We start from the raw sequence: 144,179 nt of genomic DNA on the forward strand, positions 1-144,179 counted from the left end.
AATCCCGTTTAGTCGTGTATAGTAAGTAGTTTCCTGTTGCCCAAGTGTTTTGGGCACAGGCATGACGGAATTTTGTGGCTCGCAACTTTACATGCCGTACCCCAGGCCGGACTTTATTTATCTCAAAACACTCTTTTAGCATAAACATTCGATAGACTGCTTTCCAATTGTTGTATCAACCCCTAAAACTTGTTTGTATTCAAAATTATATATGACAATGGATATTCATATTGGAATAAACTATGGTAAAGGGAATAATATTATATAATATTCCCTTTATATAACAAAGTTCAACTATGTTTTTTAAGATTTTTTTTTGGGGTATGTCCAGCAGAAAAATTGACAGGGATTTGTACCTGTATGATTTTGTCACTTGATAAACCCAAGTTGGCGCCAAGTCAGAGTGACTTAGAAGATTTTGTCTGATTGGCTACGCATCCCTAACAGCAAGCCAATCAGAAATCAGCTTGTTAGCTGACTGGTTCTTTCAACATAAAGTCACCATCTTTGTTTATATGAGACCCATATATCTCGCACATGCGCAGCGCGACGACTACCGCGCTTTAAATAAACCTACTCTGGGGAACAATTGAATTCCCCTGAGTATGCTCTATCATTTTGTTATACTAATATGTCTTTCATGCCAACATTAAGCTAACAAATAATATTCCTTAGTGTTTTGCGACAGGCTTGTTATAATCAACGTCCATTCACATTGTGACCAATTAGAAATCCCTGTCTCCACAAATAAAGTACTTTGTTGGAACATTATCCGATTTATATCACTAGTAATTAATTCAAGAGGGCGCAAGTTTGCATTTGTAGCCAACACTAGAGGGCGCCGTCACGATGTATAAATTAGACTCCAGTATTAATGCACTCTGCATATGGCATTGACTCTGAAAAACGACAAAACGGCCTTGCTTCATCAGAGATTAATCTTAAAATATCGGTTTTTTTTGTTTGTTTGTATTTTTTTACAAAGAGACTATTATAATAATTGCCTTTATATATGGAATTTCATTGAACGTTTGCACTTCCAAAGCCAAGCAACAAGTTGGCTAAAAGATTCTTAATTTATACTGAGCATTACAACAACATCTAGCATGTACTGCAAAGCTAAGGATATGTCCAAAGAAGCCAGTAAATAAAAGCACTGTCTTACTAGGTATAGTAATGGAAGCGATAAATTATAAAAAAAATTCAAATAAGCATAGTACAATGCAGGTATGTATTGGCATTTTTGAGCTTGCTGACAGTCAACCTGAGCTTGCTGAGAGGCAACCTGAGCTCCACCCTGAGCTTCAACTTGAGCTTAGAAAATTGTTTACAGCGGAAGCTCAAAACGAAGTTCGAGTGCCGACTCTGAGCTCCAACCTGAGCTTCAACTTGAGCTTAGGAAATTGTTTGCAGCAGAAGCTCAAAACGAAGTTCGAGTGCCGACTCTGAGCTCCAACCTGAGCTTCAACTTGAGCTTGGGAAATTTACAGCACTACTAATTAGCTCAAAATGAAGTTGGGGCGCTGACTCTGAGCTCTAACCTGAGCGTCTACGATATAATGTGTTGAAGTCATCCATTAAAGAAGTTGTTCCACACATATTAAAGAAGTTTCCTGTTTGTAATCTATTTTTTTATTTCTGCTGTTACAATTTTATTTTATTGTGAAATGTCTACAAACTGTTTCCCACACATATAATACTAAACATATGGGAACAGGGGCATCTCTCAAGAGGACAGATAGACTCTCGTGTCACTGTTCTAGTCAGGCAGCATATGCTTATTCCGTAATTTGAAAACTCTTTGAAATCGTTAATGAAGTTACAGCAATGATTTTCAAGCCTGCTGATAAATACTCATTAACAAATAACACATATAATAGAATGCTTACATGAAATGGCAAAAAAAACACTCAACTAAAGCTATGAATAGGTAATTCTGAGGCTACGAAAGCATAAAACCAAATATTTCTGGGATTGTGTGAATTAATAAAACCAAAATTGAAATTACATTTAGAGTGGTCAATTATCAGAGGTATGTTTTGAATGGTTGAATCATACGTGTAAACAAAAATCCAAGAACGATTTCAAGAAGAGAATTCAAATGATGACGTCCGCTAGTGATTGAGAGTTTTCAATATTGTGTAAAACGGAATTGATGGTCATTCTTTTTTCTTGCCTGAAGTCTCTTGGCCAATCAAAAATCATAATTTATACAACTGTGAGATGATAAACATATGTCACCTGTGTGACCCCAAAGACACACTTAGGTTTAATTCGTTGAGTAAATGACTATTTAGTGATTTGTCACCTTAGATTTTTCAAACATAAACAACCCAGGTCGAATAGACAAAAGGTAAAACATTAGAGACAAACACATCTCAGAAGCACAACAAAACTATAAATATCATAATAATACATTAACAGAAAGGTGAAGGGAGAATTGTACTCTATCTATATATTCATTTTGTTGTGTTGTTTGTGTATTTAGGAGTTGGATGGGAGACGATAATGTTTTTAGAAAAACATGTACAGAAAATGAATGACAGCAGAGACCACAGCATGTCTTGCAGTATATGCATTTTACCGTTAACATAATATTCAACTTTGATCAACATGGTGGGCGGACGGGCGTTTCGATCTCAATAGTTGAATCTTAAAGCCTGATCTGTATTTTATAATAACTTGTTTCGTGTTTTTTTTTTTTTGTCATTGTCCTCGTGGCCATAGTGTGAATCATACGTCTTATTACAAAATTTCCAGAAACCTTGTATTTAATTTATGGATAATAATAATAAAGACGTAATAAAAAGAGGCATAAATATAAGACACTTAGATACTTTGTATTTACTTACATTAAAACCAAGTAAATATATACAATTACAAATAATCTTAATGCCAATGTAAAATGACACGTCACTTAATGTGTTTCGTCTACTGGCCAAAATATCACTATTTTTCACACCAGAATAAATTGAATATCTTTAAACAAACCTATACTGCCAACACTTATTATTATGAAATACCTGATATCAACACGTATAACGATAGGTGTGAATTTCACAATGAAAGAAAATCATTATGTCCTCTTTTGCCCATCACGTATATTAACAATAAAAGTGGTAAAACGTTGATTTCTTATATGTTTATTTCTGTATTTCTGTATGGCTTCACTAATGTCAGCAACATTACTTGAAACGCTGGTCAAAACTCATAGTCAAAACTTCGTTTGAACTTCCGCTGTAAACAACAGGTGGTAGGGGGTCATTCCATGGTTATTTTAATGATCTTCCACTCTTGTAAAATATCGGGGTAAAAATATTCCCCGTTTTGGCTTCTGCGCGCCCATGTCATAATCAATACCATGACGTAACGCTCACAGTTTTGTTGCCATTTTCACTGATTCAATTAATGTTCTCATCCAATGGGAGACAATTTACGTAATCTACAATCATTTTCAACGGCAAGTTCAAACTGTGTTTAGAGACTTGTGTGGTTTTTTTTGGAGAGTATGTTTCTTTTGCTTGCTTTAATGGCTGACTTCAACACAACTGTGTCGGTGCTCCAACTTCATTTTGAGTTTATTAGTAGTGCTGTAAATTTCCCAAGCTCAAGTTAAAGCTCAGGTTGGAGCTCAGTGTCGGTGCTCCAACTTCGTTTTGAACTTCTGCTGTAAACAATTTCCCAAGCTCAAGTTGGAGATTAGATTGACTATGGTTATACTGTATCAACGTAATCCCAGCGCAACTTTAAACTATGAATGCTTTCAATGATAATGCTGCCTTCAATCTAGAAAATATTATCTCAAAACAGTTGGAAATAATAAATTTAACAACAGAATACGTCCTAACAGTAAAATAAAGTAATTTCTTAAGACTGAATGTTTTTTTGCGAACTTCGTATACGAGACTCGGTTATAAACCGACGTTAGCTTCATGTTCATGTCCTACCATGACAACAGCCAACCAGCCTACCGGCTTGTATGTGTGTGTGTGCGTCCGTCTGTTTCTCTGATATCTCAAGAACCATTCATCGATTTTCGATGAAACTTGGTGCATAGATGCTCTGGGCCAATGTGCAGATTTGATTAGGTTTTGGTAAAAAGCCATGCATATTAATTACCTAATTTGCATGACAATTAACTAATTTTCAGCTGTTCCATGAATGTTCCATATTGATATTGGTCTTATATAAACAAAGATGGCGAGTTTTACTATTGTACAAACTGAGACGTTGTAAACTTTCTTCAACTCATTCTTCTTCATTAGTAAATTGCCTCCCTCAATGCAAAATTAGAATTTTGACTTGAACTTTCAAAACAATTATTAAGCACAGACCAATTATATTCAAACTTTATGTACTTGTATGCATTTTTGAAGTATGGTAGATTTTTCTTGTAATAATAATGTGTTCTTTTTACTGCCAAATACAAAAAAAATCCTCAGACATGCTTTCAGAAAAAAATAATCCCTGCCACAGTAGTGTGAAAAAAAGGAATGCAACTGACCAATTTCTTCTAGCCTCCTCCCCAAATTTTAAATGGTTCACCCCTAACGTTGGGCCTTCTGATTTTAATCTATAATGGTTCAAATAACGATTTAATTATTCTGGATTTGAGAAATAAAATCCTTTCTCGTCTGCCTGGATGTTTTCCCGCCACACAGAGAACGAACAAAGCAAAAATATTCAATGTTGGTGGCGCTTTCATGAAAACAAGGCAATTGATGACGAATAGAAACTCACAGATACGACCTCACGAATAGGACTCAGGAAGTGACGTATTGATTGTTCAATGGCGTTGTGACACATTATAATTTAACGTTGCCGGGCCCATTAGTATCAATATATTTGGTATTTCGTAAGACAGGAAGGAAATTATACATATTTATGCAGTTAACACGCCAGTCTGTTCTTCGCGATTATTCAGGGGCGGGGGAATTCTGAACGTCACGTACTACTAAGTATACCTTACCGGAGATTCACTGGTAGGTTCGCCGGAGAGATTCACAGAAGAAATTACAAAAATGTAAAACTTGAAGATTGATTAGTAACCTCTTTTCCGTTTATCTTATATGTCGGAAAAAATATACCCGTATTTTGTTTTCTCGATTTTAATAACCCTACCTACGTGTAGACATTACTTTCTATTGCATAACCACATTCACGGGCATGCACGCGGGGGGGGGGGGGTCAGTTGATACATAGCTGGGTAGGGAAGTGCTCAAAAGTGTGGCCAATTTTATAACTGGATAGTGGCAAAATCTATACCCATATTTATACCAAAGTACCATTTCTGTCCTCACTGTTTATTTCGAATAAAACAGTTACCTAGGGATATGAGGCCGGAATCTGAGGTGGAGATATTCGCTCATATACGGGGAATCATAAATACACCAAATTGGGAAAATACTACCGATATTCATACCTATCTTGATCAGAAATAAGACCGATACTTATTTCTAATATTCTAAAAACGAGAACCACTTCAGGGGCACGTAAAATATGCCGCCACTCGAAAATCAAGCTGAAACCTTTTGTATCAGCAGAATTTGCCCCCCAAAATGAAGGAAATAGGTTGTAGAGGGTCTAGATTTCAAAATTCAAGGAAGAGTATGCCCCTGGGTCCTCCTAGTAAGCGAGGGGTGATAAGCAGATCTCGCCCCTCCATGGAACATTTCGTGCCGCCGCCTTTGTAAATCATAATAGCGACTGATTTGGATATCTCGGCAAAATGTATCCTTGTTTATATTACTGTGACTCCCCCCCCCCCCCCAATACGAGACCACGAAATCTTTGTGCGTGTGTGTTCTCTAGAAAAGTTTGTTCTAGATGATTGGATATAAATTGTATTATCTGATGAAATGTTGAAACCTGTCTACACAACGGAGCAAATGTAACTTCCAGCCATATGTGCTAATTGTTGTAATCTTTCATTTTCGTTCCCAGTGCTGCAAAACAGCACGAACAAATAATATTAAAATTTACTGTTTTGTCTATTATATTTCTTTAAGGTCACAAGTTATGCACACTACGAATTGTTTCCATAAAATGTTAAGAAAATATTGTCGTAACTAATAAGTTTTTGTAACTGCGATTTTCGATCAACATGAAACCTCAACCGCAGCCTTTCAAATAGAGTCTGCGATGAACCTCAGACCAATGGTCTGACATTTACAGATAAATATCACAACTAGGACGAAACGAAACGAAACGTTGGCATGGCGACATCGATACACATACTAGTATATGGCGCATTACGTGTGAAATGCGAGAAAGTTGTAAATATGCACAATGCTTTCAAAACCTTATGCTTTCACAAAGCTTAGAAGACAGGATGCCCATGCACGATTATTTGTTCAAATACAAATCTGCAATATATGACCCTGATTTAGAGCTTGTGCTGCTGGGTGTAATCAGACCAGACGTCACAAACATGATTTATTGGTTGTCATCGTGGGTGGGAAAGTCCAATAACGTGTCGGCAGATGAACATGTGTAGACGGAGTTCAGTTCATATAGCTGACGGGCGTACGTGGCTACATGGGGTCGAAAGTTTTTTTGATAGTGGTTTGTCATCAGCTAGGTCAGTTTACCAGCTACCCGAGTTACAGTTGGTTTTCCAGTTCTCATCATGAATAGCGGCTACTTTTGTTTGAAGTAGATATAAGACGCATAATAATAATAACTGTATTTAAATCTACAAATACAACACTATCAGATTTTGACAATAATGAGCTAAAATCGTTACAAATGTCACGGATATACGATAAAATAAAAAATGTATTTATAAAGCATTGGATTAACTCAATTAATGATGATAACAGACAAAACACTAATACAAAAAACAAACTGAGGACTTACAACAAATTTAAAACAAACTTCATTTCGAAAAACTACTTAATTAAGCTAAAAAATAAAGAACTGAAAAGTACCCTAACTAAATTCAGACTGAGCAATCACAGTTTAAAAATTGAAAAAGGAAGACATAACAGAATCAAAAGTAGCGACAGAATCTGCAAATTGTGCAATAAAAATGATATTGAAGATGAACATCACTTCCTCATAATATGCCCAGTATATAGTAAAGAGAGGGTCGTTTTATACAATGAAGCTGAAAAGATTATTCCTGACTTTACTAATCTCACACCTGAAAATAAATTCATAAAAATAATGTCAAATAATAACTTAGCAATTCCTCTGGCACAATATCTGAAATACAGTTTTGCTATTAGACAGCAGCACCTACTTAGTCATTAACTTTTTTTTTATATTCAGTTTATAGTTTTTTTTTGGTGTTTCATTTTACTTTATTATATATTTCCGTTACTAACTTTTATTCTGTTTTTAGTCTGTTTTTGGTTGTCTTTAAACTATTAGCCATTGTAATTTGATTAATTTTTTTTTCTGTAATTTTTGTTGTTGTTGTAACCTTTAACCTCCTTCAGTAGGTTGTTATAAGTTAATAAATTGTACTGTATTGCATCTTTAGAAATACGCAATTTTCTATCAGTACCGGTATATAGCAATAACTCCAAATGTATTAGAACAGTGTACAGAACAGTGTTGGGTGCTTCCGCAGTAAGCTATTTTGGGGGTTATGTATTGCATGGAGCTTCATGTGTAGCCAGCTGACAATGAATGTTTGTTAGTTCATGGTATTATCAGCACTTTTAATATGAAAAACATTTAAATATCATCTGAAACAATTTTTTTTCATTGTAATGTTTCAGTGTCACTTTATTTAACCCATCGAGGGAAGGGAATTATTTCCTGGACTCGAGACTCAAGTTAACAAATGAAAATAGCTTATAAGATGATTATCAAAAAAATATTTTCATTATAAACTGAAATAATCTGGCAAAATATCTGTCCTGACGTTGCACCCACATCTATACAATGTTGATAATTCCAGGTTAGCCAGCATTAATTTATATTATATCCAGTATACAGTGCAGTAATGTTGGTTTCCATACAGCTTGTTCTAAAGAATATAAATGAAAAAATATGGCATTCTTTATCAGCATCCTCAGTTATATTATACAGGTTCTCTAATAAAACACAATTTGTTTTATAATAATTGTAAATGGTTGCAGTGTTATTCCATACTAAATAAACTTGGTTCTGAATGTCCATATGATTTGTGTGACATATTAGGCGCAAAACTGACAATTGAGATTTGTGTCCACAAAATATAAATAACTGTACATCCACAATTATGAGCAACTAATTTAAAGAGCCAGTGAAAATTTGCACCACAAATTTCATCAAGAAATGATCAAGTATCTTAAGTAGGTAGAGATAATTTTCCACAAAAATTGAAAACTGTAAATGTGCTGTCTTCTAGATGACTAATATGGCAAGTGTCAGTTCTGCAGTAGCAATAATTAGCTATTTAAATTTGAACTGACATCCATGAAAATCAGTTGTCACTAATACCCTCACAATTGTATTAAAGTTGCCTACAGTGCATGTAAGTAATATACTGGAATGTGGTGGATACTTATGTCATCGTCATCTCAACATTTTATTACAAACTATGGAATTATAAACTTGTTAAATAGGATAATCAGGTCTAGTGTGCAATGTCTTCATTATAACACTGTGTGACTATCTCTATATGCACTAGTGCTCCTGACAGGACTCTGTACGAACCTGTGAAAATAGGGCATCAAGGGACACCAAATACTTTCTGCATTTTCCTATACTAATGTAACATACAAACTAGAAAAGCATGCACTCAGAATGTCAAACACACATGATATATACAAGGATGATTTATCTGTGGTTCCACAGAATTTCTGTTTTCTTAGCCATGTTTTTTTTAGATTTATATATAGTTTAAGCTCAACAAAACAAAATAATTTTTCAGATCACCATGCACATCAGTCAAAGATTACATGTCAAATGTTTTTTTTGTAGTTGGCCATGGTAGTAAAGAAATGCATCAATTTTGAAAAAATAATTTGGCCAGAAACATTGTTTTTGGGCAAAGAGTGTACAATGTCACCTTTGACTTATTGTGGTACAATTAAACTGCTATAAATAAATAAAACCCAAGTTTTACTGTATTGCCTGCCCCAAAATACTATTAACAAGTTATACAGTCCTCATTGGTTATGAAGTTTAAGTCATTGCATAAAAAACAAAATCCATCCAAGATGGGGCCTTCTGCAGTCATCTTAATAATACCGGGTATTTATTAGATGCATAAAATCCTCAGGGAAGAATAAAAAGGGTCTTACAAAAAGAAATTTAAAAACTATAATTTAAAAAAAAAACAAAAAAAAAAACACACTATTCTAAAAATAAAAAACAAATAAAAAACAAATATGAATAAAAAAAATATGCATCCCGAGTTGTGTGCATGTTTAAAGTTTCAGGTTAACTATCCAAGTACTTTCAAGATGTGGAACCAGAATTATATTTGTTAAATCAAAAGGAAAGGACGCGCATCAAGGTTCAATATTAGTTCAGAAAGGCCAATTTAAATAAGTTTAATGCATTTTTAGTACTAAATCTTGAATCAAGTAGTAGCACATGTTGTATGGTGTTTGTATAAAGTTTGAACTTGACCATTCCAGTGTTTCCAAGATAGAGATCTGGAACTGTATTTGGTAAAACAAAATGGCCACCAGTAAGCCATTTTTAATTATATCTGCATGTCTCGTGCATCAAGGTCCCATTCGTTTTCATTGTACCAAGTTTGAATGTAATCAGTCTATGCATTACCAAGATCTGTTTCTGAAATGGCCAAAACAGGGAATTTTGATGTATTTTTAGCACTAAAATTGCCACTGTTTGTCCATGTTAAATAAGTCTGTATCACAAATGGATGTTCATATGTAAGTCATATGTACAAGCCTATATAACAATTTTGTAAAAGTCTGGAAAACAACCAAATTTGAGGTGAAATCAGTGAATAAATTCATTTGCACAGAAATTAAGGGTGACCAATACATTTTCAAGACTGTATTCAGAAATGGCTAAATAAAATGTTTCATTACTATACACCCTTTTTCAGTTTACATGGTGGTCTATGGAGAAAACTGCAAACATTTAATGTGATGGTCAATTTTGTAAAAAAAAAATACCAGTTTTCTTTATACTCCAAAAAAATTAGAGAAAAGAAATAGGGGACAACAATTTTAATGCACCAATAGGGAAAAACTGTATTGATTGTCTATTTTAATATCAATGACATTTTCCATCAACTGTAAATTCTGCAGTACTGGTAGTAGCATTGGAAATGATGGGAAATGTTCTTAAGAAATATGTTGCTAACATAAACACTTTATTTGCTGTTTAATCTGTTTATGAAAATGATTGGTCAAGCTACTACTTGTCCTGTTCAATATGGAACTCATGACATACACAATATGTGTAAAATACGCATTTGTTTACAGGGAATGCGCAGCAACGCTTTAATGACCATGAATACATTAAATACAATTATTTAATTGTAAATATGGCACTCCCAAACTGTGGTTATATTTATTCCCACTTTTAAGAAACTTTGTGCATGCAAATTTATGGGATCTTCGTTGATTTTATTATCAGGAACAACATAATTTAATTTTCAAGATCAAATGGTAAAATAATAAAAAAAACATAATTCAACGAGCATGCAACACAAGCTATTATATATTATTCCCTATTTTGAGTGACGTATCACTAGGAGTCCACAAGCTTCAGATCTTCTGTGCAAATCAAAGACTCAGATTCCTATATTTCACATGGATGTTACCCTAATATTCAAAACTTGTAATGGTTGTCGTTTATAGATTGCATATGTGATTTGATAGCATACCATGTACACAGTGATGATTTTTGCTGTGAAAAAAATCATTAATCTACTGAAAAACAAGCGACCTGACGGTCGAAATAGGTCCGCTGTCTTCATTATCATGGAACAAGAATCAGTGACGTGGCATTGTGGTTGTAATATTCATAGTCAGTCATTTAGAAAACAATGCAGTTGCAGTTTCTTGCAGTTGCAATTATGAACTTTTATAGTGTTCATAAGGATAGTGCATTTCATTGGACAAACATCATTGAGGCTAAACTTAAGAAATCATGGATGTGCAAAAACCTGAGAAATAGTCGAGAAAAAAAAAATATGTTTTTGTTTGAAAATTGTGGTCATGTTTTCGAAATGTTATCTTTCCTGATACATTATACATATATGTAATTGTTTTGTTACACCCAAGAACAAATGTTCAATAAATCTGTGCAGTAATAATCTTATGATCAGGTATAAAAGAGTCAATTACAAATGTACTCCAGTTTTACATAAGACATTGCTGAATGCAAGATCAATTGTTGTGCCATATATTTGGTGGCTTCTGAAATAAGCTGAGAAGATCTAAAAGTTGTTTCTAATGACTGTATCAATGTTCTATTTATAATGACCGTCCAAATTATTATGTGTGCAATTTAAGGGACCTGATATAAGCAGAATAATCATCGCATTTTTCATCAAATATACCAGTTACTTAACTCACTTGTGCTATTACATATTCAAAGTATACTTTAAAGCTGTATTATGTTTTATATTTAGTTGAAAGCTCTCTGTAAATAGGGCTTACGGTTTTGAACCAGTTGTCAAAAATAACATTTTTTACCAAAAATGAGAAAAATGTTCACTAAAAATCCAAATTTGCTTATTTTGACACCAGTTTAACAAATCTGACCATCCAACGTATCATTGCTGGAAATATGAAAGCATTTGGACTTACGGTTTCGAACTAGTTGTTGAAAATAACATTTTTTACCAAAAATGACAAAAATATTCACTTAAAATCTAAATTTCCATATTTTTACACGAATTTAACAAATCTGACAGATATATATATATATAACAAAATTTTTTTAGATGGTGCCGAGCACTTTTTTTTCAATTCTGACACCTCTTAAGGTAGAGATGCAGTTTATTTTGCAAATTTTGACAAATATCACTTTTTTTTTCATTTTTTATGGCATTGTATGAACATCTGTATTCTGTGAAAATTTGAAATTAAAATCATTAGTGGAACTCTGTTAAATCCAATAGCAATGTAAATCAGCATATATTTTTACTTAACTATAAAATATACAAATTAGCAATTATCTCTTATAAACTTTACGCTTTGACCTTTTGTTTTGAAATTTTCACAAATGATTGACAATGTGTTTATCTTCAAAATGCCGTCGGGGCATTGTTTTTGGTTGAACAGTGTTACAACAATCGTACAGACAACTAGCCTGGGTGTTAATTTATGCATAAACTTGAATTAGTGAAATTTGAGCTGCTGCCCAGGTAGACAGTTTTCAAGACGAAACTTTCTTCATAGTAAACAGATGTACCCGTAAACCAATTTTGACAGGAAACAGAGACATGGTTTAGAAGCGAATTTGTTTTAAATCACTTTTGACCAAAAAAAAAAAAAACATTTTTGTGCATATTTCAAACTATAATGTCCATAAAAAAAAATACTTACAAAATTTTAAAATTCATACAATAAGCTTTCTAAAAATATATAGTTATGTGAACAAGGGAGGTCATCTTGGTTGCCTAATTAACTAATTAAAATACCTGTCTGGTAAACTGCATCTCTACCTTAAATATCAATTGGCCCAAACCTAATAATCCCCTTATATAGCTACAATGGTATGTTAATGATTTGTAAACACAATCACTTTTCTATTTCAAAACAATATTCCTTCCATGAGAAATCTCAACCCAGGCATTTGGGATGTGGGATTCAATTAGTCTCAAAAATTGAATAATGCTGCCTAGCACAAAGGGATGGCTGGACAAATGTGAACAATAAGATACAGTATTGTATTTATATATGCAATATGCAATATTATGCAATATTCAAATGCTGCACCTTTCACAATATGAATGATTAAAATATTAAATAAATGAATTTTCAGGACAGCTGATTCCAAAACTGTGGTGCACACAATATATTAAGGCATGCCTGAAAAATGATATTCTTCACTTCATGATTTTAAATGGTGGAATTTGAGCAAGGTGGAACTACATTTACAATTATCAGACATTAATCTTTCTTGAACTTCTAGAAAACTAACAATTGCTATGCAATCTTTAATTTCAATTAGTTCAAATTATGTTGTATCTTTCTCCAAGCAACCCATAGAGGGCACTGTGTATTTAAAAAACATTCACTGGTTTGAATTCCAGTGGATACTAAATAGAAATATTCATTAGGTTAAAAATTCACTTGTTTGAGAAAGGAAACTATACATTCTACTGTTAAATCATGGACCGTTTTATTTGGTTCATACTGTCTATCAGCCATCCAAATCAGCTACTGGTAATAATTTAATCCGATTTATGTACATGCAGCGGTAAATTTGATAAAAATCATTAGCCACATTTTATTTATTATAAGTAATAGAGATGACATCTATTAGTAAAATAATTCCATTTTCAATAAACACAAATTAGAAACATACATTGATTATTATTGAGAAAAAAATTGTAGCACCTGATGGTTACCAAAAGAAAGTTGTTGTAAAATACATTGCAGTAATTAGCCTGTAGTAAGCACACCAATCACTGTCTTTCTTTTATTTTAAGGAACTATTCAACATCATAAAAGATGTTTATTCCAATCACAGTTTTGAAATATAGGTTCTGTCTTGTGTATGGGAATGGGATTGAATGTTTTGATCACTGAAGCAATATAAGACCAAACATGCTAAAACAGAAACATGTTATGTTCTAAGATATCAAATTTATACTGCTCCTTATACCGGGGTATAAACCACTACTATACCAAGATAATAATGTTTAAAAATTACAAAGGTATGAAGTGTTGTTTTAATGACAACAATAATACACAGTCACCTGAGTTAGCCAGTGAAATTTGTTTACGTCTAATGTGGAAAGAATATTACCCAGTTCTTTAATGCTGTGTTCCCCAATCTTAGAAAAAAAATTTACCCAAAAACACTCTAGAACAAGTAATATCAGGATAACCTTACATTTATTGAAACATGTCAAATTCCTGGAGAGGAATTAAACTGGTTTTATACAATTGTACCAGTTAAATGCTACAAGCTAACATACTAGATGTTAAATAGTACATTGGAACAGTACATGCTTCAATGCCCCGAGACATCACTACCTCAAACAAGGATTAGCTGAATTAAAAAATAAATTAATTTGTCAAATAATTTATTTATTTAACACTAAAACGAACTACAGTGAGTTGTTCTATGGTCATATAACAATAAAAATAGATAAGATAAAATAAAATAAACTACACTAAGATACAGTAATGTTAATCAACTACACAGAATGCTAAATAAAGCTAAATAATATTACAAACACGCAAAAGATCATAATAAACTTATACGGTACAATACAATACACTAGCTAATATTATTAAGAGGTAACAAAATCACATTAAAATCACATTAGAGTCATAATTATGGTGGAAAGAATATTTTTAATTTTGGTGGAGCTGCTCACATCTCATTTGCATACATTTTTGTATGTATTGTGCAGTTCTTATTCCTGAACAATGTTTCATGATTGCATTGAATTTTTCTAGTTCATTTAACTTCCTAAAATTTTGTATAATTTCCTTACAGTACTTGAATAATTCAATTCGGTGTGTATTGTACAGACTGCAGTCCATAAGGAAATGTATCTCATCTTCAATCTGCTTTTTAGCACAGTGTTTACAGACTCTTTCATTCCTTTAAATTTTTGCAATGTCTGCCAGTTTCAATATGAAGTTTGTGATCAGAGATTCTGAACTGGCATAGGGCGTGTCTCAGTTTGATATTACTCATCGTTATTAAACATTTTTCCATTTTAAACTGTGTTTTGAATGTTCTATAATTTGCCAATTTGTTTGTTCCACCATTTGCTCTGTTGTCATCAAATAGAGCTTCTTTCCATTTTATTTTATAATTTGTTTTCAGTAAAGCAGAGATAGTCTTGGTTTGGTGTGGTTTCTTTTTTTTCATTTGTTGTTTTATTGCCTTATCAAGATTGTTGTCACTGATTATTTTGTCAACATTTCTTGTCCACCTAGTTTTTACTGTATTGACCTCATCAAAGGTGCTTTTTATTAACTTGGGCGTCTATGGAAGTTTTGATCTGAGCCAGAATTTAATTATTTGTGTGTTAATTTTTATGGCAAGAGGGTATCTTCCCATTTCCACTAAGATTGCAAGCTTAGTAGCATTCTTTTTAACCCTCAGGAGTAATCAGAAGAAAGAATAGTTAACAGTTTCGATAATATCGCTATTTTTAGTGACTTCCTCTCCCCATACTTCACACCCATAGCTAATGATGGGTGCTATCAATTTATCAAATAGGTTTAGAGCTATGATTATTTTGAGGTTTGAGACAGAATTGAGTGTTTGTTTTAGTACGAACTTGTACTAGTGTACGTTTGTTTCAGTAATAAGCCTTCTTCCCTATACCCCCTCTAGATAACTATAGGTGTCCTTAGAAGGGACATACGCAATTAAATTGGGCTAGGAGTGGTATGGGGTGGTGGTTTTGGTACAAGAGGACCCCCCCCCACCGTGTTGGAGCACAGGAACTATGATCAAATTTGAAATTTTAAACAGCAACCAATATTCTTCAAGCTGGTATTTTTTTTTAGATTTTATTTTTCATTCCGTTTGACTGTTTTTTCGAGTTTAAAAAATATGAGCTGGCTGGAGCCTTCATCCCTTATTTCTTAAACTAGATACCAGCCGATACCCCCCCCCCCCCCGCTCATAGGGATTGCGTACAGTTGGAGGGTCACAAGTGTTCATAGCAAAAATGTCTGGAGAGCATTTATAAAATAAAAACGATTAAATAATGTTGGGCTTAACTGTTTTACTCCTGAAGAGAATGGAAATCTATTTGTTATTCTTCCGTTTAACAAGCTGTCGAAGATTCGGGTCAACGCAACGAGTCCGATGCCAATAAATATTCCAATAAATGTCAATAAATCCTACGTTCATAAACATGAATAAACATGCAAACTGAATCGCTATCTCGCGAGGCGATATTGGTTCAAATACTGCGTCAGGAAAACGTACGTCCCAATAAGTGATTTTCCGAACAATTGCGAGATCTCGCGAGATGCATGAAAGACGCGCGTCGAACGTCTGCCGCAAAAATCGAACGATTTGATTTTGAACTAGAATTTCTTTATTTCGCAGCTTACATTGACCGGCCGATCTTCGGCAGAGGAATATTGCTTCCGAATACCCTCACTTAATCGAGATTGCCTATCATCAAATGTGAACAGCACATTATTAAGCATGGAAATGTTCCCGAAATACTTTCGCGTTTGTCGAATCCCACGCGATGTTTGACGCGACTACGACGCTATGACCTTTGTTTGTCCTGTTTTTACGTTCGATTTCACGCATAACGCGTGATTCTCGCAGTGTACGGAAAATGGTCTATTCACATTCGTCCCAACACATTCGTCCCACAAGTCGATTCGTCCCAATTCACATTCGTCCCACGAGTCGATTCGTTCCAATTCACATTCGTCCCAATTCACATTCGTCCAATTTATTTAATTTTTGGTCAGCATTACGATCTTGAGCAGGGTCAATTTCTATGCCAACTGTTACTGGCACGCTAATTAATAACTCCACGTTGCGTGAACGGTGTATTTGTATTTATTTATTAACTAATACTAGTAACTCTACGTTGCGTGTACGGTGTATTTGTATTTATTAACTAATAACTTGAACGGTGTATTTGTATTTATTAACTAATAACTTGTACGTTGCGTGTAAGGTGTATTTGTTTTTATTAACTAATAACTCTACGTTGCATATAAGGTGTATTTGTATATAACGTCAGCAAAAACAGTGCGTGGGACCATGGAGCTAAAAAAATCTTTTTTTAGCTCCATGGTGGGACGAATCGACTTGGGACGAATTAACTTGTGGTACGAAACGACTTGGGACGAATCGACCGTCCTCCAACGTACGATTACTGGTAAACGCAAAACATCGAGTACACACTGCGAAGAAACCGAAAAAAACTAACAACTAACCTACCAGCCATTTTGTATGTTAAATGCAATATGGATAATATGTAAAGTAGGTCGTATTCGTGAGGTCCTATTTATATTTGAGGCTCCCAGATACGACCCAATGTGGCGTGCGCATAACCCGTCTCAAACAAGGACTCGAATAAATAAACATTAGACTGTCGAGGCTGACAAGCAAGATTTCCTTCTTTCTTTCTGGACGACGAACAAAAACAAAGTGGCACTGCGCAGCGGAGACATTTGCTGCATTATATGTTCATCTCTATAAACAGGTTTGCAATACAAGTTGTATTATTTATCTATTCTGTGGCGGCATATTCGAGATCGTTTGCATCAACCTGAATGTAAAATGAAAATAGTACACGCCCGTGACAAAACCTTGTGATACCCTCGATGTGATATTTCACATCCTCGGACCATTTCCTGCTTTACATGTACATAATTCTTATTCGAGTTGCCAGTGTTGCGTCAGCCTCGTACAATTCGCTCATTGATGAAACATATGAAGGGCGATCCCCGGCGTCGATCAGTATGCGTTGCTTGCATAATATTGTGAGGCGAAGTTACAAGCAAAATGCCTGACATATTTTTATCTTATGTGTAATTGACCCTGTTGTTCTTGCTATGTGTGGCATATTTCATTTGACATTGTTTAACGAGATTCTATACTTAAACATAATAGACAAATACTATTCGACGTTGGCTGAAAATTGCATTTAAAAACCGTTGGATGGGACTGGAGAAATATTGTTTTTTGCAAGATATTTTATTCACTCGTATCTGCAGATGTCAATATTTTTTAGTCGCGGTTTCGAAAGTGCTGTTCTTTTAAAATTTTTAACTCAAATTATTTTCACCCATTAATATGTTTTCCTCTTCCCAGCCCCCACTCCAAATTTTCCAAATTTTCCCGGGGGGGGGGGGGCATTCATTTACAATTAATTGTTTGCTGTCAGATACGGTGGTTTCAGAAAAACCTTTTCAAAAATTTATCAGTAGCGTATAACCGATCTGTCTGAGCATTTGTAATTGCGACAACTGGATTGGCTATAATAATTTGTGCGATGATCCACAATATGCCGCAAAGCCGAGCAGATTTTGGTTGATACATCTATGTCGATGGATCAACACCCAATGCATATGGACAGCTGGGTCGTCATGATCATTCTGATTGGTCACTGGCAGTTTTCAAATTTATAATTGCTTTATATTTATAAAATGTCAATTTTTTAAATAGCTTTTCTAAAACTATTGTACATTTAATGAAAACATTTATGAAACATTCATGAAACATACACCTCGCTTTATACTGCCATGAATCTCTAAACACTTGTTTGGTTTAGTTGTTTGAAATTTATGAAACCCTTAGAACTATTTTATATAAAACAAATTCATGCTTTTATAAAACCCAGAATACAAACCTATTATTTTACAATGACGAGGCAGCTTAAGTAAATCAGCTGCCAGTGATGTAAATGTCACAGATCATTTATAATAAATACATTACCTAACAGTCCCTCTACAACTGATTACCGGTATATCTTAGTTCATTTTCTTATTTGTTTCAGCTCCACTTCTTCATTACTTATAACTTCTGTAGAAAGACATCGCAATGACGATTTCTTATTCACTGAAAGTTTCCAAAGCCAATGTGTTCTCGTTTTCTCGTCTCCTGTTCATGTGGCGAGGCAGCATCTATAAACTAATCTACAAAGAACTAGTGGTGTTTCTACTCCTCTACTATGGACTGTCTTTCATCTATAGACTTGCATTGACTGGTACTGAACATCAGCAATCATTTGAATTGGTATGTCTCAGCTTTTATACTTATCAGGGACTATGACTATATCAGTGTATATACTGATAAATCAAGGGGGGTGACATGGATGTGCCGCAAGCAGAAACCTACCTCTTCCAAGGCAGCCATAAGGATACCATAATAGCTCTATTAAAAGCACATCCCAAATAAAAGCGCATATAAATCCAAAATTGTATTTGTTGTTTACTGAATTATTAAAATATAACTTATTATAACCATTAACACTTCTGTAATTTATATTTTGAATGCATATTAATAGAGAAAGTACGATCTGTTCAAACAGGGACTCCATTCCAGACACTTGGGTTCAACCTGTATAGAATGTTTCAATGCAAGCGTGCTCCCATCCCTTTAGGTTAGGTTGTATCAGACCTAGTTGATACTGAGATATATTTTATTATCATATCATCAATTTTCATATTAATAGGAAAATAGTCACGCACCTCTGTCAAAACAGAACTGTTACTTCACTCAAAAATATTTTTAAAAAAAATTATTGATTTTAATCACATACTGGATTAACAAAAATGTACTTCAAAATGCTTAAATATCTCTCAGGAACTTTAATTGGTCTGATTTTTTGAGCTATTAATAAATTTATCAAAAAAATACACTACCGGTATTTGTTAACCTTTGAGTACCATTAGTTTATAACTTTAGATATACCATATTTGCCCTAATAGTATTGTATTCACTACTATTACGATACTTATACATGTCTATAGGATTCATGATCTGATTCAAGATAGTTGAATGGTGGCCATTTTTGTGCTAAAAAATTGATCAAAATTAAGCATTTCTGCCTTTCCAGAATCAGATCCTGGTCATGTATGGATAGATTTTGTTCAAACTTGGTACAAACATCAGACATTATGAAGCCTCAGCTTGATGCATGTCATTTTGTTTTTTTAGATCAATTTAAAAATAGTAGACTGGTTTCATTTTGTTTTAACAAATGCTGTTCTAGAGTTATATCTTGACCAATGTTAAAACTTTAAATATTCATATGCACATGTATTCGCTTGACAATTCAATTAAAGATGGCCTATTAGTGGTCATTTTAATGTTAAAAATTCATCAAAATCAAGCATTTCTGCCATACTGGTCCTGGATCTAAGTCATGTATAAATTTTTTGTTGAAAATTGGTACAAACATTGGACAATATGGGATGCCGATGCACTTGTTTTTTATATGGGATTTAAAATGGCTGCCTGGCAACAATTTTGTTTTTGTGATTGCAGTTCTGGAGCATATCTTTGACATGATCTGACTTGCAATGACTTTCTATTTCCACAGCTGTGTGCATTCTTCAAGGACCGATTGATGACCATCATCCCGCTCAGTTTCATTCTCGGTTTTTACGTCAGCCTGGTGATTAGTCGATGGTGGAGCATGTACGAAGCGTTGCCATGGACAGATTCAATATCGCAGCTCATCTCAACTCATGTACATGGAACCGACGAAGCCACTCGCATCGAACGAAGAACCCTCGTTCGTTGGTTGAATCTCACAACTGCCATAGTTTTCACTTCTGTGTCTATGCCGGTGTTGAAGCGCTTCCCAACAATTGGCCATCTGGTTGAAGCAGGTAATATTTGTTTGTTATTGTGTTGTTTATATCGCTTGATGGGAGAAAAACTGCGTGTCTGATATCACACGATATTTATTTGATAAAGACCAGGGGATATTGAGGGGGGCATTCGACCTTTTCAACACCAGACTCTCTCGCCTAAATTTTTCTGCTCATTTTTCTTATATTCTTCAATATTTCTGGAAATAAACCCTAAATTTTGAGCCATCAGACGAATTTTGAGTCAATTTTTGGTTTTTACTCTAAACATTTGGCTATTTTCATCGCAATCTTCTGAATCAAAGTGCAGACTACGGGTATAAACAGGACTATTTTTTGAATTTGTGACGAAGAGAGGCAACAGGTGGTGAAAAGGCTAAACTGAATGCTCAGTGGATATAAATGTGTTTACAGAGCTGTCGTTGGCACAAGCAAATCTGTGGAAAAAATGGAAAATGGAAAGTTTTGACTGAAGTTTCCATTGAAAATACATTTATATTGAGTATATGATGGGTTCAGAGCACACACTTATACTGAATCGCAGACTACATATCATGTAAGTTCCTCAGATTACATACTGTCATACTTGTACAACTGATTACCTGCTTTTATACCTAAGGAAAAGCAAGTTGTAAATTAAATCATAATAATAATTAGTGATTCATAATGCAATAACTCATTCATAAGTGAATCATTCGTTCTTGTATTATTTGTGAAAATTGCCGGCAGGAAAAAAATTTTTTCACTCGCTTTGGATAAATTGATGTAATCTGATCACTTTAGTATTGACCTTAATAAGTGTCACATTGTGATGCTGGAAAAAACGTTTGTAATAATAATAATCTTTATTGAAACCGTATCCCGAAGTGGGATCTTGAAAATACAATAAGGTAATACAAAAAGATAGCAAAAAAAAAAAAATACAAGACATTCACAGACAATTGAATAAAGAAAAGAAGCAAAAAAAAACATTAAATTATTTGGTGGTTGGTTGGTTGTGGCATCTGGCATTTTAGGATTTTTTTTTTTTTTTTTAGTATATCTGTAAGTTGTTCGTAAGTTGTTCGTCATCCATCCCCAAGTTTCTTTTATTGTATTTAATTTTCTTGATCATGATTTAGCGTTCATTCTTGTATAGATTACAATTGAGAAGAAAATTTTTTTCGTTTTCAATTTCCTGTTTGTCACAAACTGGGCAAATTTGTAACACCTGAAATATTACATTTGGTGTTTGAGTGATGCCTGTAACATACAGACGATGACGTAATTACATTGTGACACGATGGTCAGTGATTGCAGGTAATCTATGTAAAACATACATGTACTGAACATAGTTATTAGACTTGATTTGTAGCAAAGTTGAGTTTGGCATTAATGATAAGAAACTCTGCTAGTTTAGTTTTTAGCAAAATATATTTTTCTTAGATAATATTGCTGTAAAACTGTGTTTTGTTATACCGGTAAATGTAGATCAATTTTTTCTTCTGTTTGTCAGATTTTTTTCATGCTTTTTTTTTTTTTTTTCAAATTCACCATATTTCTATCTATTTCTATCAGCCAGTCTATGTCTATTTCATTATTCGCCTTCCAACTACGAACTGTTTTTGTCGTAAATTTCTTCTGCCATATTGCATGCACACCTGGTAAAACACACTGACAGATATGATATCATACAGGGGCACAAATGCTTCATTGAGATGTTTCGTTGGATTCAATTCGATAAATCATCCAAAACCAACCCAAGTCACAAATTTTTTGGAATCTTATTTATTAAAATAATATACATATAAATATTTATTTTTATTGATCAATCCCTTTGAAGTAAAAGTTGTCACCTTAACACATTGCCTATTGATAGCCTACATGGTTACCCTATCATGATATATAAAGGCATTAGTGATGTGTTAAGGTAGCGAGACTATTATTTGTGTTGAAAATTACGATTTTCACATTTATTTATTAATTGATGAAATGCACCATAAACTTTCATATGATAAAGTCAATATAACATAGAATGTCATGTAAGTTGGTTAAAATATAGATTTTCTGAAGGGAAGCAAGGCAGCCTCAGTAGTGTTTTCCAAAATCAACAACACAGGTTTAATCTGTGTGCCTATAAGTTTCAAAGATAAACTCAAGACAAAGCAATGTTAGGATGTGTTATCAGTAGCTATCTGACACACAATGAGTGTTTCCAAACATTTGAGTGGTTTGTCTCCGCCCCTGTTTGTTTCACAGATTAGTCATTTGCATATGAATGTGTCAGACACAAGATCACACAGCCACTGAAAAAAAATCATTGATTTTGGTGTTCTCATATGCCGAATTTATCCAATTATAGCTATCCCATTCCTTTATTTTTTGGTTTCCAATAGCCTTACACATTTGGATGTCCCTACACATGGTAAAACAGACCTTGATGGGAAAACAAATTGATTGTGCCGATAAACAAGCTTGAAAATCTTTGCTGTTACTTTATGGACGTTTTCTAGGAGTTTATGTTTTTTAAAATACAAGGTCTTTAACAAAAAATAACGTATACTTATTGTCGTCGGATTAATACCAAATTTTCACAGCTTTAAGGTGAAAATGAGAGGAACTTGAATGTGTCCAGACAAACTATTTCATCAATTATTTACCAACGAGTTGTGGTTTGAGTTGGGGGCAATGCGACTAAAACAGTAATTGAAATTCAGCACACTATTTTTTAAAACGCGTTGCTTGAATAAAACTAACCAGACACATTCAATTTACCAGACTATTGAACAACTAGGAAAAGTGAAAAAAATACTTCTTATCGCCAGCATAAATTTTTAAGTAATTTTTCACTTTTGGTTGATACGGGCATGCTAAATACACTTGTGAAAAGCTTGTAGTCTGGCGATTCTAAAAATATATACTTTCCTGGGTTTATTTGTAGTCATTTAGTCACAATTAGAAGATGAAAACAAGTATGCAAATAATAGTCCCGCTACCTTAATTGGCTAAAAATTATAAAAAGTAATTTAAAAAAAAATAATTAGATAAAAGAGTTAACAATTATAATGATTTTTAATAAATAAATTTCAGTTCAGTAATAGATCAGTGATGAGCATTCAACTGGGACAGAATGCCTCGCCTTTGTACAATTGATTATGTGTACAGACGAAACACACAGCTCTGAAAACATGTAAACCGACCAAACAGTGACATAACTCAACCTAATATTAATTCATTCTGATTTTAGCACATCAAATATCATGCTTAACATTGCCCGGTTTTGTTTTAGAAAATCTGTGAAGAGTTGATGTTATGTTTATGGCATAGGAAGGGGAGGGGTCATTACCTGCGCATACACAGAGACTCATGGGTACAATGACTATATGCCTTTCTGCTTTCAAACATTTGAGTGGTTTGTCTCCGCCCCTGTTTGTTTCACAGATTAGTCATTTGCATATGAATGTGTCAGACACAAGATCACACAGCCACTGAAAAAAAATCATTGATTTTGGTGTTCTCATATGCCGAATTTATCCAATTATAGCTATCCCATTCCTTTATTTTTTGGTTTCCAATAGCCTTACACATTTGGATGTCCCTACACATGGTAAAACAGACCTTGATGGGAAAACAAATTGATTGTGCCGATAAACAAGCTTGAAAATCTTTGCTGTTACTTTATGGACGTTTTCTAGGAGTTTATGTTTTTTAAAATACAAGGTCTTTAACAAAAAATAACGTATACTTATTGTCGTCGGATTAATACCAAATTTTCACAGCTTTAAGGTGAAAATGAGAGGAACTTGAATGTGTCCAGACAAACTATTTCATCAATTATTTACCAACGAGTTGTGGTTTGAGTTGGGGGCAATGCGACTAAAACAGTAATTGAAATTCAGCACACTATTTTTTAAAACGCGTTGCTTGAATAAAACTAACCAGACACATTCAATTTACCAGACTATTGAACAACTAGGAAAAGTGAAAAAAATACTTCTTATCGCCAGCATAAATTTTTAAGTAATTTTTCACTTTTGGTTGATACGGGCATGCTAAATACACTTGTGAAAAGCTTGTAGTCTGGCGATTCTAAAAATATATACTTTCCTGGGTTTATTTGTAGTCATTTAGTCACAATTAGAAGATGAAAACAAGTATGCAAATAATAGTCCCGCTACCTTAATTGGCTAAAAATTATAAAAAGTAATTTAAAAAAAAATAATTAGATAAAAGAGTTAACAATTATAATGATTTTTAATAAATAAATTTCAGTTCAGTAATAGATCAGTGATGAGCATTCAACTGGGACAGAATGCCTCGCCTTTGTACAATTGATTATGTGTACAGACGAAACACACAGCTCTGAAAACATGTAAACCGACCAAACAGTGACATAACTCAACCTAATATTAATTCATTCTGATTTTAGCACATCAAATATCATGCTTAACATTGCCCGGTTTTGTTTTAGAAAATCTGTGAAGAGTTGATGTTATGTTTATGGCATAGGAAGGGGAGGGGTCATTACCTGCGCATACACAGAGACTCATGGGTACAATGACTATATGCCTTTCTGCTGTAAGCGCAGGTGAGGATCAACTCCCTCACTCTAACTTTTTTTTACACTATCATAGACCATATCGCAAATCTTAATCATAGTAAATTTTGATTGAATCAAACACAACTCATCAATCACAAAGTGTGTCAGCTCGTGCAACCAACATAAATATCCCACAATGCACTATAATATGAAACTGCTATATGGTCTGGGAGTGTGTACTTAAATTTATTTTTTTTAAAACAAAATTGAACTAAGAAAAAAAAATGTATTTACCTTCATTGAGATTTGCAAATTTTGGAAGATTTTTTTTTATTCACCAGAAATTGGCTAATCTTTGCACTAACAATAAATTGGTCGAGGGCAATAAAAAAATTTACATTTTTTACATTACAAATATTATATAACACACACACATGATATTGTCATTAGTTAAAGTGCACAAATAATGTTTGAGGCAAAACTGGACATAGACTCTATTGCAAGTGTGCTTTATAGAGATGATTTCCATAAAATGGCTGACTTAGTGTTTATTGTTTCATTTCTAGGTTTGATGACCAAAGAAGAGCGTAAAGAATATGAAGACTTACCAACCCCCCATGTCAAGCACTGGATGCCGTGTGGATGGGCGTGTAATCTGATTAATAAACTCAGAGAGGAAAACAAAATCAAAGACGATGTAGCACAAAATCTCTTGTTACAGGTATGCAAATTTTTACAAATTATGCAAATATGTTGATAAATTATGCTCAAATAGTCATGAATCATGCAAATTTGTTATGTATTATGCAAAATTATTCATCTAATAATATACCACAAGAACTTGCCAGCCATTTCCCCCATAAGTCGTACTGTAAACCTGTGAAGCTAAGATATGATGTGACAAGTTGGACTGTATATGTACTGCCAAACTATGTGATATAATTAGATGTGTAGATACATCAAGAAAGGTTGCATGTGACACCATTCTATTCCCATGAATGTTTGTCACAATCGACAGCCCCTATATTCTCTAATGTCTCATATACTTTTCATCAATGGAATAAATTAAATATGTCTGCTCTTTTCTTTAAAATTGGTAAAGCGGGAGGGTCATCACTTACGCACTCACAGAAATTGAGTCCCAAGTGACGATAACAACACACAATAAAAATGCAAAGGCTTATGGGTAGACGCTTGTTTGTAAACAATGACACGCTATGGCCATCTGACGCATACGCAGGTGACGACTCTCCCGCTTTAACATCCGTCATATGGAACATGACATTTGTACTGTGTGAAACTGAACTCTGGTAGATTGATATGCATTAATATCTGCACGATGATTATTATGGTTTCATTAAATCCATGATATTTGTTTTGCATTTGTAAGATTGTAGATAAACCAGAAAATTACATTTTACTCATTGATGAGGTTAAAACTTTACTTCATCATTTCTAATGTCAATCACCTAAGGAAGCAGTATTCAACACCGATGTGTATTTTTTAATGCCTTCTAACTCTATGTCAACAGTGTAATATTTGCCCCCATATGTTGCTATGCGTAGTATGGGACTCATATCGATTACATTGCAGTCTTGTTGACCACTGCACTTATAACTTGTGATATATATATATATAACTTCCCATTCATCGACTGACAGTACTGTTAAAACTGTTTGGAAAAGAAGCTGTCAATCATTACAACTGATGATACGAATCATAAGCTGCTAATTACCGGTGCTGTCTCCCCTCCCTAAACCCCCAACAAAGTTTTCTAAAGAGAAAATACAAGTACAAACCTATATAATGGATGGTTTTTTATGCACCTTCATGTATATATCCACTTTGTGCTTTTTATTTATATCATGTGTACAATGTTTTACTCATGTCAATTTGTTGTCTATGTTTATGTAGTTGCTTTTTGTAATTTTGATGTACTTTCACCCCCCCCCCCCACAATAGATGAATTACTCTTCTGGTGCACAAGTTTCAACTGTCAACAACTTTTAAAGAGTCAAGGTCATCACATAGTGTAAAGAATTATGTATTTCACATATGGCACAGTGAAATGACAGTAAGGGGAATGTGGCTGTAATATACATGAATTTTGGTTAAATGAGTTTTAGCTAAAAATTAATTGACATCATTCAATTGTGCATAGTACGATTAAAAAAAAAAAAAAATGTCCATGACAGAAATATACCGCTATTACTAAACTGTGACACAGATATATTATTTGGGTTTAATTTTAGTGAATTTGGTTTTGTACTGATATATTAACAAGAAAACAATATAAAAGCATAAAATTATTTGAATATGATTCATTATTAGTGATTTATTTCACTGGTGTTTTTGAAACAGAGATTCAAAGTGACTTTCAAATTTAAAATCTAAATCATGAAATTGATATTGGTGGACATTTTGACGTAGAAATTTAATGTAATATTGGGGAATTTGCTACATATGAATAAACTAAGGGGTCTGAAATAGGGTTTAAATTATCAATCTCAATGGTATGCATTTTGATCAATTTGCATTTCAAAATGACCAGCAGAAATATTAAAAAGTCATTGTTTCTATGGAATCAAGGTCAGTTTTTTAGCTCCGCTGTCGACTTTGTCGAGCGGAGCTTATCATATGAGTGATTGTCCGTCGTTGTCGTCGTCCGTCATTCGTGTCAATGTTTTACTTTTTCGACTTCTTCTTGAAAACTACAAGCCTGAATGCTTTGATACTTGGTGTATATGTACCTTGGGTAGACCTCTCTTAGGTTTGTTTATTTCATGTTGATATCTTCAATTCTCTCTTTTGGTGAATATTTTTATCATTTTTGGTAAAAAGTGATATTTTCGACTTCTTGTTAAAAACCACAAGTCCGATTGCTTTGATATTACATATATAGGTACTACATGTGGACCTCTCTCAGATTTGTTCATTTTGTGATGATGTCTTCAATTCTCTAATTTTGGTGAATATTTTTGTCATTTTTGGAAAAAAGTGATATTTTCGACTTCTTGTAAAAAACCAATAGTCCGATTGCTTTGATATTACATATATAGGTACTACATGTGGACCTCTCTCAGATTTGTTCATTTTGTGATGATATCTTCAATTCTCTAATTTTGGTGAATATTTTTGTCATTTTTGGTAAAAAGTGATATTTTCGACTTCTTGTTAAAAACCGCAAGTGCAATTGCTTTGATATTACATATATAGGTACTACATGTGGACCTCTCTCAGATTTGTTCATTTTGTAATGATATCTTTAATTCTCTAATTTTGGTGAATATTTTTATCATTTTTGGTAAAAAGTGATATTTTCGACTTCTTGTTAAAAACCACAAGTCCTATTGCTTTGATATTATATATATAGGTACTACATGTGGACCTCTCTCAGATTTGTTCATTTTGTGATGATGTCTTCAATTCTCTAATTTTGGTGAATATTTTTGTAATTTTTAGTAAAAAGTGATATTTTCGACTTCTTGTTAAAAACCAATAGTTCAATTGCTTTGATATTATATATTTAGATACTATATGTAGACCTTTCTCAGATTTGTTCATTTCGTGATGATATCTTCGATTCTTTAATTTTGGTGAATATTTTTGTCATTTTTGGTAAAAAGTGATATTTTCGACTTCTTGTAAAAAACCAATAGTCTGATTGCTTTGATATTACATCTATAGGTACTACATGTGGACCTCTCTCAGATGTGTTCATTTTGTGATGATATCTTCAATTCTCTAATTTTGGTGAATATTTTTGTAATTTTTGGTAAAAAGTGATATTTTCGACTTTTTGTTAAAAACCAAAAGGTCAATTGCTTTGATATTACCACAGTCCCTCTGATATTACATATATAGATACTACATGTAGACCTTTCTCAGATTTGTTCATTTCGTGATGATATCTTCAATTCTCTAATTTTGGTGAATATTTTGGTTATTTTTGGTAAAAAGTGATATTTTCGACTTCTTGTTAAAAACTGTAAGTCCGATTGCTTTGATACTATACATATTGTTCATTTTCTAATGATGTCTTCAGTTCTTTAATTGAAATGTGCATTGCTAACAGCGGAGCTAACTCAGCCGATAGGCTGCTTGTTTAGCTTTGGTGTTGATGGAACAGAGTTGTTCATATTACTGATGTTTCTGTTGTTGTTCATCTCCTCCACTCCACCTTCAACTTTACATTATGTATTGTTTTGTTTTTAAATAGTTAGTATATAAGTTTCATACTAACTACAATATTACCTTGTGTGGTTTTTTTTCACCCAGATTTGTTAATTTTGTGACAATATTTCAAAATTTTGATGAATATTTTTTCATATTTTGGTAAAAGGTTATATTTTCAGCTATTTCTTGGTCATTTACATTTATTTCATTGAAACATTAACCCAATAAAATATCTAGAATTTGTAGTGCTTCCCAATCTTCTGTATATTTACTAGTTACACGCATCCATCCCATAATACTTTCTGTAGACATCTGACATTTAGAAGATTAGCCTTAGAAACGCAACAGATTCAAAACACAGGATATAAGTCGTTTGTTCTACAAAGCCGAACTGCCGATGTATCACATTACGAAGCAGATTACGAATATTTCATCAAACTGTTTTGAGATTGATAAATAATTTGTCTTTCTGTATGAATTTTAACTTTTATAATTCATGTTGCCATAGTTACTACATCCATTTGTTTTTCGTCACACTATCAAATTTCTGTTCTTTAATGTCATTTGGTAAATGCATTGTATTCTGAAATAATCTAGAATCCCTTGATATTTTAGTTGATTTCCCATTTTGTCTTCCATTGAACATCTGTGATGTCATTGTTGTGATGAAGTTGAGATGAAACTATTGATCAGATTGGTGGAGACAATCTTGTTAGAAACTGAATTACGAATGCAAATACATCTGTATAACATGCAGAAAAAAGAATAGTTTGGTCAATAGTTGTAAAATAATGCCATGAATTAATTACAATTACTGGATTTATACTCAAGTTTGTCAACAGAAATTTGAAGTGCAGATCGATTTCAAGATTATAGTTCTTGTAAGATCCTAACCTGTTTCTATTGCAGTATATTCTTTGTATGACCTGCCGTCACTACTAGTTGGATGGCTATACTTAATACTTTTAGTGTTATGCATACCCTTATAATGTGCATACCATTTACTCGCTGTTACCGAAGTTTACTCTACACAGTATGACTTTCGTAATAGCTGTCATACTGATTTGCTCATATATTCTACTGATTATTCGTGGTGCTCATTTATCCACTTCCCCAATGAGCTCACATCATATATTATCATCATGTTCGCATCCCCAGGCACCAACCATGGTATTCTAACTTTATTGGATTATTCCTTTAAAGAAATAATTTGCAAAGTCTCAGTTTTTGTTGTGAAACAAACTGCTGGATATGGGTTAATCATACCAGTTGAGGCCAAGTACACGTTTTAATTGATATGATAGTAATGGGTTAATGAATGATTATCCCTTCAAAATCTAATTATAAAAACATTTATACATGTAGTAATAATTTCTAGAGCTGTTTATAACAAAGCATCTGCTGGAAAAATCACTGACATTTCAAAATATGTTTATATTCAGTTTAAGATATCTTTTTGGATTGATTAGAAAATTCCTATAAAACACATGCATTTATGGTAAATATTCTGTCAATGAACATTTAAGACAAGGGTTTTATATTGGTGTACACTTAATTCATTGTTTTATCCTTCCAATAGAACATACATGTATATATGTATACTCTTGAATGCATGTTTATTTTAATATATTGAAATTAATTTTCAGAAAGTTCAAGAGCACCGTGGTACTTGTGGTACTATGATGAGTTATGATTGGATAAGTGTTCCCTTGGTGTATACACAGGTGAGTTATGATTGGATAAGTGTTCCCTTGGTGTATACACAGGTAAGTGTGATTGTATAAGTGTTCCCTTGGTGTATACACAGGTAAGTGTGATTGTATAAGTGTTCCCTTGGTGGATACACAGGTAAGTGTGATTGTATATGTGTTCCCTTGGTGTATACACAGGTAAGTGTGATTGTATAAGTGTTCCCTTGGTGTATACACAGGTGAGTTATGATTGGATAAGTGTTCCTTTGGTGTATACACAGGTGAGTGTGATTGGATAAGTGTTCCCTTGGTGTATACACAGGTGAGTTATGATTGTATAAGTGTTCCCTTGGTGTATACACAGGTGAGTTATGATTGGATAAGTGTTCCTTTGGTGTATACACAGGTGAGTGTGATTGGATAAGTGTTCCCTCGGTGTATACACAGGTGAGTGTGATTGTATAAGTGTTCCCTTGGTGTATACACAGGTGAGTGTGATTGGATAAGTGTTCCCTTGGTGTATACACAGCTGAGTTATGATTGGATAAGTGTTCCCTTGGTGTATACACAGGTAAGTGTGATTGGATAAGTGTTCCCTTGGTGTATACACAGGTGAGTGTGATTGGATAAGTGTTCCCTCGGTGTATACACAGGTGAGTGTGATTGTATAAGTGTTCCCTTGGTGTATACAGGTGAGTTATGATTGGATAAGTGTTCCCTCGGTGTATACACAGGTGAGTGTGATTGTATAAGTGTTCCCTCGGTGTATACACAGGTAAGTGTGATTGGATAAGTGTTCCCTTGGTGTATACACAGGTGAGTGTAATTGTATAAGTGTTCCCTTGGTGTATACACAGGTGAGTGTGATTGGATAAGTGTTCCCTCAGTGTATACACAGGTGAGTGTGATTGGATAAGTGTTCCCTTGGTGTATACACAGGTGAGTGTGATTGGATAAGTGTTCCCTTGGTGTATACACAGGTGAGTGTGATTGGATAAGTGTTCCCTCGGTGTATACAAAGGTGAGTGTGATTGTATAAGTGTTCCCTTGGTGTATACACAGGTAAGTGTGATTGTATAAGTGTTCCCTTGGTGTATACACAGGTGAGTATGATTGTATAAGTGTTCCCTTGGTGTATACACAGGTGAGTGTTATTGTATAAGTGTTCCCTTGGTGTATACACAGGTGAGTTATGATTGGATAAGTGTTCCCTTGGTGTATACACAGGTGAGTTATGATTGGATAAGTGTTCCCTTGGTGTATACAAAGGTGAGTGTGATTGTATAAGTGTTCCCTTGGTGTATACACAGGTGAGTGTGATTGGATAAGTGTTCCCTTGGTGTATACAAAGGTGAGTGTGATTGTATAAGTGTTCCCTTGGTGTATACAAAGGTAAGTGTGATTGTATAAGTGTTCCCTTGGTGTATACACAGGTGAGTATGATTGTATAAGTGTTCCCTTGGTGTATACACAGGTGAGTGTGATTGTATAAGTGTTCCTTTGGTGTATACACAGCTGAGTTATGATTGGATAAGTGTTTCCTTGGTGTATACAAAGGTGAGTGTGATTGGATAAGTGTTCCCTTGGTGTATACACAGGTGAGTGTGATTGGATAAGTGTTCCCTTGGTGTATACACAGGTAAGTGTGATTGTATAAGTGTTCCCTTGGTGTATACACAGGTGAGTATGATTGTATAAGTGTTCCCTTGGTGTATACACAGGTAAGTGTGATTGTATAAGTGTTCCCTTGGTGTATACACAGGTAAGTGTGATTGTATAAGTGTTCCCTTGGTGTATACACAGGTGAGTTATGATTGGATAAGTGTTCCTTTGGTGTATACACAGGTGAGTGTGATTGGATAAGTGTTCCCTTGGTGTATACACAGGTGAGTTATGATTGTATAAGTGTTCCCTTGGTGTATACACAGGTGAGTTATGATTGGATAAGTGTTCCTTTGGTGTATACACAGGTGAGTGTGATTGGATAAGTGTTCCCTCGGTGTATACACAGGTGAGTGTGATTGTATAAGTGTTCCCTTGGTGTATACACAGGTGAGTGTGATTGGATAAGTGTTCCCTTGGTGTATACACAGGTGAGTTATGATTGGATAAGTGTTCCCTTGGTGTATACACAGGTAAGTGTGATTGGATAAGTGTTCCCTTGGTGTATACACAGGTGAGTGTGATTGGATAAGTGTTCCCTCGGTGTATACACAGGTGAGTGTGATTGTATAAGTGTTCCCTTGGTGTATACAGGTGAGTTATGATTGGATAAGTGTTCCCTCGGTGTATACACAGGTGAGTGTGATTGTATAAGTGTTCCCTCGGTGTATACACAGGTAAGTGTGATTGGATAAGTGTTCCCTTGGTGTATACACAGCTGAGTTATGATTGGATAAGTGTTCCCTTGGTGTATACACAGGTAAGTGTGATTGGATAAGTGTTCCCTTGGTGTATACACAGGTGAGTGTGATTGGATAAGTGTTCCCTCGGTGTATACACAGGTGAGTGTGATTGGATAAGTGTTCCCTTGGTGTATACACAGGTGAGTGTGATTGGATAAGTGTTCCCTCGGTGTATACAAAGGTGAGTGTGATTGTATAAGTGTTCCCTTGGTGTATACACAGGTAAGTGTGATTGGATAAGTGTTCCCTTGGTGTATACACAGGTGAGTGTGATTGTATAAGTGTTCCCTTGGTGTATACACAGGTGAGTGTGATTGGATAAGTGTTCCCTCGGTGTATACACAGGTGAGTGTGATTGGATAAGTGTTCCCTTGGTGTATACACAGGTGAGTGTGATTGGATAAGTGTTCCCTTGGTGTATACACAGGTGAGTGTGATTGGATAAGTGTTCCCTCGGTGTATACAAAGGTGAGTGTGATTGTATAAGTGTTCCCTTGGTGTATACACAGGTAAGTGTGATTGTATAAGTGTTCCCTTGGTGTATACACAGGTGAGTATGATTGTATAAGTGTTCCCTTGGTGTATACACAGGTGAGTGTTATTGTATAAGTGTTCCCTTGGTGTATACACAGGTGAGTTATGATTGGATAAGTGTTCCCTTGGTGTATACACAGGTGAGTTATGATTGGATAAGTGTTCCTTTGGTGTATACACAGGTGAGTGTGATTGGATAAGTGTTCCCTTGGTGTATACACAGGTGAGTTATGATTGTATAAGTGTTCCCTTGGTGTATACACAGGTGAGTTATGATTGGATAAGTGTTCCTTTGGTGTATACACAGGTGAGTGTGATTGGATAAGTGTTCCCTCGGTGTATACACAGGTGAGTGTGATTGTATAAGTGTTCCCTTGGTGTATACACAGGTGAGTGTGATTGGATAAGTGTTCCCTTGGTGTATACACAGCTGAGTTATGATTGGATAAGTGTTCCCTTGGTGTATACACAGGTAAGTGTGATTGGATAAGTGTTCCCTTGGTGTATACACAGGTGAGTGTGATTGGATAAGTGTCCCCTCGGTGTATACACAGGTGAGTGTGATTGTATAAGTGTTCCCTTGGTGTATACAGGTGAGTTATGATTGTATAAGTGTTCCCTTGGTGTATACACAGGTGAGTTATGATTGGATAAGTGTTCCTTTGGTGTATACACAGGTGAGTGTGATTGGATAAGTGTTCCCTCGGTGTATACACAGGTGAGTGTGATTGTATAAGTGTTCCCTTGGTGTATACACAGGTGAGTGTGATTGGATAAGTGTTCCCTTGGTGTATACACAGCTGAGTTATGATTGGATAAGTGTTCCCTTGGTGTATACACAGGTAAGTGTGATTGGATAAGTGTTCCCTTGGTGTATACACAGGTGAGTGTGATTGGATAAGTGTTCCCTCGGTGTATACACAGGTGAGTGTGATTGTATAAGTGTTCCCTTGGTGTATACAGGTGAGTTATGATTGGATAAGTGTTCCCTCGGTGTATACACAGGTGAGTGTGATTGTATAAGTGTTCCCTCGGTGTATACACAGGTAAGTGTGATTGGATAAGTGTTCCCTTGGTGTATACACAGGTGAGTGTGATTGTATAAGTGTTCCCTTGGTGTATACACAGGTGAGTGTGATTGGATGAGTGTTCCCTCGGTGTATACACAGGTGAGTGTGATTGGATAAGTGTTCCCTTGGTGTATACACAGGTGAGTGTGATTGGATAAGTGTTCCCTTGGTGTATACACAGGTGAGTGTGGTTGGATAAGTGTTCCCTCGGTGTATACAAAGGTGAGTGTGATTGTATAAGTGTTCCCTTGGTGTATACACAGGTAAGTGTGATTGTATAAGTGTTCCCTTGGTGTATACACAGGTGAGTATGATTGTATAAGTGTTCCCTTGGTGTATACACAGGTGAGTGTTATTGTATAAGTGTTCCCTTGGTGTATACACAGGTGAGTTATGATTGGATAAGTGTTCCCTTGGTGTATACACAGGTGAGTTATGATTGGATAAGTGTTCCCTTGGTGTATACAAAGGTGAGTGTGATTGTATAAGTGTTCCCTTGGTGTATACACAGGTGAGTGTGATTGGATAAGTGTTCCCTTGGTGTATACAAAGGTGAGTGTGATTGTATAAGTGTTCCCTTGGTGTATACAAAGGTAAGTGTGATTGTATAAGTGTTCCCTTGGTGTATACACAGGTGAGTATGATTGTATAAGTGTTCCCTTGGTGTATACACAGGTGAGTGTGATTGTATAAGTGTTCCTTTGGTGTATACACAGCTGAGTTATGATTGGATAAGTGTTTCCTTGGTGTATACAAAGGTGAGTGTGATTGGATAAGTGTTCCCTTGGTGTATACACAGGTGAGTGTGATTGGATAAGTGTTCCCTTGGTGTATACACAGGTGAGTTATGATTGGATAAGTGTTCCCTTGGTGTATACACAGGTGAGTTATGATTGGATAAGTGTTCCCTTGGTGTATACAAAGGTGAGTGTGATTGTATAAGTGTTCCCTTGGTGTATACACAGGTGAGTGTGATTGGATAAGTGTTCCCTTGGTGTATACAAAGGTGAGTGTGATTGTATAAGTGTTCCCTTGGTGTATACAAAGGTAAGTGTGATTGTATAAGTGTTCCCTTGGTGTATACACAGGTGAGTATGATTGTATAAGTGTTCCCTTGGTGTATACACAGGTGAGTGTGATTGTATAAGTGTTCCTTTGGTGTATACACAGCTGAGTTATGATTGGATAAGTGTTTCCTTGGTGTATACAAAGGTGAGTGTGATTGGATAAGTGTTCCCTTGGTGTATACACAGGTGAGTGTGATTGGATAAGTGTTCCCTTGGTGTATACACAGGTGAGTATGATTGTATAAGTGTTCCCTTGGTGTATACACAGGTAAGTGTGATTGTATAAGTGTTCCCTTGGTGTATACACAGGTAAGTGTGATTGTATAAGTGTTCCCTTGGTGTATACACAGGTGAGTTATGATTGGATAAGTGTTCCTTTGGTGTATACACAGGTGAGTGTGATTGGATAAGTGTTCCCTTGGTGTATACACAGGTGAGTTATGATTGTATAAGTGTTCCCTTGGTGTATACACAGGTGAGTTATGATTGGATAAGTGTTCCTTTGGTGTATACACAGGTGAGTGTGATTGGATAAGTGTTCCCTCGGTGTATACACAGGTGAGTGTGATTGTATAAGTGTTCCCTTGGTGTATACACAGGTGAGTGTGATTGGATAAGTGTTCCCTTGGTGTATACACAGCTGAGTTATGATTGGATAAGTGTTCCCTTGGTGTATACACAGGTAAGTGTGATTGGATAAGTGTTCCCTTGGTGTATACACAGGTGAGTGTGATTGGATAAGTGTTCCCTCGGTGTATACACAGGTGAGTGTGATTGTATAAGTGTTCCCTTGGTGTATACAGGTGAGTTATGATTGGATAAGTGTTCCCTCGGTGTATACACAGGTGAGTGTGATTGTATAAGTGTTCCCTCGGTGTATACACAGGTAAGTGTGATTGGATAAGTGTTCCCTTGGTGTATACACAGGTGAGTGTGATTGTATAAGTGTTCCCTTGGTGTATACACAGGTGAGTGTGATTGGATAAGTGTTCCCTCGGTGTATACACAGGTGAGTGTGATTGGATAAGTGTTCCCTTGGTGTATACACAGGTGAGTGTGATTGGATAAGTGTTCCCTTGGTGTATACACAGGTGAGTGTGATTGGATAAGTGTTCCCTCGGTGTATACAAAGGTGAGTGTGATTGTATAAGTGTTCCCTTGGTGTATACACAGGTAAGTGTGATTGTATAAGTGTTCCCTTGGTGTATACACAGGTGAGTATGATTGTATAAGTGTTCCCTTGGTGTATACACAGGTGAGTGTTATTGTATAAGTGTTCCCTTGGTGTATACACAGGTGAGTTATGATTGGATAAGTGTTCCCTTGGTGTATACACAGGTGAGTTATGATTGGATAAGTGTTCCCTTGGTGTATACAAAGGTGAGTGTGATTGTATAAGTGTTCCCTTGGTGTATACACAGGTGAGTGTGATTGGATAAGTGTTCCCTTGGTGTATACAAAGGTGAGTGTGATTGTATAAGTGTTCCCTTGGTGTATACAAAGGTAAGTGTGATTGTATAAGTGTTCCCTTGGTGTATACACAGGTGAGTATGATTGTATAAGTGTTCCCTTGGTGTATACACAGGTGAGTGTGATTGTATAAGTGTTCCTTTGGTGTATACACAGCTGAGTTATGATTGGATAAGTGTTCCCTTGGTGTATACAAAGGTGAGTGTGATTGGATAAGTGTTCCCTTGGTGTATACACAGGTGAGTGTGATTGGATAAGTGTTCCCTTGGTGTATACACAGGTAAGTGTGATTGTATAAGTGTTCCCTTGGTGTATACACAGGTGAGTATCATTGTATAAGTGTTCCCTTGGTGTATACACAAGTGAGTTATGATTGGATAAGTGTTCCCTTGGTGTATACACAGGTGAGTGTGATTGGATAAGTGTTCCCTTGGTGTATACACAGGTGAGTGTGATTGGATAAGTGTTCCCTTGGTGTATACACAGGTGAGTGTGATTGTATAAGTGTTCCCTTGGTGTATACACAGGTAAGTGTGATTGTATAAGTGTTCCCTTGGTGTATACACAGGTGAGTGTGATTGGATAAGTGTTCCCTTGGTGTATACACAGGTGAGTTATGATTGGATAAGTGTTCCCTTGGTGTATACACAGGTGAGTGTGATTGGATAAGTGTTCCCTTGGTGTATACACAGGTGAGTGTGATTGTATAAGTGTTCCCTTGGTGTATACACAGGTGAGTGTGATTGGATAAGTGTTCCCTCGGTGTATACACAGGTGAGTGTGATTGGATAAGTGTTCCCTTGGTGTATACACAGGTGAGTGTGATTGGATAAGTGTTCCCTTGGTGTATACACAGGTGAGTGTGATTGGATAAGTGTTCCCTCGGTGTATACAAAGGTGAGTGTGATTGTATAAGTGTTCCCTTGGTGTATACACAGGTAAGTGTGATTGTATAAGTGTTCCCTTGGTGTATACACAGGTGAGTATGATTGTATAAGTGTTCCCTTGGTGTATACACAGGTGAGTGTTATTGTATAAGTGTTCCCTTGGTGTATACACAGGTGAGTTATGATTGGATAAGTGTTCCCTTGGTGTATACACAGGTGAGTTATGATTGGATAAGTGTTCCCTTGGTGTATACAAAGGTGAGTGTGATTGTATAAGTGTTCCCTTGGTGTATACACAGGTGAGTGTGATTGGATAAGTGTTCCCTTGGTGTATACAAAGGTGAGTGTGATTGTATAAGTGTTCCCTTGGTGTATACAAAGGTAAGTGTGATTGTATAAGTGTTCCCTTGGTGTATACACAGGTGAGTATGATTGGATAAGTGTTCCCTTGGTGTATACACAGGTGAGTGTGATTGTATAAGTGTTCCCTTGGTGTATACACAGGTGAGTGTGATTGGATAAGTGTTCCCTCGGTGTATACACAGGTGAGTGTGATTGGATAAGTGTTCCCTTGGTGTATACACAGGTGAGTGTGATTGGATAAGTGTTCCCTTGGTGTATACACAGGTGAGTGTGATTGGATAAGTGTTCCCTCGGTGTATACACAGGTGAGTGTTATTGTATAAGTGTTCCCTTGGTGTATACACAGGTGAGTTATGATTGGATAAGTGTTCCCTTGGTGTATACACAGGTGAGTTATGATTGGATAAGTGTTCCCTTGGTGTATACACAGGTGAGTTATGATTGTATAAGTGTTCCCTTGGTGTATACACAGGTGAGTGTGATTGGATAAGTGTTCCCTTGGTGTATACACAGGTGAATTATGATTGTATAAGTGTTCCCTTGGTGTATACACAGGTGAGTGTGATTGGATAAGTGTTCCCTTGGTGTATACACAGGTAAGTGTGATTGTATAAGTGTTCCCTTGGTGTATACACAGGTGAGTTATGATTGGATAAGTGTTCCCTTGGTGTATACACAGGTGAGTGTGATTGGATAAGTGTTCCCTTGGTGTATACACAGGTAAGTGTGATTGGATAAGTGTTCCCTTGGTGTATACACAGGTGAGTGTGATTGTATAAGTGTTCCCTTGGTGTATACACAGGTAAGTGTGATTGGATAAGTGTTCCCTTGGTGTATATACAGGTGAGTGTGATTGGATAAGTGTTCCTTTGGTGTATACACAGGTGAGTTATGATTGTATAAGTGTTCCCTTGGTGTATGCACAGGTGAGTGTGATTGGATAAGTGTTCCTTTGGTGTATACACAGGCGAGTGTGATTGGATAAGTGTTCCTTTGGTGTATACACAGGTGAGTTATGATTGTATAAGTGTTCCCTTGGTGTATACACAGGTGAGTGTGATTGTATAAGTGTTCCCTCGGTGTATACACAGGTAAGTGTGATTGGATAAGTGTTCCCTTGGTGTATACACAGGTGAGTGTGATTGTATAAGTGTTCCCTTGGTGTATACACAGGTGAGTGTGATTGGATAAGTGTTCCCTCGGTGTATACACAGGTGAGTGTGATTGGATAAGTGTTCCCTTGGTGTATACACAGGTGAGTGTGATTGGATAAGTGTTCCCTTGGTGTATACACAGGTGAGTGTGATTGGATAAGTGTTCCCTCGGTGTATACAAAGGTGAGTGTGATTGTATAAGTGTTCCCTTGGTGTATACACAGGTAAGTGTGATTGTATAAGTGTTCCCTTGGTGTATACACAGGTGAGTATGATTGTATAAGTGTTCCCTTGGTGTATACACAGGTGAGTGTTATTGTATAAGTGTTCCCTTGGTGTATACACAGGTGAGTTATGATTGGATAAGTGTTCCCTTGGTGTATACACAGGTGAGTTATGATTGGATAAGTGTTCCCTTGGTGTATACAAAGGTGAGTGTGATTGTATAAGTGTTCCCTTGGTGTATACACAGGTGAGTGTGATTGGATAAGTGTTCCCTTGGTGTATACAAAGGTGAGTGTGATTGTATAAGTGTTCCCTTGGTGTATACAAAGGTAAGTGTGATTGTATAAGTGTTCCCTTGGTGTATACACAGGTGAGTATGATTGGATAAGTGTTCCCTTGGTGTATACACAGGTGAGTGTGATTGTATAAGTGTTCCCTTGGTGTATACACAGGTGAGTGTGATTGGATAAGTGTTCCCTCGGTGTATACACAGGTGAGTGTGATTGGATAAGTGTTCCCTTGGTGTATACACAGGTGAGTGTGATTGGATAAGTGTTCCCTTGGTGTATACACAGGTGAGTGTGATTGGATAAGTGTTCCCTCGGTGTATACAAAGGTGAGTGTGATTGTATAAGTGTTCCCTTGGTGTATACACAGGTGAGTATGATTGTATAAGTGTTCCCTTGGTGTATACACAGGTGAGTGTTATTGTATAAGTGTTCCCTTGGTGTATACACAGGTGAGTTATGATTGGATAAGTGTTCCCTTGGTGTATACACAGGTGAGTTATGATTGGATAAGTGTTCCCTTGGTGTATACAAAGGTGAGTGTGATTGTATAAGTGTTCCCTTGGTGTATACACAGGTGAGTGTGATTGGATAAGTGTTCCCTTGGTGTATACAAAGGTGAGTGTGATTGTATAAGTGTTCCCTTGGTGTATACAAAGGTAAGTGTGATTGTATAAGTGTTCCCTTGGTGTATACACAGGTGAGTATGATTGTATAAGTGTTCCCTTGGTGTATACACAGGTGAGTGTGATTGTATAAGTGTTCCTTTGGTGTATACACAGCAGAGTTATGATTGGATAAGTGTTCCCTTGGTGTATACAAAGGTGAGTGTGATTGGATAAGTGTTCCCTTGGTGTATACACAGGTGAGTGTGATTGGATAAGTGTTCCCTTGGTGTATACACAGGTAAGTGTGATTGTATAAGTGTTCCCTTGGTGTATACACAGGTGAGTATGATTGTATAAGTGTTCCCTTGGTGTATACACAAGTGAGTTATGATTGGATAAGTGTTCCCTTGGTGTATACACAGGTGAGTGTGATTGGATAAGTGTTCCCTTGGTGTATACACAGGTGAGTGTGATTGGATAAGTGTTCCCTTGGTGTATACACAGGTGAGTGTGATTGTATAAGTGTTCCCTTGGTGTATACACAGGTAAGTGTGATTGTATAAGTGTTCCCTTGGTGTATACACAGGTGAGTGTGATTGGATAAGTGTTCCCTTGGTGTATACACAGGTAAGTGTGATTGTATAAGTGTTCCCTTGGTGTATACACAGGTGAGTTATGATTGTATAAGTGTTCCCTTGGTGTATACACAGGTGAGTGTGATTGGATAAGTGTTCCCTTGGTGTATACACAGGTAAGTGTGATTGGATAAGTGTTCCCTTGGTGTATACACAGGTGAGTGTGATTGTATAAGTGTTCCCTTGGTGTATACACAGGTAAGTGTGATTGGATAAGTGTTCCCTTGGTGTATACACAGGTGAGTGTGATTGGATAAGTATTCCTTTGGTGTATACACAGGTGAGTTATGATTGTATAAGTGTTCCCTTGGTGTATGCACAGGTGAGTGTGATTGGATAAGTGTTCCTTTGGTGTATACACAGGTGAGTGTGATTGGATAAGTGTTCCTTTGGTGTATACACAGGTGAGTTATGATTGTATAAGTGTTCCCTTGGTGTATACACAGGTGAGTGTGATTGTATAAGTGTTCCCTCGGTGTATACACAGGTAAGTGTGATTGGATAAGTGTTCCCTTGGTGTATACACAGGTGAGTGTGATTGTATAAGTGTTCCCTTGGTGTATACACAGGTGAGTGTGATTGGATAAGTGTTCCCTCGGTGTATACACAGGTGAGTGTGATTGGATAAGTGTTCCCTTGGTGTATACACAGGTGAGTGTGATTGGATAAGTGTTCCCTTGGTGTATACACAGGTGAGTGTGATTGGATAAGTGTTCCCTCGGTGTATACAAAGGTGAGTGTGATTGTATAAGTGTTCCCTTGGTGTATACACAGGTAAGTGTGATTGTATAAGTGTTCCCTTGGTGTATACACAGGTGAGTATGATTGTATAAGTGTTCCTTTGGTGTATACACAGGTGAGTGTTATTGTATAAGTGTTCCCTTGGTGTATACACAGGTGAGTTATGATTGGATAAGTGTTCCCTTGGTGTATACACAGGTGAGTTATGATTGGATAAGTGTTCCCTTGGTGTATACAAAGGTGAGTGTGATTGTATAAGTGTTCCCTTGGTGTATACACAGGTGAGTGTGATTGGATAAGTGTTCCCTTGGTGTATACAAAGGTGAGTGTGATTGTATAAGTGTTCCCTTGGTGTATACAAAGGTAAGTGTGATTGTATAAGTGTTCCCTTGGTGTATACACAGGTGAGTATGATTGTATAAGTGTTCCCTTGGTGTATACACAGGTGAGTGTGATTGTATAAGTGTTCCTTTGGTGTATACACAGCTGAGTTATGATTGGATAAGTGTTCCCTTGGTGTATACAAAGGTGAGTGTGATTGGATAAGTGTTCCCTTGGTGTATACACAGGTGAGTGTGATTGGATAAGTGTTCCCTTGGTGTATACACAGGTAAGTGTGATTGTATAAGTGTTCCCTTGGTGTATACACAGGTGAGTATGATTGTATAAGTGTTCCCTTGGTGTATACACAGCTGAGTTATGATTGGATAAGTGTTCCCTTGGTGTATACAAAGGTGAGTGTGATTGGATAAGTGTTCCCTTGGTGTATACACAGGTGAGTGTGATTGGATAAATGTTCCTTTGGTGTATACACAAGTGAGTTATGATTGGATAAGTGTTCCCTTGGTGTATACACAGGTGAGTGTGATTGGATAAGTGTTCCCTTGGTGTATACACAGGTGAGTGTGATTGGATAAGTGTTCCCTTGGTGTATACACAGGTGAGTGTGATTGTATAAGTGTTCCCTTGGTGTATACACAGGTAAGTGTGATTGTATAAGTGTTCCCTTGGTGTATACACAGGTGAGTGTGATTGGATAAGTGTTCCCTTGGTGTATACACATGTAAGTGTGATTGTATAAGTGTTCCCTTGGTGTATACACAGGTGAGTTATGATTGTATAAGTGTTCCCTTGGTGTATACACAGGTGAGTGTGATTGGATAAGTGTTCCCTTGGTGTATACACAGGTAAGTGTGATTGGATAAGTGTTCCCTTGGTGTATACACAGGTGGGTGTGATTGTATAAGTGTTCCCTTGGTGTATACACAGGTAAGTGTGATTGGATAAGTGTTCCCTTGGTGTATACACAGGTGAGTGTGATTGGATAAGTGTTCCTTTGGTGTATACACAGGTGAGTTATGATTGTATAAGTGTTCCCTTGGTGTATACACAGGTGAGTGTGATTGGATAAGTGTTCCTTTGGTGTATACACAGGTGAGTGTGATTGGATAAGTGTTCCTTTGGTGTATACACAGGTGAGTTATGATTGTATAAGTGTTCCCTTGGTGTATACACAGGTGAGTGTGATTGGATAAGTGTTCCTTTGGTGTATACACAGGTGAGTTATGATTGTATAAGTGTTCCCTTGGTGTATACACAGGTGAGTGTGATTGGATAAGTGTTCCTTTGGTGTATACACAGGTGAGTGTGATTGGATAAGTGTTCCCTTGGTGTATACACAGGTGAGTGTGATTGGATAAGTGTTCCCTTGGTGTATACACAGGTGAGTTATGATTGTATAAGTGTTCCCTTGGTGTATACACAGGTAAGTGTGATTGTATAAGTGTTCCCTTGGTGTATACACAGGTGAGTGTGATTGGATAAGTGTTCCCTTGGTGTATACACAGGTAAGTGTGATTGTATAAGTGTTCCCTTGGTGTATACACAGGTGAGTGTGATTGGATAAGTGTTCCCTTGGTGTATACACAGGTGAGTTATGATTGTATAAGTGTTCCCTTGGTGTATACACAGGTGAGTGTGATTGGATAAGTGTTCCCTTGGTGTATACACAGGTGAGTTATGATTGTATAAGTGTTCCCTTGGTGTATACACAGGTGAGTGTGATTGGATAAGTGTTCCCTTGGTGTATACACAGGTGAGTTATGATTGTATAAGTGTTGCCTTGGTGTATACACAGGTGAGTGTGATTGGATAAGTGTTCCCTTGGTGTATACACAGGTGAGTTATGATTGTATAAGTGTTCCCTTGGTGTATACACAGGTGAGTGTGATTGGATAAGTGTTCCCTTGGTGTATACACAGGTGAGTTATGATTGTATAAGTGTTCCCTTGGTGTATACACAGGTGAGTGTGATTGGATAAGTGTTCCTTTGGTGTATACACAGGTGAGTGTGATTGGATAAGTGTTCCCTTGGTGTATACACAGGTGAGTGTGATTGGATAAGTGTTCCTTTGGTGTATACACAGGTGAGTGTGATTGGATAAGTGTTCCCTTGGTGTATACACAGGTGAGTGTGATTGGATAAGTGTTCCCTTGGTGTATACACAGGTGAGTTATGATTGTATAAGTGTTCCCTTGGTGTATACACAGGTGAGTGTGATTGTATAAGTGTTCCCTTGGTGTATACACAGGTGAGTGTGATTGTATAAGTGTTTCCTTGGTGTATACACAGGTGAGTTATGATTGGATAAGTGTTCCCTTGGTGTATACACAGATGAGTTATGATTGTATAACTGTTCCCTTGGTGTATACACAGGTAAGTGTGATTGGATAAGTGTTCCCTTGGTGTATACACAGGTAAGTGTGATTGTATAAGTGTTCCCTTGGTGTATACACAGGTGAGTGTGATTGTATAAGTGTTCCCTTGGTGTATACACAGGTGAGTTATGATTGGATAAGTGTTCCCTTGGTGTATACACAGATGAGTTATGATTGTATAACTGTTCCCTTGGTGTATACACAGGTAAGTGTGATTGGATAAGTGTTCCCTTGGTGTATACACAGCTGAGTTATGATTGTATAAGTGTTCCCTTGGTGTATACACAGGTGAGTGTGATTGTGTAAGTGTTCCCTTGGTGTATACACAGGTGAGTTATGATTGGATAAGTGTTCCCTTGGTGTCTACACAGCTGAGTTATGATTGTATAAGTGTTCCCTTGGTGTATACACAGGTGAGTTATGATTGGATAAGTGTTCCCTTGGTGTATACACAGCTGAGTTATGATTGTATAAGTGTTCCCTTGGTGTATACACAGGTAAGTGTGATTGTATAAGTGTTCCCTTGGTGTATACACAGGTAAGTGTGATTGTATAAGTGTTCCCTTGGTGTATACACAGGTGAGTTATGATTGGATAAGTGTTCCCTTGGTGTATACACAGCTGAGTTATGATTGGATTAGTGTTCCCTTGGTGTATACACAGGTAAGTGTGATTGGATAAGTGTTCCCTTGGTGTATACACAGGTAAGTGTCTTCATTGATATGTTGAACACCACTTTTGAAATCATTTCTTCAGATATTACCTGTCATATTGATATCAAACCCCAAAATGTGATCTTCACAAGTTGTTACTGGTTTTGTCTATTGTTCTTCTCAAGTTGTTACTATTGTTGTCTATTGTTGTCAAGTTGTTGCTATTGTTGCCTATTGTTCTTCTCAAGTTGTTGCTATTGTTGTCTATTGTTCTCAAGTTGTTACCATTGTTGTCTATTGTTCTTCTCAAGTTGTCACCATTGTTGTCTATTGTTCTTCTCAAGTTTTTACCATTGTTGTCTATTGTTCTTCACAGGTTGTTACAATTGTTGTTTACACATATTTTCTGGCTAAATTGTTCGCTGCCCAGTTTCTGAATCCTTCATCAAATATCGAGAGTTTCTGGCTAGACTTGTACTTCCCAGTGCTGACAGTGATAGAGTTCTTCTTCTACTTTGGATGGCTGAAAGTAAGTGAAGATGAGTTCAGATTTGGGTAACATAAGACTTTACAAGTAAAGACGATGACTATACCTATGTCAGTTCACAGAAATAATGTACATGGCACAGTGAAAGCTATGTAGATTATAATATTATGTGCTTGACTCAAACTGACACACAGTCGCCTAGTAATTTACATCAGACTTTGTATCACTCTCAACTCAGCTTCCTAATAAACAAATTTTCTCTGTTCTTTTCTCAAAGGTTGCTGAATCCATTATGAATCCATATGGAGCTGACGATGATGATTTTGAATTGAATTACCTGATAGACAGAAACTATCAGGTAACAATGTATAATATTTATAAATACAATGGGATGTCATGTCTATGCATGGTAACATAATATTTCTCATGATTTCAATGTCACAATCATTGTATAACTGCATATTATTCATCATTAAATACCATTGAGGCACTAATCTAACAAATCTGTATCAGTGAATATATTTTGGGATTGCCATGGTATTTTCACAATTTTGAATTCAAAATGGCTTCCAGTGATAATCATGTGCGTATATTTTTGTTGGGTTAAAAATTGACACAACACATTAGATTTTGTTGTTACTCCAGTCTAATTTCTAAGCTAGTCAAAATAATATAATAGATTTCAAACATAGTATTTGTGTGATGTCATATTTGCATTTTATAATTATACAAGTCATACGAAAGCTGGGTTGACTGAGGTTGAGTTTCTAGAAAAAAAATTTGATCAATTTGTTTGTATTTTTAGGTATAATTAACCAGCTCCCCCTTTTCATCACAAATTCACAAAATAGTCCTGTTTATAGTCTGCACATTCCTTCAAAAAATTGGGCCAAAAATAGCCACATTTTTTGAGTAAAAACTGAAAATTCACTCAAATATTGTCTGTTAGCTCCAAAATTAGGGTTCATTTCCATAAATATTGAAAACTATTAGAAAAAAAGTGCTGAATAATTTAGACGAAAGAAGTCTGGTGGTGGAAAGGTTAAAGGTTATGAATAGTGATGAGAGGAATTATTTTTATGAAACAAATTTCAAATAAAATATGTTTTTTTTTAAAGGTAGCATTGTTGATTGTTGATAACCTTCATGGCCGAATTCCCACTCTGGAGAAGGATAAGCACTGGGATGAACCAAAATTTGAGTTGCCATACACCGTAGCAACACTCAGAGGCAGACTAGCACGGACCTGGTTGGGATCAACCGTTGATGTTCTGTGAGTAGATCAGAATCAATATTATAAAATTTGTCAATATTTTTGTTTTAGATTAGATTGGTATTAGCTACGCTGTCGAGCTAATCATATTACTGATTGTCTGTCTTTGACGTCAGCATCAACTTTTAATCTTTTTCAACTTTTTCTTGATTGGACCTTTCTCAGATTTGTTCATTTTTTCCATTCTTTAATTGAAATGTGTGGAGCTATCTCAGCCGAGTGGCTGCTTGTTTAACTTACACTGATTGGAAATAGAAAGTGGTAACTTACCATAATATACTAATTGAAATCTGTTTCTCATATTACCTTACCTGGAGAGGGGATTTTTCAAGTAAATATAACCAAGTAGCACTGCATTGTGGGATTGAAATAGGTTTTAGTGTCAGTTACAACACTGAATGCAATTATTTTTTTTTTTTGAAGGTTGAAAGCTAAGGACTTCGTTATTGCCGTTCCCAATTCTATAATAAGCATTGGTCACTATGGTAACAATTCATCAAAAGATAGAGGTGACATTGAGTCCAAAGGTAAGAAAGATACTGGTACTGAACTGAAAAAAGAGACCAAAGATGGAGAGGAAGACCCGGTATGCAGTGTCACTGTGGAGGTGGAGACAGATTCTGATAAAGATGCTGCTCCTGGGACATCCAAAAAGGAGGATGTACAAACTGAAGATGAGAAGGTAACAGAGGTCGATAACAAGGACAAAGCTAGAGAAAAGCGAAAGGAGGTTATGTTTCGCAAGAAGACTGAAGTAGTTGTGACTCCAAGTGGAGCAAAGGTAGGGGAACCTATTATATTAAAAGTAAGGTTTTTTAGGAAATCATAAAAAAGGGCATTTTGTGAACAGTGCAGTACAAACTGGGGTAATTACAAATGTATTTGCATATTTAATTAGATGACTCTTATTGTTGAAAGTCACAAAATATTCATATATAAAATCCCACAATATTTTCTTTTAGATTGATGTAAGCTGACATGAGTGATTACTGCCAGAGTTTTGTTGAAATCCTCATCGTATTTGTTGATATTCTGGCAGTAATCACAAGTGTCTGTTACATCAACCTAAGAGAAAATATGGTGGGATTTTATATATGAATATTTTGTGACTTTCAACAATAAGAGTCATCTAATTAATTATGCAAATACATTTGTAATTATGTATTTGTCACATGCATATTCCTACAGCCAAAAATGTGTAACTGCAGAATATTGAGGGTGGAACTACTGCTATAAATAACATTAAATACTAAAACATCATTGCGTGTACTGAGTGAGCTGATTTTGTTGTTGCGATGGTGATCTATTTCACACGATTGCCTTGTGTTCGCTGTGTGGTGATTCTGCTCATTCATGATACTTCAATTTGTTTCAACCGATTTTTTTGAGAGAATAAATAATAATAATTATTCTGAAAATAAACACACGAGCTTTGCCAACAGTAACCATTTTTACCATAATTCATTATCAGACAGTACCGTATATACCGGTAAATCTGTAAGGTCCGAGCAACCCAATCTTCTGTAAGCGGGTTCAGTGAATACAATTTTTGCAATGTATATGAACTATGTGTTTTTTATCTGTCCTGTATTACATAACACTGGGGGGGGGGTACATCTAATGCATGTAATGGTAGATAGTGTGTTATGTACTTCCATGTACCTTTCCAGACAACCATTGTCCCAGACATCCTCTCCTACCAGACAATCTTACAGACATGCTCAACTTTTTGTATCCTTCTATTCTAGGTGGAAATTGTTGGATCAACATCACCTAATGTTGTCGTTTAAACATCATTTTTACTCACAAGATCGACTGGAATATGAAAGTGACTTGGGAATAACTTGAACATGACGTTGAATGTTTTCTTGAATGGACGAACAACTTGATGAAATGGGCTAATTGTAGCTGCCAGTATAGATATCATCGACAAAACACAATTTTTATCTTGAAATTTTAACTTTATTGCTAATAAGGTTGGAAGAAATAAAGATGTTATCAAACTTTTAAATCGTGAAAATTTAAAAGATAAAATTTTGAACTTGAACTGATAGAGTTATGGATAAGATATAATTACAGGTATTTGTATGGCAGTGACTTAAGAGTCTCTTAATTACAGTGTTATATCATCTCATTTTTTACATTTTGGTGTTTTATTATCGATAAATTAAGATTAAATATAATAAATCATAAATATTACTGAAATTGATTCATAACTAGATATCTGACTTTGTTTTCAATTATTTTCATTTTGTCAGTTATTTGATGTTAGTTCATATCAACCCAGTAAAAATGATGACTTTCACTTTGACAGTGATTCTCCCTGAGTTTTTAATTACTACTGTGACAGCCTTTATGGATTGAAAAATGGTCGAAATAAATGAAATTGAGATTCATATTTATTTTTTTTTTAAGACAATCGCAGGAAACTCACTGTCAAAAGTGAATATTTGCTACTACCACCAAATTTCCAATGGATCACTTTTAAAGTTTGTTTGGTTTTACAATTAATTCATCCTTGGAATCAATTAATTTATTGTATATTTGTATGTATTAATATTTCTGTGACTGTAAGGTATTTAAGTTTATATGTTTTCAGACTATCATGTGACATATTTATTGTTATGAATATTGGGTAAATGTGAGAAATATTTGATGATTCAGCAACATTTTCTCCAAAGAACACATCTTTACGAAACCACAGATGCTGGAACATCATGCGAGAGAAATAGCAAATTCTAACAAAAAATTATATCAGAATCAGAAACATTGTAGACTTGCAAAATCATCAGATATCATTTAGCACATAAATGAACATACAATCTCAGAGTAATAATAATTAAAAACTCAAAATTGATAAACGTATGTAAGCTTTATTGATTCATAACAATTTTGGTAAAATGTTTCAAAATTCACTTCCTTAAAAGTTTTGTTCTCTAAGTCAAGCATGACATTTCCATTTTTCTGTCTCGGTTTTCCAATTACCATATTACTCACTGCACTTAATCATAGTTGTAACATTTACTCTGGAACAGTGTGCTTGAATTGACATATTGTGTTTTCTTATTCGAATTGTTGATTAAACATATCAATTTTTGTTAACTTACTAAAAAAAGGAACAGATGGAACAGTTATGGGGATGAAATGTCATCATCTTCACTGTTGGTTTTAATAACAAATTTTTTTTTCGGGGAAACCTTACAATAGTTTTACCATGTTTTTTTTATTGTATTTTTTAGATCAAGATACATTTTGTACTTTAATCAGGGATTCAATGAATTCATTATTTTTTATTTAAAGGACGATTGTCGTCGGGCAATGCGTGTTCGAATATCATGTAAATAAACAATGTATTTTACACGCGTTGTATACGTCGCTATGAGTCCCAGATCGAACAGGACACGGCATGACGACTGCTGCCATTTAAGCTTTAATGAGTGAAAAAAAACTTATTAGATGTGAAGCTTTATTCATTTACACGCTTTTTGACTCCCATGTGCGAAGCACATAATGGGAGTCTTTGCAGTTAGTGTGTCTGTGTGTGTGTATGTGTGTGTGTGTGTGTGTGTGTGTGTGTGTATGTGTGTATGTGTGTCCGACTGTTCCACTGCTATCTCAAGAACCATACATTGGTTTTTGATGAAACTTGGTGCATAGATGCTCTGGGTCAATGCGCATATTTGATTAAGTTTTGGTAAAAATCCATGCTCGTTAATTACCTAATATGCATGATAATTAGCTGATTTTTAGCTGTTCTATGACTGTTCCACTGATATCTAAAGAACCACTCATTGGATTTTGATGAAACTTGGTACATAGATGCTCTGAACATATGCGCAGATTTGATTACTTTTTGGTAATAATCCGTGGATACTAATTACCTAATTTGCATAATGATTAGTCAATTTTCTGTTTTTCCACTGATATCTCAAGTACTAATCATCACATTTCAATGAAACTTGGTACATAGATGTCATATGACACTGCACAGACCTGATAGTTTTTATGGTAATATCAGTACATATTAATTACCTAATTTGCATAATTAATTAATTTTCAGCATTTGATACAAGTACTAATCATCACATTTCAATGAAACTTGGTACATAGATGTCATATGACACTGTACAGACCTGATAGTTTTTATGGTAATATCAGTACATATTAATTACCTAATTTGCATAATTAATTTTCAGCATTTGATATAAGTAATGAGCATTACATTTCAATGAAACGTGGTACTTACATACTCAAGGACTATGCAGAGATTGATTGTTTCCAATAAATATTTGTGCATATTAATCACCTAATTTGCATAATTAGTTAATTTTCAGCTTTTCCACGGGTATCTCAAGTACTAATCATCGCATTTCAATGAAACTTGGTACATAGATCCTTTAGGACTATGCAGAGACCTGATTAGTTTTAGGGCAAATAATTGTGCATATTAATTAACTAATTTGCATAATTAATTTTCAGCTTTTCTACTGATATCTAAAGTACTAATCATCACATTTCAATGAATCTAGAATTATGCAGACCCAATTAGTTTCCGGTAAATATTTGTGCATATTAATCACCTAATTTGCATAATTAACCAACTTTCACACTGATATCTCGGGTACTAAACATCACATATCAATGAATGTACATGGATGCTGTAGGACAATAGACAGACCTGGATAATTGTGGGCGAAAATCTGTACATAGTAATTACCTAATTTGCATAATTAACCAATTTTAAGCTTTCACACTGATATCTAAAGTACTAATTATTCCATTTCAATGAAACTTAGTACAAAGATGCTCTAGGACAATGTACAAACCTAATTAGTTTGGGGTAAAAATCTGTTCATATTAATTCCCTAATAAGCATAATAATTCATAATTTTTTGGTTCTAATCACATTTCAATTAAACTTGGAAACATAGATTTTCTGTTACATTGCGCAGACCTCATTAGTTTTACACTCAAATCTGTTCATATTAATTTTCTGATTTGCATAATTAGTTTTCAGCTAAGTAATTTCGAATTATATTTAATGCGTCTCCAATACTCTCGGCACATGGGAGTTCTTTCTAAGCTTTCTTTGATTTTTTTTAAGATTATTTATTTTTTTTGGTATGTCCAAGAGAAAAATTGTAGTGGCTTCTATCACAATATTTCTGTTTTAAAATATAATATATGTTGAATACTTTTACCTAACTTTGTAGTTTTACCATTATGTGGATATTTATAGTGCGAACTAGCTGATTCTGATAAATAAATTGGAAAACAGAATTTCCCAACAGTAATGAAAACAAGTACAAAGTGTTTATTATAAAGTTGGATTCGTTTGATATTAATTTACTCCATATTCCGTCTAATTTATATAAGTCTAGGTGCCCACCTATATAAGTAAACAGGTGTGTGGTGTTAAAAATCAATTATATATCTGTGAAGAACAATTTGACTTTCCTCTCTGATTTGTATCCGTATGATTTTGTCACTTAATAAACCCAAGTTGGAGCCAAGTCAGAGTGACTTAGAAGATTTTGTCTGATTGGCTACGCATCCCTAACAGCAAGCCAATCAGAAATCAGCTTATTTGCTGACTGGTTCTTTCAACAAATCAAATCCTATCATTGACTAAACTGTCTGACTGGTCATCATGTACAATGCTGTCTGGAGAAAGTCAGCCTATACGTGTTACATGGTTCATTTGAAAAGCATACATGGTAATGTATATTGCATTGTGTTGCACATGCCATCAAAACAAAGTTTACCATCATAAAAGTGTGTGATGTGTAAACAAAAAAACAAAAAGATTGATCGGAAAAAATTATGTCTGGTTACTCCTATTCTGTTTGGTGGTGCCCTTTCGCCTTGACAGTAGCCAGAAGTAGTTAAGTAAACCTACTTTGGGGAACAATTGAATTTCCCTGATTATGCTCTATCATTTTTGTTTTTCAGTTGTTATACTAATATGTCTTCCATGCCAACATAAAGCTAACACATAATATTCCTTAGTGTTTTGCGACAGGCTTGTTATAATCAACGTCCACTCACATTGTGACCAATTAGAAATCCCTGTCTCCACAAATAAAGTACTTTGTTGGGATATTATACCCTTGAATTTCAAGTTAAACTTGAAATTGAGTTCTTTCTTTTGGGGGACATAAAACAAACTTCAAGCTAAATAACTATTATCCGATTTATATTACTAGTAATTAATTCACGAGGGCGCAAGTTTGCGTTTTTAGCTACCACTAGAGGGCGCCATCACGATGTGTTAATTGGAGTTCCTTTAAAGGGCTCAAGTATTAATGCATTGACTATGAAAACGACAAAACAGCCTTGCTTCATCAGAGAGCAATTTTAAAATATCATTTTGTTTTGTTTTTTGTTACAAAGAGACTATTATAATAATTGCCTTTTCGATATATATGGAATTTCATTGAACGTTTGCACTTCCAAAGCCAAGCAACAAGTTGGCTAAAACATTCTCAGTACAATAAACAGAATCTGAACAACGTTCAGTAACTAAGAGTTAGCAGGCAATATAGTGTTATTCACTGGGTGAGCCAATGATAATCACACAGTGACTTCCTGCAAAACTAATTAGTATAAACTAATTATTTATTATTTTGACACGCAGAGGGGAAATATATAATAGTGGGAGTGGGAGAATCGTTACCTGCGCATGCGTCAGACGGTAATCGCGCGTCGTTGATTACTAACATGCGACTACCCATGAGTCTTTGCGTTTTTAGAGCACGTTGTTATCGTCGCTTGGAACTCAATCCCCGCGCCTGCGCAGAAGACGACCCCTCCGCTTTAAACCTTTAACTTGACTTATATCTACAAGTCAAAATATTTTTTCACTTTAAAACTAACAATTGAGACAAAAGTGCATCAAACTATTGTGAATGATCACTATGGGAATCAAAACTGGATTTTTAGATTTAAAGCGGGGGAGTCGTCACCTGCGCAGTTGGTTGGTAAGGTCATCATTCACACATTCTTTGCTGCATGGTGGACCAGGATTAAATGGCCTAGCTAAGCCAGTTCAACAGTATTTAGTCCATTGGAATATTGATCAAGCTGCAAACCACTTATCACTTGGTGATTAGCAGACTATGAACTAAAAGAAAGTCTAATGAAGGTAGGATATAAACAAAATATTTTTTCCTGCATATTTATATTGTCACCTGGCTATTCTGTATTGTCTATCCATATGTCAGTCATCAACGATTCAATATTTTACTTCTTGAAAACAACCAGTCAGATTGGTTTGAACTTGCCTTGCCATGAATGATTGACCAACACAAGTTTGAAAATGTGAAGGGATTCATTTCATTTAACACCCTTGGCGCTATAAATATATATATGGGCCATTGACTATGTACACTGATGTATAATATATTTTTTGACGAAATCGTTGATGGAGTGGACCATTGCATTCTTTTAATAGGCCATTGATGAGAAAAACAAACAGCCCATTATACAGCAGGATATAAAAAAACTTATATTTTGTAAAAAACATATATATATATACCAGTAATATATCTTTCCTACCCACTCTCTGTGGACAGACACAGCACTATGACTAAGTTTTCCAAGCCTCTTGCTGATTACCCGAGGCTGTGTCTGAGAGTAATGTCATGAATTTGTTTTCGCGTATCTGTTGACCGACTTAATTAGCTGATTATTAGCGAATTGCTGTGTTATGTCTGTCATCGTTCAGGCCTAATTGAAGTTTTGAACGGAACTTGGCTCAGTGATTTGGAACTAATTACCAGATAACCGTCGCAATTTTGACAGTTGATATTCATAGTTATTAATTTAGCGAACGATTAATCAAAAGATATGACGTATTCAGTACTTAGTGTGATTGGCTTTATGATTGAAGGTTTACGCCTTAGAGTCTTTTTACTGTTTTGTAATTGGTTAGAGTTTTGAAAATGAATAAAGAGAGTTTGAGTTGGTCTTGGGGAGACAGCACGATAGACGCAGTAGAGAGAGAGAGTGCAGTCCTGGGCAGTCGAGAGTCGAGTCCTGGGGCGAGCCTTGAGGCAGTCCAGTCTTGGGCTAGTCTTGGGTCAGCCTTGCGAGAGTCTTGGGGACTTTTCCCCAGGGCGCTGTGTCTTATAGAGTGCTCGAAAGATCGACTAAGACGAGAGCTGAAACGTATTTCGTTGTATGTGTCTTATTTGACTGTAAAGTTAAAGTGACATTCCTGATCCCGTACCTCAAGGGGACGAGATATAGAGACGAGACGAGTTTCCCCCCTGACAAGTGTGGAGAACCCCGAGAAAGAAGATTTCCCCCTGATAGTAAACTGAAACAGAGTCTGACTGAAAATCACATACAGGATACTCTGTATAGGCCTTATTTTATATCTTTTCATATGAAGGGGGAAATGTCTGCCCTTGTCATCATGTTTGTCTCTAGCGTAAACTATTGTGTAGCAGTTTTTAGCTCCCATTGGTGCAAAACACAAGCGGGGTAGTGATCATTTTGCTGAGTCTGTGAATACAAACTATAAAAAAAATAAGCAAATTCATATGCAAACATGATTCGTTTTTGAGTAATTTTCGCACCGTTTATTCAAACAAATTTGCTACGTAGTTAGGGAATATTCTGTATTTTCTCCAATTTGAAATCTTGTATAATTCTGTAGCAAATTGAAATTTAATCTGTTTAGTTTATTATTAAACTGCATCTCAATCAAACTTAAGTACCAGTAAACACATTTTTTATGGGCAAAATGATAATTATGCAAAGTTTTTACTGATGTATTCTGTATTCACATAGGATCAACAGAGTTTAACTTCGATTGTCCAATCTTTTTCAAATTTTGATATTTTATTAATCAGTTTGGATGTTAGGCCAAGTTTGTTTTTGGTATGTGTTTTATATATTATTCAAATTATTGGTGAAATTTCAGTTAAAATTGTCTGCATATGATTACAATAGTCATTTTTTTACTCCCAATGGGGGTCTTTGCAGTTAGTGTGTCTGTATGTGTGTGTGCGTGTGTGTATGTGTGTTTGTCCGTCCGTCTGTCTGTCTGTATATTCCACTGATATCTCAAGAACCATATGTTGGTTTTTGATGAAACTTAATGCATAGATCTTCTAACTAATGTGCAGATTTGATTAAATTTTGGTAGAAACCATGCATATTAATTATCTAATTTGCATGATAATTAGCTAGTATTTAGTTTTTAACAGTAGTGTTCACGTTAGAGATCTTGACATGTGCCGAAACTTGTGTATGAACAACATGTGTAATGTTTTTTGATTTGTGATCAAGTTCAAGAGTTCAACTTGGTTGGTTTTTGTGCCTCCTAATCATTTCTCAAACATACCTCAGAATGTGTTTAACGTTGTTGCAAAAGCTTAATTTGAAATGTTAATGTAGCCACATATAACTGGTAACTGTTTTATTTAAATTTAATCTATAAATTAAGTGGGTAATTTGCATATTATTTATCAAGTCTTGGCATTTCCCACTGATTTGATGTGAAATAGTTTCATTACGAAGTCCGAAAACAGGGACTATTAAGGTAGCGGTTTGAGTGGTTTGTCTCCGCCCCTGTTTGTTTCACAGATTAGTCATTTGCATATGAATGTGCCAGACACAAGGTCACACAGCCACTGAAAAAAAATCATTGATTTTGGTGTTTTCATATGCCGAATTTATCCAATTATAGCTATCCCATTCTTTTATTTTTTGGTTTCCAATAGCCTTACACATTTGGATGTCCCTACACATGGTAAAACAGACCTTGATGGGAAAACAAATTGATTGTGCCGATAAACAAGCTTGAAAATCTTTGCTGTTACTTCATGGACGTTTTCTAGGAGTTTATGTTTTTCAAAATACAAGGTCTTTAACAAAAAATAACGTATACTTATTGTCGTCGGATTAACACCAAATTTTCACAGCTTTAAGGTGACAATGAGAGGAACTTGAATGTGTCCAGACAAACTATTTCATCGATTATTTACCAACGAGTTCTGGTTTGAGTTGGGGGCAATGCGACTAAAACAGTAATTGAAATTCAGGACACTATTTTTTAAAACGCGTTGCTTGAATAACACTAACCAGACACATTCAATTTACCAGATTATTGAACAACTAGGAAAAGTGAAAAAAATACTTCTTATCGCCAGCATAAATGCGTAATTATTTTTTTTTACAGAAAAAGTAATTTTTTACCTTTGATTGAGTAACGCGTCGTAGATTGCAGATACGGGCATGCAAAATACACTTGTGAAAAGCTTGAAGTCTGGCGATTCTAAAAATATATATTTTCCCGGGTCTATTTGTAGTCATTTACTCACAATTAGAAGATGAAAACAAGTATGCAAATAATAGTCCCGCTACCTTAATTTGGGTTCATTCCGTCCGTCCGTATGTCCGGAGCTATATCTCGGCCACCCATGGACAGATTTCATTCAAACTTTACATGAAGACAATACATAATGTCCTACATATGCGTGTCAAGTTACCGCAAAAATGGCCGACTGGCGGCCATCTTGGATGTTGCTATTTTTAATACCTAAACGTGTCCGCAGCAGCTTCTCGGAGATGACTGGGCCGATTTGGATCAAAGTTGGTATGATGATCATACATTTTGGGTTGTAGGTGCACGTCATTTTTTTTCGTGATTCGAACAAATATGGCCGACTGGCGGCCATCTTGTTTTTCATGGTACCCATGATACTTTCTCTACAACGACAGTATACCAATAGATACATCAACATGAACATTATTTTTGTAATTTGCCCAATGTCAAATTCTCGTGTAAAAGCACTAAATCATAATTTTTTACAAATCCATCTCCTATTAATGGTTTTAATCTAATCTCAATGACTTCATCAGCATCAAATTGATATGTCAGATCACAAAATTTTAGACGGGGACTGTGTTATTAACAATGACTTGTTCATTTATATTATCTGTTTTATCTACTCAGCAGTGGTACCTGATATTAGTGATGTGCTCCAATTTATAACAGGATATAGAACTTTGCCAGAATTCAACATATCTATAACATTTTCAAAAGATGAAACTATAAAGTTGCCAGACCCAGGAGTATGCACAGAAGAAGTTAGCATAGCAACAAGTCATGCAGTATTCGCAGATTTCAAGAAAGCATTTGATTGTGCAGTTTCTTGTCAACGAACAGGATTTGGCAGGTATTAAACCATGTTTGTTTGAGAGATACAAAATATAAATCATATAAATCATTCTTGTCTTACCATAGTGTGAAAAAGTAAGTTGTATGATTGATGTTTACTGGTTTTTTTTGCATGCTGTTTATAAATTTCATTGGAAGAATCTATTAAACCCATCCCAGTGATGGGATAATTTTAATACCTTATGGTTATAAGTTTAAAGAATTAAGAGTATGGTCACTGTACCACTGCATGTACTTACAATTTTTTGTTTATATTCAACATGTAAAGTTATTATAGTTATCTAAACATGTTACCCAATCTGGTTAAAATCTTACGTAAGTTTTAAGCTGTAGTTGTTTTAATAATATATAACTACTGATGTATGCACCAATCAGGACACTTTCTAGAGTCACACTCTGTTTTAGTATAGCTCACTCTAATTGGTAGACAGATGGCATCAAATGAGAACAGCTGGATTGAACAAAATGTAGGGAAGTTCAGGTGTAGTAAGAGACAACATCTACACCTGTATTGGAAGAATAAGCAATCATCCACCTGAATACCTACGTCATATTTTAATATATCAGACTGCATGTTAACTGTACATCATGATTATAAATGTGTTAAACACTACATATTAAGAAATGTGCTTTAGTCTGTAATATACTCTGTTGAGTACTCATAAATAATAGCTTCATACAAGCTATTCATTTTTATAAATTATATTTTCTTTGAAAACAAGTGCATTCTAAAATTGTATGCTATACATCAAACCATGACCTTGTTTGTCAATTTATTCATCATTTAAAACCATGACCGTTTATTATTTTATTAAGTACTGTCTATGCATGTCCCAAATGTTTCTTGCACCAAAATACTGGCATCAAATCTGTTGCTAGTTTATAGCAAGTTTTTGTGTAAAATGGCGGTTATCATAATTAGATAATCGTTACTATAAACTGGTTTGATAATGTACTACTATCTGACTCAGATGTTACCTGAAACTTGACCACACCTATTTCAACAAATTAATGAGTTGTTTGATACTGAAGTCTGTTATGTTAATTCTGATATTGTATTCTGCCTTTTGCTCTTACAGCTATAGTATCACATTTAGTGATTTGAAGTAGGTGGCTACATATGTATCTTGAGTTTCTGTTAACGTATTGTAAATCAAACTTGTGACTTGGAATTGAGTTATTGATATAATGAAATGTTTATCATTGAAACATGCATACATGTAATACTAGTAAAACTAAAATTGTACAGTACAAAGTTTGAGCATGTTGGTGAATCCCAGTTTACTACACATTCACTACTTCTGCACATTTAATCGTCTGTGTACATCGAACGACAATTTTTTCACAAAACATAAATCTGAGACCTGTGTTACTTGTACTTATGTTTATTCAGAGGTAAAATTAATTAGATATATAGAAGATAATATTTGGTAATCGTAGTCCTAAATAACTATTAAAAATAGCTAGACGTTTCGAGCAATGGCTCTTTATCGATAGCATAGAAGAAAGTGTTATAACGTACAGGTAGAACATAGGAACGTAAGAACGCGCATGAACTATAAGTTAGAATCACAAAAAATTCCACAACAGAACAAATAACGCGCCTTAGGTAGTGAGCTCAACAAATGAGTTGAACTGTTTGTTAATACCATGGGGTTCTTTAGTTCCAAGGCGGAATATAGTTTCCTCCTCGACACGCCTGAGCTGATTTTCGTTGCCATTGACAACACATACACCAGAAATAGACATATCTGTAATATTATGTCCACTAGAATTAAAATGAAGTGAAACCGGATAATAACGATTTTTCTGTCTAGTTTGCCGTAGATGCTCAGCAAACCGATCACCCAGTCGACGAACTGTAGAACCAATGTAAAGTTTCCCGCATTTAATACATGAAATGCAATATACAACATTCATACTGATACAACTGAACGGATATTTGACCGCAACATCTCCCTTGGGACCAAATATACGATTAGAGTCTGTAATAAAAGGACAAGTATTACACCTAGGACAATTGCACGGGACAGAACCATATTTCTCAGGGTCTCCCCTTTCACCCGTATGCACCAATAACCTCCTTAAATTAGTGTCACGGCGCCAGGCAGTAGTAGGCATTAGTGGAAACGTAGAACTAGTCTCCTCGCTGGTCTGTAAAATGTGAAAATGTTTGTACATAATGTTTCTAATCCTGACATTTAAAGGATGGTACGTAAGTGCCAAAATTACACGATCCCGATTGTCACGGGAAACCGTAAATCCAATACAATCTGTTCTTGACATTGACACAACCTTGGCCAAAATTAATCTGTTTCATTGATATCACATTTCATTGACACAGATATGCTCTGGAATAATGCACAAATCTGATCGGTTTTTGATTGACTTAGATGCATAATAATTACCTAATTTGCATATAACTTAGCTAGTTAAGCCTGTTCATGCATATCTCAAGAACCACCAAACATGTAGAAAATGGCAGAAAGTATCATAGTTCTCGGCAATTATTAAATTATTCAATATAACTAGCAAGCAAAGTACCTATTCTTCAAAAGACATTTGCAAAGGACTACAGTAACTTGGTGCATACTTACTGTACAGTAAATCACAAAATGCAAACTAAAGATTTACAACATGTAATATATTTGTTTTACTGATGATGGCTAGAACAAGGAGAATATAACACAAAAAAATCTTTTCAAATTTGTATGGAAAACTAAAATATATTAATCATTTAATATGGTATTAGCGACTATTGTGTATGTGTTTGATATCTTCACATATTACCCCTTCTGTTCGGTTTTTTTTAGCTGGGTCAATTTCATTCAAACTTCAAATGCAGGTCACAGGGCCTGGGGGGGGCAACATTTGTCAAACTTGAACTACACCTGCATTCTAGAAAAGTGGACAAATAAAAAAAAGTCCTATCCTAATGTTGCCATGACAACCCAAAACTTAATTTTTGGTCATAGCATTGCGAAAAATGTATTCTTGTACAAATCACGAGTCAAAATCTTGGACACATCTCATTCGAGTTTGCTTGAGTGCCTAAAGTTACTGTTTTTTTTTTGAGTTTGTCTTACAATTAACATGGCAACACCCAAAAAAATAATTTTATTTTTAGCAGAACATTTCATTTGTGAAAATAATCAGTATTGGGACAAGATTTGTTATTTGTGTTAATTTTAAAACCATTTACTCCATTGTCTGTAACCTGTACTGCAATTTCTGCATATCCCATGTCAAATATGTAGCCATCTACAGTAGTTAGTTCAATGTGTTCATGTTAAGATTCTTATAAATATATTTTGTTACTGCAACAATTTTTTAATATTCGCATTTCATTTGATAGAATGTGTGTGAATGGCAAATGAATGATATGTAATTGTTCAGTATATAATTATTTTTTATGAAGTCAACAAAATAAAGTGACAAAGTAAAATTGCGACTTAATGTTAACTTAATCTTCAACAAAAGTCTTTTTATTCAGGTAAGATCAGGCAACATGATTACAAGTAGAACATAATTACCACTAATTGACCAAATTATCGATAGTGAGCATTAAACACATTTGGTATTGCTAGCCAAATAAATGCAGAAATATACCAAAACAAAATATATTTGGCACTGTTCATTATCTGAATGTGCTGATTATCTTGTAGTGTTCTCTGAATGTTTATTGACTCAAGTAGCATAAATACTGATGCGTATAGTCTAATCGATGAAATTAAATTCACAGTAATCTGACCCCTGTAAATTTTGGTCAAGTACGACTGGTAATTTGTCTTGCATGGCTACAAACATTTCCAATAAATAAACACAAACACCTGTCCCATGACAGTATAGATTAGTTCCTATGTTTGATACCAAATCAGACAATAATTTGGCTTGTAGTCGTCAAGTAGTGCACTCTTACAAAAAGTTGTTCAGTATACTAGTATTAAGGACTTTGCCATCTAATTGTCATCATTATTCATTGCCCACTTTGTAGCACAGCTGTATCTATACAAGTTTGTCTACTACAGAGTCATGGTAACACATTAGTGAGGTAAAATTCATCAACTCTCTAAATTTCATGCATTTAATAAGATGTATGCATATGAAATGTCAAATCAATGGGGTACGAGTAGGTGGTTTTAAAAAATATTTGTTAAAAATAAAGATATGTTTTCAACTTGAAATGAATCGATCTGATAGTCAGGCCGATGTATCCAAGCCAGCAGATGGTTTACATTAGGTGGATGCCTAAATTGCAATGGATTGACACTCATCTATACAAAGAGTTCTACTCCATTATAAACATTAATCATGGCAATATTTCATGAATGAGAAATGTTATGATCAACCAGTAAGCTAAGAATTGATGTCAATTAGCGCAGTAACTACATCAACTGTTTCTTCATATATGTCAATGCCGTAATTATTGCTTTCTCTACACGGGTTTACAATTCTTTGAAGTTCCCTCATGGCTTGTGGATTGAGACTAATGTTGTTGTTAGGTATTATGACTTCATTGCACTCTCTCTCTGCTGATACTGATCCTCCCCAATCTATTCCATACAACTGAATGTCAGTCTATGAAAACAAAAACACTAAGTGTCATTAAAGCAGCAATGTTTACACATACTCGTACATGTTTGAATTGTGTGGTAATAAAATAAATTTGATTAATCTGCTGATATTTATATGGCTTGAAACTAAATAAAAAGGTAGTTTCAAGCTGTATTCAAGATGGCTGCCCATATAAGTAAATATATATTGGCATTATTTGTTATCACATGTACGCTAGCTGACTGGGGTTGTACACAGTAGTTAGACTACACTAACTACACTAAAACAGGAGTGCATGCTACTTCAATAAAAATAGTGTTCAAAGATACTTATTATTAAATTCGATTGCAAATAAGCAGGGTAATTTCACTTTTTTTCACGTTTTTGTTCATGTTTTTTTGTAAAAACGCAGACATTATTTATTTAAAAAAATATTAAAAATGAAAAGACTTAAATGACACTCAAATCTGCATATATGTTGTATAGATGTTGCATTTCATAATCGGGCATATCATAATTGTTTGTATTGCTACATTTGAAACAATTGTTACTAATTATTTATTGAGTAAACTTACAAAATGCTTACCTCAAGTTGGGTGGTGAATACCTCTTCAGCAACAGTACTATCTGAATTACTGATAGCTAACAGCCCACTGACCCACAATTGATCAGGAATTAAGTTAGCAGCCATACGGATTTTATGTGCATTCCATCCCTGGGTGAAAATATCCAATGTATGATTAGTCCTGACATGGTACACATAATGCAAGCAAAATATATGAAGTTCATTAACTGGGTCCAATAGGCCAAGATCTTCTAAATGATAAAATAGATTATAAAATAAGTAGGTACAACCAGTGAACACATCTCTCCACAAACGCTCTATACGTTGATTGTGTGTGCTTCTACCAGCAGTATGGCTACCACGGCCAGGTCCTCTTTCAAGATGTGTTAACATGTAGGATGCAACGTCAACATTCTCCAGCCCTCTGTCAGAACGAACACGAGATGGTAACCCATACTTCGAAACTGCTTCTTCAAATGCACTGAGCACCGTTGCAGCTCTGTTATTTTCACTACAGCGCAGGAACATAATTTTCCTGCTATTATCAGGGGGTAAATTCTTTCTCTCGGGTTCTCCACACTTGTCAGGGGGGAAACTCGTCTCGTCTCTCTATCTCGTCCCCTTGAGGTACGTGATCGGGAATGTCACTTATACTTTACAGTCAAATAAGACACACACAACGAAATACGTTTCAGCTCTCGTCTTAGTCGGTCAATCGAGCACTCTATAAGACACAGCGCCCTGGGGAAAAAGTCCCCAAGACTCTCACAAGGCTGAACCAAGACTCGCCCAAGACTGGACTGCCTCAAGGCTCGCCCCTGGACTGGACTCTCGACTGCGTCTCTCGTGGAGTATTCGCCAAGACCAACTCAAACTCTCTTTATTCATTTTCAAAACTCTAACCAATTACAAAACAGTAAAAAGACTCTAGGGCGTAATCTTCAATCATAAAGCCAATCACACTAAGTACTGAATACGTCATATCTTTTGATTAATCATTCACTACATTAATAACTATGGATACCAACTGTCAGAATCTTAGTCAGAATAGCGACGGATATCTGGTAATTAGTTCCAAATCACTGAGCCAAGTTCCGTCCAAAACTTCAAATAGGCCTGAACGATGACAGACATAACACAGCAATTCAGCTAATAATCAGCTAATTAAGTCGGTCAACAGATACGCAAAAACAAATTCATGACACTATACCCATCAATTCCGTCATGTGTTACGAATCGCCACCTAAAACAATACAATTTGTGTTAGTCAATTAGTATACAAATCATATTTCTGTATATGTATGTACCCAAGATCAAAGTTGTTCCACACAACCTCAATAAACCATTATGCAAACTTGAATTCACAATGTTTAAGGTAAGATATGAACATTTGTTTGTGCCCATCAAATTTAATCTATAAATTAAGTGGGTAATTTGCATATTATTTATCAAGTCCTGGCATTTCCCACTGATTTGATGTGAAATAGTTTCATTAGTTTTTATCTGATTAATCTGTCATGAGATTTTGGTGCGAGATAAAGTAGTAACTTTGATCAAATAATTCTGGTTTGCTGAAGATTTATCAAAAATAATATCAATTGTAATGGGCAACAAATTTGAAAACATTTTAATCAATTTCATCACATTTAAGACAAATTTGCAATTGTTTATGATTTTGCATTGTCCGTAATAGTGATTATTTACTGCCATTATATATTGTTTGTGAAATGAAATGAATGTGTAAAATTACCTTATTAATTTATGATATCCATCGATATGCCACAATGCTAAGGGAGCAAAAACATTGTACGGTCTTCGCTCAACGAGCCGAAATTCCATCGCCCTAATAATAAAACCTTCTGCATCTACTCTGTGCATAGAGTCAAGTATCAACTGCTGTTGTACGCGTAGTTGTCTTTGTTGCAAAAATCCATACATACATACGCCGAAACCCGCAGTTAGGAAAGCTGTGCAGAATTTCTCTTACATGATTGTCTGTCCAGTTCATCAACAGATAAATTAGCATATGTTTCTGAAATTCGTATATCATACTCAGATAACCTGCGATAAATTGTTCGCTCACTTACGTGTAGCATTTTCGCAATGTACACTGCGGAAAACCCCAGGCCGATCAAGTATCTTAATTGTGCCTCGGAAATATTATATGCTGGCCTTCCAATGCTGTTTTTACTATTACGAGAAGCATGGTAGCCTTGGAGATTATGTTCATTTCTTAATCTTAGCTGCCCGATCTCATCTGTAGCTTCTTGCAGTACTTCAACAACTCGGTCGCTTACAATTCATGCACTATTCATAAGTACAGCGGCACGCAATAGAGCCAATGACCTTCTATAAAGCCCCTCACTTTCGAAAACTTCAGCTACGTATAAATTGCTCATTAAACTCTCGACACTGAATAAAAAAGTTGTTTTAAGGTAGCAAGACTATTATTCGTGTTGAAAATTACGATTTTCACATTTATTTATTAATTGATGAAATGCACTATAAACTTTCATGTGATAAAGTCAACATAATATAGAATGTCATGTAAGTTGGTTAAAATGTAGATTTTCTGAAGGGAAGCAAGGCAGCCTCAGTAGTGTTTTCCAAAATCAACAACACAGGTTTAATCTGTGTGCCTATAAGTTTCAAAGATAAACTCAAGACAAGGCAATGTTAGGATGCGTTATCAGTAGCTATCTGACACACAATTAGTGTTTCCAAACATTTGAGTAGTTTGTCTCCGCCCCTATTTGTTTCACAGATTAGTCATTTGCATATGAATGTGTCAGACATAAGGTCACACAGCCACTGAAAAAAATCATTGATTTTGGTGTTTTCATATGCCGAATTTATCCAATTATAGCTATTCCATTTCTTTATTTTTTTTGGTTTCCAATAGCCTTACACATTTGGATGTCCCTACACATGTTAAAACAAACCTTGATGGGAAAACAAATTGATTGTGCCGATATAAAACAAGCTTGAAAATCTTTGCTGTTACTTCATGGACGTTTTCTAGGAGTTTATGTTTTTCAAAATACAAGGTCTTTAACAAAAAATAACGTATACATGTACTTATTATCGTCGGATTAACACCAAATTTTCACAGCTTTAAGGTGACAGTGAGAGGAACTTGATTGTGTCCAGACAAACTATTTCATCGATTATTTACCAATGAGTTGTGGTTTGAGTTGGAGGCAATGCGACTGAAACAGTAATTGAAATTCAGCACACTATTTTTTAAAACGCGTTGCTTGAATAAAACTGACCAGAAACATTCAATTTACCAGACTATTGAACAACTAGGAAAAGTGAAAAAAATACTTCTTATCGCCAGCATAAATGCGTAATTATTTTTTTTTACAGAAAAAGTAATTTTTCACCTTTGGTTGAGTAACGCGTCGTAGAATGCAGATACGGGCATGCAAAATACACTTGTTAAAAGCTTGAAGTCTGGCGATTCTAAAAATATATACTTTCACGGGTCTATTTGTAGTCATTTAGTCACAATTAGAAGATGAAAACAAGTATGCAAATAATAGTCCCGCTAGAGTTATTTTCGTGAATTTTGCTTATGTGTATGCCATGTTGTCGACCACGCACTGGGTACACTATACAAGACAATCATTTTGCAACGGTTACTATGTTCGTTCACTTCACAGGAAAAACACTAAAACTTTGAGCCTACAATTCACATATTTCCAAGCGAGACACACACCATCTGCAATTTTGTTTTACGTTTGGCACCGGCTGATGTCATAATCATGTACTAAATGATAACCTTCTTGAAAGGAAAATATATGTAGTAAATTTAATGTTAAATTGACATTTAACATATATCCTGACCCAGAGACGACCATCCCGCAAATAACAAATTTTCTTCCTGCGCAATTTTCGTCGATAATATTTTTATCAATTTGCCGACAGAGGGCCGGCGCATTCAACGAATGAGCTTCCTTCAAATGAGGTGACGTCGAATGCGAAACCTTCAAATGGTGTGACGCATAATGCGAAGTTGTGAAATGAGCATGCTTCAAATGGCATGTTTTGGCGTCAAATGGCACGAAGCATTGTGGAATGACATGACGCATTGTGAAATTGCAATACAAATACTCGAATCTCGCATTGTAAAATTGCAATACGAATACTAGAATCTCGCATTGTAAAATTGCAATACAAATACTAGAATCTTGCATAGTGGAATGGCATAACGCATTGTAAAATTGCTAAAATTACAATACAAATACTCGAATCTCGCATTATGAAATTGCATGACGCATTGTGGAATTGCAATATAATTGCTCAAATCTTTCATCGTAGAATGGCATGTTGTGGCATCAAATGGCATAGCGTAAATGGCATATTCTAATTTTGGCAGGAATACGACGCCATATATGATCGTTCTGTTAAAGGATGGCAGTCGTCGTCGTGCCGCCACAGAATAGATAAATATGTAAAAATGTGTTGCAAACCTGTTTATAGAGATGGACATATAATACAGCAAATGTCTCCGCTTCGCAGTGCCACTCTGTTGTTGTTCGTCGTCCAGAAAGAAGGAAATCTTGCTAGTCAGCCTCGACAGTCTAATGATTGAATACGTTTATTTATTCGGGTCTTTGTTTACATGAAAGCGCCACCAACGTTAAATATTTTTGTTTCGTTCGTTTTGTGTGACGGGGGAAAATATTCAGGCGGACGAGGAAAGAATTTATTTCTCAAATACAGAATAATTAAATCATTATAGAAGAACACATTACGAGAAAAAATTACCATACTTCAAAAATACATACAAGTACATAAAGTTTGAATATAATTGGTCTGTGCTTACTAATTTTTTTAAAAGTTCAAGTAAAAATTTTAATTTTGCATTGAGGGAGGCAATTTACTAATGAGAGTTGAAGAAAGATTACAACTCCCATGTACTGAGGCATGCAATAGGTATATAAAAATAATTGAAATATTTGCATTAGCTAAAATATTTTACACCACACACATTTTGCAGTTTTGATCAATTTGCCATCTGAGGGAGCTGTACAGTGGCACAATAAAATTGTTCTCAACACATTATTGGTACATCAGAAAAATAGCTAAATATGCAAATTAGGAAAGTTACTCGCAAACATTTCAACTCAATTTGATGCATGGTTGGTTGTGGTGGCATCAGAACAGACGCACATACATTTCCATTGTGTACTATCGAATCTCAATTGCCTGTAATTTTGTTTGGAAAATTTAATATTCACATGTGTAACAATGCTTACAATCTACCCAGAGCTTCTCAAATCAGAATGTTTCATTGCCAGGCTTTACACACTAAATGCACAGTTGGAACCAGTCTAGCACTACAACACTGGTAAAGAGAGATACTAGGAATAGTTCTCTTGAGCATTTATACAGATCACAGGAAAGTTTTGACTAAGAATAGTACACCAGCAACCACTATAGCCAGGTTCAAACTTTAGCATTGGCATACACACATTGCTGATTTTGGCATGAACATGCACTGGTTTTCAGGATACTGGAATATCAGATCATAGTGCAACTCATTCAAATTACATGATACAAATTTCATTTAATAACCAGTTCTGGAACATTCACACTTTGCATTGTGTAATAAAATTCTATAGTTTTAAGAAGACTGAATTGCACAAGACATTCCCTACAATTTGCATTTCTAAATAGTTTTGGGGGAAATTTCCAGTGTGATAAACGTGCTATTTCCACAAACATGTGGGGGGGGGGGCATACGCTAGAATACCTTGAAAACAAGTATACACTGAAAATAACTTTTAGTCTTTTATTCATAAAAGTAAATTACACAGCAGTTTGACAGAGTACAGGTTTACAGCCAGCATTATGGTTAACAGTTATTTAAGAATAACAAAATTGAAAAGGACAGAAATCACAAAATAGAAGCGACACAACTAAACATCTCCTTCATACTACTAGGTAGTAAGAGCATGTAACTATTCATGAACGCTTAATTTGTTGATATCTCCACAATGTACTCTTTCAAATTTACAAAGACAAACAAAACAATGAAACTGAATTTGTGACAAAAACTGCTTACTTTCTAACTTTTGCCTGAATTCATGATTGATAAAAAATGTCATGATACTCGTAGATAAAAATTTGTTAAAATTGTCTAACGCTTATGATTATCACGGATGTTGTGCCGAGCCAATAAGTGGTTGCGTCATCGCTATGGCCTGTGGAAACAGTGCGTGGTAGTTGGCAAGAGGAACATAGGCAGCAGTTATCATTTTTCCTGCAACAAAAAAATAATTTGAGAAACCAGGTAATTAAAAATTACCAAAATACAAACTACAGTGTGACAAATCAAAGTATTATTCAACAAGCAATTTGTATTTGCTCAGAGTAGAACTATTGTCAACATAATATTTTAATGACCCAGTAAACAATAAAATGAAATTGTTAGTCCATTTGCGCTTCTAATAGAGCAGATACGGTTTATTATTTATAATGTTAAAACAGAAATAGCAAGTCAATGATCACCAGTAAGATATCTTTGATCATAAACAATACATTATTGGCTTATTATTTATTGAGTGTGTCAAATATTAAAACACAAAATTTTAGAATGTAAACAAAATATATAATTTAGCTTAGATTTTTAAGAAAACTTATTAACAATGACTATAAAAATAAATAAAATCTATACTATAAATAACATCTGTCCCACCCCCAAACTAACAGCATTAAGTTTTTTTTATTTTACATCAATCTTTTGACATTACCCCTTAATCCATACAGTTTTCAGTACTGAATACGACTTACCAGCAAACCATCGTCCATGTAGGGCATTAACTGCCATCTGTGCGATCTGTACAGTGGCACATTTAACGTATACAACACCCAAAGGATTGGTTTTATCTACATATATATGAACACAGCCCCCATGTTTGTTGCATTCTTCTATCACATCATCTTGGATTTCTCTGTCCCAACCTGAGCTGGTCTCACTGCAAGCAAAAACAAGGACAGCATTTAATTGTCAGTGGTTAAAAATAGAAAGTTCCTGAATTAGAACAGCATGGGCAGAATTAGGTTTTTGCTATAAGTCACGAGATCACTTGTCATTGTTACTTTGTGAATAAAGCAATGTACAAGGTGATAATTTGTGGGTCTGGGCCAATTTTTTTGTTTGTTTACATTCCATTATAAGTGCCTCAACACAAATGTTTAGATCTACAACCATTAAACTGAAGAAAATCTTCAAATCTCATAAAGGTCCATCCAAGGAACATGTGTACTAAGTATCAAAAGCAATAGCGTGAACGCATTTCAAGAAGTTGATTGAAAACAAGCAGCCTGTGGGCTGAGATAGCTCTGCTGTTAGCAATGCACATGGCAATTAAAGAACAGAAGATATCATTAGAAAATGAACAAATCTGAGAGGTCCACATGTAGTACCTATATGTATAATATATCAAAGCAATTGGACTAGCGGTTTTTAACAAGAAGTTGAAAATATCACTTTTTACCAAAAATTACAAAAATATTCACCAAAATTAGAGAATTGAAGACATCATGAAATGAACAAATCTGAGAGAGGTCTACCCAAGGTACATATACACCAAGTTACAAAGCATTCAGGCTTGTAGTTTTCAAGAAGTAGAAAAAGTAAAACATTGACACGGACGACGACGGACAATCACTCATATGATAAGCTCCGCTCGACAAAGTCGACAGCGGAGCTAAAAACAGTTGATGCGGGACGACGCCGGACAATCACCTCACCCATACCAATAGCTCTGCCTGTCATCTTCAATGACAGCATAGCTAAAACATGGACTGTTTTATCATGAAATATTCTAAACAACTTTCTTTGTAAACTCAAGATAATGAAACAATCAAATTACATTTTAAAGAAAATGTAAAATGGAAGGGGGGGGGGGTTCCCATGTACATCAACTCGTCATGCACCAGGGACGAGAAAACTGCACTGTTTGTTGTCCATATCGATTGTGGTTGATGCCTTGTATAGTAATTCTCAAGATGAAGCCTGTGAAATGTGAAATTAGAAAGTTGGTGAAATGAAACACTACAGTAAATTGCAAAACGCTAGGACAGTTACTGTCTCCAGATTCCCAGCAGACATGCTATTCTGTCCTCTGTTGTACATAGAGTATGCCATGAGGTTAATGTAATGAGTATACGCAAAAAACTTACTTTGTGGGATCAAACATATTGGATAACATAAAGCATGGTGTTGCTATTGATGGCATTGAAACAGTTGGGGGTGGTTGATGCAATGCTGCGGCCTGCTGCTGAGCTTGTTGTTGTGCTGCTGCAAGTGACGCTTGTAAATTGACAGGCTGTGGTGGCATAACTTGAGGTGGTGTTGTCCCTGGCAGTACTGGCAGTCCAATACCTGGTAAACCAGCTAAAGGATTAAGGGCTGCAGCTGCGGCAGCCGGAACTTGAAAACCTGTGCCTTCAGCTAATTTGGCCATAAGTTGTAATCGTCCTGTTGTCCCAAGATCTATACCAGATCTTTCTAAATCATCACTGTCCAAAAATGAAGCATCAGTAGCTGCATCAGACCTTTCAGTGACATGGCCAACTTTCATTGGACGTCCTGCTAATTCAAATCCATTCAGCTGTTCTAAGGCTTTCTTTGCATCTTCCGCATCGTGAAACTGAAATAGAGATATTCATTTTTTTTTGTCATTTTTAAGGTCTAGAAACCTTTACACATTCAATCACCAATGTATCAAGTTTTATGCCGCAACATTACTTTCCCAAGTTTCACAATCTGCAGGCAGGCCTTTGCGGAAACAGCTGGCAATGTGATATGGATCGGCATGGACAGGTTTCACAGTCCCTGCCAGTAATAAGCTTAGTTATTAAACATCCCTTTTTTTCAGTGCTAAGTGGAAGTTGTGGTGTGATGTGTTTGCTAGGCAATTTGTGAGAGCATTGGTTCTAGTCTCATAAGCAGAATGTTTTTTTTTTATTTAAATGTTCACCTCTAGTATCTAGTGTGCATTACTTGCTTTACCTCCTATGTTATCTTATTTATGAAGTTTCCTCGCATGAAGAATAACTACATTAAAATCAAAATGAAATTGCTAAATCAGGCTATACTTACTGTAATAAATCCATAACCTTTTGATCTTCCCGTTTCATTGTCCTTCATCAGTTGAATATTGTCAATCTGTTGAGAAAAAGAATGAACATACTGGTTCAACAAGACAACGGGCCCCCATCATGTGTAATGCTCATATTCACTCAAATGTCTGCCTTGTTAAATTTTATTGAAATTTCAAAATACCCAAATAGATCATTGCAACCCTATTATGTCTTGCCTTTGAACCAAATCTACAAAGGTGTATCAGTGATCTACCGTATTTATCCGGGTATAAGCCCAGGGTCTTGAACATGGAAAATTACCAAAAAGAAGGAGTGGGCGTTTGCCAGGAGATCCCCGGCAAAAAAAAACGAAAATTCTCGAAAATTGACAACACTCCGTTTGATCGAACTGCGGCAGGGAATAGAACGGCAAATGAAAACATGCAACGGAAATAAATGAACAATATGCAACACTAGAAGTAGAACAAAAATAATGTATTGCTTATAATGTGACAAAAAACCAGAAATAATAAAAATCGACAGTGAGGAATCATTTGAATTAGGATTTTCCTGCCGACAAACACGCATGAACTCAAAATGAATTAAAATGTCAGGGGTTAAACTGCGTAAAATGATTTCCGGTCGCGACAAAATACGCATCAACCGTCATACATGATCAATAATTTACAAATTTACACAGTAAAAATTATAAAAATTCATAGCTGTTTGAAAAAAACTTCTCAGATCTTTATTTGTACGTTCATTGTCATCTTCGTCAAACTTAAAACCCTCAAATGTCCAAGTCGCCGTCACTGTAGCCGTCGAACAAAATCCCTACAACTTATTCCTGAAGTTCGTCGATATCGTCCCACACAATTTGGACTTAGCACTTTTAATCCACGGATTTCGCAGTCTGTCAGCTTGGCACTTTTCATTCATGTCTAATCATAATAAAGATACAAGAAAAATGGGGTCGCTCTGCTGCGATGGCACACAATGCTTTTGTTTACAGTCTAGCAAATCTGCTTTACTGATTGGCTAATAATGACATCACTACTAGTATTTCATCATAAAGGTCAAATCGTGATATTGCTTTTTTATCAGACTCAACGCTTATTAATCACTGTGAAAGTTATCATTCAGCAAGTTCCGGCGGTTGGAATGTCTCACTATATGGATATCGCGGTGGACTTGAAATAGAAAGTTTTTTTTTTTTATCCAACGACAGAAGAATGTTTTCATGACGGTGATGAAAGATGGTAAAAAAGTTGGCAGTCTTCGGCGTGACATTGCAAAATTGCTGACCCCAGTTATGGATTCGCAAGCTGCTACAAAATATTTTATAAAGCCAAAATAACGTGATTTCAACCACTCTCCAGGTACGGGTTGCTACAATATTGCAACATTGGTTTCATTGTCGACTGCGCTAAAGCCGATCAAGTGCGACACTTGCGGCTCTCCTTTTACGATTTGCCTGAATCGTTTCTAAGTTACTAAGGAAGCACAAACCAAATGGCTGGCCAATTTTAGGGCCATGACATATTTTAAAAAGAGAACTTACCGTTTCTGCTTTAATATATATTTTTATAGAATTGCTGACTGTTATGATTCAGAACGCGCTGCCTGAAGGCAGAAAGCTGTCACAGCTATTTTGCGTTCAACCCCCCTTGTTTCACGCAATTAACATTATTTAAAAGTATCACGACAGTCTTCAAGAAAGTCGACTGTTAATACAACCACAGTCAACGAATAGAAAATAGTTTTTTTTTTTTGTGTAGAAAAAGACCCCCTGGGCGCGTGTCCGGATATGACCTCAACTCCTTTATTGGGTCAAAAGGGTGGGCCTTTGCCCAGGCATGGGCTCTTACCCGGATAAGTACGGTACCACGAGTGATCTCAATATCAGTGAACAAAATCTGCCAAGGCATGACTGAGAAACAGAGACATATCCAAATGTTGATTTATTTGTGTTTTTTGGGACAAAATGGGTCACCAGTCAGTCAAAGGCTTACAAAACTAAAATTGTGAAAGAAAACAAAATGTTATCACCCATAGACAGGAAACTGCCCACATTCTAAACTATTTTGGTATATAGATTTGTTCCACATTCTTTCCTATATATACCTGTTATCTATACTAGAGCTACACTCGTCACATGAAAAAGTCACTCACCTTTCCAAATGGCTCAAAAATTCCCCGCAGCATTTCTTCAGTAATATTAAAATGTAATGATCCTACATACAGCCTCATAGGACCAGAATTGCCTTTTTGTAAGTTTTGAGAGTTTTGTGCAGCCCTGTTCTTCTCTGCCTGTGAAGCCTGTACCATGATTGGAATACTTAACAACTTTTGACCACTTAGACCAAGTGCCTATAAAAAAAAACACAAAAAGCAATTAACCACAAGTAGTAATATTCTCTGATGCACTTTAGTTGTACATTAAATTATTGCAGTTGGATAGATACATATTCAACATTCCCTGCCTAGGAAAACCAGATTGTAACGTTCAAATTATACTTTTGTAAGGCAGTGGATGAACTTGAAGACTCACCAATGGGACACTGTTTTTATCTTGAAATTCAACATATGCAATTCCTTTAGATCGCCTTGAATTCCTATCAGAAATAAGTCTTACATCTCGAACCTGTAAAAATCAATTCAAAGGACACTTGTTACATCAGCTGAAAGAACACAATAGCAAGAAAATACAATGAATAGATAATGGCCACTCCAACTACCATGGAGTTTTGTGCTTAAATATTTTTTTTTTATAAATAACACACATTCATATCTTCAAATTGATTGTCAATTGAACAGGGTCATTAAAATCAAAGTGACAAGAAAATTTAACAGTTAATTCCAAGTTTGGGTAACTGCTTGAATGTTTAGGCAAACTGATGGTACATGTGATATATCACAACAAAATCTGAATAATTAAATGCAGTACCATCATTTTGCTAGGTTAAGTAAATTGTGCAAGAAATTTTTTCTACAGTCATATCAATCATGGTTTCTGAAGTTAAGTTTTTTTTAAAGACAAATACGCAATAACTTTAAAACTGTTCATTAGAAAAACAAACAAACAATGGTGTTTGTATGTATTACCACTGATGAATAGGACATCCTGTAACGTTTGTATGAAATGTAACAGATAGAAATTCAAGATGCATTTGGACACAGACTGAGCACAAAATACTTACAATTCCAACTGAAGAAAAAAATTCTTCCATATCCCTGGGGCGAATCTTTTGAGACAACTGCCAACAAAAAACTGTCCTCGCATCTCTTTCCTCTGGTGGTAGGTCTGGTAAATCTTTCTTTCTAGAAGGTATCAACAAATACAACAAATGTTTAAATAAACAAAAACCAAAATAAAACAAAACTTTGATGGCCCCTACAAGAACGGTAGTCATTGGCTTAACCAAATACCTTATTTATTGGGATGATTATTCAACATTTTTTTAAATGAAGAAAGTCAAATGGAAGCATTTTCCAACCAGTAACACACAGTAACAATAAGACAGTGTTCTCCACGAAAGGTTTAAGAGGGGCGCAGCGCCCCTCTTAATTTATTTGCACCCCTCTTCAATTTGTAGTGCCCCTCTATCTTCAGCACCCTCCTTTGTTTTCGGTGAACAGTCGTTTCACAAGTCCGGAAGATGTCCCGACGACGTTATTGAGAGACCTCTTATTAATTGACAAGCGATAAAACAAAGAACTAAGAGACAGATAGTGGCATAGGTGACAACTTGGACAATGGATTGGATGTCTGGGGAAAAACTGGCTGAATGAATAAATAAACAAAAAACAATGAATGGATGCGTGAAGTGATTGTCACAAGCAATGCGTTGATCACGCAATGGAGAGTCGAAACAAGTTCCCTCATCATTCCAGAATTAGCTTTGATACTTGAGAACAGAAGAACCAGCAACAATTTATTGGTTCAATTGCTTGTTACTTGCCTTTTATTGGCGAAATGTAAAAAGAATCATCAAATAAATCACCAAAACAAAACGTACGGTAAACACTGAAACATGAATGACATGGTATCTATCTGATTTGACCTTTGTCCTCAGTACCCACAATGCAATCAACATAATGATTAATTTATTTACAGTCATCGGATTCGATTTTTTCTTTTAAATGGTAATTTTGTTATGCAGTGTTCTCCCCAGACTTCATGTCAAGCATCACGGCCAATTTGCATAACAATGCATCTAATTTGCATAATTTTTATTTGCATAATCAGTTTTTCCCAACAAATATTGTCAATCTACAATTAATTAAAGACAAGATATTTTTATATCTGATAAATTTTATATCATTTTACTGCATTGTATTTTTTGTTTTTGTATCAAGTCAAATAAAGTTTGAAATGGAACATCATAAAAAGGAAAAAAAAATTGAAAAACTTGTGTTATAGCCAGTCAGTGAATATACTGTTATCCATGGATGTAACTGGTTCATCATTGTGTACAAGTTTTAGTGCCCATGTCACTGTCGGTTCATATAAACGTCGGGGAAAACATTTTTTGGTTAAATATATAAAGTCGGCAAGCTATCGAAATATGTTGAAATTAATAAATCAATAATTAAAAAAAAATTCTACAATGGCAGTTCGGCGATTTTTCATTGCAATATACCTTGTGAGTACAACGCTACGATCACCGTAACATTGTCAGCTGACGGCATTGCGTTGGACGGGTATTCACCGCTGCTATTGCGATCATCGGTATCTGACTTTTTGGTGTGAAATACACAAATTGTTTATTAAAACGATTCATTGATGATTATCATAAGCATTACATCTAAATTGCCAACGAGATGTTTTTAAACATCACGGAAAATCATGCATTCTGCGCCGCCATCTTTGTTACCTCGATCAGAACCCCTGATAGCCCAGCATGCATCGGTCACAATGTTGCAACGTGCATTGTGTCGCCTTAGGGTGGCGTTTTTCTGTACTAAGGTACCCTATGAATGGGGTATTTCCAGAGGTCAGAGTTTGTTTTGTCTCATCCCGTCTCGTCTGCTGTTGAATTATTCATACTTTTCTTTCCAATGCGACTTAATTTCACTTGTTCTTTTTTTAGTTTTGGAGTAAATAATGTCACCAGCGATTGAGTGATAACAAATCAGAGTGCAGCAAATCGGGGTTGATCTTCCCGACGTACGCCGTGACTTGTTTTGTCACATTGTTGCCGTTGCGTGCAATGGGCAAATTATTGCTATTCTAGTTATTTTTTTTTTTTGATTTGGAGGCTCTGCACCTTTGAAAGACTTCGCAACATATTGCAGACTTCCGTTTTTATCACTGTCTTTGTATGGCTAACAAAAGCGGAATTACCTAAATCGATCAATACATGTTTTAAATGCGTGCAAGACGAGACTGACACTTGTAAACAAAAATATAAGCATCACGGCTGAGTGACCAAGCGTCACAGAAAAAAGGCAAGTATCACGACCGAGTGTCTAAGCGTCACGGTACCATGTCGCTTCAGAGGCCTGGGGAGAACACTTATGTAAAATATTTTTCTCAGTCCCCAAACACAAAGCACTAAACAAATTCACAAGAAACCCACTGAAATGATTCTTGAACTAGTGCTAAGTTGTACTCATCTGAAGACCACATTTGACTGTTGCATGAACTGAATTCACCCCGTAAAATACATCAGACATCGAAATATTTCACATAATTCCAAAAACGCTTTATGAATTGGTCATAGAGAGAAACTCAAGTATTTCACAAGAAACATAAGCTATCAGACAAATATTTCTACACAGTATTAGGACTATAGCCACAGACATAACTTACTTTATAGGACTGGGACTCTTGCTCTTGCTTTTTTTCTTCTCTTGTCTATCATGTCTGTCATATTTTCCACGAACAGGACTGTAACTTTTCCTTTTCCTTCTGTCTGGACTTCTGTCAGGACTTCTACGATAACGATCCCTATAACTACCACCATAACGCCTATCCCTATCTCTGCTGCGGCTGCGACTTCGTCTGTGGCGACTTCTGCTGCGGCTACGTCTATGACGACTTTTGCTGCGACTGTTACTTCTACTTCTTCGCCTAAAATACAATTTACAAAAAAAGTATACTACTTTGCTTCACATGCATACATGCAAGAATACTTCCTGAACTTTTTGTTTGCAAATGATATTAAAATTGTAAATTCAAAACATACCTGTATCTGTGATCCCTTCCACGGCTACGACTGCGACTCCTCCGCCGGCTCCTACAAAAACATAACACTTAAGATTAAAACAAGAACTTAAACAAAAAACATCAGTGTTAATAAAATTCACTAAGTGATTCTATGATGAAATTAAATTAAAATCTAAACACAAGTTGGAGTCCCATTATAAAGTACTTGCCTCGCAACATTTTTCGAATGGCATATTCTCCTACACAAAATTAAAGTGTGTAAAAATACCATTCAAAGGCATCTCTGCCACAGACACATTGAAAAACATACCTGAGTTTGTAGCGGCTTTCACTTATAATATATTGACATGACAAAGGAAGCTTGAAGTGCTCAAATACTGAGTAAGCCAGACATTGACTGCAACCTATTTGCAACAGTCATATATAGGGATTGTTAAGCAGACTGAATAAATTGGATACAAAGATTGGATGACATCCACGTAACGACTGCCATCATTGTGTTGCTCAGTAAATTTACATTGCTATAAATTCAGCATTGTCCACACCAGCAGATTCTGTGTCAAACTTTGTCCCCAAACAGGTGAACCTGAGCAGCATGTGAACAACACCAAATATATAACAAGTCTGAACAAAAAATAAAAATAAAGATACTTACGATTTTTTACTGTTCCTGCTTTCTGAAACTTCCTTTTCGTCGTGGTCCTATCAGGGTCCAAACAAAACAGCAATGTCAAGATGACAATACAGGCAGTACACAGGTTGGCAAGGAAGGGATGGATAGGAAGGGAAAAATAAAAAAAAGAAAACAGAAGATATCTGTCAGCTCATTTTGACTTTTAGAAGTGTCTTAATACTGTTTTGGTTTACACAAACCTGTTTATTCTTCTTCACAGCATTACTTTCTGTACTATGTGATGGATGCACAAATATCGCTCATAATTTCCTAATTTGTACTTGATTGCCCCTTCCCCCTTCTCCTTCAAGTACACTCAAACCAGATACAAACACATTTTACTTCTAGTACTCCATATTGTCAATAGGAGTTTTAAAATGCACAATACATGAAACAGTACAAATTAGGAGAATTATGTTCAATTTTGAGTTATGTATGAAGTGGGTGAGGCAGTTATTGCACAGGCAAAATAATTAATAATACAAGTCAAATCAATTGAGAACTGTTGATGGAACAAGACGCCCTTTGGTTATTCAATTGAATGGAGAGAGTTGGTTTCAAAAGAATAAGTCTTGTAGTTGTGGTGCTGAAATCCATGTAAAAGCTTCTGGTCACCTTCTCCTGTGTTCTTCAGTCAGGGTCGTGTATTGACTGGTACCACTACACAATCATTCTTTCATGCCCTGGGATGATGAGAGTGGGAGGGTATTTTTTAGTTTCAAACAATGAATTTGGTGCTCAACATCTCCTAACTAACTTCTATTGAGTTTCCGAATAATAATCTAAGAGCTAGTAAACTGCCATAGGCAGGGGATCCTGCCATGCATCTTAAAATGATTTACACATGCCAATATAACATCTCTCATCTCTAAGCATTTGTGGAGATTCCAGTGAAATAATTATACACTATCTTGTATGTGAAACAGTTCTACTGTAATATGGAATTAGGCAAAAAAAATGACTAAAAGTTGAATCTCATTTTACTCCCTAGGTAAAAGATCATGCCATGCTGCTCTCACATTTCAGTAACTCATTGAAATGTTTTGCTGGTATTTCAAATCGCCAGCTACATGTCTGATACTTCATACTGATCGATCTCTATTTCAATCATCAGTTGAGCACAAAATACAAATATCCCAAAATGACTACCTCTTTGAGCCTTCAGCACTGCTATGCTGTAAGTCAATGGGTTCTATAAAAAATCAAATGGGCAATAGACAGTCAGAAGATGGTCATAAATATGTTTGGTTTGTTGAACAGGCAGGCTGTCGTATTTAAAGTGTTTAGGATGAATTGCACACATTCAGATATTTGATAAGCCATACAGTTCTTTAAGTAGGCTGGCTTCAGAAGGGATAGTTTGTTATGCGATAATTTAATTAAGTGAATAGTTTTTTTTAAAATTGATGGAGAGATCACAAAAGTAAAGTCCACTGCTCCCTTGTTGACAAATTTGCTTTGCATTTCATCTTGAAAATATTCTGACTTCATTATAACAGGGTATACATAGCGATAACTTTTCTCCTGACTTAAAGCATTTTATTAAGCGTATTATTGATTGTTTAATAATGGTTCACCTGCAAAATTTACCCAAGCCTGCAGCTGCATGCTAATTTGCATTAAAATGTTATCATTTTGTGATCACTCCACCTATTTCATCAAACTTATTTCTATTTATTTAATGGTTTACAAAAAATCTAACCTGACTGGAGCCAGCCTATTCATTTAATTATGTTGCATAATGTATTGATATTAATGAGAAACTGGCAGAACAACAATGAACCAAGTGATACCAGGCTTTCTCCCTGGTAAAGGGCACAGATGGTACGTACCAGTAAAATGCAATACTTACGACTCGCAATAAAATGAAACTTCAATTATTCCCAAAATGGGCATTTTTTTGGTCAAGATGTTGAGGAATATCTACAAGATATTACGCTGTACACTTTTGTATAAAAACGCTGATGACATGGCCCAGTAATAAGCAAAACCAATAAAAAGACAACGGTGCAATAACCATTATTACAGAAATTAAATTCAGATTGTTATCATAAACACTAATCTGTTTAATTGGTCGTAACATAATATATAACAATCCATAAAAAACCAACCTCCTTTCTGTATGGTGCCTCCAACATGGCTTCAACATCAAAGTCCTCAGCCATATTTTCTTTGTCCTTCATCAATATATTAGTGATCTGCGGAAGAGATCATTACAGTTAACACAGAAAACCTTAATTTTTACGACTGAATTGCATTTTAATTTTTAACACATAGAATTACAGTTTCGTTCAGTGTTATTTTTTTTTCGAACATAAAATAAGGCGCAGGAAAAATATGTTCAATAGGTACATAATATTTTGTATTAGTTCTGTAATTAAGAATTGTTAGTAGCATTTTTAACCATGGGACACTAATATAATTAACATTGTAAGAACTGTGTACAAATTTCTTGACAATCTTAACAGAATGAACGCCGGATCATTTACAAGACAAGTTTTGATTTGATCATGCATGAAACAAAAATATGAAATGGGATCCTAAACGTTTTTTTGAATACACCACTTCTCATTTTTTTTAAATTCAATTCATGTATATGGGTGCCATATGGAGACACACTCGTCTGAATAACCTTTACACATACAGCAATTTCTGCCCTTCATGGCAAGATATTCTACCGAGACTGACTTCCAATGTTTTCCTTCAACTCCAAGGTTTCTATAAAATGGAGAAACGCAAGAAATATTACAAACTGTAGTATTTTATATAACTAGATGCTAGTGTGCCTCTCGGTTAGTCTTTTTTTTTCTAAAAAAAAAAAAGTAGTAAAACACATTAATTTATTCATGCCATGACTAGGGCATACAAGTCCTGGAAGGGTTACAGTAGATGCGTACACGTCATTAGACTAAATGTTACCAAAAATCAAAATTACATCAACGACAAACACACCATTAGGCACTTACAACTTACGGTTCTTCAACATTTATATGATCGTCTATAAATAAACGAAACCAAACAAACATTCATATAGTATGACCCCCTAGGTTTGAGAAAAAATACATTATCACGTACAATACACACGGATGTTTGCGTAGACTAATTTAATTAAACACTTACAATTAGTTGTAATAAACGCAAGTGTCCGCTAAAATGGGAACAATTATGCAGAAAACGGCGCAACACAGCGACAAATATACACCGAATTTTCAGTTGGCGTGTGTACGGTTGTAGCGGGGAGAACTGAACAGTACGTCCATATTTCACCAAAATTCTAAAGGATTGTTTAACAAATAACTAAAAATGTCACTATAAAACATTGGTACTTACTTAAATGTCAGAACTGTTGTCTTCCGTGGTGATTTTAACTTCAATTTTACTGAATATTCGTGTGTACAATACACGCGAAACACAACCAACAACGTATTTGGCGATGCACTACGGGGTTTACAATATTGAAATGAAAGGGCATGCGAAGCGCCAGCTTCGGACGAGTTTGATAAAACCTTTGTTTGCAGTAGCCGTTTATGGCTACACGGCCAAATGCAGAGAGGTCAAAATGGATTTTTCCATCGAAGGCGGAATGGCACACGTAACACAATATTGCTCACAACATAGAAGTACTATCTAGGTACTGGGGTAAAATATCCAAGAACGATCATTATAGTAAAACTTCAGTGATTCAACTTGGAAGTTTAGGCGTGAAGGTGTCAGTATCTCCTATTGTACGCGTTGCGTCTCACAACAGAAGTAGAACAATTCCAAATGTTCATTCAAGTACACATCCATAGTTTTTAAATAATGTTTTGAACCATGAATTAGTGGGTCTGTCGCGACTGTCGCGAAAAATTGCGCGAACCAAGTCAATCAAATGAAAGGACAATTATAACACTATGGTGAAGACTTTCCTTTTACGACATTGTGAAATTCTTTCGTTTTCTGGGAGAAAAAAAACTGAAAAAGTCATGACAAGATAATTCAGAATTTTATATTAAGAACAATGCACCTTATGCACCCATAAATCATTTTCATAATTACCGATTGAACAAGAATATTACCAGAAAAAAAAATTGCTACATTCTATAAATGTTTGCCTTTTATCTGTCTTGAATCGTGACTGAAAGAAGCTGTGTAAAATTACAAACGATGTAGGGTGTTCGACAACTCATGTAGGAATAATAAATTTAATAAATATAATTTTACTTGGTAAAATACTATATTTTCCTGCATAAAAACAATGTCGAAAACGGAAAGTCTTTATCTCAGTTTTTTATCGAATTCCGTCACTTTTTCAGTCGTAGTAAATTCCGAATGAGTAAAGTCCAGAATAATTCATAGTCGGGATTTGACACCACAGTCTAGAAAAACTCAAACATGTACATTACAAATACACAAACTCGTTAAAACTGCTGAGGTTGTGACGTAAATTCGTTCATTTACATAATGATACTTTGTATGGAACGAGATGCTAAATCATCCGATTTACTGACATCGAGTTACGAAAACATTGAGTTACAAAAATGACCATATTTCAGAAACCACACCACTTTTGTCAAACCAGGCCCAAATTGTAACTTGATGTTCAATTACGGTTAACAGAACCTCGAATCACGGACAACATACATTTTTGTTTTTGTTGAACGTCCACATTTAGCAACTCGAACTTCAGTTTACCGAACATATATTTTTTGTTTTGTGTAATATTCAAAATGTCGTAACTCAATGTGATGATCCAAGGCTGTGACGTAAGTTTAGTCATTTGCATAATGATATTGATACATTATATGTAACATCTCGTGAAAACTTGGGCTCAGTTCCACATCTTAGTTACAAGTGCTCCTTTCCGGTACGTTATTCTCCTCCTGGATTTGGTGACCAATACTTACTTGGGGTACACTCTACGAGAATGATCAGCTCTCAGTTCACACTGGTGTTTTATTATACAATTTTCGATGACCACATTTTTCTTCATAGTACTGATTCCAGATTTCAATAATGGGTTATGATCAACGGGGGGGGGGTCTGAATAATCATTTGGTTTTTATTTACGAAAAAGTGTGGGCTTTCATAAGATATAGACATTGCGATTATTATTTTACTTTCCGAAAACATCTACTACATCCTTAATGGTGGATTCTTCCGGGGCTGGTGGGCTGGTTTGGTTTAGTTCCCCCCTCTACCCCCCACTGAAACTTAATTGATAAATATTGATCATGGCATCGGACTACATTCACCATTGGATACAAATTGATAATCGAACAGTAGTATGGCATAGCAGTTGGTTCTAGGTCTATGCCCTAAAATTGACCCCATTGGACGCACATATTTACACTCGGACCAAACCGTTTTCTCGTCTTGGATGTTTTTTTTTTTTTTTTTCATTTTCTGTTATTTTTGTCCATGATTGGATAGAAAAAAAAAACGAACGACAAATACTCCATGATTTTTTTACTTTATTAAAAAATAAAATTTTGTATGTATGATGAAAACTTTTTGAGGTCGAACCCCTCCCACCCCAAACTAAAGCAAATAATTTTTTTGTCCGACATCGATCTTTTGACGTTGTCCCTTATACAGAAGTTACGCTTTTTTTCTTTCTTTTGAATTGTAAGCCGGGCTTGTCATATCAAATAAATCAAATCGAGGGAGATATGGGCGCAAAGGCACAAACACTTTATATAATCATAGAAGGTACTAGTACCTTCCATGATATAATGCACGTTGTTTTGAATGTAATCATTGCTAGATCGGGGTATATTTTACATGTAACTCACGATAATTATTATTAACAATTAACAATAAATTGAGATTCAATCACCTTAGGAGTATCAATCATCCAGGCTTTATTTCATTTTTTCTTCAGAATCCCGATGACTCGGGTATTATCTGTTACAAGCTGTCCACATTCGCAGCTAGTCCAGCAATAAAGAATAAAAAAAGTCTATATATACTAATAAACGTGTTAAATCTTTGAAGGAAGAAAAATCTTCTTTTTCTTCTTTGAAAATCCTTTCGTATAGGTAATATAGTTCTTATAAATGATATATTTGGCCGGCGTTATTTACCGCCGGTGGATTTAGATTTCTGTTTGTTCATTTGCTGAACTGATGGTACGTCGCCGTCGACTGTCGATGTTGACGCAGCTTCCTGGCTAGCGGCCGCCGCCTTCGTCTTTGGCTTAGGGTAATAGGGTGCCATACGCACGGTCCAAGGATCGTGTTTGATCTCCTTCAATGTGATGCGCTCCTTGACAGGAGACAACATTCGGCAAATCAAATCCTTACAGTCTTCGGAAACTGTTTTGTTGGCTGGAAACTTGACTCGACACTGAACTTGCTGCATTAGCGTTTTGTGGTTAGAATCGTCAAACGGAAGTTGCCCAAATAGCATGGTGAATAGGATTACCCCCATACTCCAGATGTCGCTGAAATGCGGGTCGTATGGCATTCCTCGTAAAATTTCCGGCGGTGCATACGCATAACTCCCGCAATACGTTTCGCTTAATATTCTCCGACCATCTTTAGGTTTCATGCTCCCTCTCGCAAATCCGAAGTCAGTAATCTTCAGGTTATTGTTTTTATTTAGAAGGAGGTTTTCGCATTTGAGGTCTCGGTGCACAACGCCACGATGGTGACAGTAGTCTATGCCCATACATAACTGATGGAACCAGATTGCTGCCTGGGTCTCTGACACGGCGCCGTGGGACTTAATATAATCCAACAAGTCGCCGTTTTCAGCCATCTCCATGATCAAATAAACCCGACTAGTAGTTTCGATGGACTGCAGAAAACAGATCAAGTTCGGGTGTTTCAGATTCTTGATAACGTCGATTTCCCTTGGAAGAAATTTCACCAGATAGTCTTCTGGAGCTTTTTTTTTGGACACAATTTTCACAGCTACCTTGATCTTGTGTTTAGCGCTATGGGCCCACATAACGTTGGCGTAACTTCCGTGTCCAAGAGTTTTCCCCAACTTGAAACCATGTGATTCTAGCACGGACGCAGCTTTGCCAACCTTTGAACTGGTCCCCGACGTCCTTTCAGTGACTGGCTTCTCCTTCGATTTGGTCGTCATGTTGATATTGCACTCAGGGTAAAATGATAATCACTCTAATCCTATCGAAACCATCATAGTGAAACTTCTCTTCAAGATAGATATATTGTTCATAACACCAGAAGAGATAGATGCTAGTGCACAATAAATTTACAGATGGAATAACACTGGTTGAATATGCAGGCAATTGTTGATTGTTGTGACGTCGCCACCATTATGCTGGTACGCGTCGGCGGTGGAACGCCGTGACGTCACGAGTTTGTGAACACGGCGCTGAGCGCAGCGCGTTTATCTTGTCCACGCTGGCGATATGTTCCTGGCACAGTCAGCTGGCGACCTAATACGGGGTCTAATACATGCAACTATTAAATTTACCGGTGATTGCAATATTTGGCAGTAACGTATGATGTGTGCCAGTTGACTGTAGTTTCCGCCTGTAGAAAAGCTAAAGTTAACTAACTATATACAAAAATGCGAAAGTGAAAAGTAAAATTATTGTGTGTGTGTGTGTGTGTGTAATCGCGTTGCATTGTGTCGGGTATCACATGTATCAGCCAACGAGCAATAAATTGAAATAGTCAATGGTCTGGGACAAAATTTATTTTATGAGCCTTTTGAAGTATGCTAATTAATATAAAAGAAAGAGGGGAAATTAAAAGCTGTTCATAAGCTACCCTCCACCTGAAAAAAATTGTCTTCCCCTCCTGCTGACCAAATTCATCTTTCCCCTGCCCTCATTAAAAACAACTTTTTGTCCTACTCCTCTACCACCAACTTGCCTTTCTTGCCCTCCTGCTGACCAAATTCATCTTTCCCTTTCCCTCTCCTCAGTGGGTGACTCGCATTTTCAGTTATTGATAGCACACGGCTGCTCACATTTAGCATATGTTTTATTATACTCTGCCCTAAAGGCTGTTTTACCCACCCTGTGATATTTATCTCTGTAAGTACCCTGTCCTTGCATTTTTTTTAGAAATCTGCCCTGCCCACTGGGGGGGTACTGATATTTCCCGCCCCCTAAAAAAATAGAAAAAATTTCCTGCCCTCAATAAAAAAACCCTTGAAACAGCTTTTCCGATGAACAGCTCCATTGACTGCACCTGACGTATCCCCATCTCTACGTGCATACAACAGACATGTTTCACTCCAGTTTTTACATCGATTTTCAATCGATTTTTCTCATCCTTCATATAAACATGATATAAACAAATATGTCAAAATGACAATAACATTTTTACTTTTGTGTAGCGCTCTACTTTAATTCTTGTTGTTGTTGTTGTTGCTATTTTTGCATTTTCTATACGTAAGAACAAAAACAACTGATACAATGATCATTAGAACGATTTGTCAACATAAACGAATCAAAGCCTGAATATTAATTATCGTCTTGAAGATATAATACAATCAGATCATTATAAAGAAATGGATTTATATTTGTATTTAAAATAAAAAACTAATTATTCTCGTTTACAGTTGATTGTGCCCATGAATACCACGTGCCCGCCACAATCATCCCGCCCTGCGTTCGCCAATTAACATTATAATACTAAAAAGTAATCTCTTTCCTATATAATGAATTTGAATATACATGTATATTCGATTACTTAAAACTCACAAAATATGATAATTTGTAGTCGTATATGGCGTATGGCGTAAACTTTGGCATGGAGGGTCATTATTTGGTTGGCCGAAAAATCGAAGGATGAATTTCGATAATAATTTTCACTTGTGAAGAAACTAGATGTGTAATATGTGTAATATAAACACGAGTACGTACACATGTTATACTGCATACCTACCTGGCCACAAACGTCGCATGTTTATAACGACTTGCGAACTGACCATGTTGGTCGACTCGGAAACTGTACGATTTGTCCAGTTGATGCCAGTGGGTGTTATATTTGTAAATATAAACTGCCGTATCAGTTCATGAACCCCCCAATAAATGGATTGTATCAAGAGAATGATCTAAATCACATAGTTTTGGGCAAAAAGCTGTGCTTTCACGAAACGAGACCGATCTGCACTCCAATACAATCTGTAAAGTACCAACAAATGTAAGGTTCTAGAATTGTCTCGATTGCACCTGGTTTATTTTATTAGTGAATAATATGGATTGTTATTGGAATAAATTTATTTTTTACTCGATAACACTTTCCTGTGCCCGTCTCAACATTGTTAGAGGGCCAGGTAATAAAATACACCTGCACACGCATGCGACGACAACAACGCATGCTAAGTCGTAGAGGCTCTTGGGTAGGCACTTTACTTGTTTGTAAACAACGACACGGTACACAGTCCCTCTATCCCTGTGCACGGTATTATAATAGCCGTTTGCCCCAAGTGCGCAGATGACGTCTCCCGCTCTAAGAAAAAAAAACATCCACCAGGAGCAACTTTTCTCATATTGCCAGCACCAGTGTAGTAAACCATAGACCTTAGAATAGTAGGGGATTAAAACTAAGGTTACATGAAAGGAATACCCACAGTTGTATGTCTATGAGTAAATCGACTTCATTTTTGAAACTTTCAACATCTATAATGACACAGTTTCTTATTCGGTTTTGAAAACAATTATATAAACAACTCATTTTAATTTGTATACTTAACTAATTGGCTTTATGCGTAAACGAGCCTTGTTTTTTTACTATGGGTCATATGTGAAATGGGGTACCGGTAATTGTATACTACCTGGCACGTGATAGTCCCCCTAGTTCAGTCTAATTTCTGTAAGTGTTTCTCGTGAGAGACTATCGGAATATTGATAATACAATAGTATAAGGCCAGGTAAACAATCTGAAGAGTTGCCAACTAAACTTGCAAATACCTTAAAATTAGTAATAAACTCATAAACAAGTAGTCCCCATTTGTCTGCAATAAAATACAGTTCAATAGTATTTACTTAAGTTGGGGACGATAATTCTTGATGTCACACAAGAACAAAAATATTGTATAATAGTCCAGTTTGTCATTGACAATCTCGCGTTATCATAAAGAATTGTATTTTTTGTTTTATAAATGTATGACCTTACGATATGCATAGAAAACATACTGATAATGTCGTGTCAATGTTTGTATTTGGCCGCCATATGTTTTGGTAACAATTTGCATTTCATTTGGTGTAGGTTCTACGGTTTAATTTAATTTGGTGTATTTTATATCATACTAATTTAATTTTGGTGTGGGTAATAGTGTTGAAGTTGTCTTGTTTTTTGTAGAGCCTTTTAAACAAATGTTTTACTGTGAAATACCTTAATTTAACTGGAATTAATGTTCGTTGAAAAGAATTTTGGGCGTTTTGTATGGAATTTATTTTCACTGATTTTTGACAAGTTGAATGTAAAATATAGGAAAAAAGGTGTATTCGCTTGATTTTATTTTAACTGAATCATTCCTTCAGCAAAAATAGCGAAAATGAATTCCAATGAAGTGAAAATAAAGTATTTTACAGTATGCCACATTCGCGTGGGCTTTAATTTGTTTATATATTTGTTTGCTATTATATTATATTACAAGCTATTTACTTTACTATCACTTACTCCGATTCACCTTGAACGTGATAGGTAAAAAGAGTCACACGACCCACGCAGACGTCACACATCAAGTACTAGTATCACGTGTTTCCCCAAAGTTCCGACGGACGGCGGAATATAATAGTCACTGAATATAGCGACGTTCCTTTGCGCCTCCAGGGCGAATGACGTTTATGTTGACAGTGATTTCACACATATGACAAGATTGCACATTTAGTCATCCATATAGTGCCCGGGCGGCCGTTAACTACATTATGTTTAATTGCGTAAACACTTCCGACTGTGCACAGGTGTGACGTAAACCAGTAAAAACAAGGAAATTATACATTTTACACGTTGGAATCCGAGCACTATCACATAAGACAACGTGAGAAATAAAGAATTGTTGCGTAAATATTATTATAGTGCTCCAGTCAATATATTATGTATAGTAACCCCGCCCTCCCGACTCAAACCAAGCTGAGTTTTCCGCAAGTGCAATTACAGACAACATCTTTACTGTATTCTCACCGGACTCTTAGTGAAATTCACAAATGAGAACAGAAAACCAAAAATTAGCGAAAACTGTCCATACACACTAATGTAAATTTTATTAAGTTATCTTCAGATTTTTATTAAATTTGTGAGAATCTTACTAGTATTTTACTACTGACAGGGATAGCATAATCGTTCATACATCCACGCAATGGCCATCCGCCGCATTGACAAGACGATTTTACATTGTTTTTATTTTTTGAAATGCTCGTTTAGCATTTTTGAAGAAAGGAGAATTTCAAAAAATACTTAACATGCCTAAAATGCCAAACGTGCAAGCCTTCTCAGTTCAAAGACAGGTCTCAAAAAATGACAAACTGCATTTCAAAAAATGTAAAATCGTCTTGTCATTTGGTGATGTTACAAAAATGTCAAATATGTAAATATTGTAATACATTTTTTTGTCAACATTTTAGTTTTCAAACATGCACTGCACCAAACAGATATTTTTACATACCTATATACAGACACGTTTGATCTAAAAATGCCAAACGAACATGTCTGCTGTTTGCAAAACCTCACAATGGCACGACGAGTCGCACAGTGGGATAAACATATAACTTTACATGTGAGGCTCATGAAACTCTCCGTAAAATCAAACAAGGTCAAGTTCTAAAATCATTATCAAAATTATTTATTCACTCCTAATTTGCCACATAAAAATATTCCTGACCGAAGCTGATACAGCTTATAGCACATACAGTGTTTACCCGCGACTTTTACTCCTCTTTTTCTCAGTGTCAAAGAAAATTACATAAATAGTGATGTCGTCCCTGTGATCACGCACTTCATAATGAGGGAGCGATAAGAAAGCGGAGAGCTTCCCGTGGCTGATGCCTTTCTCGCTGTCACCCAGAGCATGTCGTACGAGATGAGTGGCTACATTGTCGTCGATAGGCCTCGAAGCAAGTCCCGATTTACGGTCTTTCAATTTCGAGTTAATGTCACTGAGTGTAAATCGCGAGGTTGGCCTGACCTTAAACGCCTCCAAAGTTTCCCGCCCGCTAATATGATCACCCACAAGTTGAACAGTTTTCTCCTTAGTCATAAAATCCCACAAACCATCAGTGGCAATTACTAGAAATTTATCCTGGGGAGTGAGGCGATGGTGGATTATTTCAGGAGTAGCAACCAGATATGGGGGTGTGTAATAGTGCCTTGGAATAAGCATTCTTCCATTAGGTAACGCCCTTAGTTGGTTAGCGTGCCATTTGTATTTGACGTCGCCAAACGCTCTGAGTGGGGCTAATTCTGAAAGTAGTCTGTTATTCTTGATGAGAAAGGCACTTTCGTTATGAGGATGCGCTTTTCTGATTCGGTCAATTTCCACTGTGTTATGACCGCTATGACGATGAGAAAGTGCTTTCGGAATCCAGCCTGAATGAGTCATCTCTGCTTTACGTCCGATAATTGCCCGACTATCCCCGACATTTGCTACCCATACGTCAGAACCGTTGATATAAGCGACACATGCGCACGAACCAGACAGTGCAACTTGGGTAGCGTCCTGGTATACTGTCGTACGCCCACCAATCAAAGCTCTTGCTTCGGACGATATATCTTCGTCCAGTCGTTCAAACGCAAGTTCGATGGCCGCATGTAGGTCATCGTCTTCCACATTCATTGCTAGACTGTCATTCACAAATCGACCTAGACTTTTCTTGTATCCCTCGGCATTTTCGACGCTAATATAGTCATCTGGATTCCTGTGCCACTTTAGAAGAGGTATTTCCGTCCGTCTATGCAAAAATGCATCTTGAATTTCAGCCAGCCTGTCGTAGGGAAGAATCGATGTAGCAATATAGTCGAACAGACGTTCGCTGACAGCCTGAGAACAGGCAGTACCAGCATGTCCATCAAATACACCGAAAAGCAATCCACCACTCCGCAAGCATGTCGCTGCCGATCGACGATCTTCAACGGGCCTATTCGCTGCAAGCTGGGTCGTATCGAAGGACGTCACGACGCCACCTTCGTATTTATCCAGATGGACTGTAAACTCTTGTTGCCGCAAGATTGTACTTACTTCAGACGGAGACAACATTGCACATCTTCTACTGGAAGTCGTAAACTGTTTATTAACGCGCCGTACACGGTTAACATCGTAACGATTGTGCAATAAATACCGGAAACTTGAGGGATCACTTTCACCGAGTCGTCTGAACCATCTGCATGCTAGAAGGCGAACACACATTGCTATTCCTCGCTAGTCTTTCAAACCAGCAGTAATGCCTTCAACATTTACGACATTTTCTGAAAATGTCACATAAAAGAAGATACGGCGGCAAGTAAAAATTACCACACGATGTAAGCGTGCGACAAGTAACCTTTCACCCAGGAAGTGTTCAACAATCAGCGAAAATGACTCCCTAGGCTAACAATATTTCCATTCGACAGTTCCTATTATTCTAAACAAAATATCATTCTTTAGATATATAATTATATGTAAACTATTAAACAATTTATATTTTTAAAACAGTGCACACACAACTTTATTCGTCTTTAATAAAGAATTACACGAATATCCGTGTAATGATCCTGGTATTTGACGTCTTCATATTTTATACTTACTTAGGGAGCACACTCTTTTGCGCACATGCGTCCTGGTTCAGTGGTGTTTTGATTGTTTGATTGCGGACCACGGCTCATTTGATCGTGATATCCGTGTTGATAATTTATTGCAAGTTCGGAGAGCTACAATTTCAAGATGAATCACGTTAAACCCACGACGTTACGGACATTATTATCGAGGCTAAGTAACATAACAAACAGGGGCATTGCAAATGCTCCTTCCGCAGTGTCTGGTATGTAGACATTTATAGGTTTCACTCTACTATTATGTTTATTTATGTGATGTTATGGTCTCATACCACTAATTGGAACTCCATAGATGACAATGTTAGCGTTTGGGTGAAAGGGTTACAAAGATCAAAATATTGTTTTAATTTGTTGAAACCACATGTATGTAATAGCATTCTGGCCAGTAAAACTCATGTTTGCGAGCTCAAATTCCTACGGAATAGATGTAAACAGAGCACACAGATTTGTCAGTCTTTCTACTTTCAATCTTCTCAGAAACGTAGCCAGTTTGGAAGTTGCCCAGATCCACAGGTCACCAGTATACAATATACAAAGTGACTCACAGCTGTTGTAATTGCAGTACTTTTTCTGGACTACAAGCATGACGAAAATAACCAAGTCCTGGTCAATTGCAAATTATTCACGTAATAGCTGATTAGCATATGACTCCAGTTTGACCCCAGAGGGGTACAGTCACTTCGCCCGAACTCCTTCGCCTGATTACCAGTTCGCCCAATTACCAGTTCGCCCAATTATCGGTTCGCCCGTTTTCCTTTTTGCCCGATTTACTGATGTTACACAGTAAGCCTACTGCGGGTTTCGATTCGAAATGTACATCTGGTAAAATGCATGAAATCTACCATATGATCACATTTTAGTCGGGGTTTTCTTGCCGATGCAAACACTGCAACTGATGTCCGCCAATGCGGGTAGTCATCCCCATTCACAATAGAGGGTTGGCCGACAGGCAATGGGACAGGTATGCATCGGCCGTCATACACAGATTTTTCACTTGTTTCACCATCGGTGTTTGAATAAAATACTTTCACAGTGGTGTTGTTGGCAGAATAATTTCAATCCGCGCATTTTATGCAAAGATTGACCATTGATGGAACCTTTGTACGCCCTCCGGTGTTGGGAACTTGGAACACTAAGTAGTACCTAAAGCCAACCTCGGCGTTTATCAATCTAATAAAACTCGCAAATCACGACGTCGTTAACCGTATTTTTAAAGTTTTAAATACAATTTATATAGTACCAATAATATATTATTTCCTCTTTTTTTACAGTCAGATTTTATAGTCGATTCACGCTAATTTATTTTAAATTTCGACCATACTTTTAAATTGAAATAGAAACACAACATTGTATATAATTAATACAGTATTAGTGCCCGATCTACGCTAATTAATTTTAAATTTCGACCATACTTTGAAATTTCGACTTCTAGGTTATCTTGTTTTGACTACACGTAAATACCAAACATACGAGGAATCAGGCGAACTGGTAATCGGGCGAAATGACAATCGGGCGAAATGGTAATCGGGCGAACAGGTAATCGGGCGAAACCGTTTGGGCGAAGTGGTAATTGGGCAAAATGCCACCAATTCGACCCCTGACACGCTTGTCTTTGTTCCAACTCCACTCAGACAAAACATTAGCATGTTTAGAAAGAGTCATCTTCACGTCTGAGAAACTTATTTGCTGGTAAAACAGGGGTGAAGTATCGGAACAATGAACAGGAAAACGAACATATTAACTGGTCTTAGGATGTATCATATTTTTTTAAAACTGACTGAGCGACTTTAGCCTATTGTTATTTACTCGTGGTTTGGTGGCAATATGGGTGCTGATTAGTCTTATACATGTGGACACTTTGTCTGTTAGTGTACTAATAAATCTAGTGAGGGACTAAATAAGGAATAAACCACTTCTGCAGGCCGATATACCACACGATATTGCACAATTCACAACATGTGCATGAGCCGCAGAGTTGTTCAACTGCAGCGGTGGTTTATTGCTGTTATATAAACCATGTTTAATTGTCATACAGCATCTGAAGCTTGCTACCGTGGTTAAATGAAATTGGCCCTGGAACTAGCATACAACAATTATAGATACATGGATTGGTGATGCAAATTCGGACCTGTATCTTGTCGTTGCAGCGTTTATTTGTATACATGTACTAGTAGTTTCTTGTTAGGGGCAACATTGATACATGTAAGATCTTTTTAATCAACATAATTTCAAAAATTCTGCAAAAATTATGTAATGTTCTTCATTATGTCCGCAGCACAAAATAATAATGTATAATAATAAGTATAACTCAGACTGTACACCGTAGCATCGACGGTCGATACTCCCGCTGTACTGTCTTTGTGCATACTTTGAGGTATCCTCATAATAACCTCATAGTATTGAACATGATGTGGTGTGGTGTCATAAGTGTTTACTACAGGTATACTGTTCAAGATGGATTATTTATTGGATATATTTTTAGTAGATTTGTTGTGCATATTAGTGACCTAATTTAAATTTTTAACTGTTTCTCAAATATTATTGAACAGATTGTATGGGACTATGCACAGACCTGATTAGGTTCTGGTTGCAATCTATGCATATTAACTATTTGGACATGGCATTAACAGATTGTAATAAAAGTTGGTACATAGATGGTATGGGACTATGCACAGACCTGATTAGGTTCTGGTTGCAATCTATGCATATTAACTATTTGGACATGGCATTAACAGATTGTAATGAAACTTAGTACATAGATGGTATGGGACTATGCACAGACCTGATTAGGTTCTGGTTGCAATCTATGCATATTAATTTTTTGGACATGGCATTAACAGATTGTAATGAAACTTGGTACATAGATGGTATGGGACTATGCACAGACCTGATTAGGTTCTGGTTGCAATCTATGCATATTAACTATTTGGACATGGCATTAACAGATTGTAATAAAAGTTGGTACATAGATGGTATGGGACTATGCACAGACCTGATTAGGTTCTGGTTGCAATCTATGCATATTAACTATTTGGACATGGCATTAACTGTTTATATGGCAGGCCTCAAGCAATTTCATTCAAACTTAATCTTTATACCTCTTTCATACACATCTGTAGTTAATATGCCAAATACTGTGGAATACTTTATTTTCGCTGGAATTAATTTGCGCTGAAAAGGCTTTTTGGGCGTTTTGTATGGAACTTATTTTCACTGATTTTTTATGAATTTAATGTGAAATATAGGAAAAAAAGTATATTGGCTGGATTTTATTTTCACGGAATCATCCATTCAGCGAAAATAGCGAAAATAAATTCCAAGCGAAAATAAAGTATTCTACAGTACTATTCCAATATTTAAACATAACCTGACTATACTTTTCATTGTTTGACAAAGTCACTAAAAACATGACAGGGACTATGGCATTTACAATGACTTGTTCATACTTAATTGGATTTTTTTTGCTTTTTTCTAGCAGCCTCAGGAAATAATTTTCAAGGGAAGGCCCTTTATCTTGATGTCCAAGCTACAACACCAATGGTAATTTTCAAATACATGATAAAAAATAAACATTCTGGAGCCTATTTTAATGTGAAATTTTTTTAATTTGTAGCAAGACATCACTGTTAACATATATTCATGTTTGTTTTTTGAACTTAATTAAAGCGAACCTAAATGTGGCCTTAATTTATAGCTGTGTATATTCTAAACTGTATTCGAAATAATATTGCAGTGGTATAATTTTGTTTTTAATTATAACTGTAGCTTGGATAGGCATTTGGAATGCTTGCAATTAAACACCTGCATGGAGGCCATTCATGGAGGGGAACGAACATATTTAACATCCGGGTACTTTTCAAAGCTATGACGTTTTAGTATCTGATCGCATTCGTACATTCGCCATTGTACATAGCCATTCATGCTGCCAAGCATTGTGTACTACTAGTATAAACTCAACTTTTATGTGCACAATGTGCTTTTTAGAACTTGGGTTAGAGCATTATGCGTTTGAACCACAGTATTCTGAGAGTGGAAGCCCAATTGTTTTAAAGTACCGTACTTCTCTGATCGTAAGCCCATCCTTCTATTTTTACTAGGTATTTATCGAGTTGAGAGCATTCACGATTCTTTAAAATATGCGTGTAAAAAGTATGTTTCTTTTCATGATAATCGTGATTGGCATGGTAGTTTGGTTCGTGCCTTTATGAGAAAACTCGCATTAATTTCAGAGTGCGTGGCGAACGTACACAACGTGGTTCGCATCCTTTCTATTCTGTCATTTACTCAGAATGAACCCTGATGTTGCAATACTGGAGTACCGTAATCCATATTTCTTTGAGTAGTAGCTTTCGAAAAGCCAAAAATGTGATCGTTAATTTAAGTCGTGTACCTGGTTATTGGGCATGGTTTACTATGAGACTATCATGAAAGGCCTAGTGTTTGAATGATGTGACATGTTAGTGACCGTGAAAGGTGTTTAAATTTTTCCTCCACACTCGGTTTACCCACGGTTACTATTAACCGTCGTTTACTTTTTGGAAATTGCGAATCGCCAGTTTTTAGGGAAAAAAATCATCGTTTTTTCGTTGCAATCAGTGCTACAGATCGCATTTTAACATTGCGGTAATTCACTTCCGCATTGCGATAAAAAATCATCATTTTGATTGGTTAATGAAAGACATGACCTGTTAGGTCAAAGGAAGTTGTTTCAGGTCAAATCGTGCTGAAAAACACCATGTTGAAAAATTGCTTTGCATCGAGAGTTTGCGTACGATCGAAAACATACCAAAACGAAGATAATAAATGCCTTTGACTGTTTCCCCACAGACCCTACCCATTATTTCACCGTAAATTCAGACTGTATGTAAATCATATGTGTTTTTTTTTTATGAACATGTTTGTTTCTTCATTGTAAGTGTCGTGGAAATCAATGACAATGAGTTGGTCCTCGAGTATAAGCTCATCCCTTACTTTTCACTTACGTGTTCATGCCTCCGGGCTTATGATCAGGGAAGTACGGTATACTGTGAAGATTCAGATCAGTCCAGTGTGAGTGATGAGATTATATCGCCGACGATGCCTGTTGTTCGGAAGTCTCCGAACAATCTGCTTGGTGCTCCTGTGACAATTGTCCCATGAATTGCCAGTGCAGCCCTGAAGAAAATGTTTCCACCACCACCCTACGAACTCAAGATTGCATACTCCAGCATCCAGGCTTTAAAATAATTTGCACACACAGTGCAGTACTGGAAACAGCATTTATTAGACATTTAGACGAAAAAAATGCCTGTCTCGATGAATCGCACATCCATAATGTTTGTATGTTGATACGCTTGTAAACAACATTAACGTAAAAGTCGAAACAACCTAGACTAGAAGTCAATTCACCAGTCCAGTCAACTGTGGCTCCCTAAGTTGTTTATATTTAATCAGATACTATTTCGTCATCATGCTTTGTTACCTTACCTCATGAGGAAGTCTTTCACAGGTTTATGGTTTCTCATATTTAAATCATCATAACTCTGAAGATAATCATTTTTTTTAATTTTTTTTTTCAAATTTATAATCAATATACATAACTTGATAAATACAAACACCAAATTAGGCTCTATTTAGTTCCCCTTCAAGAATCAATGTGGATAACGAGTAAAACAAAAACACTACAAATTCTTGATATTTTGTTGAGTGAAATGTTCCTTCAGATAAATTACAGCAAGTAAAAAAAGAAGTAACCAAACTTGTTTCTATGGAAATGGTTACTGTGTTTTCTACATAGCTTTAAAACATATTCTGGAGTCCATTTTAAATTGAAAATTTATCAAAATACGTACAGCTAAAGTTCACAAGGCAATTTATTTGTTCAGACTTTTAAAAATAACCAGTTATAGGAGTAACGATGCAAAGTAGTGTATTCGTTTATTATTTTGACTAGTGGCCTAGTTGGATAGGCATTCATGTACATGTATTAGGCATTGCCAAAGATTCGTAAGATTAGCATATGTAAGTGTGTAATATGTGATGATGATCTCATAAGAATTGAAGCGGTCGAGGACTTATAATTCGGTCTCCGTCTGTGCGTCTGTCCGGAGTCATGTTTCAGAATCCTTTGGACCGATTCTGTTCATTCTTTGCATGTGCCTAGTACTTTATGTGGGACATATGCACATGCAGTGGTTTAGCGATTCGATTCAAAATGGCCAACTGGCAGCCATCTTGTTTTTTTGAAAATGTCGTATTTTAGACATGCTTTGTCAGTTTTCATTCAATTTGTTAGATTATACATGTTAGAATACATGTCCATGACAATTTGTTTCAAAATCGGATCAAGGATGGCCGACTGGCAGACATCTGACTTTTTGGCCTTACTACTATATTTCCAAGATTTATGTACCATTTTCATTCATATTTGGCACATACATCATAAATGTCAGTTTGTTTCATAATCAGATCAAAGATGGCTGAATAACGGCTGTTTTTATTTTTGGCCATATTACTATATCTCTGTCACCCATGTATCACTTTCATTGATATTTAGCATGTCATAAATGGATACATGTACATGTCAATTAAATTTGCAATTTGATCAAATATGGCTGACTGGCAGTCATCTTGTTTGTTAAAAATGTGATAACTTGGACATGCTTTCACTTGTGATCTATGTTTTTCTTTGCTATGTCTTAAACCAGAGGGGTCGTCACACAACAAGTGTTCGAATTTGATGTAAATAAACAATCTGTTGTATTTGCGACTTGGAACTCAAGTTTCAAGGGCACGCTCGAGACAATCCCTCCGCTTTAATATGACAAGCACAAAGAGAACTTTATTTAACGGGGACTGTGTCATTTTCAATGACTTGTTTAATCGAGAGTATGTGTTTTGCACATATTACAGGAAATACTCTTGTTTTATTTCTGTTCACGCATTCAAAGTCAGTATTCACTGCATTCTGTGACACTATTGGCTAGAAATACATTTGATTGATGTGCGCTTACACATACTCATAAATCGGTAGACCATACATGGTTATGAAAAGTTACATATTACATACATATTACATCTTTTGATAATTTTTTTTTTTTTTTTTTTTTGGAAAGGATCCACGAGTTCATGATGCTATGTTGCCATATAATGTCAGTTACTATGGTAACCCTCATTCCCGAACGCATGCGTATGGATGGGAAACTGAGAAAGGTGTGGAGAAAGCACGGAAGGTAAGTTCTGCTTCTGTCGGGTTTTAGATATTGAAGGAGAAGTCCAGGCTATAACAGCATGATACTCACGATCGGGGGAACACAAGAGTACCCATCTTGGGCTTAACTTGTCGCAGCATTATTTTTTTGCAGAATTGCATACTTTCTACAAAGGCCCATCAGGACAATCATGAACATTCTTTTGCAGTGGGGGGATCTTTGTCTATCATTTTGATTTTCCAGGTAGGAATTATGGGTAAAATGTGACATCACATTTATTGCAAAAAATAAAATGAATGCAAATTATTTTTTGTCATTGAGTATAGAATAATACTTCATTGATCAATTGTATAATATATACAAAAAAAAATGCAATAATTAATATTTTCATATTTTTTTGACTGCCCTCATTCATTCTCTTGGGGAAGAATCTCATCAGTGCTTATAACTCACCACTAGAGGGCACACTTCATCATAATCTGTGTTCTAACATCCCAGAAACAAAAGGAATGCTAATATCAACATAATTTTATCCAGCAAGTTGCAGATATCATCGGCGCTGATCCCAGAGAGATTATATTCACCAGTGGTGCTACTGAATCCAACAACATTGCTGTAAAAGGAGTAGCTAGGTTTTACAAGAGTAAAAAGAAACATGTTATCACTACACAGACAGTAAGTTGGCCCGATTCCTATAAAAACAATGTTATTCTTATGAACAGAAACTTTTTTTGCCTGGGACACGTCATAAATCAGTTGTATTGTGACGCTTGGTTCATGGGAATCAAATCAAGCTAAATATTTTTGCCATCAGTCAGTAATTTCTTGAACTTACTGAATATACTGCAAATATAGCTTATGTTGTGATCCCGTTGTTGCCATTTTGTTTTAATGAATGTGGTTCTAGTGCCATATCTATGACTTGCTTCGACTGATTATGTTCAAATTTTATATATTCATTATACAGCATGTCATAGATATATAGATTTATTGGTTTGATGATCCTAGCCCTATTCAAAGTTGCCGAATGGTGGTCATTTTTGTGCTAAAAAAATCATCAAATAATAGGCATTTATGGATGGATTTCGTTCAAACTTATAATGTACATTAGACATTACAAGTTCCTGATGCACGTCATTTTATTTTTCCGATCAGATTCAAAATGGATGACTGGCAGCCATTTTGTTTTAATGAATGGGCTTCTAGAGCCATCTCTGACATGCTTTGACTGATTATGTTCAAATTTTATATATTCATTATACATCATGTTATAGATATATATATGTATTCAAAATGGCTGATTTTGTTTTAATTAATGCTGTTCCAGAGCAGTATCTCTCAATGTGGACGAGTACTTGTTTGACGATCAGATACAATGTCAATCATTTTAATGTTAAACAATCATCATAATCATATTCCCGACATGGTTATATTCCAGCTATATTACTATAAACAAAACTATATATCTTGAATTCGATAACTAACGGCATGGCTTGTTTTCTTTATTTTTTCAGGAGCATAAATGTGTGCTAGATTCATGTCGGGCTTTAGAAGCGGAAGGTTTCAATGTAACCTATTTACCAGTGCAAAAGAGTGGTAGAATTGATTTAAATGTAAGTAACACATGGAATGTGAGTTATGGTAGGGATTTGGGAAAAGGGGATTAATTAAATAGGATCAAAAAATAATAAGTATTCTAGCAAATAGATGTTGGTCGGATTGGGGGATATTTACCAGAGATTACCTTGTTGAACTGGGTAACCCATGACGCTGTTTTTTTAGTTATTTTTGTGCGAGGCTTTTTTTCTTATATTACATTTTGCCACAAAGACCATATTTCAGTTTGGGAGTACATGACAGGGCTGTGTGACCATCTCCCTATCATAATGGCTTTATAGCAATTTATTGTGCTATTGTGTCCCAGAGTTTCTATAGTGAATGAGTCTCGGCCAGTGGATTTAGCCTTCCTATTGAGTCTGAAGCACACTCGCCCAGGGTTGGGGTTGACCCTTTCTAATGTTCAAACCAATCTGGTAAAACATCAAATTCTAAATGGTAATTTATGACTGATTTGACACGCCGACTAGAAAACTGGGTAAAATAAAATAAAATAAAAAGGAAAGAATATGTTATGGTTGACACAAGATGGCGCTATTCATAAACCACAGTACAAACAGAATTACGGTTATTATAATTTAGGCCACACTGATTTAATTTTATGGATGACATCCTCTGAAGACCCCAAAACTAATACAAGAGTGCGAAAAAAAAATCCTGCCAAAAAAAAATGCTGTTAAAACCACAGGACTACGGAACTGTTATTACGAATTGAACCATAGTGTATCAAAAAAACAACAAGTCTTTATTTGGAGGAGGCACATGCTGATGTACACATTTCGTACTGTATTACTGTCACAGGTATCATCATCTTTGATTATGAAAAGGCAAGAGGATAAGGCAGATGTTAGCTTTGCCAAAGGCATACACATCAACTCAATAATAAAGAAAAATTTACTGTGTTGTATTGAAAAAAAAAATAATTAAAAATGAACAATAAGTTTGTCAACAGCAACCTGGAAATTAACTTCTTTGACATTCAAACTACAGCTTTTAAAGTGACACTTCAGATAGACTAAGTGTAGACACAAATGCTCAAGAACTACTTCAACTATGTAACAAATTATAAGAGGCTCGATATTGAAAAACAAACAAACAGAGAGTCAACAAAAATTTGGATGCAGAAAAGTATGTACATGTACCTTGATGAAAATTTGTCATATAATCAAAATATTACTGACTGTATGTGCAAGCAAATTATCCAAATCAGAATATGAAAAAATAAATAATAAGAAACTTTTCTTCACCCCGAAAAGTTTTGTCGACTTTCAATGCGGACAAAGCAACCGAACTGACTTGTCGCCTGACCGCTTTTAGGCCACCATACACCTCCACTCCTCTCCCATTTCTCTCATCGTTGCAGAACAAACGCGGGACAGCCACTCTGGACAATATGTCCTTAAAGTTGTCTGAGCGAAATTCGCTTGCCGCTACCAATCTCTCGTATAGCTGTGTAAACATCACATCTCCCTGGCCAACATCAATTGCGTACGAGTCTACAACAATCCCTCCGTTTTACCTCTGAACTTTTATGCTCACGTATTTTGGTGGTGTGGTCGCCATGTTGGATCATTTATGACAAAATTGGCATGTTTTGAGACAATCTCTTTCCCATAGGTCTTTGCGCTTTACGTAACGTGCATCGAACTGTGCGGAGTTTGGTTTTGAGGTAGTCCAAAACGAGTTTATGACAAGTCGGCGCTTTGCGACAATAGGAGTCGGCAAGTTCCTGACAGAAAACCGTTCTGTAGAGACTCGTCCTCGGAGATTTTTTTTTTTTTTTTGAGAACAGGCGAAAAATAATGCGCGCGCGGATGTCATCCATAAAATTAAGTCGGTGTGGCCTTAGTTAGTCTTGAATAAAATATGCATTATGTATTTTTAGTTGGTAAAAAAAAGTTGGTACCAGTTTTTGTGTTGAACATTACTAGTTTTGTGTCACAATACGTGTCCTGGTTTGGTCATTAATTTTTTTTTTTTTTTGGTTTTACTTTAATTCAGGAATTTAAGGCAGCCATCAGACCAGACACTGTACTGGCTTCCATCATGACAGTGAATAATGAGATTGGAATAATGCAGCCAATAGAAGAAATAGGTAATACACAACATAGTTAACATCTTGTGTTTATGTAAATAATTTGTTAAAATTGGTTTAGTGAAATTTACTTTAGTGTACTCCAGCCAATGTGTAATATGGTACCTGCGATCTGGAAATTTGTTTGAAGTAAATTTTGTCTTACATGATCTATACAGGAATTTTTAGCTCAATTTTGAATATTTATGTATTACGACCTGACCGAATAATACGTGTTGTTTTCTCATCGAATCTTGAATCCGTACGTTTCACAATTAATCTGCGCTGCGCATGTAAAGCAAATGTTATGAGCTCTACTCCCCGAAATAAAATTTCATTTGTTGATAAATTTTGTTCTCAAAATGGCCAAAAACCTTAAATCTAATAACAAAAGTTTTCCTGTTTAAATATTTTACACACATCCTTGTGTTTAACCATAGGCTCTCTATAGTCAACTTTGGGAACACCGTGGTTGATAGTTAAAGGTCAAAAGGACGTATGTGTCATTATCAGTAGTTAATCTCTTTGATAATCCTTCAGAGTCTTTCTATTCAAATATAATGTTTGTTGAATCTGTTTGAAGAGGTACAGTTGTGATATGCAATAATTTTTAGTTCAACAGACCTAAGAACTAGTCGAGATTGCGATAACATTCGGCAGTATATCTGCTTTTACAGAAATCTACTGAATCCTGTTGTGTTCTGATCTGATCCATGCAATTTAATCAATACAAAATAATGTTATTTAAGGATATTCGGGTTGAATCGAAGATTTTTTGTCATTTTTTTCTAGCTTTCATTACTATGGTTACTATATTGCCATCAGTGCACAAAGATTAAATGAAAAAAAAAATGAGGTCACTGTACAAACCAAATATTATTGAGTACGGTATGATTAAAATTTGCATTTTTTGACTGGTTTCTATGGTGATATTATTACTTCATATCTTGAAATTTTGCTTGTTGACATAGTGTAAAACTTGTATTATTGATAGGAGTCGTAATATTGTTGAAACATTTTTAAAAAATGACAATTTTATATGGTGAGTTTCCAGTGTTATAGTTTCTCTTTATAATGATTGGAAGTTCTCTCCCACAATGCATTGCATGTATGCACAGTAAAATTCTTAACAGTGCAACCTTTAAATGTTGTGCAAACTGGTTTAACCTTTTCACCATCAGACTTCCTTGCCCAAATTTTCTGCTCTTTTTTCTTATATTCTACAGTATTTCTGAAAATTAACCCTAATTTTGGAGCCCACAGAAGAAATTTGAGTCAATATGTAGTTTTTACCCAAAAAAATTTGCTATTTTTGTTCCAATCTTCTGAAGGAAAGTGCAGACTATAAACAGGACTTTTTTGTGAATTTATGATGAAAAGAGAGAACTGGTGGTGAAAAGGTGAAGTGAATAAATGATCTGTAGAATTTTGAAATTTTTTAACTTTTTTCTCCTCATAGCAGAACTTTTACTGTATACAACTGTATATCAGTCTTAATTATTTGCTGGGTATTGTTACCGCTTATTTGGTTTCCCAGTGAAAACCCAATGAATATTCAAAATTTGAAAATGGAATTTATTTTTTTCTTTCACAAACTAATGAATTTAAAACAAAGTGAATATCCTGCAACATGAAATCTACTAAAATTAAACCCAGTGAATATTCCCCATTCAACATTATAAAAATTTCATTGTATTTGTTATTCTTACATTAATATATTGAAGATGCATATCAGTTCATGTTAGGTATGCCGTAGTATGTGCCTATTCGTTAATCAATGAATTGCATTTTTCTTGATAATATTTGCAATGTTTTAACTAATCCATTTTTTCAATGCAACAGGGGCCATATGCAGGGAGAAGAAGGTATTCTTTCACACTGATGCTGCCCAGGCTGTGGGAAAAGTGCCGATGGACGTCAATCAACAAAAAATAGATCTCATGTCCATAAGTGGGCATAAGATTTATGGGCCAAAAGGTAAATTTGTGGGAATGGCAATAATTATTTTTATGGACAAGGCATCTTGTATTTGCAAAATCATTTTCGTCTTTGAAAAAGTACATTTATATTAGCTACACTTCTTGACAAATCTGATTTGCGATGGCACAAGGCCTAAAATAGCTTGACTATAAATTCTATGGTAGATGATTCTATGCTATGAAACCATGTCCATCATGGATTAGGCTTTAGGTATTTAAAGAGTAAATAACCTGTCTTCCCTTTAATGTTTTTCAAACAAAGTAATGTTGAAATGTGACAGTAATACTTGGTATCATCATACATCTGTCACTGTATTGCCATAAGTTACAGAATATCATAATTTTGTGGTATTGCACTGTGTATTTTCATCTTACCATATTAGGAAACGTGAATTCCAAATATGAAATGATTAGGCACATAAGCGTCCACTAATAATAAAAAAACAACATGGCTGCCACCAGGGTTTGACTGAACTCCACACAAAGAAGTTCATTAAATCTGTTCTAACATTTTGGATTTCAGCATTCCCATGATGTATTTGTGGGAGGAAAAGATGTATAATAATAAGGTTATTACAAGGATTCTGCAAAGTATGCACGAAGACAGTACAACGCGAGTATCGACCTCCGCTGCGACTGCGTATTGCCTGAGTGCATACTTTGCAGTATCCTCGTCATAACCTTATCATTATACATCTTTTCCTCCCACGAATACTTCATGGTGTCCAAGTCCTATAACGCTTAACAAATATTTTTTCTTTAAACTTATATTATAAGATGCCTCAGACTGTATGCTGATTCAAATGATTTTTTACATCAGTATTATGATAACAAAAAAATTAACTATGAATAGAATTTAAAATATTGTGTTGATTATTCTTTGTCATAGGTTTATCACCCCTGTATAAATATCACTGCTTAACATTCTCACATCAGTGGTTTTCATTAAGGTGTGAGAGATTTTACAGCCAATTTAAATAGTTTGAATGTCTGAATCTATTTATTAATATGCAGAACACAGCATTTGATTTCACAAAGTATTTTTAACAAGACCTCCATTTATATATAGCTCGATCTTCATTCTAGCACTAGACAACCATGTTCAGGTTGTCTAAATATCGCGATATATAGTGACAATGGTTTCATAGAATACTTTTAGCAAGAACCCTGCTCAATTGTATCTGTGCATTCTAGCTATAGATGATTTTTAGATCGTTGCTCTACTGGTACTTTGTATCTATAAGTGATATATATATATCGTCTAAAACCCAAATCCAAATATATCTGTGTTAATCAAGTTTAGTTAGCTTCGCAGTCATAGACAATACATGTATACATTGTTTAGATACCTCATTACTAAAAAAAACACAATTTCGCAACTAACTCATTGTTTAAACCATCAATGCTGTTTAGTTGTGATGGTTGTTTTATAGTTAATCCATGTTCTGGGTTTTTTCTAGAAAAAAACTGCAAGAGGGAGCAGTGCAATTTAGCGGCGCCATCAAGTGGGGGGGGGTGATAGGGTTCGGCCTACCAGGGTGTGGAGTTTTTGATAATTAGTTAATAATAAGTTAATAAGGAGCATTCTATGGCTTCCTTAGGGCCACAATTACTATCAGACAGGTCACAGTTGAAGACTGGCCGCATGTGATCCATGGTCAATCAGAATTTCATGGTTACTAGAAGATCTGCTCCCCAGGGTAAGGAGATGCATGGCCACGGCATAAGGGCATTGTGCCCCTGTCCCCTTGTTTAAAAAAATCCCTGCATGTTTGTGCAAAGATAGTTTGAAAACCTGATCTTTTGGATCCAGGCTGCATAACAAAAATGACAAAAGTATTTTAAAACATTTTGAGCTAATGAAATGCGTCCAGGCACTCTTCACACATGAACTCTTAACCTATTGATGAACTTACTCTGCCCTCTTGTGCATGTATGCTGTTCAAGAACATTTGCATGAGGATAGTACTGTAAAATACTTTATTTACGCTTGGAATTAATTTTCGCTGAAGGAATAATTCAGTGAAAATAAAATCCAGGAAATATACTTTTTTTTTTTTTATATTTTACATTCAACTCGTCAAAAATAAGTGAAAATAAATTCCATACAAAACACCCAAAAAATATTTTCAGCGAAAACTAATTCCATCTAACAAAGTATTTCACAGTATTTAGATGATTTAGATCAAAGGTAAAGGTCATTTAAAAAGTCATCTTATCAAGTGTCAGGCTTGTCACATGATTTTCTATGTGCTCTGATATTTTTTTTTTCAAAAGGTCATTGCAAGTTCATTCAGCTTATTAATCATTTTGCTTATTATCATTTTGGAGGGACTGTTATTTAAACAGAATTTTCATTTTTGTTTTTATTAAAAATGGTTGTTTCTGGTATTAAAGATGCCTTAAAATTGGAATAACTAAATTTCTACAGTTGTCATGCAGCACCTGTATGCACATGTAGAATGCATCACTATGGGGTACTACATTAAACACAATACAGAGCACATGACTGGAGTGCTTAAAATCCAAACTTGAAAATGTCAGTATGTCAGCCTTGATCTGTCATGGAACAATGGACATGGGCTGTGTTTGTATTGCTCACCAGACCATGTTATGCTTTCATCAGTTTGTCAATATTGTTTTACACCCTCATTCAACCTAAAACATTTGGGCTGATCCATATTAGCACAAGAAGAGGGATGGAGGCGTGTAAGAATTGGTTGGTTCACATCTCGGTTTAAATTTGTAACTAACTAAATAAATAAATAAATAAATTTTACATGTTCACATAAATTTAATTTAGCAAATTTTACTTATCAGCAAAAATAGCAGAATTAACAAATAATTAATGTTTACAATAGTTTGTACAATGTTCACCAAATAATAAAATCAGTGTCAACTTCTTTTGAATGCCATAATCACCTTCAGTCTCCATTTCACAAAATAAACTCAAATAATTCCATATTTTTCTGAAAAATTTGATTAATACCTGTAAGCAAATGACCACTAATACCTATTTGATCAAAAAATTTAAAATAAATTCTAGAAAATAACATACAATTATGCAATATGTTGCATGAGTGGCAGCCATTTTGTTTTAAAAAGTATGCCTGTACATGCCTGTACTGATAAAGTTTAAACTTCATATCTGACAAACATACTTGCATTTTTGTCACATTCAATTTCAAAATGACTGAATGGCAGTCAACTTGCTTGAACAAATGCAGTTCCACAGAGCCATATCTTATACATGCCTGGATCAATCAAGTTTAAACTTCACAAATACATCACACATCAGGTCATATATATACATCTTGTGTCTATAATATAAACAGGGACTAGTTTTGTCACATTCTACTAGTCATCTTGTTTAAATAAATGTACTGGGTAGTTAGCCTTATCTCGTACATGCCTGGACTATTCAAGTAAAACTACTTCAGAGAAATCTTACTAGGGTTTTCATGCTGCATGAGTATACTTCATTGCTATATGGTTTTTACCAAATGTACAACTGGTTCGATTCAAGTCATGGTCTCGAGGTGCATGCGTATGACTTGAGTGTGGTTAATCCTGCGATAGTACACTGAATTGCCATAGTGTTTTTATAACCTGAAGAGATGGTCACATACCCCTGCCACATCCTCCAAAAAAAGGATTTATGGTGTTCTAGGCCATAAGACATGTCTTTTTTGCGAGCATGTCTTTTTCGCAAATTTAGCAAGAGAACTTGTTCGCTAATTCAATATGTCGCTAATGACTTTATTAAAAATTCAAACAAAGAATTCAACAATGAGAGAGTTTCGCTAAATCAACATTACGCTATTACGTCATTTTACCACAATTCGCTAAAATTACATGCCGCATTTTCAACATGTTTTACAGTATTGCACAAAATACTCTTGCAATTTGCACACGGGGGGGGGGGGGGGGATTGTGCACACAAATATTTATAACAAAAAAAAATGTCAATCGTTGTGTATTGCTATTGTTCCAGGCGTTGGAGCATTTTTCATTCGTCGCAAACCTCGTGTTCGAGTTGAGGCTTTACAGAGTGGCGGTGGACAGGAACGTGGTATGCGTAGCGGCACATTACCTGCACCTTTAGTTGTTGGACTAGGAGCTGCTTGCGACGTGGCTGCACAAGAGATGGAGGTTTGTAATTTATTAACTGCACTGCACTGCACTACACTGCACTGCACTACACTACACTACACTGCACTGCACTGTGTTGCACTCTTGAAACTATGCTAGGTATTTCAACTGTCAAAAAAACATAATCCTATTTGGTGTTTGTGTATCCCGTTTATTTGCTGTTTGTGTAGTATTCAACTGGATATCCTAATATGTGCGTTGAAAATACTTCATAATGAATATTATAAAATAACGTCAGAAAACTAAAATTGGTTTTACAGCAATGATTCTGTAAATTAGTATGTTATTTATATGCAGATGCAGGGACTCGATAATATATTTATTTTTAGTCCCCGTTCGGACGCAGTCTGAAAACGGGGACTTATGTTTTGCCCTGTGTGCGTCCGTCCGTCCGTGCGTCCGTGATCACCTGTATCTCGAACATGCATGGACCGATTAAGTTCAAACTTCACTCATACATCACACATTATATGGGACATATGCACATGCATTTTTTTCATATCCGATTAACGATAGCCGAATAGCGGCCATTTTAAGGCCGAAAATGCATTGAAATCGCACATTTTCACCATTCCGGACCCGGATCTCAGTTATGCATGGACGGATTTCATTCAAATTTGGTACATACATTAAACATAATAGGACCTTGATGCACATCATTTTTTTTTTCGGATCAAGTTCGAAATAGCCGACTGGCGGCCATTTTGTTTTAAAGAATTCAGTTCTGGATCCGTATCCGAGACATGTCTGGATTGATCAAGTTCAAACTTCACACACACAAGGTACGTCATGTCACAAATACGTATGTGCATTTGTTTCATGATCTCATTAACGATAGCCAAATGGGGGCCGCTTTAAGGCCAAAAATGCATTGAAATCGCACATTTTCACCATTCCGGACCCGTATCTCAGTTATGCATGAATGAATTTTGTTCAAATTTGGTACATACATTAAACATAATAGGCCCTTGATGCACGTCTTTTTTTTTTTTTTTCGGATCAAGTTCGAAATGGCCGACTGGCGGCCATTTTGTTAAAGAATTCAGTTCTGGATCCGTATCCCAAGACATGTCTGGATTGATCAAGTTCAAACTTCACACACACATGGTACATCATGTCACAAATAGATATGTGCATTTGTTTCATGATCTGCTTAACAATAGCATAATGATGGCCATTTTAAGGCCGAAAATGCATCAAAATCACGTATTTTCACAATTCCAGAACCGGATCTCAGTCATGCATGGATGGATTTTGTTCAGATTTAGCACAATGTGTTGTACATATGCAGGTGCATTTCGGTCATGATCTGCTTTGAATGTATATGTCACTCAAATATGAACGGAACGGGGACGTGTCATTGACAATGACTTGTTTAATATCGATGTTAAAGTACCTTAAAATAACGTGTGCCATGTCTCACAACACGGTGGTGGATTATCGGGTATTGTTTTATTTTGCTCTGTCTACAGAATTTATCTGCCGGTATTTTCATTGTTAACACTAGGTGAACAGATGTCTGGAAATATTTGCATATGAATAGAATGTAACATGTGTTATTCAATCAGTCAGCAGAATTTAAATTAGATCTCAACTTTGAGCGCTCTTATGCCACTAAAGATGCATTATATTTGTATTAATTCCATAATATTTTTTGACCAGTTGGATATAATATTCTATTGGTTATAGATTTTGATCAGAATTTTAAAGATAATTATATGGGTTTATTTTGTACCAGGTGTCCATTGTACTGGACCTTATTTTACCACACTTTCATGGCTTCAAATTAAAAAATCTTTCACTCAGCACAAATTTGCATTATTTGTAAGTGTGATGGACCATGTCACAATGTTGCGTCTTATTTCAACCATGCACATTTAGCTTCCAGTGAGTTTTCTACAGTAATAAACAAAAATCTTTCCTCTTTTTTTTTTTTCCAGTATGATAGTAAGCACATTAAGAGGTTGTCCGAAAGATTGACAAATACAATTATGAATGGTTTATCACATGTGGTTAAAAATGGTGATTCACAACACTCCTATCCTGGTTAGTATCTGATTGAGTTGTTTTTGTTTGTCAACAAAATTCTGCTGCGCCTTCACTCCAAAAAGTTTTCTCTGTTCGGGAAAAATGTTAACAAAATATATATTAAACTGCAGAGAACTTCAGTCTGTGGTTTGTATGTGTACTGTGCAGTTCCCTATATCTGTATTGAGTTTCCCAATGCCAGTCTGTCTAGTGGATATACTGTTATAAGTGTGTTTCATACTATTTTTTTTTTTTCAATCATATAAAGCATAACCATTGCTTTCTGTTCATTAACTCTGCAGGTTGTGTTAATCTCTCGTTTGCATTTGTGGAAGGGGAGAGTTTATTGATGGCTTTAAAGGATGTAGCACTGAGTTCAGGAAGGTAAGATTTACTGTTGAATAGTTGCAAATGAATGCAGGAAATTGAACCAGTGATACAAGAGAGGCCATCTTACGTTAGATAGGTTTGGCAGGAGCATGGCAAGTTTCAGGAGCTTCCTTGTGTGCATCTGCAAACAGACTTGATGTTTACCCACTCCACTCTGAATCTGTGCATGATTCCACCAAAAGGTTTGTTGACCTCCGTAAAATACATAGATCCAATTGGAAGTGCATTTAAAACGTGCACCAATCAGATTTGTCCTAGAGTTTGACAGTGGATGTGAAACAAATTGCCAAAGAGGGTGCACTTGAATACGCGCACTTGCTGAATAGAATTTGCCAAGGTATAGTGGTGAGGTGGTCGATGAATTTGCCTTCACCTTCTCCTACTTTTTGTTATGTTGCTGAGTGTGGAATTCTAATGTTTTACATGAAGTCTACACTACATGCTTATATGACATTGTCATCTCTCTGTACAAGTATACCATGCTAATTGGATAAGGATTGGTCAAGCGGAATAAAATGAATCACAATACACAACCACTCAGCTTATGCAAATCACACCGACATTCCACTTTAATGATATCAGTAAAAAGATGCACACAATTTACAACAAACATCAATGTATTTGTTTGATGGTTTTATTGAAAGGTGAAATTGGATTATGAAATGCATATTTTGAAAAAAAATAGTTACGAGTTGCCTGGTAAATTTGCATAAAATTTAGAAGCTTTACAAATTCTTTATATTTTGCTGAGAGTAATATTCAATCAAATAAATGAAAAAAAGCAAACAAAAAAGTGGTACCCAACCTGGTTTCCATGGAAACAGTGCATTTATTTATTTATTTCTAATTTGAAAATTGGTCAAATACATAAAACTGAGGCTCATAATTCATAATATAAATATTTTTCAGACTTTCAAACCACCATTGACAGGGAACTTTCAGTAAACTTGGGAGTCAAAAGTATGTTAGCGCTGACTATCTTTAATATAAAAATTTATTGGTGAATGATATAACGGTGTGTATTTCGTTATTACAGTGCCTGTACGTCAGCATCCCTGGAACCATCCTATGTTCTACGAGCCATCGGTACTGACGATGACCTCGCACATTCTTCAATTAGGTAACAAATGATATTTTGTTTAACATCAATGTTTACTTCAATAATATGAGAAACAAATGATATTGAAAAATGCCTTAGTCTTCTCAAAATTATTATTTTGGTTTTGTTCTTTTCAGGTTTGGTATTGGCAGATTTACAACACAAGAAGAAGTAGATTTCACAGCTGAGAAGTGTATTAAACATGTCAGAGCACTTCGTGAAATGAGGTATATATAATTTTAAATTACTAAGCCGTGTCATTCCAAGACAAATATACGCATGTTCCAACATTAAAATTTTATCTTATATGAGACTATGCCATTGAATGTGGTCTTTTGACATCTCGCTATGAGAAAATTCTGTCACAGAATGCGAACATTTGCACTATGCAAAATGTTTTTCGTTCCCATTTTTGGCTTAAATTTTATTGAGTTGTTACTATAAGCGGAGGAAACATGTATAATAAATAATGAGGGTTATCACAAGAATACCACAAAGTATTAACTCGGGCAGTACAGCATCACATTGACCTTTGCTATGCATTAGTTGATACGATATATTGCTTTCATGCATACTTTTCAATATTCTTGTTTATTATATCATATTCATTATATAAAATCCACGGGTTGTCTGTAAATCTGTTCCTATCACTGAAAGTCAGTTATTTAATTTGGCAAGTGATAGTGTATTCACTGATGCAGCTACAGCATAAATTAGAGAATTGGTATGTTCAACCACTCAGACATCATATTCAAAAAGATTAGTAATTATTCATGTCTGATGAAAGCTGTTTTCGCTCTCATCCTCTCATTTATTTGTTTATACATTGTATCTTACAGCCCACTATGGGAGATGGTCCAAGAAGGAATTGATTTGAAAAACATAAAGTGGAGTCAACATTGATAGATGTAAATTGCCATGGCAACACTGAAAAGCATCCTCATCTGTCTTGTCTTCATCTTGTAGTGATCAGTGACATCAGATTCCTTCTACTATTCTTATAATCTGTAACATATATGTAACTCTATCAGCACTTCAGCACCATTGCGAGATGTTGTTACATCATTAGTAGGCCAGTTTGTCATCAACTTTCTTCGTTAAAAAAAAATTAAAGTCAATTTGAAATTGTCATTTATGTTTTGCTATGTAAAATTACAAAAAAAAATCTTGAAAAATGATGTGTTCAAAGGGTTGTACAATAAACCCTCACTCAGCATGGTTTCATATGTGTATACACACTATGCATACATTCTGACATAATAATGTTATCACAATAGATCCCAAACTAGTGCTTAACTATGAGCACACCATATTTTCGTTGGGCAGGCATTCGCTGGTTAGCAAAAATGTAATCGAATGATATCACAGTGCACCGGCCTATACAAATTAGAGGCTGATTCAGTCATATGCCCTCCTGAGTTCGTGTAGTAGTCAGAATCACCAGAAAGTATCGAAATGGCAAGAGTGAGAATTCTTTAGAAATTTAATGATTCAACAAATATTTTAGTCTAGTGTGGTACTCAGTATCAAAACGTAGACTCGCCGAGAGTGTCAGCATATGAACTTATTTCTATATACAGTATTGTGTTGCTGTATATACATTTTGATTTAGCTCTAATCAGAAATTGGTTATTCCTGTAACTATAAGTACCAGAATACTAATAGTATAACCATTGACTGTAAATACATTTGAAGCTGATATAATCAGTATATTTTTTATTCTCTTTATTTTCGGGAAAGTTGTTTTTCAATGTTTGTATAAATAGCCAGGGCAACTGTAAAATTCTTTAAATATTGGGTAAATTTCGTTGTAGTTGTTCAAAACTTATTTGTTTTGAGACCAGTATACAATTATAGGAAAATCAGTGATTATTGAAATAAATTTGTTGTAGTTTAAAATATTTAATGTTTTTTTTTTCCTGAAATAGCTACCTTCCTAAAATGTTTATTTACATATGTATATTTGGAATTTAATTGGTGCTATGTTTAGATACTGTGCTCAATTAGTACACAGTGGCAGTGGAAGCAAAACAAAATTGAAATTTAAAAAGTGAAAACGAATTTTGAGAACTGGCACTTTTTGATTTCAAAAATATACAGGGTTTTTGACATTGTTTTTAAAAAGAAAACTTTATATTGTGTTAATTTTCAAGTTGCGATGTTGATAATGTATATTCATCGATGCCAGGGTGACTCCCATGCATACTGTGTTCAATATTTGTTTTTAGTTATTTAGTTTTAGTTAATTATTTTCACATTATATCAGTTCAATTCAATAAAAATAAATTCAATTTGTCAACTTTCGTTGTGTAAATTGTTTGATAGTTCTTATGGTAACATTCATTGGGTAAAGCAATGGTCAGCAAATAGAATTTGCATTTATTACAAAGCATTGATTGTATTACTTATGGTTTCAACAGTTGCTATAAGTGCAGAAACCCTCATGCAAGATATTGATATTGTTACCATTGTAAACTCGCGTGAAATAAGAAAAATTTAGACTTTATTCATTAAAAAAATATACAAATCATTTGAAAACCAATGGATTTTAGACATGCATAATGATAATAGAAAACAAACCTTGGCTAAAAACAAACTAAGAACATACAGACTATTTAAACAAGATTTGAAAATTACCTAATTAATATGCATAACCATGGTCTTAGAAGGTTAATTGCAAAATTCAGGACAAGCAACCATGACTTTAAAATTGAGAAAGGCAGACATAATAATGTGCCTCTGGATAAAAGAACATGTGATATGTGCAGCCAAAATGTAATTGAAGATGAGCAACATTTTGTAATGAAATGTCCAGCTTACAGTCATCATAGGGAGAAATTATTCCTGACTGCATAAAATAAAGTTCCAACAACTATCAGTGTATTAGGTTACATTTTGTGTTCATTCTATATTCTGTATTCACCATTGGCTGCAAATTGTCTTTATTGTTTATTCATATTTGTTTTTGATTTGTTTTATATTTTTAGAATTTGTTTTTTTGTTGGTTTGTTTTAGATTATAGTTCTTAAATTTCTTATCCTAAAATCCTAAGGATTTTATGCGTCTAATGAAATATAGTATGTGACCTTCCCATTCTGCACGGGTATGGCCTTCCCTACTCCCCAATCTACCTATGTGATCACACCATTCTGTCTGTGTAGCCTCCCCAATCTAGCTGTGTAACCACCCAATTCTTTTTGTGGCCTCCCCAATATAACTGCGTGAACTCGCCATTCTTTCTTTGGCCTTCCCAATCTACCCGTGTGACCTCCCCAGTCGACCTGTGGTACTACTCCATTCTTTCTGTGGTCTCATCAATCTACCTGTATGACCACCCCTTTTTTTTGTGGCCTCCCCAATCTACCTGTGCGACCTCCACGTTCTGTCTGTGGTCTCGTCAATCTACCTGTGTGACCACCCCATTCTTTCCATGACTCCTCAATCTACGTGCATGACCACCCCAATCTTTCTATGACTCCTCAATCTACGTGTATGACCACCCCAATCTTTCTATGACTCCTCAATCTACGTGTATGACCACCCCATTCTTTCCATGACTCCTCAATCTACGTGTATGACCACCCCAATCTTTCTATGACTCCTCAATCTACCTGTGTGCCCTCTTCATTCTGTATGTCCCATGGTTGATATAATTTTGAATGTTGAAATAAAAAAATAGCACTGAGCATTTTTCGAAAATGTTATGTCAATTAAAATGAAACTTTAAAGTTGCAGCAAATTCATTACAAGATTTGTTTAGATTTTTAGTGGAAATTATAGATTATATATTGTGTACCAGTTTGTCTCGCTCCCTCTGCAGTAACACCTAGTTTCAACTGCCTTCTCCATGATGGGGTAGAAACTAGGCGTTATTACGTCACCTGATTTTATTGTGCCCTCCATTCTTTCTCAGATTATTTATACGGGTTCTACTGTACTTAGATTACTTTATACCATTTTATTAGCTGCAAAAATGTTCATCACAAACCTAATGGGACACTATTATTTTGAGAGTTAGTTTTATTAATATTACCTGCGTAACATAATATTACCATTCCAAATGCAAAAACTTCAGTGTCTGACAATATTTATGATTTTGTGTGTCTCCGTGATTTAATTTGTCCGATTGATGCAGTTATGCCTTGTACTCATTTACCCCTCCAAAATGGAACATTCTATTTATGACCTCTGCTCAGCTGTACTGTAAGTTTGTTTATTTGTGGAGTTACACAATATTTAAATGCCCATTTTATCCAAGACCTGCCTGTGTTATTGTGTGCTTGTGGGATGTTAAGGGTGTATGTGCGTCCACGGTTTTTAGTAACCGTGGTGCGTCCGATACATATGCACGTGCAATCTGTTCATGATTGGGACAAAGATGACAGACATCGCTTCAATTTGTGAATTTAATATTTACTTTTTGCAAATTCTTTCCCACATGCTTTGGGCTTGTAATTTCAAACTTATACATATTAAACATGTATATCGTCCAGGCACTACTTTGGTAGATAGTACATCATGGCATACATACACGCAAACAAACAATAGTATTATGATCAAGGATTTTTTGATCAGGGATAGGGTGTGTGTTATGTTTGACCAGTGGCGGGTCCAGAGAAGGGGCCAAGGGGGCCATACCCCAATCTGATTAAAATCTGATGTAGTGTACGGGCTTTAATTATTTTGGCTATAAACTTATTTTAATTTTTATTTCAAAATCAAAGTAAAATAATAAAATTAAAAGGCATTAATAACAAAAGTAATGAAAAATAAAATTAAAATAAGTTTATAGCCAAAATAATTAAAGCCCGTACACTACTAGTACATCAGATTCTAATCAGATTGGCCATACCCCCCCCCCCCCCGATGCATGACGATTCATGTCATCTGGATTACGCATAGCTTCTCTGCAATTTACGCTTCGTATATTATAAGCGAAGCTTGGACCCCCCCCCCCCCCGATACATTTTTTCTGGACCTGCCACTGTGTATGACGTGTATTCTTCAAATTAGGTGAAAGAAGTAATTACTAGAGGCTGGTGCACGTAATTTGATTTGCTTTCTTCGTAAGTCTTTCTGTGGCTGTATATCGCACACATTCGATCAGGTCCAAAAAACTGTGAGCACTGTGATTGTGTCATGGTAACACAAGAGACTATGGTAGACTGTAATACGTCGTTTATTTCGGAAGACAAGTCTGGCATCAAAGTACAATTAGAACAATCCACACTAAACATGCACTAAAACACCCTTTATATAGGGTTAATAGGATTACACCGCGGATTATAAAATTGGGGGGAAACACTATGATTGGTGTGTCATGTGAGAAGGTCACTATAGAATAAACATTTCGGCTTAATCCGCTACAAAGTTGCGACTTCTCTTGCGTTCGCTGTGATAAAGGCATGTTTGTGAACATTACGTAAATGGCTTACAATAAATTGATTTGTGCTTCTTTGTCATAGGAATACATGTATTGTGAGGTGAAATGAAGCATGAAACGGCTTCTAACAGACATAACTCAGAGAATAATGCTTGGAATCGAATGAAACGAAAACGAATAAATACAGAAAATGATTGCCTATCGATACAAACTAAATACGAATGAAAAATAATAACTATAATTAAACAACAACAAATATAATTGAATCGAGAAACACACACGTGGATAAGCATCCACGATACTTTTAGTCTTTTTATGAATCAAGACGATTATAATTAAGAACTTATTAACAATTTGCTATGCTGTTTTCTAGCTGTAAGTGTGATATCATTCCTTGTTACATGCAATTTGTGTACCTCAATAGTGAAAACCATCTTCTATATGCGCATGGGCACATTATTCTATCTCGTGAATAAATACCACAATAATATCAACTTATCTTATGAAAAATGTCTGCTTGACTGTATCATCATGTTAGATATTTACACGTTTGATCTCAAAACATGTCTGCTGTTGGCCAGATTGTGGAAAATGTTAAAAGCAGTACAAATGGGCTTTTTGGATTGTAAAATACATAAGTACGACATTTGACTTAGAAACAACCAATCACACAGAATAATTTATCAACGTTTCAGCTAATTCCTGTCCCAAAAGTGTATCAGCCGTTTTTATGTCCCAACTGATAGCTCGTTAAAGAGCTGAGGCATTAAAAATACAAATATACTAAACGTAACTCCAGTTGAGACAAAGCACATATACAAGACTGTTAAAGTTGGGTAGCCAGTGAGGCATATTCTTGTAGGTAGCTTCGCATTTACTATTGACATTGACCATGGAACTAATTTTAGCTCCGTGCATTGACCGAATTAACGATTGTCAAACACTGCTGCATGGTCGTAGATAAAATGTGAAAATATTTACGTATTACCAGTGTACCCTTGGTATTATACATAGAAGTTCTGTATAATTCTGCAGCGTTGTGTTTTTGTTTCGTGCACGTTCAAGACCGACAACATACATTTCGACTACAGAATATACTGAAGCAGCAAAGGTTACATAGAAAGATTCCGTTGTACATACTTTACAAAGAAATTAATTGTATTGTCTCCATTGATGTACTGTGAGTACGTTCATGTGAATAAAAGGATGGGATACAATAGCCGTACAGTTAACATTGTCGGAAAAATGGGACCACATTGTAAAAGAATATGTCAAAATGTTCCACACGCACGGACATGTAAAAGTAATTCCACACCGGTGGCAAGTTCAAAACTTAGTTCGCTTATTTTTTAACTTTGACTTTTATGCTACAAATACAACCACAAACCACCGTCCATCAATACCGTGCATAAACAATATACAAACAATACTAGTTGTGTTCACGTTACACGAGGTACGGGCTAAGATTTAAGCTGATTTAGGCTTATCTAGCATATTTGCATTTCGGCTAGACCCAATTGCGTCCACGCACAGGGAGGGCCAGTCGTTAGCACGGGCTAAGGGTTGCCATTAGTCGGTGACCTTTGGTAAGCCGCTATTTACGAACGAAAAATGGATGACACGCACGAGGTTCTATTTCTGCTGCTGGCATGTTTCGTTCTAAATTTAAAGCGACGTGCACAGGAACGCGAGAGAAGACGGACCCAACTTATTTGGATGCACATAAACAGTATACAACGGTCGTAACAGAATACAGAGTTTTATTAATGCATGTCGTAGACAGCGAACCAAATTTATTTTGTCTACGATTGGAGCTGCTGTACGCTCTACTACAGTGACCCGATTAGTGTGGAAGCGAGCGCGGAGTAATGACTGGTGGAATATTGTCGTTATACGAACATGGGGACAATTTTCACACCCAAAGGTCGCCGCAGAGGGCGCTTAGCCCTGGGCTAAGCGTTCGCGCATACTTCGTTAGCCCGTGCTAAGGTCTAGACCGCGTCTTAAATTCGGATCAGATTTAACCCGTACTTAGCATTCCTTAGCCCGTGCTAAGCGTTCACGCACGTTTTCTTAGCACGGGCTAAGGAATTTGACCTCTTACTATGTATTACTATAGCAACCATGCTCACCAAATGTGTCAGCTCCATAGCCTTTTGAAGTCTTACCCATGTGAAGCAGATTTGTACTAAATCATCAAATTATCTACATAATTAGTGAACGGTGAGAATTAAAGAAACTTATTTTATATTTTTAACATAAAGGTATGAAGTACAAAATAAAGTGGCATTAGATGCAAAATATAGTCAAAATCGAAAGTTGCAATGAAATTAGTGACATAACAGTATCTCTACTCAATAGAGGGGATGTGGTTGCGCCTACCAGATCAATTATAATCGGCCAATCGCGATGCTCTGTCGGCCAATTACAGGGTTACGTCAGCAGACCAGACTGCGTATGTGTGTTATCAACGCGTATGCTATTAACCAACAATACACATTGTTCTCTGAATTTCTAAGACCTGTGAATTGTTCGAATAACAAACATAATTGAAAACGCTTGTTTTAAATTACTCGTACATCACAGACCCTTCTGAGAGAGTGTATGATTACAATACGTATGGTGTATACGAAAATCCTAGACGCATGCGCAGATTGTAGCCACAGAATGGAATACCGCAACAGGGGTTTTATTTTTTGCGAAATAATAATAACCCAAATGTTCTAGTGTTTGCAACCAGTGACAACGTGTATATCTATATACAATATTCATGTCCAGTATAGAGATCATTACTGTAACTGTAAACCCCAAGGTCTAAGTATATATTAGTAGTAAGCTGATTGGCTACCAAACCTAACACCTAACAGTCAAACCAATCAGAAAGCAGTTTGCTTGTTGTCAGGTTTTTTTGGCATATCACATTCGGCCTTGCGATAATAATAATGCCTTTATTGAAATCATATCCTGTTCAGGATCTGGATTTTTAAAATACAATAAAGATACATATAAAATGGCAAGACAAAATACAAATGAAGACAAAATGAAAACATGATATAATAAAAAACAGGGAGAACAAGAAATGGTTAGAAAAACAAAACAGAAAAGGTATCTTGTATGTGGGCGTCGACTCAACTGAAAACTTGTGTGGGGCGGGCAAAACTCCACAGAGAAAAATGACCGACACGAATACCGGTACTTGGTAGATAAAGAAAAAAATTGACTGTAGCATCGTCGTCAAAACAAATCTAGCCCAAAACTAGGCGTAGGAAAACAATTACTTTGCAAAGTAGCTCAACTATATTTCCACAATCTCGTACGCAGAGCCTGAAACTATGTACACTTACATGGTTACGCAAATCAAGATAGTTATGTTATTAATCCGAGATTCCATCACGTTCTACGTCGGATCGTTGTCCTGTTGAAAAGTTGTCGTTTCCAACCTTTATATTTCCGAAAATTATAACCAAATAACATGCAATAGTTTCATTCACTAGATATAGGATTTTTTTAAAAACTATCTCAACGTCGAAGTTTAGACGAAATAGGTCATTGACCGTGATTTATGAATAAACGAAAAGTTGTTCATATACAATATGTAAGTCGTGGCGTGGCGGTATTTCATGTAAAGCGTGTGCTTGTTTTTATTTACACCCTGGTTACAATCGACTGCGGTTTATTTACTCACGTAATGTTGGCGTGGGGTCATGGCTCTATTTCTGCCCCTTTCCGCCGAAAAGAGCCACAAAGCAATCTGTCGAATAACTTTTAACCTCTTGTTTGACACTGACTCGCTTTCGTAATTTTTTCGTTCTGTACCAAAATACATTACTACTACTAGTATACTTGCATTCTTTTAATTTGTACAGCGAACGAATCAATGTAATTCTGAGTGTTTTAAATAAATTTGATGGCATCTATCGTTTGCGTTCATGGCAGTAAATCGGCCAAAGATTTGAACAAACCCCATGAAGACTCGTGGGTACCAAATGGTTTGTATGGACAATGAAAGCATCTTCTTTGGATTAGCATATTCTGGGATAAACATTTTATAAATATTTTTGAATGTAAATATAATAAAATCACTTTTTCATGAAAGCGGGTGTAGGGGTTCAACATTAAACAGTATGTATCATAACTCACATACGTCATTGGTTCTGTCAATTCCATGTAATAGTTTTCAGATACGCACAATATAAGTACCGCCCCATGACCGCAGTCCTATATGTTGCGGTATGTGTGTGCAATGTAGGAATTCGCAGCAAATTCAAGTGTTCTGTCGATACACATATTTTATAATACGGGCATATATATATATATTTAATATTATAATATATAATGTATTTAACCATTGTTAAAGCAAATGAAACTATGCTCTGTAAATGGGATAAGATAAGGCAAAATTGACGTTTTTAGTTCTGTGTTACAAGTACTTTTAGACGTTTTTATTTGAGCATAAATAATAAAGCCACAAATAACACCATAATTTTGTCATGTTCAATGGTCTGGTTACTCCTTGTGACTTGGTGTTACCCGAACGCCGGACCCGAACTAGATTTGAAATGAATTATAAAACCCCGTGATGAAGTTTGACTAACTTCAATCCAAAACGGTCACCAGCGTACTGAGATTGAACGATGCGAGCAAACCGCAAAGTCACTATTACCATGAAAACAAGTACGGGCACCTTATTAACATTGTATATGCTCATTGTCATTTGATGTAACCTTTGCTCGGCGTTCCACGGTGTACTAGACCATTTACCGACACTAAATGCCTATTTTGCATAATATTAGGCAAATTTTACAGATCCCGTATACTAAAGTGGTTACAATTCTCACATATTAAAGCATACCGATTGTTATATAAAATGTTATCAACAGTAAATTATATCAAAAAACAAACATTGTTTTTACGGGAATTCGGCACTTTTTGTTACCATTTTCTAGCTACTTGTGGTAGTCTTGAAATTTACAGTGTAGCCAAGGCTGTCTACATATTATAAGAATGCAAAGAAATGCATTTTGTTAAAGACTGCACCTATACTTGTACCTAATAAATACAATAAATTACAATAGATACGATAGATATCGGTGATACAGTGTCACCCGCCCACGTAACGAGAGGATGCTAAGGCTACCCATGGACTTTAATATTGTGAGACCTATACGCTTAGTTACTGTCGCTGTATGGCGGCGAAAAAATCCCATTCAGTTTTAATATGATGAAAGTGTGCAACTAAACGGACCACTTGCACTATAGCACTATTTTACGTGTTACAAAACCCTGCCAACCGAGATACGTATCACGAGTTTTGTTCTCTAAGTCGCCAGGCAAAACGATTGTTCGCTTTCGTATTAGAAGTCGACGATTTTTGCCTAGTCACGGTGACAGACAGTGTTTGCAAGGGTGCCAACCCTATCACAGCCGTAATTGACGTCACAAGTAATACACCCCCTGTTTTCACCTTTGCACCCTTTCCGTTTGAAGTCTGGTGATGTCATCGTATGTTGACACATGAGTACAAACTATGCAGCGGAGATGTAGAAATGACGATCATTCTGGACACACTCGCGGCTTGCAGGGGATGTATTCGTGGTATCCGCAGTAGGGTGAGTAGTTTAAACAAATTTTGGGGAACAGGAATCGCTAGGTTCGGTCTGCATTCTGTACGTTCATGCCATTGATTACCAGCCACTAAACCGGCCGTTGGCGTTCCCGCAGTCGAGTCGAGTGCTGAACATGTGGAACAAGCGTGCACATTCAATGAAACGTTGGTATCAACGCAAATGCTGTTTTTAGCTTTCTGGTGTTGCTGCATTTATGATCGATCTAAAAATGTCTTTAATTCACGGTTTCCCAACTTGTTAGAGAAATGTTGACCCCGCCCCACTCCCGCCGATTTAGGTACCTTGATTGTGGTTCTATACGCAAATTACCAAGTTCGTGCATACTTGCGCATCATTTACACAGTAACCCGTCCTTGTACATAACAATACCCATTCAAATATAGCCGCCCTTAGGTACGTACGCAGTATGCCTCATATGCCTCAATACAAAGGTTCAGGACCAACGACTTTATCGGGGGGATCATGTAGGCCCGGCAATCATGAAAATTTTTCATGAAAATCACGTATTCGTAATTTTGTTGTTGTACACAAAATATGAATTATAAAAATATATGTCTCAGGAAATGATAGGCGATAATAAAGCTATGAGTCCTGATTGATATTGTATGATACATGTACCGGTAATATTAATCTCTGTCCTGGAACCCGGTCCATGGTTTGCTATTCTAACACACAGGTTGTAATAATCATTATTTTTGTTAGTAAATAACTGCAAAATGAAAATGGGAGTTTCTCAAAATGGGTTATTATTTCATTCAGTCCTTGCCGACAACACAGTAAAAATGCACATTGTTTTTTTGTTTTTTTTAACATATGTCAATGAGTCAAAACTGTCAAATGAGTTTTGTGACTGGCAAATGTATCTGTATTCACTGACTGCAAATGAAAGCGGTCTCAGCAGAACATTTATCTGGTCTAAGGTACGGTAGCATCAGATGGAACCGAAAAGAAATTTTGCATGTCTCGCTAGAGTCAATAGTTGTGATGTTTTATATATTGCAAAACAATGTTTCGACAAAGCAAAAAAAATGTTTTATTCAGAGAAGGTAGTTGTTTTGACCGTCACCAGAAGAAAGAGAAAATAAGTTACCCATTCAACAATTCGTACTGTTTCACAATTGCAAGTACCGTAGACTGAACTTTGAGAACGTGAATTCGAGAAATGTAGAAGATTCTTTCATTCAGGTGAATTGTACTTAAAATATTTTTTATCTGCAGTATTCAGTAGAATATGATTTTGAAACAACATTTCATTGGAAACAACATTTAAGTGTGAAAAATAATTTACAAGACAAAAATCAAATTACTGTAAAATCTGTATTAGAAGCTGCACCTATTCATTATGAACAATTGAGAACCCAAATTTTACCATTTCTCATGTGTAGATGCTCTAATGGAAGCCGCATCCTCTCTGTTGCATTGTACATGTACCATTTTAATAGAAGCCATGGTTTCTAATACAGATTTTACAGTAATATGCTATTACACAAAGGTTTATTTGAACAAGTTGGTTCAGAAAATACTTTCATTAGTCACATTTAGACAGGTGGTCTTCATACAGGTCTACATGTAAATTGCATTGGGACTGCTGAAAGGTGGTTACTATGGGCAAGTGGTTACTGTTACTGGTTTGACTGTTATATTACTTGTACGGTAATGTTCATATGCAGACATGGAGCACAGGGTATTTATAATGTGTGTGATTAACGAGTGTTCCTGTATGGGTCATTCATTTATAACTGTATCATTGTATAGATAGTACAAAGTTCTCTATATGCTACGTTTACACAGCAGCATTCTATCAGTGCCGAACTACTGCACCTTCCACCGACTATCGGAAGATTATCTCCAATTCGTTTTCACGGTCGAGAACTGAAAAAGAGCCGGGATCTTCTAGAGTTCAATTCAGTTTGATCAGAGCCAAAAGAAACAGTTACCACAAATAGTTAGTATGAAAACAGCTGAAAACAACAGCTAAAATACGGTAAATGTGTTACTTCCTATTCACTTAAGTCATTGTCATACAAAATTACCATCTTGTAATTGTTCAACTGTTGTGATGTGTGCAACAGTTGTCAATCTAAACCAAAGACACTAGAGAACCTCTTTTGATTTTGACTCTGATAGTTGGGCCCGATGCATATACACGGTCGGAGCCATGTCAGGGCACCTCCCTATCGGAGTTCAACCCCAAGGGGGGTTTATTGGAGCCAAACGTGGCTCGAGTCAGCTTGGGTCGAACACATATACATGGCATTGGGCTCAGATAAAATGCTGTCCTGTAAATGTAGCAATTATTGATTTATTTGTAGTAAATGGAAGATATACTGTGAAATACTTTATTTTCGCTGGCATTAATTTTCGCTGAAAAGGCTTTTTGGGCATTTTGCTTGGAATTTATTTTCCCTGATTTTTGATGAGTTTAATGTGAAATATAGAAAAAAAAGTATATTCGCTGGATTTTATTTTCACGGAATGATCCCTTCAGCGAAAATAGCGAAAATAAATTGCAAGCGAAAATAAAGTATAAAACTATTCTACAATAAGTTAATGTTTTACCATTGTTTTATCCAACTGCTATGTGAGATAGTGTACAAAATTCATGTGATGTTCTGTAAGTGGGTCTACATACGTATAACTACTGATGGTGAAAAAATTATATAGGATTTTGCTGCATTACCGTGAGATACCTGAGCTCAGATTAACATAGCTGTTATATTCCCGATTTCCTAGGAATCTTTGGATATTGTAAAAGGCACAATGTAAATATGGTGAATATATAACATGTTGAATATGGGAAATTGCGCTCAACGCACTGGAGTTCATTTGCCTCAGAGCAGATGTTATCTTTGTGAGAGCATGTTACTTATTTTGGCTGTAGAAGAGATACACTTGTCTGATTTATGCAAATGCATGCAAATCTGGTACTACCAGTACATTATATTTCAATGACATTTATGGGAGAGGATTTTGCTGATTTGCAGATTGTGCTTATTCATATTCATATTATTATCGATGTGTGAGCATTTTCTGTTATATATTTAGCCCCCATTTCAAAATTCAAAATTGCTGACTGACAGCCATTTTGTTTTAAAAAAAGATGCTGTCTGAGAGCCGTATCTCTGACGCCTAGGCCTTCACAGATGATGTTCGAATTTCACATGTACTTCGTTCATCACTTATGACATGCCCTGACTGATTGCCCTGACTGATTGCAGTCAAGTATCCTCATACTTTATAAATCATGTCACCTATATTGACATGCATTCAGTTCAAAGTTCTGATTCCAAATGGCTGTTTCTTTTTCTATTCTACAACGCGTACTGTTCATGACAATCAGGATGGAGTCGGCTCAATTTGAATTCTGATGCGGATTCTCCCAAAGCAAATTTTTTCAGGTTTTGTTTCATCTCAAAAATTAGAAGAAATAGGTAATAAATAATAAATAAAAAAAAATGGGTAATAAATAAAAAAATCAATATTAGAGTATTTTTTATAAAAAATGTCTTAGTTTCACTAAAAATAGTTCACCAAAAGGCAGCTTTTATTTGAGATTACGGTAGATAACATTTGTGTCATCACCAGCCCCTCATGCCATGGCCATGCACCCCCTTACCCTGGGGAGCAGATCCTCTGGCAACCATAAAATTCTGATTGACCAGGGATCACATGTGGCCACAGTCAACTGTGACCTGTCTGATAGTAATTTGGCCCCAAGGAAGCCAGAGAATGCTCTATTTTAACTTAGAATTATCAAAAACTCCACGCCCTGGTAGGGAGAACCCTATTTCTCCCACTTGGTGGTGCCGTTGAATTGCAGCGCTCCCTCTTGCATTTTTTTGATCACTGATCACTCCCATAGGCTTGGTAGATTGATTTGACAAATAACAAACGCTTCTGTAGAATACTCTCAATGTCAGCAATTCCTATTTCACACATTTACTGAATTTTACCAAAAATAAAGTATGTTGACATAAGTGTGCTCTAGTTCACTTGAGCTCACCATCAATGTAGCTGGTACCTGGGAATAATATCAAAATTAAAACTGAAGATATTTGAGTGACAGGCATTTAAGCTCTACATTAAAAATCAAACTATTATTGTGTATTGAATAGCATCTGTTATCTGTTAGGGGAAAATAAAACAGCCTCCACCAAGTTTGTTAACTTAAGATACTGTTACTGGGTATACATGAATGTGAATTGTAGTAGCAAGCTACCCCGCCCTTATTTTGTTGTTTTGTTTTCACACCAAACCCTGTAGTGATATGGAAACCATCAAATTGACAGGCATTAGTAGCATTCCTAACACATATGTTAAACTCAGTACAGTCGATTTATTCTAACCCCTACACAATGTACATCAGTCAGGCTTCAAGCAGTAATCTGCTTTTTAGACCTTTTTGTTTTGGTTTTTCATTTAGATTTGTTTGTCTGTGAGTTATAAGTCCGTTGGTTAAACATCTGGTTATATTGTCTCTTTCTACCTTCTCGCGTGTTTGTACATGTATTTGTGGAGACAACAATATGAGTTAAAGGTACTTTCAGCGCACAAAAGAATACATTAAGCAAAACGAAACCATTAATTTAGGTTTCAAGATATTTACCAACATTGTTGACACTGGCAGTTCACCTGGGTCATATGAAGGTCACATTGCCTGTAAGAAGAAGTGTTTATTACGGTAAGCTCTGTTTGGATGAAGTCTGAAAACTGAGAGTGATAACTTTCGTGTATAAACTCTGTGCATCCATACTGTATATGTCTGCTTGTATCCACACCTGTATCTCAGACATGCCTTGACCATTCACAATTGAACTTCGCACATGTATCATAAATTTGGGGATATATTACAGGGGCTTTTCTAGAAGAAAAATTGCAAGAGGGAGAACTGCAATGCAGCGTTGCCACCAAGGGAGGAAGATCGGGTTCTCCCTACCAGGGTGTGGAGTTTTTGGTAATTCCAAGCTAAAATGGAGCATTCTATGGCTTCCTTGGAGCCAAAATTACTATCAGACAGGTCACAGTTGAAGACAGTGGCCACATGTGATCCATGGTCAATCAGAATTTCATGGTTGCCAGAGAATCTGCTTCCCAGGGTAAGGGGGTGCATAGCCATAGCATGAGGGCGCTGCACCCCAGTTCCCTTGTTTAAAAAATTCCCTGTATTATGTACATGTATTTGTTTCATGAACTTCTTAATTTTAGTTATAAAGATACATCCAAATCAAGCAGTCCCAAAATTGTGCTTGCGTATGGATGAATTTCATTCAAACTTGGTACATACAGGACATTATGGGACGTTGATTTCAGATTAGATTCAAAATGACCAATCACTTTCAAATTACAGAAATATATCAGAAATCATGCTGCTATCATGCACATGCATCTGTTTAGAAGATGTTGAATGAAGTCCATTTTCAAGCTGAAAATGCTCCAAAATCAAACATTTTTACAATTGTAGAATCAGATCTAATTAAACTTGGCACATACGTTACATTTTAAAACGTCCTGATTCAAAATGACTGACTAGTTTCAGTTTTGTTTTCTCTTACACAATAGTGTCATGTTGATAACTTGTCCATTCAAAGCTAATTGTTTTTTGTGATTGATTTAAAACATGCTGATTTGCTAAAATTTTCCTGTTAATTTCAGGTGTAGTACATGAGTGTGCCTGTAACACCAAACTGTGTGCACTGGGGTGTATGTGCAAAGTTCAAAATAGTTATGCATGCATTCATTTCTGAAGATTTCTTTTCTGACATGGTGTACCTTCATTAGGCAAAAAAAAAACGGGAAATATAAAATAAAAATGATGCAATAATGTGGTTAAATAACTTTTTTAGACGAAACGCAAAACTATTTTTTTGAATGACCATATCATGGTATTTTTGATACGGGCTGAACATGTTTTTTGATAACATCTATTTACATGTTTCTGTAAAAAAAAAATTACTGAGAAAGTTCTCTTGTAACCTACAATCAAGTTTAATGATGGGAATATCAAAGGTTTCGTTTCCGCCTTTTATTTTTGGACTGAATACAAAGTAGTCCTGGCTATGTCAGGCTACCATCAGGAAGGGAATAGATTGGGAGTAAAAATATGAAATATTTGGTACTTATAAAGCTATTGCATTTGTTTCATGTAGCTATTTATGTCTTCTTGTACACCGCGTATATTGATGGGTTTACACATGGCTTAGGTTGTTAATTGAGAACAGTTTAATATTGTCAGTGGTTTGTAGTTCCATAGAGAGAGAGAGAGAGAGAGGGCACAGGTCTTGCTCTAGACTACAAAAAATGTGCTTCTATTATATTTGTCGTTTGTTTCAGTTACAAATACTTAAATTAACAAATCTTAAACCAGTTTCCTTTTTTAAATTTTTTTTAATTATTATATAATATAATACTCAAATTTGTAAAAATCTGAGCGTCTGGTGATTTATGATTTGAAGCTATGCAAGTGAGAAAGGAGGGATGGGGTATTGTATCTGGCTGTATGTAGATTTTGGAAATAAAAATTTACATTCTTTGAGAGGACTGTTTTTGCCGAGTCACGTTGACACTTAGTATTGTCGATGGCAATGACTCAGCATAATTATGATTTACTGCTTAGATCAAGTGTTATTTATAGTCACATTTTTGATGCAGTGAAAAAGAAGGTCATATTATTATAAAATGAAATTAATAATTACTATGCTGTGCATGTATACTCAGCACTATGGAGTAAGGGCCCCCTAACTATGTAGTTATGGATTAACAATTGAACTCGTACAGTATAGGTGATTAACTTACAGGTAATATGCAAATTACTGTTAAGCATCAGTACCAGTAATACTTTCCTGGACTAGGTAACATTTTCACTGCTACAATGTACAACACTTGTGCTGACTCATGGTTGTCTATATAATAGAGTACACATAGCATGGTTGTGTCCACACATGGAACTGCAAACCCTGGGATTATCAACATCAATCCATACCGTTTTTCATCAGTATTCAAAGATATTGACGTGTAATTTGTACATAAGATAAAAAACAAAGGCTGAGAAAGAAAAGCCAAGACATGATCATCTAGCTTATGTGCAATTCACAGGTCTTTCCGCAAGGTTAAATAATAGTGTTTTTCAATAGTTGAAATAGTAAAAAAAAATCACATAAGCGAAATTGGTCATCAGGTAATCCTTTAAACTAACATTAGTACGGCATATGCACTACCGTATTTGCCTATATCTATGCTTTCAGATGATGTATAGGTTGTTATATTTGCATGCTTAGTAACTTTAAGAGAATGTCTAAATCCCAGATCAATATATAACTCATTTCCCTCCTGTTGCTGCCTTAATTTGGCTATTTACAAAAGATTTGTTGAAAAAAGTTAAATATAGATTTGTGTGTTCATTTCAGGTTTAACCAGGAATGCTACATCATGGTTTTATATACTTACTGACATCGTCATTGATACCATCACTATGTCTACGGATGTATTGAGTACGGACGTGGCCATCATTGGTGAGTTGAAATCTTCATACCTGTAGATACATTTAAATGTAGTCTTAAAATTGGGTTTAATTTGGTGAACAAAAATGACTGGTGGATTGTTCAATGTATCAGATATGTCAGTGACCTCTCTGTCCTAATGATCCCAAAAAAATGCTCAAAATATTTCTTGGTTTTCCTGACTTACAAAAACTTGTCTTTCTGGTAAAAATATTTAGCAGTTTTACAGTATTCCTTCTTTCACAAGTCTTTTTTTTTGTATTGTTTTCATGTTATGTTTCAATCCTTTATGTAAAAATTTGTTTTGCTCTGCATATACCGCTATATTAGATATGTAGTGCATCTATCAATAGAACATATAAGCTAACAATTGCATTACCATGGATGTTTTTAACTGTTTTAAATTGTTGTAAATATGCAGAAATGTAGATACAAGTTCTTTGTTTCGCTTTCTGTGCATGGAGCTGATTGGACTTCTATTTTCATTGAAAAATTCACCTACTAGTACGTTTACACTGACTTTCAACGGCGGCAGTTAGACCACCCAAGACGATTAATTCAGAAGCAGAAGCTAATCTAAAATTTGAAATATCTTTTTTCTTGTTGCTACATTTAAGGTTCTACGCACAACAGGGGTTCCCAGACTCCTGAGATTCTGATTTAAAAAGTAGACTGCCTAAAATTTCATTACATTGTCACCCAGTGTCATCCCCCCAAAATCTCATTACGTACCTGGTACGGCAAATACATTTTTTTTAATTTTATTGGTAACAAAAGTATATTCTAAAAGAAGTTTCAAATAAAAACAAACACAACTGCATTGCTTAGTAACAAATGATCATGGTAGCACAATCCGGTCATGCTGCGTTTCACAATTGTTGATTATTACTCTATAATAACTTATAATAATAAACTATAATAAACTTATACCGTAAAATAACGTACAGAAAATAAATTCATCGAATTGTTATGAAATGCAAATAAAATTCAACTTAGTTTCATCATAAGCGAATAATTCCGGTCGCATATAAACGCTCAATGCTGTAGGATATCTACCATGTTTTGTTCTTGAGTTGACCTGATAGGTCAGAAGTGATTTATCGATGTTGTAGTATGATCTTTTGTCTTGGATTTTGATTGGGAATACAGCATGATTTTTTCTTTAAACCAAAAAAAAATGTTTCTTTAAAAGATTACATTGTTTACAGTTATAACAGCTCATTGTCAAAACGAAGCTTACTCATTCATGCTAGTCACAATAAACATCATACTCTTGAATAGACGTCAATGACTATGGAAAAATATAAATTAGACTCTATTTTAGGTATCACGAATGATTGAATGATTGCCCCCAAAATATTTAAAAAAAGCCTTAAAAACTGCCCAAAAATTTTTTGAGGATTTTTCTGGTCCCATTTTATTTTATTTTAAACTGAAACTGCCGTTTAACGACCCAGGGCGAATTTACGGCAGAATTTGGTAACATAGTGTGGGTCTAATGAAGAAAGGAGTACAAGGACATATTGTTGACATGTATAAAAGATATTTATTTCAACATAATAATGTCCACTAATAAAAGAAGACCTTTCTTATATGAGGGTAGGACACAACCCATCTCACATAAAAGCTTTCATATGATGTACAGGTTTTTATAGACATGCTTCGTTAATGTCAGGATCACAGATCAAGTTGTTACTTGTTTCTCCACTGGAAAGAGTCATGGTTGTCACACAGCATGTTCAATTTCATGTAAATAATTGTATTTTACAAGTATTGTGTATGCGACATAAAATCCCTATCAAACTCAAAGTCATGTCTCAACAACCACTGCATTTGTATAGTTGTTGTTTACAGTAATGTTTTATCAAATATTGCCTGTTTGTCATGTGATATATGGTTTTATATGAATGTTGCCAATAGTAACATGGTCATAAAATCAAGTTTTGTCGTTTACAAAATATGCTAGTAGATGTATATACTAGTTCCAAAATTTAAGGGAGGTGGTTGTTGCGCAAACTTGTACGAGATTTGTGTTTATAAACAGTAATTTTTATCACAACTGAAGGATTGCTGATATGTTTTGTATAAAAAAAAGCTTCAGCTGGCAATCTGTCAATACGGAATTTGTAAATCTTTCATGCATGGCACGATGACCACTGCCATTCCAGATGCAGTCATCACTTGTTTACATTAAGTGTTCAATGCGGGGTAATTTATATGGTTATTTTTGTTACTATTTGTTTCAGGTAATGGGCCTTCAGGAATCTGTCTGTCCTATATGCTGTCTGGTAACACACCATATTTCACTGGTCAACCGCATCCAAATATATATTTACAACAGAAATTGGAGGAACATCCGGATATTTCTATACTAGAGCAGGTACAAGGTCATAAGAATCTGAGACATGCATTGTTCAAGCTTGATAGAAACATAACACTTTTTTACCCACACTTCATTTACTTTGATGGATCTTTTTCTGTAGAAAAACAAAATTGTGTTTACTGAAAAACATGCACTTTCATCACGTATATGGGCCGAAATGACCCAATAATGCCGCTCAGTTGATTTTAATGTGCTGTTTATCTTTTGTCTTGACAAGATGAATAGAAATGGTTCTGTTGAATTTATAGCCAACTCAAGGTTTTTGTAGATGTATGGTGTGACGGCCGTTAAAATTACACAATTACGATATTGTTGGCGCCCTTTTACATCTACATATGCTCATGAAAAAAAAAACAAAAAAAAAAACATTGCATTGCATCACTTTTTGTTGCATTGCATTTGCTTGAGATACGCTTAGTTCTCACTAAATACTAATGCTTGAATTTGCAAATTTTCATCTTCTTAGGACCTCGAGTACCTCAGTGAAGGTTTAGAAGGTAGGTCAACCAATCCAGTGGCATTGCTGTTTGATGCACTTCATCATCCCAATGCGGACCTTGGTCATAGTGAACCATCTAGACTAAAGTGGAGGCAGAATGAAGCGAATAAAATACCGCATGTTGTGCTTGGCAGTACATTACCAGGTGGAGCCTGGCAGGTAAGCAGTAACTTTGTTTGCTCACTGGCTTCTCTCAGCTTAGTGTGCCATTTCTGCTGCTATTGTTCCAGCATTTGAATTGAATTCCTTTTTTCGTGTTTGAGTCATTGCTGTGTTTTTAGGCCATGCTAGCCCTTATTTTGTTTAAAACAACTTGAATATCCAAAACGTAGAGTTGCACTACTTTGGCATTATGATAGTCTAATGATAAGATGGCCGATATCTGCAGAACAGAAAGTGACATCACATTTTAAGATCACTTATCACATTATATTGTTGTTCTAAATTGCAGACAATGGGAGATTCCAAACTCACCCTGAGTTTGCAAAGTTGGATGGAACTGCCTGGTTTGAATTTTGTGGAATGGCTTCAAAAGTTACAAAAGTAAGTCAATAACTTTGTATTTAGGAGATCTATGGTACGATATATAAATAAAGTACATGTAAAATACCGTAATGCATTGTACTGAGATATAAAGGCTTCAGTCTCGTATAGCCTCTAGGCTCATAACCTTCGACTTTTTGAATTATTTGCATATCTCTTTGTCACATGACTTGCGTAATTTGAATATGATAATATGCATTTGTGTTCTTCAATTAAATATATTATGAGTAAATGACGTGTTACTTTTCTTTCTGTTTAGGGATGATAAATGTGGAGATTCAATCCAAAACAGAGCCAGTTTCAGCGACGTCAGCAAATACTACTCAGAGTATGTTGAGTGTATGGGTATCAAGGAGAACTTCCTGTCTGGTGTTTGGGTGAAATCGGTCAGACGCATACGTGGCAAGAAAATTAATTACGAAAATGGAGAGTGCGAATTTGTTTCTGAAAAACATGGTGATTCGGAGAACGTGACAAATCTGTTTGAAGTGGTATATGAGAAGTCTGATAAGGAGAGTAGCATGACTTCGGAGTTTAAGATTCATGCAAAAAATGTTGTCTTGGCAACTGGAGCATCAGATCTCCCAAACAAACTTGACATACCCGGTGCGGAGTTGGGCTTTGTTAAATATAAAGTGCAGGACCTCGAAACAGCGGTTGAGGCTGGAGAAATGAATGCAAAGTCTGATCCTATTCTCGTTATCGGTGCTGGGCTTAGCGCTGCCGATGCTATTTTACATTCCCTTAAATCACACATCCCAGTGGTTCATATAATACGCCGACGTGTCAACGATCCAGAGGTAATGCTGAAGCAACTGCCGAAAGCCGTATATCCAGAATACCACACAGTGTACCAGATGATGAAAGGCGAGAAGTCCAGTATACCCGATGCCCAGTACACTTGTTATGATCAACACATTGTTAAGGAAATTCAATCAAATGGTATGGTCACTATATATGGACCTGACGGCGCAACCAAAGATATCAAAGTATCACTGGTTATGGCATTGATCGGGGCCAAGGCCAACTTAAAATTTCTCTGTTGCAGTGGTCAGCGTTACTGCGTGAATCCTAAAAAACAGATTTCAAGCAGGAATCCTATAAACATTGACCCATATACATACGAGAGTATAGCATCTCAGGGAATCTATGCCTTAGGACCTCTAACTGGTAATAACTTTGTTCGATTTCTCAAGGGTGGAGCATTAGCCATATGCAGCCATCTCATAATGAATAAGCATTATGGTCCCAGATCTAAAGAATTATAAAATTACATATACTAAGTCGGGGTTTTAAATTTCAAACCTTCCCAAATGTTAAAGCATCATACATGTATATAAAGGCATTAATTTTTCATTGACTTTTAATTAGCTGATATGGACAATTCTCTAAATTAAATGCAATAGAACTCATTGTTTCATTAGTCAATCTGTGAACTTAAAACCCAGTGAATATGCTCAAAAAATCATAATAGTGAAATTATATGCTAATGCAAATAAATAGTTTTACAGTGATGTACTTTACTAGAGGTGAGGGGGAAACAAACGCACAACTGTTAGGATAATGCCTTTCACATCTATGATTTAAATAATACATAAATATTGATTATAATCAATGTAATTAAAGAAAAATTTTTATAATTGTATATTTACACATCTCGTGGCTTGGGTTCATTTAAAAAGATTTAATATGTTTTTAACTTTATGAACATTTTTTTTTTCTGTATCAATTTTATTTTATTTCAGTTGCTTGGTGTTATCATTTATTGGAATATATGTAATATGGTAAATGTTTTATGATATTATGTAAAACAACATATCATGTTTATATTTTTATAATAAGGCATAATAATTGTTCTTAAAATTAAGCCTTCATGATATATTATGTATTCAGCTCCAACCTTCGTTGAAAAAGTATGAAGTTATAAAAATGTGTAAACTGTTCTTGAGAATGAGGTGTTTCATTTGCGTCACAGATGTAGCTCTACGCCATGTGCAAAGATGCAAAGCATGTAGTTTACATTGTTTGTTGAAATTCAAACGTTACATAAATTAAAAAAAACAATAGTACAATAGTAATACTGGCATTTGGAAAATGTATTTTGATAGATTTGGAAGTTAAATGGCAGATATTTGAATAAAAATTGACGAAATCTATGACATTTTTGATGATACATGTACAACTAAAAGAAAGGGTCAATGACCTCAATTTTTTTTTGCGTTGTTTCAAAAGTGCTGTTATGGCACTATTTTTCTTCTACATGCACCTGTATTGGAACATATGGGGTAGAATAAGGGTCTGTGATTGGCTGAAATGCTTGTTATTTTTTTTTTTCTCAAAAAAGTTGAAGGCAATATTTACAAACTCCAATATCTCTTACTGCAGCCTAGGTTATCAGAAACACTGTAAATTTGATTTGCAGTAAGACTGCAGTAGACTTAGAACTGTATCAATATTGTATTGTGTATATAATTTATGTTCCTATTTATTATATTATTTGCACGAAGCATACTGTGTATGCATATTGTAACTATAATACGTGGAAGAGGAAAATAGAGGGGGCAGAAATTAGAAACTTTGAAAAAGAAAAATATCCAAGAATGTGTAGGATGTTGCACTTTATATATTAATCTACTGATGCAATGTGTTCTACATCATTTTACTCCAGTATTTGCGAAAGTTCAACTACTTGTCTGATATTAAAATGTAGAACATCATACGTTCTTTGTGTTTGGTGAAAGGACACTCTTTTGATTTGTAAAAATTGGTCACATTTTCAATAGAAATTATTATTTCATACCAGACCAATTTTGATTGATCAATACAGTTTCGGAAATGTAAGTGTGTTCGAAGTGGACATGCAGGAGTTTTCACATGAAAACACTTTATATTGTCAATGTAAACTACTGAAGCTGAAACTATCGTATCATATATCTTTACAAATAGATTCATATGACCCTTTTTATTTAAAAAAAATAGCTTCTGACACAATGTTTCATTATCTTGAGTTTTGAACAAAAAAAAAGAAATTTTTAAAATTTAACTATTTTTTTTTTATTTTTTACTTTGTAATCCGCATAAATTAATATCATGTTCAACAAAAAGTTCAGCAATTTCTAAAGATTTTCAGGAAACTGTTTTGATCAAGCATAAAAAGTGAAACTATTTACATTGTAATATTCTATTTCTTGTAAAAGCACAGAAAACAGGAATGAATGTACTGTGAAATTTTCATCGCCATCAATTTTCACGAAATGATATTTTGTCTGGCGAAAATGAAGCGGTTTTCAGTTTTGCTTTCCCGGAGAAGAATGATTTATTAAGAATAATATTTTGTAGAAGTAGAACACACATGTAGTTTAAAAAACTTCCTTGTATAATAATTAATTAATTAATTAATTGAATTTAGATACAAGAAATAAGTATTACAACAGAGTGAAGCAGCGGCAGTATTATTTTACTTTTTGACTAAAATGTGAAACACTCAACCAATTTCTTCATTCTAATGAGAAAGTTGGGTATGTGGTTTTTAACTCAAATATATGTAATGCACTTGATAATCATATCGTATTTGCTGTTTTAGTAAATTAAGTTGCGATGGTCAAAATCTGTTGTATTTTAACCTTTTCAGTACCAATACCACAAATTCACAAAAAAGTTTTGTTTATAGTCTGCACTTTTCTTCAGACAAAAATAGCCAAATTATTTGAGTAAAAATTGACAAAAAATCTTGTCTGTTGGGTTCAAAATTAGGGTTCATTTCCAGAAATATTGGAGGACTGAAAAATTTGGACGAGAAAGTCTGGTGGTGAAAAGGTTACTGATAATGTCCATTTTTTTTTATTACGTGTGCATTTATTGAAAATGCGCTTATAATAGAGCAAATACTACACTGATTTTTTATATTGAAAAAATTAAAATAGAACCATAATGATCTTTTGTTTTAATTTGTGTGAAAGGTCAGTTTAATTGTGTAATTATGAAACACTTGAGTGTCCAACAATGTCTGCCACATAATCCATCAGTTAATGACACAGGTTACAGGGCCTGAGTTTATGACTACCAGTCATTTACACTATATGTATTTATTGATTAATAACTATATAATAGGTCACATAATTAGCTGCTATTTTTGATTTAAAACCATTGAATTGGGGGTTACCCAGTGTGACCTTGTGCTGCATTGCATGCTGGGACCTCACAGATTTGAGGGCATGTTCTAAACAAACAGTGAAAAAGCAGCTGCCTATGCGGTGTGAAGGGTAGTGTAAGTGAATTAATAAGACATCTATGGTTTAAATAAATAGTGGTAACTGAAAATAACAATAGCAACAATATATATATGAACAGAGTGTATATACTGAAGTCAAATATCTTGAACATTTAGGTGGCCTGGTGTGCTCACAAAGCTACTAAGTCAAACACCCAACATGATCAAATACTGTAAATAGGATAATTGTTCACTGGGTTTTGATTTTGCTTATTTCGTTGACTGGAAAATGCGCTAAATTAAAACCCAGTGAATATGTTAAATTTAGCGTAAAACATATTATCTAAATGATAAAACAGTGAATTTAAAACCCACTGAATATGCCTGAAATGGTAAATAAGTGACATTTAAACGCAGTGAAAATTGATCATTTTACTGTAGCAATACTTGTAAGCGCCCTCTAGTGTTTGTTTACGAGTAGTGGCCACATGAAGGCAATAGGAGATCCACTCTTGAATCGGTCAGAATGGTGATATCAACATCATTGTACTGTTCTCTTCTTGAATCTGCTAAGTTGAGAGATGACTTGGTGCCTTCTCCTTTTTGTAGGTAGGTCGTGGTCATAAAGTTGTCGCTTCTGCAAGAACCAAACTGAGTGTCCTTCAGATTCAATACTGCCATGAAGTTACATGCCATGGGTTCCATGGATAACTAAATAATAATTAATAGAATAATATGAATAATAAATATATGCACAACGACACATACTGGATAAATTGAGATAGCCGTAAGTCATCAATAGAGGCGTACATGAGAGTTGTAAACAATATTTAACAGCGCCGTCAGCGACGAGTTGTTATTATGAAGGCGAGTTGAAAGCGTCCTATCGTCTTTCAGCTGCTAGGACCTTTTAAACCCCTAACAACTTTCCTACCTTTACTAACTTTATAGATGATTTTATTGTTAACTTTCCAGATATCTTTGTTTGACTTATCTGACGATGTCTTGTCTTCTGAAACCGATTTGCAAACTTTTTTCACAACTTCCCCATTCCAATGCAACTTTTCTGCTTCAAATTCTAATTAATCTCAATCAACTTTGCCGCCTTCAACATATACTTTTGCGACTTTCCAGACACACTTCTGTAAAGTTCTGAAGCAACATTTCAAACTGGTCATACAATTCAACATCCCAGATGTGTTTAGAATGTCGAATAAGTCAGTTGGAAAGTCGATAAATTTGTAATATCGAACAGTTAGTTAGAAAGTCATAAAAGTTGATTGTAAAGTCGCGAACTTTTTTGGAAAGTCGTAAAAGTTGTTTAGAAAGTAAAACTAGCACCTCTCGGCTGAGATAGCTCTGCTGTTAGTAGTAATGAACAATTGGACTTGCAATTGAAGAAGTCAAAATATCACTACTTACCAAAAATGACAAAAATGTTCATCAAAATTAGAAAATTAAAGATATCACAACAAACTGAACAAATCAAAGAGAGATCCGGCAAAGGTATACATATGTTCAACATCAAAGCATTTCAAATTTTTACGTTTTCAGCCAGAAGTCGAACATATCACTTTTTACCAAAAATGACAAACGTATTCATCAAAATCAGAGAATTGAAGATATCATCACGGAATGAACAAATCTAAGAGAGGTCTACCTAAAGTACATACACACCAAGTATCAAAGCGATCAGATTTGCAGTTTTCATGGAGAGGTCGAAAAAGTAAAAAGATGACAGTTGAAGAAGTGAGCAAAACAGCAGAGCAAAAAAGTTGGTTGTACTATCAGGGGTAAATTATTTTCCACAGGGTTTCTCCACACTTGTCAGGGGGGAAACTCGTCTCGTCTCTCTACCTTGTCCCCTTGAGGTACGGGATCGGGGAAGTCACTTTAACTTTACAGTCAAATAAGACACACACAACGAAATACGTTTCAACTCTCGTCTTAGTCGATCTTTTGGAGCACTCTATAAGACACAGCGCCCTGGGGAAAAGTCCCCAAGACTGTCGCAAGGCTGAACCAAGACTCGCCCAAGACTGCGTCAACACTCGCCCCAAGACTCTATAGGACTGGACTCGACTGCCCAGGACTGCACTCTCTCTTCTACTGCGTCTGTCGTGGAGTACTCTTCAAGACCAGCTCAAACTCTCTTTATTCATTTTCAAAACTCTAACCAATTACAAAACAGTAAACAGACTCTAGGGCGTAACCTTCAATCATACAGCCAATCACACTAAGTACTGAATACGTCATATCTTTTGATTAATCGTTCACTACATTAATAACTACGGATGTCAGAATAGCGACGGTATCTTGTAATTAGTTCCAAACCACTGAGCCAAGTTCCGTCCAAAACTTCAAATAGACCTAAACGATGACGGACATAACACAGCAATTCGCTCGTAATCAACTAATTAAGTCGGTTAACAGATACGCAAAAACAAATTCATAACACATCCCTTCACCCAAACTGAGATATGCCTCTCGGCATTGCACGTTCACAAATCAAAGATACCGTCAGCCACTCATCGTCATTGGGTTAAATACAATACTAAGGAAAAAGGTATAAATCAAAAAGAGTAAAACACACTAATTAAGTACAATGATTATAAAGTCTAAATACAATGGTTATAAAGTCACAAATATCAACGGTTATAAATCAAAAACAAGGGAAAGGCTACCAAACGACTCACTTTTCTCAAACAGTTCGCTGAGGTTACCCTTCGCTGCACTGTCTCTCGTTACTAAAGTTACAAACTCTATATCAAAAGGTCAAAAAAACTAAGGCGTGGCGGTGTAACCAAGCGATCAGCCAATCGCCGAAGTCGACAGCATGATCACGTGATTACCAGGGATGCGTCTCTTGGTTAAAGCATTGCAAAGCGGTAACTAATAAAGAATGAATGAAAAAGCTATTAATCAAACTCCTGTCACATACGCTTATAAACTTCAACTGAACTCACAAGTCGTTAATCTAAACAAAAGTCATACGGCGTGGAAACAGAATGCAAAGACAATGTCGCTTTCATAACACATTACTCCTCTGGCAATTAAAAAAAACGGGGAAAAGCAAAACAATAGAAACTACTAAGTTACATATAAACCTGTGAACAATCGTGAACAAAAGCTTGCGTTATCAAACAATACGTATATAAGCGCACCAAACTCTCACCTCAAAAAGACCTTAAAAAACGTTACAAAGGCGCTATCAACTCAAAAAAGCGTCAGAAGTATTCCGGAAACAACACATAAACAAAAACAACTCTTAAAACGTTGATATCTCTGTACATCGACAAATCTCAAAACTCTTAAAAAAACACGTGGGGGCATCATTCCTCCTATCATATTCCGTACTCGTGAACTCATTAAACTCCATGAAACTTCACAAAACTCAAAACACTGTGTTGCAAATACTCGTCCACTGAAGCGCGCTTAAATCGTTATAAAGGACCTCGCACGTCACCAAATATCAGTTCAAAACAAAGATCTGGGCGCTTACATACATACAATTCGACATCACAAAAAAAAAACGGTAAAAACGATAGAAAAAACCAGCAATACATTACATTACTGAACAATAGGGTTAGGATTCTGAAAAGAGTTCAACGTCCTTGGGTTACACAGTGTCAGTTACAGTGTCCAGCGAGCGGTACTCTAAGCAAATAGCTAAAGTTCTAATTCAAAGTCTATAAGCGTCTCTTCTTTCGTCGCGTTAGTCCAGTACGGTCGTAAAAGTTTGTCAGCAAGTTGATATAGAATTAGCTGGCATGTCCATAAAGTTGTAATGTCGAACAGTTGGTAGGAATATTGGTGAAAAGTCGTGAATGTTGGTTGGAAAAGTTCGTTAAAATGTCAAAAAAACTTGGTTGGAAAGTCGATAGAAAATTGTTTGAAAGTCGTAAAATGTGGTTAGAATATTGGCTGGAAAATATAGAATATTGGTTGGAAAATTGAAAAAGTTGGTTGGCAGGTCGATAGAATTGGTTTGAAAGTCGATAAGGTTGTAATATCGAAAAATTGCTTGCAAAGTCGTGTAATGTAGTTAGAACATCCAGAAAGTAGAGAAAGTTGGTTTGAAATATCAAAACAAATTGGTTTGAAAGTCGATAAAGTTGGTTGGCAGTCGATAGAATAGGTTGGAAAGTCGATA

At 35.6% G+C, this 144,179-nt stretch overlaps 7 protein-coding genes and 1 long non-coding RNA gene across 9 annotated transcripts; 3 read left to right on the forward strand and 5 right to left on the reverse strand.

Annotated features, from left to right (window-relative positions):
* The first annotated feature begins 18,642 nt into the window (after window positions 1-18,642).
* On the forward strand, window positions 18,643-50,742 carry LOC102805500 (bestrophin-4-like). The gene is made up of 9 exons (XM_085500117.1): window positions 18,643-18,837; window positions 20,147-20,438; window positions 25,506-25,660; window positions 30,763-30,840; window positions 46,001-46,153; window positions 46,389-46,469; window positions 47,230-47,384; window positions 47,808-48,165; window positions 49,133-50,742. The coding sequence occupies exons 1-9, from the start codon at window positions 18,643-18,645 to the stop codon at window positions 49,172-49,174; spliced, it is 1,509 nt and encodes a 502-aa protein (XP_085356243.1). The 3' UTR covers window positions 49,175-50,742.
* An 11,285-nt stretch (window positions 50,743-62,027) lies between these two features.
* On the reverse strand, window positions 62,028-64,222 carry LOC144344620 (uncharacterized). The gene is made up of 2 exons (XM_078006494.2): window positions 63,716-64,222; window positions 62,028-63,153 (listed from the first exon to the last, which is right to left on the reverse strand). The coding sequence occupies exons 1-2, from the start codon at window positions 64,220-64,222 to the stop codon at window positions 62,932-62,934; spliced, it is 729 nt and encodes a 242-aa protein (XP_077862620.1). The 3' UTR covers window positions 62,028-62,931.
* Window positions 64,223-69,480: 5,258 nt separating this feature from the next.
* On the reverse strand, window positions 69,481-81,777 carry LOC100377152 (RNA-binding protein 39-like; the record flags this gene model as incomplete). Its single annotated transcript, XM_085500597.1, has 13 exons — window positions 69,481-69,965; window positions 70,496-70,680; window positions 71,891-72,360; window positions 72,813-72,878; window positions 74,966-75,163; window positions 75,345-75,437; window positions 75,994-76,114; window positions 78,609-78,869; window positions 78,985-79,035; window positions 79,276-79,369; window positions 79,621-79,667; window positions 80,788-80,830; window positions 81,750-81,777. Coding segments are annotated over 13 exons (1,764 nt in total), but the record flags the coding sequence as incomplete, so codon positions are not given.
* Window positions 81,778-81,804: 27 nt separating this feature from the next.
* LOC146741834 (uncharacterized) lies at window positions 81,805-84,610 on the reverse strand. The gene is made up of 4 exons (XR_014929739.1): window positions 84,525-84,610; window positions 82,969-83,076; window positions 82,283-82,356; window positions 81,805-81,836 (listed from the first exon to the last, which is right to left on the reverse strand). It is a non-coding gene; the product is annotated as an uncharacterized LOC146741834 (long non-coding RNA).
* Window positions 84,611-85,695: 1,085 nt separating this feature from the next.
* LOC100377552 (testis-specific serine/threonine-protein kinase 4-like) lies at window positions 85,696-86,712 on the reverse strand. The gene has a single exon (XM_002742361.1). The coding sequence runs from the start codon at window positions 86,710-86,712 to the stop codon at window positions 85,696-85,698; it is 1,017 nt and encodes a 338-aa protein (XP_002742407.1).
* Window positions 86,713-90,450: 3,738 nt separating this feature from the next.
* Window positions 90,451-93,120, reverse strand: LOC100377706 (pyruvate dehydrogenase [acetyl-transferring]-phosphatase 1, mitochondrial-like). Its single transcript, XM_002742362.4, has one exon. It carries the CDS (start codon window positions 92,950-92,952, stop codon window positions 91,465-91,467), a length of 1,488 nt encoding a protein of 495 aa, XP_002742408.1. The 5' UTR covers window positions 92,953-93,120; the 3' UTR covers window positions 90,451-91,464.
* A 239-nt stretch (window positions 93,121-93,359) lies between these two features.
* Window positions 93,360-115,016, forward strand: LOC100369937 (cysteine desulfurase-like). Of its 2 annotated transcripts, none has more exons than XM_085500118.1 (13): window positions 93,360-93,562; window positions 96,832-96,896; window positions 100,451-100,567; window positions 101,084-101,221; window positions 102,061-102,159; window positions 104,165-104,258; window positions 106,080-106,214; window positions 110,211-110,368; window positions 112,309-112,414; window positions 112,699-112,780; window positions 113,823-113,906; window positions 114,023-114,112; window positions 114,725-115,016. In XM_085500118.1, the coding sequence occupies exons 1-13, from the start codon at window positions 93,466-93,468 to the stop codon at window positions 114,786-114,788; spliced, it is 1,329 nt and encodes a 442-aa protein (XP_085356244.1). In that variant the 5' UTR covers window positions 93,360-93,465; the 3' UTR covers window positions 114,789-115,016. The 2 variants fall into 2 exon arrangements, with proteins under 2 accessions (XP_085356244.1, XP_085356246.1); XM_085500120.1 differs by having other exon boundaries at window positions 96,835-96,896.
* Window positions 115,017-124,769: 9,753 nt separating this feature from the next.
* On the forward strand, window positions 124,770-139,750 carry LOC100369788 (oxidative stress-induced growth inhibitor 1-like). Its single transcript, XM_006821815.3, has 6 exons — window positions 124,770-124,877; window positions 132,299-132,403; window positions 134,638-134,771; window positions 135,241-135,432; window positions 135,725-135,816; window positions 136,076-139,750. The coding sequence occupies exons 2-6, from the start codon at window positions 132,364-132,366 to the stop codon at window positions 137,082-137,084; spliced, it is 1,467 nt and encodes a 488-aa protein (XP_006821878.1). The 5' UTR covers window positions 124,770-124,877; window positions 132,299-132,363; the 3' UTR covers window positions 137,085-139,750.
* The last annotated feature ends 4,429 nt before the right edge of the window (window positions 139,751-144,179 follow it).

The sequence above is a fragment of the Saccoglossus kowalevskii genome, chromosome 6, assembly GCF_978046115.1.
Source record: "Saccoglossus kowalevskii chromosome 6, keSacKowa6.1, whole genome shotgun sequence".
NCBI lineage: Eukaryota > Metazoa > Hemichordata > Enteropneusta > Harrimaniidae > Saccoglossus > Saccoglossus kowalevskii.

Excerpts from the sequence above, each read along its gene's own strand:
- LOC102805500 (XM_085500117.1), top strand. The coding sequence starts at position 18,643 with ATGACGATTTCTTATTCACTGAAAGTTTCCAAAGCCAATGTGTTCTCG. Across the intron at positions 46,154-46,388 it reads TCTACTTTGGATGGCTGAAA|GTTGCTGAATCCATTATGAA; the intron begins GTAAGTGAAGAT and ends CTTTTCTCAAAG. Across the intron at positions 47,385-47,807 it reads GGATCAACCGTTGATGTTCT|GTTGAAAGCTAAGGACTTCG; the intron begins GTGAGTAGATCA and ends TTTTTTTTGAAG.
- LOC144344620 (XM_078006494.2), bottom strand. The coding sequence starts at position 64,222 with ATGTTCCTGCGCTGTAGTGAAAATAACAGAGCTGCAACGGTGCTCAGT. Across the intron at positions 63,154-63,715 it reads TATTCACCACCCAACTTGAG|ACTGACATTCAGTTGTATGG; the intron begins GTAAGCATTTTG and ends TTGTTTTCATAG.
- LOC100369937 (XM_085500118.1), top strand. The coding sequence starts at position 93,466 with ATGAATCACGTTAAACCCACGACGTTACGGACATTATTATCGAGGCTA. Across the intron at positions 102,160-104,164 it reads GTGGTAGAATTGATTTAAAT|GAATTTAAGGCAGCCATCAG; the intron begins GTAAGTAACACA and ends ACTTTAATTCAG. Across the intron at positions 106,215-110,210 it reads TAAGATTTATGGGCCAAAAG|GCGTTGGAGCATTTTTCATT; the intron begins GTAAATTTGTGG and ends CTATTGTTCCAG.
- LOC100377706 (XM_002742362.4), bottom strand. The coding sequence starts at position 92,952 with ATGTGTGTTCGCCTTCTAGCATGCAGATGGTTCAGACGACTCGGTGAA.
- LOC100377552 (XM_002742361.1), bottom strand. The coding sequence starts at position 86,712 with ATGACGACCAAATCGAAGGAGAAGCCAGTCACTGAAAGGACGTCGGGG.
- LOC100369788 (XM_006821815.3), top strand. The coding sequence starts at position 132,364 with ATGTCTACGGATGTATTGAGTACGGACGTGGCCATCATTG. Across the intron at positions 134,772-135,240 it reads ATATTTCTATACTAGAGCAG|GACCTCGAGTACCTCAGTGA; the intron begins GTACAAGGTCAT and ends TCATCTTCTTAG. Across the intron at positions 135,817-136,075 it reads TGGCTTCAAAAGTTACAAAA|GGATGATAAATGTGGAGATT; the intron begins GTAAGTCAATAA and ends CTTTCTGTTTAG.